General features: G+C 42.8%; 6 protein-coding genes and 1 long non-coding RNA gene across 12 annotated transcripts in view; 2 read left to right on the forward strand and 5 right to left on the reverse strand.

Annotated features, from left to right (window-relative positions):
- Positions 1 to 24,156, reverse strand: part of LOC310860404 — a 51,375-nt gene extending 27,219 nt beyond the window's left edge. For both annotated transcript variants that reach the window (XR_014569378.1, XR_014569379.1), the window contains exon 1: positions 24,039 to 24,156. This is a non-coding gene — a long non-coding RNA (uncharacterized lncRNA). The remainder of the gene's footprint in view (positions 1 to 24,038) is intronic.
- A 15,814-nt stretch (positions 24,157 to 39,970) lies between these two features.
- Positions 39,971 to 42,281, reverse strand: LOC310859716 (arrestin domain-containing protein 3-like; the record flags this gene model as incomplete). The annotated part of the gene is made up of 2 exons (XM_083766406.1): positions 42,030 to 42,281; positions 39,971 to 40,176 (listed from the first exon to the last, which is right to left on the reverse strand). Exons 1-2 carry the CDS (start codon positions 42,205 to 42,207, stop codon positions 39,971 to 39,973), a joined length of 384 nt encoding a protein of 127 aa, XP_083622532.1. The 5' UTR covers positions 42,208 to 42,281.
- A 3,992-nt stretch (positions 42,282 to 46,273) lies between these two features.
- LOC310860845 (arrestin domain-containing protein 2-like) lies at positions 46,274 to 53,594 on the forward strand (the record flags this gene model as incomplete). The annotated part of the gene is made up of 6 exons (XM_083768035.1): positions 46,274 to 46,511; positions 46,838 to 47,052; positions 47,182 to 47,284; positions 47,443 to 47,702; positions 47,970 to 48,125; positions 53,466 to 53,594. The coding sequence occupies 6 exons, from the start codon at positions 46,274 to 46,276 to the stop codon at positions 53,592 to 53,594; spliced, it is 1,101 nt and encodes a 366-aa protein (XP_083624161.1).
- Positions 53,595 to 53,876: 282 nt separating this feature from the next.
- Positions 53,877 to 84,117, reverse strand: LOC310860588 (amyloid-beta A4 precursor protein-binding family A member 3). Of its 3 annotated transcripts, none has more exons than XM_083767591.1 (15): positions 83,850 to 84,117; positions 79,515 to 80,190; positions 78,365 to 78,539; positions 76,156 to 76,500; positions 75,785 to 75,865; positions 74,757 to 74,977; positions 73,033 to 73,063; positions 72,796 to 72,941; positions 71,735 to 71,821; positions 59,589 to 59,789; positions 58,632 to 58,811; positions 57,511 to 57,723; positions 56,436 to 56,555; positions 54,642 to 54,782; positions 53,877 to 53,976 (listed from the first exon to the last, which is right to left on the reverse strand). In XM_083767591.1, exons 2-15 carry the CDS (start codon positions 80,094 to 80,096, stop codon positions 53,905 to 53,907), a joined length of 2,595 nt encoding a protein of 864 aa, XP_083623717.1. In that variant the 5' UTR covers positions 80,097 to 80,190; positions 83,850 to 84,117; the 3' UTR covers positions 53,877 to 53,904. The 3 variants fall into 3 exon arrangements, with proteins under 3 accessions (XP_083623717.1, XP_083623716.1, XP_083623715.1); XM_083767590.1 differs by having other exon boundaries at positions 78,365 to 78,533; positions 79,461 to 80,190; XM_083767589.1 differs by having other exon boundaries at positions 78,365 to 78,602; positions 79,461 to 80,190.
- Positions 60,157 to 67,746, reverse strand: oard1 (O-acyl-ADP-ribose deacylase 1). Its single transcript, XM_083766563.1, has 5 exons — positions 67,638 to 67,746; positions 64,180 to 64,345; positions 62,099 to 62,157; positions 61,650 to 61,762; positions 60,157 to 60,777 (listed from the first exon to the last, which is right to left on the reverse strand). Exons 1-5 carry the CDS (start codon positions 67,641 to 67,643, stop codon positions 60,639 to 60,641), a joined length of 483 nt encoding a protein of 160 aa, XP_083622689.1. The 5' UTR covers positions 67,644 to 67,746; the 3' UTR covers positions 60,157 to 60,638.
- A 1,604-nt stretch (positions 84,118 to 85,721) lies between the features above and the next one.
- rmc1 (regulator of MON1-CCZ1) lies at positions 85,722 to 89,307 on the forward strand. The gene is made up of 2 exons (XM_083767592.1): positions 85,722 to 86,926; positions 88,132 to 89,307. The coding sequence occupies exons 1-2, from the start codon at positions 85,850 to 85,852 to the stop codon at positions 89,029 to 89,031; spliced, it is 1,977 nt and encodes a 658-aa protein (XP_083623718.1). The 5' UTR covers positions 85,722 to 85,849; the 3' UTR covers positions 89,032 to 89,307.
- Positions 89,308 to 91,202: 1,895 nt separating this feature from the next.
- Positions 91,203 to 99,841, reverse strand: pex11g (peroxisomal biogenesis factor 11 gamma). 3 transcript variants are annotated; one of them, XR_014569394.1, is made up of 6 exons: positions 99,041 to 99,372; positions 97,255 to 97,446; positions 96,081 to 96,259; positions 94,892 to 94,960; positions 91,456 to 92,629; positions 91,203 to 91,401 (listed from the first exon to the last, which is right to left on the reverse strand). XR_014569394.1 is itself a non-coding variant. In XM_083767594.1 (6 exons), the coding sequence occupies exons 2-6, from the start codon at positions 99,101 to 99,103 to the stop codon at positions 92,401 to 92,403; spliced, it is 732 nt and encodes a 243-aa protein (XP_083623720.1). In that variant the 5' UTR covers positions 99,104 to 99,310; positions 99,636 to 99,841; the 3' UTR covers positions 91,203 to 92,400. The 3 variants fall into 3 exon arrangements, 2 of the variants coding, with proteins under 2 accessions (XP_083623720.1, XP_083623719.1); XM_083767594.1 differs by adding an exon at positions 99,636 to 99,841 and having other exon boundaries at positions 91,203 to 92,629; positions 99,041 to 99,310; XM_083767593.1 differs by having other exon boundaries at positions 91,203 to 92,629.
- Between the last annotated feature and the right edge of the window lie 16,643 nt (positions 99,842 to 116,484).

Below are 116,484 nucleotides of genomic sequence, written 5' to 3' on the forward strand. Positions count from 1 at the left end.
AAGACCTGGAGGCGTGATCAATGCCATTTGGCTATTCTGAGTGGCCAAAGAGCATTGATCACGCCTCCAGGTCTTTAGTTTACTCAAGTTAGGGAATAAGACCTGGTACTTAAGACACGCAAAATACAGCCCCAGGACTACTACATTTGTTACTGCACCTCTGCCCCTGAGAACGCGGGGAGAACATGCAGACTCCACACAGAAAGGCCCTTTCGCCAACCCCACTTATAGGGTATGGGCACTGATGACGAGGGGAATCGAAAAATAGATCTACTACAATCAACGTTGTGAGCTTGTAGAATGATCTGCTATTATTTTCGGAACGTGACACCCTGCGTCAAACCAAAACAAAAAAACTACTTCTTCTCCACTAGTCGCTCCCAGACATTTTACTTTACGTTTTCATTTGTTGACGAAATTGTTAACCCCGTTTTGGGGCGGGAACCCCTTTTGGTGTCAGCATCATGTTATGCTTTAGCTATTGAAAAATAGCAGATCTACAGGCTCATAGCGCGCCACCGAGTGGCGCGCTATGAGCTTGTAGATCTGCTATTTTAGAAAAATCGACATAGAAACTGACATAGAAACATAGCTTTTTCAGAAAACTGTCAGGATGTAGAAGACATTTGTAGAATCTGATCTCAGGTCGACAAACATTTCTAGCCATAGTTTTAGTCAAGGAAATCAACGCAGCGCTCTACACTTCTACACTTCCTGCAACAACAACATACATGTATCATGTTATGGGATTCACAGAGCCCCATGCGTGACCTCATCCGTCACCGTGGCCCCCGTCTGTGTCACATACCATAGCCATCCACAATTGGGGTTAATGTCGGAGCGAAATGTTGCACTTTTGACCTATTTCTCAATGTCACGTCGCCAATTATCCCCCAGTTCTGTATGGCAATGCTATACAGTATGCTATGGTTCTCTCAGGCTTTTCAGGACGCGACCCCCCCAAAAAATTATCATATTTGTACGTGGGACCCCCCCCCCCCCCCCCCCCCGCAATTATTTGAAATAAACAATTATTTTTGTCATGATTGTCAATCATTCCCATGTTGAAAAATGTCCATACATTTTCAAGCGTCATTTCAAAAATCACACTCGTGTGAAGTGAGGGCCGCTCGTATCGTCCTCTTATCATCACATTCCGTGCCTCAGCCAATCAAATCCTCACATTCCGTGGTACAGACACACAACGCTGTGCGTAGATAGCAGAAATAGCAGCGCAACTATTTCGGATATTTTGTAAATCTATCGGAATGAAAATAATATATATATATAAAATTGCATATTTGCACATCTGCCCTGTGCAATTTGTGGTCACGAAGCCTTTAAAGGTTCAATGAAAAAACTAAATTAAAAACAATTAAATCGTAATAATTGCAATTATTCGTGTGACGATGAATCCTGTGTTAACTGTGACACTGACAGCCCTGTAGGGAGAACTGGTCCCCATGCAGGCCCTCTGTGTGGCCTGCCCTGCAGGGGCCATGCTGTGGAGAAGTGACCTCATCCCTAACAACACCCTTTTCCCGCAAAGGAAAAGGAGAGAGAGAGAGAGAGAGAGAGAGAGAGAGAGAGAGAGAGAGAGATTGAGAGAGTTGTGCCTGCATGCCAAACGGAGGAGGTGCAGATGTCCACAGCAGAGCTGTAGAGATTAGAAGGACACGCGGTAAAGCAAACACACTCCGGCTCAGATTACATCTGTTTTGTTGTTGTTGCTCTCGGAGGACCAGCCTCTAAACATCCTCCCTTTCAGCCCATGTACAGCTTTCACCGTCCTGCTGCTTAACATGACAATGAATGTATAAACCATTCACACATACATGGAAGCATGAGTCACGCACGTACGTACGCGCCGTACACACACACACACACACACACACACACACACACACAGGCAGGGGCCTCTCAGCTGCTGGGATAAATCTGCAGTTTCCTCAAGGGAAGACCCACCCCCCTTCTTGACAACACTCACCCTCACCCCCATGTGCACATGCATGCACGCGCGCGCACACACGCACACACACACACACGCACGCACACACACAGAGAAAAAGACGTGCACATTCATGGCACACAGTACATACATAAAAACAAAACCACCCATTCACACAAACATTCTCTCTCACACACACACACACGCACGCACGCACGCACGCACATGGAGATCAGCTAAATCAGGCCTGATTTGTGATCCAGGTGTTTGCCATACCAACCCCCTAAACCTTAACCCTGACCTGAACAAAACAACCATTTCTCTTGTGACGACCAGGAAAATGGTCCTCACTAATGTCTATTTCTCAAATTACTACTACTACTGTATACTGTTCTGGCCCTCAAAAGTATAGTAATACAAGTACACGCACGCACACACACGCACACACACACGCACACACACACACACACACACACACACTGTGCGCCCCCAGGGAGACCTCCCATTGTGTGAGCGGAGGAACTCGGGTCTGCTGCTGACAGGAAGCACATCGTCCTGGCCTGAGGCTCCGCTTCCTGCAGGACACAGGAAAACACTGCAAACCTGAGAGCACATGTACGCTTCACACACACACACACACACACACATGCGCGCGCACACACACACACACACACACACACACACACACACACACACACACACACACACACACACACACACACACACACACACACACACACGCACACTGAGGCTAACATCACATGATACGTCATGCTGAGCTTAGATAACATGTCATTAGTGTGAGGCTGGTGTGTGTGTGTGTGTGTGTGTGTGTGTGTGTGTGTGTGTGTGTGTGTGTGTGTGTGTGTGTGTGTGTGTGTGTGTGTGTGTGTGTGTGTGTGTGTGCTGCGCGCTGACTGAGGCCCTGCATGTTAAGGGAAGTAACAGCATGCCACCTAATAGTTCCAGCTGTTATCCTAAGCTTAGTTCAGACTAAAAGATTTGCCAAGAGGCTAAACCCAGCGTCGACACGTCGTGGTGTGAGCTTGCAGATCGGCTATTCCCACGACGAGCGCATCGGCACAACATCGGATAAAGAACCCCAACGCTCCTCCGAGCGGAGAAACAGCGCCGGTATTGAGATCGGGGCAAAACCAAAAAGCACACGTTCTTCACTGCATGGGACCGTCCTGCCCACGCTGTGGGGGGGGAAACAGACGGATGGAGAACGTTTCATGTGGAAAAGGAATCTCAATGATTTTTTGCTTTTTTTCCCTCCCCCTTCTCCTCCTTCTTCATCCAAATCAGGTTGACTTCAAACAAGCAGACATCACATGTGTCTCATATCCTTCCAGCCCCCCCCCCCCCCCCCCCCCCTCCCTCCCTCGGATTCCCCCCCCACCACCAGCCTCCGACACAATCCGCCACATTCAGGCCTCCTACAATGAGGCATTATGCCGCCGTTTGGTGGCGACGCTGTTTTCGGCTAAAGTTTTTTGTGAAGGCCTCCTTGTTTTCTTCAGTCCCCACTAAAATAAATGACCCGCCCCACCCCCTCCCTCTCTCCCCACTGAGTCCAGGTTCAAGATGTCACAAAGAGAATTCAATGGAAGGCCACGGGGGGGCGGGGCTTGATGTGTCCGTCATCAGACACACACATCGTGTCACGTGCTTCAAAACACCGTCAACAGACAAGCTGTGGCAGCGCTATAGAGGGTGTGCGCATGCTTAAAGTGAATGGCACATCGAGTGGCAAAGCAACAGGCAAAGTGAGTTTAACATTGTTTAACGTTGTTTGATGCATTCAGACAGGACTTTTCTGTGTGGATGTAAATGGGCTGTCACGGCCAGGAAGTAGTTTTTTGCCACTCAGTAGGCGTTCCTGCATAACTTCCTGGTTTGGTGATGATGTCACGTGCATACCTAGCCTGGCATGGCCAGACTAACATCACTGCGTTAGATAATATTTAAGTCTGGAATCTCAGCATGGAACCATGCATTTAACCATGCATGGAACCATGCATTTAACCATGCATGGAACCATGCATTTAACCATGCATGGAACCATGCATTTCATGGAACCATGCATTTGGAACCATGCATTTCATGGAACCATGCATTTGGAACCATGCATTTCATGGAACCATGCATTTGGAACCATGCATTTCATGGAACCATGCATTTGGAACCATGCATTTCATGGAACCATGCATTTCCACGGGAGGGAGGGGTGGATTAAAAAAAATGCCTCTGGTGGTGATAAAACCAACCTGCCCCATATTTGCATACTGGTTCCCGATTGGTCCCTACACTATTTCGGAGGGAGTGAAATCCAATCACACAACAGAGACGGTGCCAGGCCAAAATAAATGCAATGGTTATCCCATTCTGACCTGAGATCAGTTTCTATGTCAGTCGTTCTTCGATTTTTCTAAAATAGCAGACCTACAAGCTCATAGCGCGCCACTCGGTGGCGCGCTATGAGCTTGTAGATCTGCTATTTTCCAATAGCTAAAGCATAGCATAATGTCTAAGGTCTCCTCAGACATCAATGGGTGAATGGGTGAATGAATGCATCACGGTCTCCTCAGACATCAATGGGTGAATGGGTGAATGAATGCATCACGGTCTCCTCAGACATCAATGGGTGAATGGGTGAATGAATGCATCACGGTCTCCTCAGACATCAATGGGTGAATGGGTGAATGAATGCATCACGGTCTGCTCAGACACCAATGGGTGAATGGGTGAATGAATGCACATTGTAACGGCGGCCTGGATAAAGGCTGCTATAAAAATGTCACTGGTGTATAAAGTAACCAAGTACATTTACTCAAGTACTGATGTACTAAAGTATACAGTTTTGGCATACTTTTTGTACTTTTACTCGGGTCAACTTAGAATTCGGGGACTTTTACTTGAAAGAGAGTAATAATTGTACTTATATATTTTCATTTAAGTTAAAAAAAGACTTTTACCACCACTGATGAATGCGTCATTTAGCATTTACAAGAGTCTGGTGCACATGAGTTCAGCTCTGGAGGATGTTCCATTTGCATACGGAACATGACAAAGGCCGCTATGTGCCTGCAAGCTTCCCACACTCTGTGAAGTATCCTGAACAAGCTGTTAGCCTCATGTACAGTAAGTACAGTCAGTATCCTGAACAAGCTGCTGGGGGAGACGTAGCAGCCTCAATGCCTCATGTACAGTAAGTACAGTCAGTATCCTGAACAAGCTGCTGGGGGAGACGTAGCAGCCTCATGTACAGTAAGTACAGTCAGTATCCTGAACAAGCTGCTGGGGGAGACGTAGCAGCCTCATGTACAGTAAGTACAGTAAGTATCCTGAACAAGCTGCTGGGGGAGACGTAGCAGCCTCATATACAGTAAGTACAGTACAGTATCCTGAACAAGCTGTTGGGGGAGACGTAGCAGCCTCATGTACAGTAAGTACAGTATCCTGAACAAGCTGTTGGGGGAGACGTAGCAGCCTCATGTACAGTAAGTACAGTCAGTATCCTGAACAAGCTGTTGGGGGAGACGTAGCAGCCTCATGTACAGTAAGTACAGTCAGTATCCTGAACAAGCTGTTGGGGGAGACGTAGCAGCCTCATGTACAGTAAGTACAGTACAGTATCCTGAACAAGCTGCTGGGGGAGACGTAGCAGCCTCATGTACAGTAAGTACAGTACAGTATCCTGAACAAGCTGCTGGGGGAGACGTAGCAGCCTCATGTACAGTAAGTACAGTACAGTATCCTGAACAAGCTGTTGGGGGAGACGTAGCAGCCTCATGTACAGTAAGTACAGTATCCTGAACAAGCTGTTGGGGGAGACGTAGCAGCCTCATGTACAGTAAGTACAGTCAGTATCCTGAACAAGCTGCTGGGGGAGACGTAGCAGCCTCATGTACAGTAAGTACAGTACAGTATCCTGAACAAGCTGCTGGGGGAGACGTAGCAGCCTCATGTACAGTAAGTACAGTACAGTATCCTGAACAAGCTGCTGGGGGAGACGTAGCAGCCTCATGTACAGTAAGTACAGTACAGTATCCTGAACAAGCTGTTGGGGGAGACGTAGCAGCCTCATGTACAGTAAGTACAGTATCCTGAACAAGCTGCTGGGGGAGACGTAGCAGCCTCATGTACAGTAAGTACAGTACAGTATCCTGAACAAGCTGTTGGGGGAGACGTAGCAGCCTCATGTACAGTAAGTACAGTACAGTATCCTGAACAAGCTGTTGGGGGAGACGTAGCAGCCTCATGTACAGTAAGTACAGTATCCTGAACAAGCTGCTGGGGGAGACGTAGCAGCCTCATGTACAGTAAGTACAGTACATACAGTATCCTGAACAAGCTGCTGGGGGAGACGTAGCAGCCTCATGTACAGTAAGTACAGTATCCTGAACAAGCTGTTGGGGGAGACGTAGCAGCCTCATGTACAGTAAGTACAGTATCCTGAACAAGCTGCTGGGGGAGACGTAGCAGCCTCATGTACAGTAAGTACAGTACATACAGTATCCTGAACAAGCTGCTGGGGGAGACGTAGCAGCCTCATGTACAGTAAGTACAGTCAGTATCCTGAACAAGCTGCTGGGGGAGACGTAGCAGCCTCATGTACAGTAGGTACAGTAAGTATCCTGAACAAGCTGCTGGGGGAGACGTAGCAGCCTCATGTACAGTAAGTACAGTACAGTATCCTGAACAAGCTGTTGGGGGAGACGTAGCAGCCTCATGTACAGTAAGTACAGTACAGTATCCTGAACAAGCTGCTGGGGGAGACGTAGCAGCCTCATGTACAGTAAGTACAGTACAGTATCCTGAACAAGCTGTTGGGGGAGACGTAGCAGCCTCATGTACAGTAAGTACAGTATCCTGAACAAGCTGCTGGGGGAGACGTAGCAGCCTCATGTACAGTAAGTACAGTCAGTATCCTGAACAAGCTGCTGGGGGAGACGTAGCAGCCTCATGTACAGTAAGTACAGTCAGTATCCTGAACAAGCTGTTGGGGGAGACGTAGCAGCCTCATGTACAGTAAGTACAGTACAGTATCCTGAACAAGCTGCTGGGGGAGACGTAGCAGCCTCATGTACAGTAAGTACAGTCAGTATCCTGAACAAGCTGTTGGGGGAGACGTAGCAGCCTCATGTACAGTAAGTACAGTATCCTGAACAAGCTGCTGGGGGAGACGTACGGTAGCAGCCTCATATTCAGCCTGCATAGGCAGTGATGTCAAAAGTACTCGCATGTTTCACTGAACGCATCAATACTGCAAGCAGCGTAGATGTAGCCTGGTTAATAAACCAGACTAATATCGCACGGATCCGCGGGATATTAGTCTGGGGAGGCTCAGCTTGGATTTCATTTCCAGGGAAACATTTTCTCTTTGACGCAATTGGTCAGAGCTACTGTCAGTCAAAGGTCTCAAGCATTGAACATCACTGTACCAAAGCCCGCCCATATTGCATACCGTGTCCCTATTGGGCGCACACGTTTTCGTGTGTAGAAAATGGGCGTACAATTGAGCCTCTCCAGACCGAAATCCGCCGGTAGGCAATTTTTTTTTGCCAACGGCTGATTCGGTCTGGTTTATTAACCAGGCTAGCGTAGATGTGCTCTGGTACAGGCAGAAGTCCCGTATTCAAAATGTACGTGCGAAGTTCCATGTGATATGGGACTACTGTTATGTATATATCAAAGGGTTGTTGTAGTAACATTTTGTATTGGTACATTACATATGATATATCAAAGGGTTGTTGTAGTAACATTTTGTATTGGTACATTACATATGATATAATCAAAGGGTTGTTGTAGTAACATTTTGTATTGGTACATTACATATGATATATCAAAGGGTTGTTGTAGTAACATTTTGTATTGGTACATTACATATGATATAACCAAAGGGTTGTTGTAGTAACATTTTGTATTGGTACATTACATATGATATGACCAAAGGATTGTTGTCCAGGGCTTTTCTTTGTTTTTCACTGCTAGTTGTGTTTTGTTTTTTGTGTTTTTTCTTGTCTTTTTCTTTTGTTTAACCCATTCTGACCTGAGATCAGATTCATACGAGGTTTCCGCCGGACACACACTGGTCTGATGAACCCATTCTGACCTGAGATCAGATTCATACGAGGTTTCCGCCGGACACACACTGGTCTGATTAACCCCATTCTGACCTGAGATCAGATTCTAAAAATGTCAGTCGCTCTTCGATTTTTCAAAAATAGCAGACCTACAAGCTCGTATCGCGCCACTCGGTGGCGCGATATGAGCTTGTAGATCTGCTATAGTATTTTTCAATAGCTAAAGCATAACATGATGCTGACACCAAAATGGGTGCCCGTTCAGAATGGGTTAAGTCATGTGAATTGGGTATGCTTTATTGAAAATCATTAAAAAAATAATAATAATAAACTTGCGTAAAATTACACCAGTATTGGTATAAAAATGTACTTAAAGTACCAAGAGTATAGAAAGTACTTTCACAAGTCTTCAAATGTATTCAAAATAATTTGAGAATAGCAGATCAACAAGCTGTGCATTGCAAGCCGAAATGTAGCCTATATAGGGCTGACGTTTTGTTGAATAATAATCCAAATCTACAAAGTTAAACTAACAAAAGCTTTCAAATAATCATAGTGGAGTAAAAGTACAATAATTGCCTCTGAGGAGTAGAAGTAAAAGTAGTAGTAGAAGTAAAAAAAAAAACGTCACTGTCATTGAAGCTCGCAGCGACTAGCAAAGTGTCAGCTGTTGAACGTGGATGCCAGGGTCCATTGACGACCTTGGGCGTCACGTGAGGAACTGGTAGAGATCCAAACAGCACGCAGACTAGACTGGACACCAAGACATTCTTGTAGTGGGAAACTCTGGCTGGAAACAATGTCCTTTTTGTCAAAGAAACGTGAACAGTCCAACATCCCCCCCCCCCCCCCCCCCAGCACCCTCCAGTTATTATGTCTTTGTCTTTGCAGAGACAAAAAGATGACATTGATTTGAAGCAGCAGCGAGACATGGTTTTAACGACTCCGCTTCCTCAACTATTCCCAGCTGATTCTCTTTAATGATTCCTATATATATATTAAATATATATTATGACTTTCATTCATTTCTTTTTGGATGAAGACAAATCCAATCATACATACAGTATTGCATACATATTATTGTGGTTTTCAAAGTGAGGTCCAATAAGGACCTCAGGGTGACTTGAGGGGGTTCCAAATGGACCCTTGCAGGCCTGTATAAATCTGGGTAGTGTACAAATGGAAACAAATAGATGGACCCACACATAACCCATTCTGACCTGAGATCAGATTCATACGAGGTTTTCCACTGGACACACACTGGTCTGATTAACCCATTCTGACCTGAGATCAGATTTAAAAAATGTCAGTCGTTCTTCGATTTTTCAAAAATAGCAGACCTACAAGCTCGTATCGCGCCACTCGGTGGCGCGATATGAGCTTGTAGATCTGCTATTTTTCAATAGATAAAGCATAACATGATGCTGACACCAAAATGGGTTCCCGTTCAGAAAGGGATAAGGGTGCATTTGGTTCAAATTGTACACTCTCAGAGTTACGGTGGTCGTTGAAATTAAAAACGTTTGAGAACCACTGACAGTGTAATAAACCGGTTCTGAAAATGGTTCCAAATGTGATGGAACCCAATCAGTTCCTCAATGTTGGAATGGAATCAAACCTATGGTCCTCACAACAAAATGACAGGACTGGATCCACTTGGAAGTGGCTCTCATGTGCGGATCTCGGACTTCACGTGACCACTGACTGACCTGTGGTCAGATATCTGAGATATGACACACCTTTTCTAAATGTGTATTTCAATGTGATCTGATCCCAGGACCTCAACGTTCGTTCAGTAACAGAATACAGCATTTGATATTTAGATATTTTTAAAAAAGCACCTCTTCAGCCATGGCAGTGTGTTTTAGATTATCTCGTATAGGAATCATAAGAATACATGCTGCTATGGTCCATTCTTTATTCTTTAATAGGCAGGAGAGAGTGAGACCAGGAGAGAGTGAGACCAGGAGAGAGTGAGACCAGGAGAGAGTGAGAGAGGCAGGAGAGAGTGAGACCAGGAGAGAGTGAGACCAGGCAGGGAAAATGGATAACACAGGATGGCACAGATTATCCCATTTTGTGCGGGAGCATTATGTTATGCTTTAGCTATTGAAAAACAGCAGATCTACAAGCTCATAGCGCGCCACCGAGTGGCGCGCTACGATCTTGTAGGTCTGCTATTTTTTGAAAAATCGAAGAACCACTGACATAGAAGAATTTTTTTAGAATCTGATCTCAGGTCAAAATGGGTTATGAACCAGTGCTCTCAGTCAGTGGTATAAGCAACCACCAGGACATCACAGATCAACGTCCTTGAAAACAATCTGCATAGCAGTCTGCAGAAAGACACATCCCATTCCCCGCATATACTGTAGCACTGATGCTCTCGTCCCATCCAGTAACAGATCCCTGAGGAGCAGATGAAAAAGCCCCACCCCAAAAAAAAGGTTTTCCCATTTTTCAACCCATTAGCCGTTGTTTCCACTGGCCTCCACTGCAACCGGTCCAGTTAATCCATTAGCCGTTGTTTCCACTGGCCTCCACTGCAACCGGTCCAGTTAATCCATTAGCCGTTGTTTCCACTGGCCTCCACTGCAACCGGTCCAGTTAATCCATTAGCCGTTGTTTCCACTGGCCTCCACTGCAACCGGTCCAGTTAATCCATTAGCCGTTGTTTCCACTGGCCTCCACTGCAACCGGTCCAGTTAATCCATTAGCCGTTGTTTCCACTGGCCTCTACTGCAACCGGTCCAGTTAATCCATTAGCCGTTGTTTCCACTGGCCTCCACTGCAACCGGTCCAGTTAATCCATTAGCCGTTGTTTCCACTGGCCTCCACTGCAACCGGTCCAGTTAATCCATTAGCCGTTGTTTCCACTGGCCTCCACTGCAACCGGTCCAGCCAGGCTGTTCTCTGGCTCCGGTTCCGCTGCAGGAGTCAGAGTCAAATTGCATTCTGGGAGCAAAACAGTCCCCTGTTTTCATTTGCGGTGAGCCACACTTTTTTTTTTTTTTTTTTTTTTAAGATATTTTTTTGCGGCTTACGCCTTTTATTGATTTTTGAAGGGACAGACAGTAGGCTGACAGGAAACGGGAGAGAGATGGGGGGATGACATGCGGTAAAGGCCGTGTCGGGTCCGGGAGTCGAACCCGCGGCACACCACGACTGGATCACCAGTCCGGTGCCCAGACCGTTACGCTACGGCCTTTGCGGTGAGCCACACTTATGACACAATATCCAGGCCGTGGCTCAGCCCACTGTACACACTGTATGACCCGAGACAGGCCGTGGCTCAGCCCACTGTACACACTGTATGACCCAAGAGGCTCAGCCCACTGTACACACTGTATGACCCAACCAGGCCGTGGCTCAGCCCACTGTACACACTGTATGACCCAAGAGGCTCAGCCCACTGTACACACTGTATGACCCAACCAGGCCGTGGCTCAGCCCACTGTACACACTGTATGACCCAAGAGGCTCAGCCCACTGTACACACTGTATGACCCAACCAGGCCGTGGCTCAGCCCACTGTACACACTGTATGACCCAACCAGGCCGTGGCTCAGCCCACTGTACACACTGTATGACCCGAGAGAGGCCGTGGCTCAGCCCACTGTACACACTGTATGACCCAACCAGGCCGTGGCTCAGCCCACTGTACACACTGTATGACCCTCCAGGCCGTGGCTCAGCCCACTGTACACACTGTATGACCCTCCAGGCCGTGGCTCAGCCCACTGTACACACTGTATGACCCTCCAGGCCGTGGCTCAGCCCACTGTACACACTGTATGACCCTCCAGGCCGTGGCTCAGCCCACTGTACACACTGTATGACCCTCCAGGCCGTGGCTCAGCCCACTGTACACACTGTATGACCCTCCAGGCCGTGGCTCAGCCCACTGTACACACTGTATGACCCAAGAGAGGCTTTGTCTTCAAATGCCATTGGCCAGCTCCGAACACAAGCCAATCCCCATTGGCCAGCTCCAAACACAAGCCAATCCCCCATTGGCCAGCTCCAAACACAAGCCAATCCCCACGCCAAGCAAAACAAGACAAAGCTGAGTGCCTTTGGAGTTGGCTTTGACCTCACCAAATTTAAAAAGGACCACTTCACCACTTTTCAACCGATCTTCATATAATACTAGGTCCTCACTAATAATTAATCATCTTTTTTTTTTCCTACTCAGCTCTGGGCAGTTCAGAAACCCGTCCAACAGTGACATCATCGTTAGGCAGATTTTTTTTTAATACAAGATATTTTTACAAAAATGTTTACTTGTTTACATTTCTATTATCGTGAGAACAATGGCTTCCATTTTCATTGCAACTTGCATGCAGTTTCTATTAGCTTGGATTCCCCATCGATGATGTCACTGGTGGACAGGTTTCTGAACTGCCCACAGCCCTCCTATGAGACACAGACTGAGTAGAAAAGAATGGTGCCATTTTATCATGATTATTAGTGAGGAGGACCTATTATATGAAGACAGGTGGAAAAGTGGTGAAGTGGTCAAATGTCTTCCGTTTTCTCCATACATTTATTCCCTACTATTTTGTACAACAGTGTCACACGACAGTAGCGAAAATAGCCGATCTACAAGTTCACAACGTGTGACTATGCGGCACGTTGTGAGCTTCTGAATCGGCTATTTTCGCTATTCGCAAAATATACTGAAAGACGATGTGAAGGTGCTTAACCCATTCTAACCTGAGATCAGATTCATACGAGGTTTCCACTGGACACACACTGGTCTGATTAAACCCATTCTGACCTGAGATCAGATTTAAAAAATGTCAGTCGTTCTTCGATTTTTCAAAAATAGCAGATCTACAAGCTCATATCGCGCCACTCGGTGGCGCGATATGAGCTTGTAGATCTGCTATTTTTCAATAGATAAAGCATAACATGATGCTGACACCAAAATGGATGCCCGGTCAGAATGGGTTAAAGTGTCTGTGGGTTTTAGAAATATTGAACCAATGCAAAGCATTAACAAGCGCTTGGAACTACATGTACATCGGATCAAAGAATAAGCATCCAACAATTACAAAACAATTGTATCCACTATTCTTGGAGATTTCCATACGACAGCGAAAGTGGCGGAAATCATTGGCGTGCGTCTTCACTACACCTCTGCATTTTGTGTAGCCTATACATAAAACAAAACAATCAAAGCATCGGGAAACTCCAGCCCAGAACGGCCTCCAAAAGCGCCATGCACAGCACAGCCCAGGCTGTGACCCATTTGTTTCCTGTTCACTACAGTAGCAATTGGTGCATCCAGATGTTTGATTCTCATAACTGCGTTCCAGATGTCAACAACCGGTGCTATTGGGCTCCTTTGGAAGCTACTGAACTTATATACAGTAGGTGATTATTTGTCAGTTGTTTCCCTGGTGGAAATTATACTAATCCGCGAGCATCTCGTGGATTTGAGAATGTCAGTTAATGACAGGGCAGTGGGGTCCATATCTTTCAAAATGGTTTGCCTTACAAAGCGCCACGAGAACTATGCAAACTATTAGCCACTTAAACCCTGTATACTTACTGACCGGGACCCCCAGGGCTCTGTACTATAGGTCTGCCTGTGTACACCCAATCCCTTCGCCCAAAGTAGCCAATCTACAAGCTCAAAACGCATACGTTGTGAGCTTGCAGATCTGCTATTTTGGCCCAGTGTTTGGACCCAGAAATAGGGACACTATAGATTCACATGGTTAAGGTAAAAATACCCATCGGCAAACTATGAGGTCATTCACAATGTGGTGTGTGTGTGTGTGTGTGTGTGTGTGTGTGTGTACACACACTAATATAGTAATATAGTTATACATAATGTGTTGATAATATTAGCCTCACAGCTGAAGTGATTAGCCTGTAATGACTTCATGCGTTACGCAACACAGAATTCTTCAATCAATCCGTGAGATCTGTACTGTACCAATCAGTGTTGCCAGATTTTGTGGGAGAAACAAGCGGACCGGTCTGCCGAAAAACAAGCTCAAAAGAAGCGACTACATCTGCATGATTTACACAAATCAAAATCACTTCAACCACTTTAACCCTATTTACCGTCTGGAATATACCATCTTGGAATATATTTGAAACATTTTAAGAACACAAATGTAGGCTACTATATGGGGGTCCCTGGAACAAAATAACTTCAGATGAGGGTCCGAAGCAGACAAATATATATAAGAAAAATAATATAATAAATAAATAAACTACACTTTATTCACAATGTGCGGCATCAAATTTCACAGGAATAGTACTTGAGAATGTCTTCTACCATGAGATCTCATAATTCAATTCTCCAAATGGGAATTTGGAGTGAGGAAATCAATAATGCATGCTACTGTACTGCAGGATTAAAAGTGCAGACAGCTGGGAGAAGATTTGTACTGAGATAGCAAACAGAAAGTACAAACAAATGAGTGTCCTCTTTTGTTTGCTCGTGTTGTTACTCCCAAACAATGATATCTTTCAGTGCTTACAGCACAGCACTGCATACATATAAATACTAAATAGGCTACATTTTAAGGTTTTAACTTTTTTGATCCAATTCTATACTTTTATTTGAGAGTTGGACAACTATACTATGTTGTTAGTGAGTTACAAATCACTGTGATCTCCACCTCGGAGGAAACTCTGGACTGCCAATCAGAGGCAGGCGGGGCGTTACCATGTCTATGCTGGGACGTAGAAAAGATATACGCGTTTGGAACATAGACTGTAAAAAATATGGACAAAGCGTTCGCCGGGTCTAACATGGACGTAAAATGAAGCCTGTTATTCCTGCATTGTAAGTCGCCATCTTTCTAGATCCGTTTGGTACCAGCTGGCCATTGGCTGGCTCCGTTTTGGACCAGCTGGCCATTGGCTGCCCAGACAACGAGGCGGGACTTCCCCCCTTCTTCTCCGTTGGTTTTTATTTTGACTCGAGTGGGAGGGGAATCCCGATCATAGACTGTAACGGTAGCCACGCCCCTCAGAACATACGCGATGTTTTTTTTTCTTTATGGTCATTTTTTTTATTAATGGGACCATAATTTTCCAAAAAGAATATTATGACATTAGAAATGAGACTTTAAACTAGTGACTGGAAGAAGAAAGTATTCATGACCATGTTTATTAAGGTAATACAGTCTAGGTGAAGTTGGGCCAAAATACATGGGCCTCTATGGAGCTATGGGGCTTTTTGGGTCCAGTCCAGCGCCACAACAGGCCATTATATGAACTACCGATTTCAAATGAGGCTTCACGAAATATCTGGCTGACTGCCCCCCTGGTTTGGAACCATTGGTTGCCCCATGGCAAGAGTTACTCCCACATTGAACCATTGGTTGCCCCATGGCAAGAGTTACTCCCACATTGTTCTTGTTGCTCTGAGCAAACATGTACAGCTACATGTTATGATGTATATATGATGATTTCTTGTTTTTTTAAGATATTTTTGCTTTTTTTTTGGCCTTTATTTGACAGGTAGACAGGAAAGGGGGGGCGGGAAGAGATGGGGGGAGGACACAGCATCCCGCCGGGATCGGGACTCGAACCCGCGGCATGCTGTAAATGTAAAGCTAGGTGGGAGGTAAGGAGGCAAGGTGCCTGGACCGCTGAGCCACTGCCCAGGCCCATTTCCTGTTTTTCACAGAAGTGCAGGCCTATATTTGTACGTCTTTAAATGTTCTGATGAATTGAAAATGGAGGACCCTGATGTAAACAAGCCTTTGTGCTTTTCCTTGTTTCATCCTAGTAGCAGTTTTTGTATTAAAGGACCACTTCACCACTTTTCAACCTATCTTCATATAATAGGTCCTCACTAATAATCATGAGAAAATGGCACGATTTTCTTCTACTCAGTCTGTGTGTCATAGGAGGGCTGTGGGCAGTTTATAAACCGTCTTCCAGTGACATCATCATTAGGCAGATTTTTTTTAAAACAAGATTTCTTTTTAAAAATTCTTTTGATTTTTATTATCGTGAAAACGATGGCTTCCATTTTCGCATTGCAACTTTTCAGGACTAGAAAGCCTGCAGTTTCTATTAGCTTGTATTCCCCATCGATGATGTCACTGGAATACGGTTTCTGAACTGCCCACAGCCCTCCTATGAGACACAGACCGAGTAGAAAAAGATTGCGCCATTTTTTCATGATTATTAGTGAGGACCTATTATATGAAGATAGGTTGAAAAGTGGTGAAGTGGTCCTTTAACTTGTGCTTTCGTTTGAAATGTACCCATAATAAGTTCCAAATCAACAATGGATTAATAATTAAATAAATTATTGAATATTATAATATGAATATTCTTCTTTATATACGTCTCTCTCTCTCTGGACTGGTTATACTGTACCTATACTGACATCATGACAGATTTCCTGGGCAAGAGAAACAACAACTTCTCTACATCCTACATCCTAATGTTTATTGTCCATCCACTGTCAAGCTAATTTGCTGCTCTGTGATCCATAACAACACATGGATGGTTTCCATGATGCCGTGCTATCATGAAGGCCAGTATTACAGGAAGTCCTTCTGGAAGTGGATTATTTGCGTTCTCATTGTGAGAAGGTTTTGATTCCACGCACTGCGAGTCAGGATTTCAGGGAATCAGGGTTAGGGTTAGGGTTAGGGTTACCCTAACCCTAACCCTAACCCAGGATTTCAGGGAATCAGGGTTAGGGTTAGGGTTAGGGTTACCCTAACCCTAACCCTAACCCAGGATTTCAGGGAATCAGGGCACACAAGGTTTGATATAAAGTGGCTCTTTCCCAAGCCATGTTAGCAGTTGATTTGGTGTGGTTATATTTAGCCCAGCATTAGTATTTATCAGTTGATTTGGTGTGGTTATATTTAGCCCAGCATTAGTATTTATCAGTTGATTTGGTGTGGTTATATTTAGCCCAGCATTAGTATTTATCAGTTGATTTGGTGTGGTTATATTTAGCCCAGCATTAGTATTTATCAGTTGATTTGGTGTGGTTATATTTAGCCCAGCATTAGTATTTAACAGTTGATTTGGTGTGGTTATATTTAGCCCAGCATTAGTATTTATCAGTTGATTTGGTGTGGTTATATTTAGCCCAGCATTAGTATTTATCAGTTGATTTGGTGTGGTTAGATTTAGCCCAGCATTAGTATTTCCCATACAGTCCAGAGCACGGGCAGCCATGGGGAGGATAGTTAGATAGAGCTACAGTGACAACTTTCAAAGATGTATTATTATACAAAGGGAAATTCATGTTATTGACAACAGCTGTGTTCCAGTAAGTAAGGCTGTTAATGCCAAAGGAAGCCACAGATAGCTGTGCTGTACTTTGTATTATTATGACATAAAGCATTATGGTAATAGTCTTAGTCCAGGAGTCTTCAACAGGGGTGCCCAAAATTACTACAGGGGGTTCAGATCTTTGTGCGATGGGATTTGTTTTTTACATTAACCACTTGAACTCTAGCATCCCTATTCTGAGGGGAACATTAGCCGAAAATAGACGATTTACAAGCTCGCAGCGCGAGTCGTCGTGAGCTTGTAGATCTGATATTTTCCGCAAAGAGGAACCCAAGTACAACTTGTCCAAGTAAATACACATTAACGTGAATCCAACGCAATGATAGTACAGTACTGTCAAACAAGTATACAAAGTACATCTATGAGAACATTTAATGCAACACAATATGTAGTGGGGCTTCCCTGCTTCCCTGCTATGATAACACAATATGTAGTGGGGCTTCCCTGCTTCCCTGCTATGATAACACAATATGTAGTGGGGCTTCCCTGCTTCCCTGCTATGATAACACAATATGTAGTGGGGCTTCCCTGCTTCCCTGCTATGATAACACAATATGTAGTGGGGCTTCCCTGCTTCCCTGCTATGATAACACAATATGTAGTGGGGCTTCCCTGCTTCCCTGCTATGATAACACAATATGTAGTGGGGCTTCCCTGCTTCCCTGCTATGATAACACAATATGTAGTGGGGCTTCCCTGCTTCCCTGCTATGATAAGACAACACAATATGTAGTGGGGCTTCCCTGCTTCCCTGCTATGATAACACAATATGTAGTGGGGCTTCCCTGCTTCCCTGCTATGATAATAATATGTAGTGGGGCTTCCCTGCTTCCCTGTTATGATAACACAATATGTAGTGGGGCTTCCCTGCTTCCCTGCTATGATAACACAATATGTAGTGGGGCTTCCCTGCTTCCCTGCTATGATAACACAATATGTAGTGGGGCTTCCCTGCTTCCCTGCTATGATAATAATATGTAGTGGGGCTTCCCTGCTTCCCTGCTATGATAACACAATATGTAGTGGGGCTTCCCTGCTTCCCTGCTATGATAACACAATATGTAGTGGGGCTTCCCTGCTTCCCTGCTATGATAAGCGGCTTTCCAGACAGTAATCACAACACAAACGTTAAGCGCTCAGACGACAGAGCAAATGATCTGATGTGTAAAGACAATTTAAATGGAGACAAAGAGGGTTCCAGTGTGTGTGAAAGCTTACAGTATGTTGACACTGAGGCAGACAATGACCCCGACTTAAAAAGACACTGAAACACAATCAGCCTGCATATCTTCCAAACTCTAAACATGACTTCTGAAGGGCTTTTCCCTCTTTGAGGAGCAATTTGAAAAGCCACTCCAATCAGAGAAATCTGGCACCAATGCGGAAAGTGGTAATTTCCATTTTCAAAGGGTGGGTGCCTGCTAATTATGGGGAAAGCCTTCAGCTATCAGCTTCCATGTAGGCCCTGACACTTAGCGCAAATTACTGCCTGAGAACAAAATGCTTAAACTTTCAAAGATAAAGGCACCAGGGCCATTTTCATAGACCAGGCCATAAGTGTGCGTTTGGAATGTTTGAAAACACACACTCCTACATTTACTGTTGTGACTGTAATCAGTGAATGTCAACTTAATGCTGGAGCAAGGAATGATTCCTGGACGCGTTACAGCTGTTATCTCCAAGATTATCCTTAGAATAACAAACCACTGGCTCCAAATCAGACCGCGGGTTCCAGTGTTCACTCTCTGCATCATCACACCACCACTGGGATGGGGAAATTAAGCCAAATGCGGCTACAAAGACACATGGCTGCATGTTTCCAGGCACTGTCGAGGCGTCTTAGCAGCACTTGGCTAAGTCAGTTCACCTCAAACCAGGACCAAAATGAAGATATGATAAAACAATACATAAGAAGATTATACTATACGCCTGAATAAAGGAAGAATAACTTTCATCATCTTCTCCTCACTGCGATCCTGAGCATAACAGTGGCCCCCCGTGACACCCTTCACTAAATTTACAGTGGTTCTATTTTTGAGAGGTCAGACGGTAAGTCATACCCCAGGGTATACTGTTGCAGAGTGGAGCGCCACCGGGCACTGTCGCCGTCCCATGTGAGCTCATCAATGTTGTTGAAACGCCTCACGCTTTTGGACATGTACAGTAACAGGCGCCAAGTGTTTGGATTCGCTGCAATGACCCTCCCGGGTGATAGTAGCCCTAGATAACACGACAGGAATTAAAACGTGGGAGCTGGGAGGGATGGATGGGGTGGAGGAGGGTGTCAGGCAGAGGGGGCAGGACTAGGTCTGCTCAAATGAGGGCTTGGCTGCTTCGTTTCTGTGGCATGCGTGAGACGATATTTAGTGATCAACTCATTTGTTTAGACATTATTACCACCGCTCCCTGACTCCTCTGGTGCTCCTCTTAGTCCAAAAACATTTAAATGAGTGATGGGTCACACTCTGAATGAGTGATTTAACTTCTTCAATTTCTTCTCCATGTCTTTTTAATAGGACAAACATTTATGCTATCCAGCGTTCTCGTCAGTGTCCGATTTGAACTATTTAAGCCTGGTTTTATACTGCCTGTATTGTACAGTCTACGTCGTGATGTGAGCTTGCAGATCACCGATTTTCTTTCTAAGGCATTTTGACGAATAGGGGAACAAATGTTATGAAATTCCATTATATCATTCTCTGTAGCCTACATGTCATTTAGTCGAGTAGTTGGCTTTGGCACAATTACATCTGCAATGTCGTGTCAGAAACAAACACAATACCCATTCTTAAAGCACATTAACTTTAGTAAAGATTTGCTTTAGTCTTATAGCTTAAATATTATATTTTGCACCTTTTGTACCCGTTTTGCACTTCTGTTTTTGTATTTATGGATTATGCTTTGTTTTCCCTGCGTAATGAAATGTAATGTAATGTACACAATGTGTCTGTTTGTTTGTTTGTTTGTTTTTTGTAGGGGCTGCGGGTGTAAATTAGCAGCTTTGCTAAATGCGGTAGCATTTACATTGCATTGATATGTATGGTTAATTAATATGCAGCGTCTCACGTGTGCTCTAAATAAACAAAGTAAATGAAGTAACAATGCTCAGAGATATCATCTGGCTGTGACAGAAGCAGCATGCATGGGGAGCCTCCACAACACACTAAAACCAAACAAAAACTATGACTAAAACTAACAATAGATATATTGACAAATAAAAACTAGACTAAAATGTTAGGGAGGGACTAGTGGAGAAGAGACCGAGTAGAACTAAAAGACAAGTCATTTTCATGCTTGGTTGCCTTCGGGTGCTCTAAAAACCTGCGACACGTTGTGAGCTTGTAGATCGGCTATTTTCAGCATGCAACCAAGTGTAATAATATCAGCCATTTTACGATGGCATCAATCAAGGCACGCCAAAATACATTTTGGTCGACAAAATCCACTGTAGATTTAGTAGACTAAAATTGTATGACATTTAGTCGAGTGACAACTTTTCAGATAACAAAGAAAATGTAAAAACAAATGTATTCAAAAGGCCGTGACTAAAACTGAATCAAAATGGGCTGTCAAAATCAACACGGATGTGTTTGTCACTGCTTGCCTCGTCCTCTCCTCCTCCTCCTCTCCCACCTCTCGGACACTTCTCACACGTCTACAGAATACGCCAGTGACACTTTTTTAGACGTGTGATATTTTTACGGCGTTTCCGGCGACGACACGGCTAAACTTTCATTTGAACCGGAGCTATAATCAGTGGCAATATTAGGTTCACGAGGCAACAGCCAGTTTCATGAGGCAGGAGGAAGTCCTTGTTGTGAGAAGTTGATTGGACACTGTGTGGTCATTCCAGGCCAGACATGTCACGTGTCATCTCGTCCACCATAACTCGCATTGTTAACCACTTCAGCCCACTTTAAACTTTAACCACTTCAACCCTACATAGGCTGTACTTTGTTGACCGGAGTGCCCCAAGGCGCTATACTAGGTACCCCCCCCCCCCCTCCCCCCCCCCCCTTCACCATCAAATGTTTTTGCTGAAAATAGCCAGCCTATAGGAGCTCACGGCGCAGTATACGTGCTATAGTAGAATGTCCTGAGTGCCCGTGGCTACAGGCATAGGGGTTCAAGGGGTTCATGTTTACATCTCTGATATAGTAGCTCTTTCTGGGCTCTCTTTTGTTTGGTTGTGTTTGGAGTTTCCTTCTATTGTTCCGTGAGAGGATGTTCCTCTGGGTTGTTCTGACGTTGTGTAAAGCGGAGCGCAGCGCGGCAGAACTAAAGGAGGATGTTCCTCTGGGTTGTTCTGACGTTCTGTAAAGCGGAGCGCAGCGCGGCAGAACTAAAGCGGGACACGTGACGGGTCAGAAGCAGCAGTATGTGGTCCGTCTAAACCCGTCTGATGGGAGAATTAACACACTATTATATTAGCCAGCTTAAGGACAGAGATAGACTCACATGACATGACAGGCAACACAGGCTCAGGCATGTTGCCATGTCCGCTTATTATGTCAAATAAGTGACTTCATGGTCTTGTTTTTCTGTGAAGTTGCTTGTAAATATATTGGTAGGTGGGGGGTTGGGGGGGGGGGGGGGGGGGGGGGGGGGCTTGTTGCTAAAGTGTAGTTGCTTACTTGGGAGTGTTTCCTAAAGTTGTTTAAACCAGTTTAAACTCAAACATTTTAATGTCAACGATCCTCCAAATTAACTGAAAACATTTTGTTTTCACATTTATTTTCCAAGATTCTTTTGAAAATAGCCAATCAGCATCTTGTAGATCTTCTATTTTCTTTTTGGCTTTTCTGCCTTACAATTACAATTTACAATTTAGGCATTTAGCAGACGCTCTTAATCCAGAGCGACTTAACATTAAGCAAGAACAAAAAAGCATGGGAATACATCACATAAAAACATTTATCAAGAAACATGCGTAAGCTAAGAAAGTAACAGTGAAATATCTATATAATGAAGCTATACATATAAACTATACATCTATACTACTATGCTATACATATGTACTATGATGTGCTATGACTATATACAATGCAATTATAGTGCTGTCTACATAACAATAACATGCTATAAGTCTGTATCAAATGCTATCTAAGTCTACAGAAATGCTATCTAAGGGGGTGGGGTAAGTGCTATATGGGCCATGATGGAGTCTGAAAAGGTGGGTTTTCAGACTACGGCGGAAGATTGGGAGACGCTGCAGTTCTGACTGCAATGGGAAGTGCATTCCACATTGATTGATTCATTGATACGTAGATACAAGTGAAGAATGACAGGAAAAAGGGAGAGAGAGAGAAAGGGTCCTGCAGTGCAACGGTCCTCATGAACTATTTACAAATAGTCGATGTGTCTAGGTTGGTTTGAAAGTTCTCATGTGGCCTAGTTGCTTCTTTTGGGCTTGTTTTCGTAGACCTGGTTGCTTGTTTCCCTAGCAAAATCTGGCAATCACTGATCCGTTTTGCAATCCACTGGATCTGCATTTACAACAACAATGACCTCTAATTTAACTCAGTGATTCTCAACATCATTTCAATTCCAAGGTAACTTAGGACCCTCAGTTAGAGCATTAGACCAGTGCTTTCTGCTCCTAATGCACTGCATTAGGTGCTTTTTATGTATTGTTGAATGCCAAAGAAGTTATCTATCAATTCAATATGATTTTTTATCTCTGGGTTACCAATCTACAGGGCCCCCCCCCCCAAGGTCCATTGGGGGGCCCCCGGAGCACACATTGAGAAGCAGGGCTCTAACTCTGCATGGACAAAGTTAACACAGGAGAGAAACACACTCTAAACCATATCCTGGATCAGATTATATGGTTTAAATTAAATCAATACAACATAATGAGAGACAGGATAGACCATAAAGATGGGATGTCAGCGGTGAGGAGACAATGGGAGGAGGGGGGGGGGGGGCATTCCCACCCTTCTATTGTTTTACTAGGGGACATGTTTACTTTGGGAACACATACACGCACGCACCCACACACCCGCACACACAACCGCTCTGCTGGGCTGTCCCACATGCATCCAAAATGTCACGGTACTTACATCTGCTTTACAGTCATTTATAGGCTAGCGCTGTGCTGCCGAAACGTGACACTAATGTATAAATATGCATCCATTAGAAGCAATCACGGCTTCCACAGCGGACAATCCTTTTGACATGTTCCGAATAAAAACACGTACAGGCCAATTTATTTTTTTCTATTATTATTAAGAAGATAGGATGCCAAAAGCTGTTTGTTCTATAATTAAGCCTAATTAAACAGCTGTAGGCTATTTGTTATGAATAGGCCTTTAAACACAAACTGCAGTAAAGACAAATGACACAGTCATATAGGCTAAACGTATGACTGTCTGACTTCATACCGGACCCACCCGCGACACGAATAGCCTGACAAATGGATCTAATAAAAACAACAACATATGCCAATAAATAAATCCCTGTATACAGACAGACCATATAGTTTACCTTACGATACAGCAGCACAACAACAACAACACCGCAATTCACTCATTCATTAAGGCTACTCATTAGCCTGATCTATTTCAATTCATAGCCAGAGACAAAGTGGAGAGTCCTCTGCATGATAACTTTCCTCAGAGAAGTCTAGTAGCCAATCAATGTGTGGCTGTAAAGACCTTGATCGATGCATTTGGACCGCTGATCGATAGATGTGAGCGGTGTCTTACCTTGCGTCGGTCAGATGTGCGCTGACATTCTTCATAAGGAGGTAATGATACATTTGGGAGGAGGACGGAAAAAGTTATGTCCTTCTTGCGCGACTTCTTTGCCTCAAGTCTCTTCGAAACTTCACCGATTGGATGACTGACGGCCAGCTCGTCCAATGAGCAACGAGGGGGCGGTGCCGCTGCGTCTCTGCAGTCAGATGGCGCCAAAATGACGTGTGTTTGCCTTGAGTTTTACACAGTGGTTCTTGGGGTTCTCAAAGTGAGGTCCGGGTTCCTGTGGCCGGGTGACGTCACGGGTCCCCTGCAAAATGAAGAACAGCTTCAATATCATTTCATTCATTTGCATACATTAGTTAGGCCAATGGGAATGGCTTAAGACCTGACTACTGTATTCAGATCATAATAGTTAGTTTCACTCTCTAGTCTGGTATCTGCCACCACCTACAGTCAGCAGACTGTAGAAGTCTGCATTACATTTGATCTATTAACAAACATGTTCTCTCATGAGGGTCCCTGGCAGGGGCACAAAAGGTTTCCAAGTGGGTACTCCACACTAAATACAAATCTAATATGAACTATTCTATATTGGATTTGATTGCACTTTGGGGACCCATTCCCAGGGCAATAGCGGGGTTCACAACCTTTACACGCCGTGACCCCCAAAACTATTTGAACTGGGGACTGGTTTTAACCAACAATGCACATACGAGCAATTAAGACATTAGAGTGTTGTATCCGGTAGTAGTAAAATGGAAGATAATGGACAAATCACTGTGAATTATTTTTCAATAATAAATAAATAAATAAAACCTTTTAACACACACACACACACACACACACACACACACACACACACACACACACACACACACACACACACACACACACACACACACATCACCATGCAGGCCTTGAACATAGAAAATGAGCCGACAACAATATGACACCAAACAGACCCAAAGGGGGTCGAGGGGACCTTCCTTGACGGGGGTTCCTATAATGGACAGGATCTGTAGAACAAAGGGTACAAATGGAACCAAATGGACCCGTGCAAGTCTGTCCAAATGGACCTTATAAGAGGTCTCAGAGTTATGGGAGTCCTTTGATCATCACCACGGTAACAGGTCATCTCGCCCCTTTGCCAACTCGCCCCCGCCAAAAGTGAAGACGCCTCGCCCCGGAATTTCGAAAAGTGAAGACGGCTCGCCCCAAGCCGTGGATATCTCGCCCCCAAAGCGTGGATATCTCGCCCCAGTATGTGACATTGATCAATTATTGATTAAAAAAAAAGCTTCTAATATATTATTTATGCCCCAAAATCTATAAATCTCACACTATTAACACAGCCGGGGGGGGATTCCACGCACTGCACAAGGTGCCCTTTTTTCACTTGAGCACCTGCCCCTCTAAATGTCTGTGCACACCACTGATAGTGGATGGAGCCCGCACACCACAGGTACAAGAACCACAGGTACATAGGTACACATAGGTACACATAGGTACATAGGTACACAGGTACATAGGTACACATAGGTACATAGGTACTGATAGTGGATGGAGCCCGCACACCACAGGTACACATAGGTACATAGGTACACATAGGTACATAGGTACACATAGGTACACATAGGTACATATAGGTACACAGGTACTGATAGTGGATGGAGCCCGCACACCACAGGTACACATAGGTACACAGGTACACATAGGTACACATAGGTACACAGGTACACATAGGTACACATAGGTACATAGGTACACATAGGTACACTACACATAGGTACACAGGTACATAGGTACACATAGGTACATAGGTACACAGGTACTGATAGTGGATGGAGCCCGCACACCACAGGTACACATAGGTACACATAGGTACATAGGTACACATAGGTACACAGGTACACATAGGTACACATAGGTACACAGGTACACATAGGTACACAGGTACATAGGTACTGATAGTGGATGGAGCCCGCACACCACAGGTACACATAGGTACACAGGTACACATAGGTACACACAGGTACACATAGGTACACAGGTACACATAGGTACACAGGTACTGATAGTGGATGGAGCCCGCACACCACAGGTACACATAGGTACACATAGGTACACAGGTACATAGGTACACATAGGTACACATAGGTACACAGGTACACAGGTACTGATAGTGGATGGAGCCCGCACACCACAGGTACACATAGGTACACATAGGTACACAGGTACATAGGTACACATAGGTACACATAGGTACACAGGTACACAGGTACTGATAGTGGATGGAGCCCGCACACCACAGGTACACATAGGTACACATAGGTACACAGGTACATAGGTACACATAGGTACACATAGGTACATAGGTACTGATAGTGGATGGAGCCCGCACACCACAGGTACAAGAACCACAGGTACATAGGTACACAGGTACCTCTAAATGTCTGTGCACACCACTGATAGTGGATGGAGCCCGCACACCACAGGTACAAGAAAGACCTTCTTTATTGAACGTTCTCTGACGTTTCCATCGCTTTGATCTTGGGTCATGATTCAGTTCAGTAATTGGGTCTCATGAACAAAATAAGAACATGCTAGTAAAAAACGAAATGAAAAGGACAAGGCGTCCTGTGTCCAAATACACAGAGGACATATTGATGAGGTATAAAGGCGTCCTGTGTCCATATACACAGAGGACATATTGATGAGGTATAAAGGCGTCCTGTGTCCATATACACAGAGGACATATTGATGAGGTATAAGGTGTCCTGTGTCCATATACACAGAGGACATATTGATGAGGTATAAAGGCGTCCTGTGTCCATATACACAGAGGACATATTGATGAGGTATAAAGGCGTCCTGTGTCCATATACACAGAGGACATATTGATGAGGTATAAGGTGTCCTGTGTCCATATACACAGAGGACATATTGATGAGGTATAAAGGACAAGGCGTCCTGTGTCCATATACACAGAGGACATATTGATGAGGTATAAAGTGGTAAAAGGCGTCCTGTGTCCATATACACAGAGGACATATTGATGAGGTATAAAGTGGTAAAAGGCGTCCTGTGTCCATATACACAGAGGACATATTGATGAGGTATAAAGTGGTAAAAGGCGTCCTGTGTCCATATACACAGAGGACATATTGATGAGGTATAAAGTGGTAAAACAGATTTTGATGCTATATTAACTTATCTTGCTCTGTGTGAGGCTTCTTTTGGCCTTGTTTTCCTAGATCTGTATATATCTCTTGTATAAAATCACATGTGCTTCACAGTGAATCATTGGCTAGGATTCATAGGACTAAAAGTGCAAATGCATTTCACCAAATAACTGTAATTGCTTCTAACACATTATTTACTCTGACCAAATTTAAATTCCACACATTCACAACAATTTCATGAAGGCCTATTTGTGCCTTATATGTGAAAGGCATTCAGACTCAGAGCATGGGTTATGGCCTGAAGTAGAGCGGGGAAATACGTCAATATGTGACCATAGCCAAATAGACAATCTTTACTCACAGCCTACAATCTACATGGTTGTATAGGAAAACCTTAAGCCAATAAGGCTTATATGGTTAAATACTTTTGCTATACTAATAATCCGGTCTATCTAGTCTAGTACAATATCTAATATTGTTATTGCCCAGCCATAACTTGTAAGAATGTTATCAATAAGGTCAGTGTCCCGTTTCAGGTCTATAACCTTGTGGTTCCCGTTCCCAAACGTTTTGGCTCAAGACCCAAAAGAGAAATTACCCAAACTAGTAAAAATAGCAGATTTACAAGATCACAACGCATGCTTTGTACAGCATTGAATGATATTTCTTTCATTTATTATTCATGACATTACTTCAGCTTTCAGCTTGAGTTCAGCTTGTGATTAGGGGTGTAACAGTTAATCAAACTAATCCATTTCATTGAATATGATGAATTCATCGATCTTTCTAAAATAGCATAACTACAAGCTTAGGACGCGTCGCAATGCAATTTGTTTGTGTGAGACCACCGTATGACATTTATAATGATATAGGGTTTAAGTTTAATTATATAGGGTTATATAGACCACCGTATGACATTTATAATGATATAGGGTTTAAGTTTAATTATATAGGGTTATATAGACCACCGTATGACATTTATAATGATATAGGGTTTAAGTTTAATTATATAGGGTTATATAGACCACCGTATGACATTTATAATGATATAGGGTTTAAGTGGTATAATCACTCAGATGATACGTTTTAGTATAGGCTATTAAAGATAACGGTTTTCATTTTTATTCGTTGATACTTGGCATTTGTTTAGATTTATCTTGTCTTCATATTCAATGTTTTGTATTGCTATTTTTATTTGCTAATTTGTATATATTTTGTCTTGTATTGACCTGCTTTTTTGTTTTTCGGCATTCCGCTGCTTGTTATTTTTTTATGTGAAGCACTTTGGGTTGCATTTTATGTATGAAAGGTGCTATATAAATAACGTTTATTATTATTATTATTATTATATACACACCGGTATATTTGGAAAAACTCCAAGCTTCTCAATAGATTATTTGATTAATCAGAAAAGTAATGGATAGAATAACCACTATTAAAGCATTATTAGAGCATTATAGTTTTAGTAGCACTGCCACTAGTTGTGATTACAACTATAGATTCAGCTGGTATACTTGCACTTCAGAAAAAGGTACATTTGTGTGTGCGTGCGTGCGTGGAGAGAGGATGTAAATGCTTGTTTCCATGTATAGCTGCCTGGACATGTTGTGAAACAACTTGCATTTCAGTGGCAGACTGCTGAGCAGCACTTAATGTTAAGAATGACTCCCAGGGAATCCACCTTTTACTGTTCACCTGAGGGCAGTACTTCACCAGCTGGGAGGAGAGAGCAAGCCCACATTCAACTCATTACAAAGAACATATCAACATGTTATACTATATATAGTTACAGTTGAGTATACCATAAGAAATATTTCCAACATGGGGGCCCCCCTGCAGTGAGAGTAAACATTCAACTCTATACTCTGTATGACTGAGAGTGCCTTTCTCACCATTGTGCTAAATAGGGAATCGATAATAAATATAACCCTCAGTTATATTCTATCAACATTTTCCTTTTTTTTGTTTGTTTGCTAAATATGTTTTCAATTATTTTATTTATATACATATATTATAAATAACATTATGTAACATTCCCCAAAACATTTGGAAAAAATGTCATGAATTAAAAATAAAATAAATAAGAAATCACAGTAAATTCATGAAGAAAAAAGAAAAATCTAAGAAATTCCATAAATTGGAAAACAAATGATGACGCGGCGTATTGTGCACTCGTAGATCTGGACATTTTCACTAGTTTGGGTGCCGGGCAAACTCACTTTTGGGTCTACTTAACCTGAAAGCTTTGGGACACTAGCCTAGACTATACAATGAGACTAGTAATATCAAACCTATAACTCGGTGGCCAACCAGTTGAGGGCGCTGTTGTACCACACATGGAGAAAGTCTCCCTCAGAGCTTCTCAACAAAACCTGGAGTGTGACTGTAGTCTGGTCTCTTGTTGTTGTAACATTTGTTCCATTTAACCCATTTAGACCTAAGTTTGATTCTACAAAATGTCTTCTAAATCATGACGGTTTTCATAAAAACCCTATAACCCTATGTCAGTGATTCTCAAACTATTTCATGTCGACTCACAGAATTATATGTCATTGGCCGCCGACCCCCATCTGAAAATATGTAGTTCCAGGGACCCCAAGAAGCAAATAATTGAGTTAAAAACGTTCGCTCTGAAAGAATATATATTGAAAGATTTGCGACCACATTTTTACGATTAAAACAAATAGCAGACCTACAAGCTCACACACACACACACACACACACACACACACACACACACACACACACAGGCTGTGGCTACACTAGGCAGGCGTGAAGCGTCAGAAGTCCGTCGCGTCAGGTCTCACTTTAAATCCTTCCGGGGCTTTGGGCGGTTCCTAGAGGAGACGCACACGGAAGCCTATTTAAACGCCTGTAGTCCTCTATTTCTTCGTTAGCGAAGTGGGCGTGAGAGGGACGTTTGAGTGACAAGATGTTGACACAGACAAAGGCGCATTCTAGTGTAGGCTGTATGGTGCTGTGTTGCTACTTGGCTATATGGACTTATGACTGTCTAGTCGACTGGTTAACATACGTGCCTTTGGAACGGGGGACCCGGGTACGCCTCCCGGCCGAGGAGTTTTAAAACTAGTTTTGTTTTCGCCGACGACTTGCGGACGGACAACTTACATCTGACGCTCTCCTCCGCGCGGCGTCAGATGTAAGCTGCCGACAAGCGTGTGTCACCCGGCGGTGAGAAGGAGAAGGAGATTTTTGATTGATTGATTTAAATATTTATTAACAGTTTGCAGAATTACAATACATTTCAAGCACAAACTCAATACAAAGACTGCATGTTAACTGTGAGTGGACGAACCAATTAAGCATTACACTTGTTTACAACAGGGTCCACATTGTTCAATTCATCAAAACATTAAAGACGTACAAATAGACACTTCTATATAGTTAAAGAACAGAACAGGAATTCATCATAAAACAGTGTTCCCTGACCGGGAATCGAACCCCGGCCGCGGCGGTGAGAGCGCCGCACCTTATCCACTAGACCACCACGGAGATGGATAATGATGATGAGAAGGGCAGCACATGATGAAGAGAACGGGCTATTTTATAAAGTATAAAAAAAAGTTATTTTCAATGTCATGGATCAGGGTTACAGTAAATGACAATGTAATTCAGCCAGGGGTGCCATGGATGAAAAGATTACAGGGGTGATCTGAAGCAAACATGAGAACCAATGCTTTACTTTATTTCTTCAGACGATTTTTCAATGTTTTGTTAACAATTTGGACATAATGTTACTTCGAGCAGTTCGAGCTGCCCACTGCCCAGATGTCTTCCTGTATCCCTTGACATGGCTTCACAATTCCCTCCCAGGGGGCGTTTGACAGCGTGAAAGAAGACAACTACAAGTATAACTCCTCCCAGTGGACGGGCTGCAGGCTGCATCTGTTCCATTGGCTAGTGCCTATCACTGCCGGGTGACGCGCTTCATTTTCACGCTTGTGCGCGGCTTCCATTTGAGTCTGTCCGTCGCGTCCATTTGAGACTGTCCGTAGCGTCCGTCGGGCGCGGAGGTGGAGCTTATTTTCCATCCACCAGCTGTCTAAAAAACCCACGAAGAAGAAAAGTTGAGCTTCAAGTTCACGCCTGCTGAAGGCTAGATGTGCTCACAGGGACAGACAGACAGACCCTGTGAGCACATCTAGCCTTCAGCAGGCGTGAACTTGAAGCTCAACTTTTCTTCTTCGTGGGTTTTTTAGACAGCTGGTGGATGGAAAATAAGCTCCACCTCCGCGCCCGACGGACGCTACGGACAGTCTCAAATGGACGCGACGGACAGACTCAAATGGAAGCCGCGCACAAGCGTGAAAATGAAGCGTGTCACCCGGCAGTGATAGGCACTAGCCAATGGAACAGATGCAGCCTGCAGCCCGTCCACTGGGAGGAGTTATACTTGTAGTTGTCTTCTTTCACGCTGTCAAACGCCCCCTGGGAGGGAATTGTGAAGCCATGTCAAGGGATACAGGAAGACATCTGGGCAGTGGGCAGCTCGAACTGCTCGAAGTAACATTATGTCCAAATTGTTAACAAAACATTGAAAAATCGTCTGAAGAAATAAAGTAAAGCATTGGTTCTCATGTTTGCTTCAGATCACCCCTGTAATCTTTTCATCCATGGCACCCCTGGCTGAATTACATTGTCATTTACTGTAACCCTGATCCATGACATTGAAAATAACTTTTTTTTATACTTTATAAAATAGCCCGTTCTCTTCATCATGTGCTGCCCTTCTCATCATCATTATCCATCTCCGTGGTGGTCTAGTGGATAAGGTGCGGCGCTCTCACCGCCGCGGCCGGGGTTCGATTCCCGGTCAGGGAACACTGTTTTATGATGAATTCCTGTTCTGTTCTTTAACTATATAGAAGTGTCTATTTGTACGTCTTTAATGTTTTGATGAATTGAACAATGTGGACCCTGTTGTAAACAAGTGTAATGCTTAATTGGTTCGTCCACTCACAGTTAACATGCAGTCTTTGTATTGAGTTTGTGCTTGAAATGTATTGTAATTCTGCAAACTGTTAATAAATATTTAAATCAATCAATCAAAAATCTCCTTCTCCTTCTCACCGCCGGGTGACACACGCTTGTCGGCAGCTTACATCTGACGCCGCGCGGAGGAGAGCGTCAGATGTAAGTTGTCCGTCCGCAAGTCGTCGGCGAAAACAAAACTAGTTTTAAAACTCCTCGGCCGGGAGGCGTACCCGGGTCCCCCGTTCCAAAGGCACGTATGTTAACCAGTCGACTAGACAGTCATAAGTCCATAGCCAAGTAGCAACACAGCACCATACAGCCTACACTAGAATGCGCCTTTGTCTGTGTCAACATCTTGTCACTCAAACGTCCCTCTCACGCCCACTTCGCTAACGAAGAAATAGAGGACTACAGGCGTTTAAATAGGCTTCCGTGTGCGTCTCCTCTAGGAACCGCCCAAAGCCCCGGAAGGATTTAAAGTGAGACCTGACGCGACGGACTTCTGACGCTTCACGCCTGCCTAGTGTAGCCACAGCCACAGACAGACAGACGCACGCACGCACGCACGCACGCACAGACAGACAGCTTGTAGGTCTGCTATTCTTTTTTAAATCACACAGACAGACAGACAGACAGACAGACAGACAGACAGACAGACAGCCCAACCTGTGAGATGCACTCCCCTACAGACAGACAAATGCAAAATATTTGCAAACAAATCCACGTTTGTAAACAAACCCAAAATGCTTGTAAACAAATCTGAAATGTTTGTAAACAAACCCAAAATGGTGTAAACAAACGTCAACTGTTTGTAAACAATCCCTAAATGTTTGTAGACACACCCTACATGTCTGTAAACAAACCCATTTTTGTAAACAAACATCTAACGTTTGTAAACAAACCCACAATGTTTGTAAACACTATAGTTCCATCGAGTGGCGCGCTACAAGCTTGTATAGGTCTGCTATTTTTTTAAACTGTCAGGATGTAGAAGACATTTTTTAAATCTGATCTCCGGTCAAAATGGGTTAATTAAAAAAAGAAGAAACAATATGTATATAAGGTAACCTGCTATTCCAGGACTGCAGCATCTCACACAGTCCTTGTTTCTTCATCACAACGGACTGCAGGACAACCTGCAGCTGCTGGGGCGAGTCCGGGCCACAGGCCATGAGGCGGGCCGGCAGTTTCTCTATCCAGCTTCGTAGGTCCGCTTCCTCCATCTACAGGTCATCAACACCTGAAACATAAGAACAAAAGCCACACATGACTGAACAGAAACTGCAGATATTTTGCATATTAGCAGATGTAGGTAAACAAGGTAGACAAGTAGCCTAATGTCTTTACTTCAAATTGAAATGTTTTACTTTCAAATGTTTTGTTGGTGATCCTTATTGCATTGTTTATTAATTACAGTAGAATATATATTATATATTATAATAATATTATAGAATAGAATAGAATAGAATAGAATAGAATAGAATAGAATAGAATAGAATAGAATATATTATATTATATTATATTCTAGCAGTGACTGACTGAGATATCGACCGCAACTGGTTGTGGCCCCCATCAAGTGACCTTTTGACCAATGCGGCCCTCGCCCCAAGTTCAGTTCGACACCTCTGATCTACAGGGAAAAATGCCACTCCGTTACCCTGACTAGGACTGACACTATTTCACTAGCCATTGTTCTATCCATTACCCTTTTGTTTGTTTGTTGGATTAATCAAATAATGGAGAAGAGCCTTTTTATATTCTAAAAAAACCTATCTATCTAATGTATTAATTGATTATAGGCTATGTTGTTACATGATGTTTATTTATTTATTATAATTGATTAACAAAGAGATACAAAGAGCATTTTACAGCTAATACCCAGATGAGTGCTGAGAGGAGAACCGTACGTCTTTCTGAGCAAACAGGTCTTCCATTTTCTCTTCTCGTGTCTTGCTGAAGGTGTCCGTCTCCAGTGAGGTGAGACGGTCGTCTATGGCCAAGTACACCTGGGTTACCCTGTCGGTCAATTCACCATAGGGCAAAATCAATATTCTGGTTCCCAGGATATTTTGGAAAGCATTCGGAAATGGCACATATTAACCCATTTAGGCCTGACGTCGAAATTAAAAAAAAAATGTCTTCTAAACCATGACAATTTTCTGAAAAACCTCATGTTTCTATGTCAGCAGTTCTCACTCTCAGTATTTCATGTCAAGGACGCCCCAAAAATCATATGTATTTGGCCGCTGACCCCCCCATCTGAAAATATATTGTTCCAGGAACCCCTCAGAAGCAGAAGATTCGAGTTAAAAACGTTCGCTCTGAAACAATATACATTCAAAGACTTTTCACAGACGTTTTCTAAAATAGCAGATCTACAAGCTCGTAGTGCGCCACTCTGTTTCAACAGCTAAAGTTTGAAACACCAAAAGGGGTTCCCGCCCAATGGGGATCCCCTTTTGTTATGCTTTAGCTATTGAAAAATAGCAGATCTACAAGCTCATAGCGCACGAGCTTGTAGTTCTGCTATTTTTGAAAAATCAGACAGACAGACAGACAGACAGACAGACAGACAGACAGACCTGTGAGATGCATTCTCCTACAGACAGACAGACAGACTAAAACTAAATGAAAACTGTATGTGTGTATATATATCCTATGTTTTTATAACTTCAATTATGTTATAATTGAATTACTGTCATAACAGTAGGAGTGCATTTAGGCTACAAAAGAAAGCGTCAATGCCAAGGTTGAACATGTAGGCCTACTACTTGTTGTATAAACTGCATACATAATTGATGTTTTTTGGAAAATGATACATGATCAGATACAAAAGATATTAGGATATGAGGTGCCTATGAAGTGTGATTTTTTTGTACTTCGGAAACTTGATGGGGGGAAAGATACGAGGAGAGGATAGATATCTGGTAAACATTTTATTGGCGGCAGGAAAGAAAGCTATCACAAGAAAATGGGGACAGATGGAACCTCCAACACAGGGACAATGGGAGGACTTGATTCAGGAGATACATCTCATGGATCAACTGACACACCGTCTGAGACTGCAGGAAGAACTAATGGAGGACAAATGGTACAAATGGACAACATTTAAGACGGAACAGAAAGAATAAGGGTATGGGGGAATGAGGAACAACAGTAAATGCCTAGGAATATGTGACATGCACATTTTGATACGCAATGTTGACTTTAGTTTATTTTCTTTTTCTTGTTTCATGTTTGTTTGTACTGTATGTGTGTTGCTATTGTTTTCTTTGTTCAAAACATTTATAAAAAAGTTAAGTGACAAAAAAAATACTGCATACATGTACAACATTCAGAGAAAATTACGGAACCTGATGCATTATGAGATTGTAGATGGTCTATTTTCAGCAAAGAGATTTGGTGTATTTGGGGTAAAAAAAGATCTTAACCAAGCATAGAGCCCTGGGGGACCCCGGTCAACTATGTAGGGTTCAGGGCTTAAACTTTAGGTGGTTCATTGGTTGATTGGTCTGTTGCGCTACGTCAATTTCCACTAGATGGCAGCAGAGTCTTATTTTATGACAGGTTGTGATAGGCTACAGTAGAAGAAGTTAATTTAGGACCTTCTAGCAGTTAATTTCGTTTTATTAAAACACATTTCTTCCATGTAGCCCATGTTTTGTAATGGCATCATCATGCTATTATGCCCGTGGATATACATTAACAATGATAAATTAATATGATAATACCTTTTATTTATTTTTAATCCTCAGTGATGTATCCTGAGGTCAACGGGGTTTCGGGTCTACCCACATGGCCACATCATACCCCTCACTCAGGCGACCCAGCCGGGGTGATCAAGTCCCGACTTACGTCCCAGTAGCTACCCTTGATCAGTCCCATTAGGGAAAGACAGGGCCACACAATCCGTTGGAACTACTCCAGAACTACTCTGCCAGGGCTGGGAGGTAGGCCTACGCTTCTGGCGCATGGAAGGACTAGGCACTGTGGGTTGACTCCTGTCCTGGCCCCTCCTACGTCTCAGGTCCACTCCTGCTCTCCTCTAACCAACATTAATTATGTTTGTTATTTACAGCTAGAAAGAGTAGTGGGGCGAGATGGAAAAGGGGCGACCGTACAACACACACCACAATCAGCAACTGCAGCAGCAAAGCAAAGCAAAAGAAAGTTTTCTACCCTGAGATGTCTTCTGGCTTCGTGATGGCCATAGTCAAATTTTGGATCCCTCTCTAGTCTAGGTCATCCTCGAATGAGCCCTCCAGTGGCGTCTCCATAGTCATCTCCATCCTCCAAACATATGTCTTGCTTATTACCAAGACAATCCTCCCATGCATCTTTCTTTAGTATCTCCATGTAGGTAGGTAGTCTTCTGATCAATACCCATGTTTTGGGTATCATAGAACAGAGTTTGCTGGCTGGGAGCTCCCAGTGTTGATGGCAGTGACTGGCCTCATTCTCCTGGCTGCTCTGTTCTCGATCACCCTCAGTAGCCCTCCATACAGATGCTTACGCGTTAGGGGGCAGGGGCGAATAGTTCTTATAACTGTCAGCTCTTCTAGGAGCTAAAACATAGATTTTGAGGTTCCAAACGGAGCTAGGCCTCACGCACACTGGCAGTGGCAGATATAGCTACAAAAGACACAAAGATACAATGTTAATGCTAAAGCAGCAATTTGGAAAGAAAACGACCAAGCAAGGCAGTTTGTTGTGAGTCTTATCTTATATTTCAACTTATCTTATCTTTCAACTGTCAGCGTACATGGCTGTAGTGTAGCCTAGTTGTTTTGTAGGCCATAGTTTTAACTCCCTGGCAAAATTGACAAGTGTTACTAAAAGCTGGTCGTTTGCATCAAACACCTGTCAGTGCAGGTGTGGTGGTGGGGCGGCGACTCTGAAAACTTGGTGATATAAAAGAGCCAGCCCTGCTGCTTCTGTCTTGATTGATTGTGTTGTATTTGATCTAAGTCAAATACAAGTTACAATACCCGGAAATGACCACACCAGACAGCTACTTCAAACATGGCTCCATCTTCTAAACTGTACTCAAGACCATATGCACACAGTGGTCATCTTTCCACAAGTTAATGGCAGGGTGGAAACTAGCCACAATTTGCCAATGACTACCCATACATCTAAACAGACAAAGTCCTATCTAATTGTATTAAATTGTCAAACTCACTCAAATTGCAGCTGTACGAAAAGCTTGAATGATGCTTCCTATCTGCAAATTGTTTGTTAAGTCCATGGTAGACATGTTATGAGCTACTTTATGTCAAGAAATTCCTTGCAGGTGATTGGAGTATTGGAGTTTGGAAGCGCTCTGATTAATCACTCAACAGTCCTGCGTACCACCTGTTTTGAATTTGCACATAATGCAGGAGGCAGCAGGATGTTGCATTACTGAAAGGGAGTGCTTCCAAACTCCAACACTTGGAAAATCTCTTTCTTGACATAAAGTAGCTCATAACATGTCTATGGTGGATTTTTATTAAACAAACACTTTGCAAATAGAAAGAGCATCATTCAAGCTTTTCGTACAGCTGCAATTTTACGGGTTATGTGTCAAACTAGGGGGTTTTCATGATTCTGAACTCATTCCAAGCACCCCATCCCCATCCCCTACAGGCCTACACACACCCCATCCCCATCCCCTACAGGCCTACACACACCCTAACTCCTGGTTGTCATGTAAGCTTACATGTAATTGAATAATAATAGGGTGAAACTAGAGGAAAATGTCTGATATGTGCACTGCCAAGTCTCTTCCAATTTCATCATCTGGCATGACTTGGCAATGCTGTACACTTTTATTCCTCATGTAGTTATTTTCTCAATTCATTGAACTATAATTAGTCAAATTGACTTTAGGCTATACATTGTTAAGTTAATGGTGAATTAACTTTAAATGTAAAATTAAAATAAGAGATAAATAAATAAATAAAGAGGCAGGCCTTCGGCCACTGGCTATATTGTTAACAGCCTCATCAACAAATATATGAAGTAGGCCTAGGCCAGATGAATCTGAGGATAACAATATCTTAAATCCTCTATAGGGTTAGGGCATTAACCTGTAATGTGTTTAACACAAAAAATAAATCAAATCAAATAAAAAAACATTTATTTAGAAAGATGACATTTTTTAAATTATTTATAGTCTGTCAGAGGAAGTGTCAACTTAATTTGTCCTGTTCTGAGAAATCACATTAGGCTACATGCTAAAACTAAGCATCTCGTCATAACCATGAAGCTTTAAAAATGAGAAAATGACCACTATTGAACATTCAGAAGTTTAAATAGTGGAATCCAATGGAAATTCCGATGGAGCATTAGTCCGACATGTGGGAACAACAGTCGGACAAGCGCTCGAACATGCGCTGCTCCCGTGCTTGCGGTTAGGGTTAGGTTAAGGCTTGAGGTAGGTTGTCAGTCTAATGACTGTCGGATAATGAAAATCACACCTGTGTGAAGTGAGGGGCGCTAATATATTATGTAATAGTGATGTCAAACAAAAGGTGCCAACACAAACATTAAACGCCATTAACAATAAAGAGACAATATTAGAGTTATATTATGACGTACATTTTCCCTTCATTATCAATGGCGTTTACAAAACAAACATTCAATACATGTATAAGGTTAAGTTTCAGGGAAGGGAGATTCCATCTGACACACACATTGTACCCTAACTGACACACACATTGTACCCTAACTGACACACACATTGTACCCTAACTGACACACACATTGTACCCTAACAGTTAGGGTTAGGGCCTAACTGACACACACATTGTACCCTAACTGACACACACATTGTACCCTAACTGCTCCTGATTGTCATGTCAGGGCTTCGCCCTGAATAGCTATAGCCACACCCATTAAAAATAGCCACACCCATTTAAAAAAAACACACTGTGTGAAGTGAGCGATGCCTTTCCTCACAATGATGTCTGATGATGTCAACATGTCACCACAATGATGACGTCTGATGATGTCATCATGTCACCACAATGATGACGTCTGATGATGTCAACATGTCACCACAATGATGACGTCTGATGATGTCAACATGTCACATGACGTCTGATGACGTCAACATGTCACAGACATTTCTTGCAAAACGGCTGCGCATGTACTGTATGTACATAATTGAATAATAATGGGGTGAAACTATAGCGGTGATGTCTGACTGTGTGTCTGTGATGTCTGTCTGCGGTGATGTCTGACTGTGTGTCTGTGATGTCTGTGATGTCTGTGATGTCTGACTGTGTGTCTGTGATGTCTGTGATGTCTGTGTCTGTGGTGATGTCTGACTGTGTGTCTGTGATGTCTGTGATGTCTGTCTGCGGTGATGTCTGACTGTGTGTCTGTGATGTCTGTCTGCGGTGATGTCTGACTGTGTGTCTGTGATGTCTGTCTGCGGTGATGTCTGACTGTGTGTCTGTGATGTCTGTCTGCGGTGATGTCTGACTGTGATGTCTGTGTGTCTGTGATGTCTGACTGTGTGTCTGTGATGTCTGTGATGTCTGTGTCTGTGTGTCTGTGATGTCTGACTGTGTGTCTGTGATGTCTGTGTCTGTGTGTCTGCGGTGATGTCTGACTGTGTGTCTGTGTCTGTGTGTCTGCGGTGATGTCTGTCTGTGTGTCTGTGATGTCTGTGTCTGTGTGTCTGCGGTGATGTCTGACTGTGTGTCTGTGATGTCTGTGTCTGTGTGTCTGCGCTGATGTCTGACTGTGTGCACTGACACGTCTCTGGGATCATCAGTACAGGGTGGGTGTGTCGATGTCGATGGTCTCGATGATAGTAAACTCTTTCTTGGTCTTCTTGACAGCTGCCCAGGGTCGGTGGAGCCTCACTTTCACGAAGTAACGAATGCTGCCACCGTGTTTCGCCTCAAAGAACATCCCCATGCGTTCTGGGATCTGGAAACTGAAGGGGTACTCGTGTATGCCTGCAGAGAGTGTATCTGAGGGGAAATAAATAAATGTTAGCATGCTCTCATAATATTAATATTAGTGTGGTTGGCTACGGGGCAACCAGACTATTGTTAATGTCATTTTATTGTATGTTTCTTTCTAGAGTAACTTCTGACGTCATGTGGCTCTATGGGATTTTCCATTATTATGTCACCACGCTGATGTTTTCCATTATTATGATGTAGGCTATGGCATACAGTATGACATCAGACTTATATAAAGTCTGTTAAAATGTCTTACAAGAGGCAACCACACTTGCAATCGCAGGGCTCTCTGCATCTGCTCTTAGTCTCCAGTAAACAGAAAATAGGTTTTAGAGAGAACTCATGCAGGAGGATATAGGATAAAAAGAAAAGGTGTTTCCGTCTATTTCTGTATTTCATTAGCCATGATTCATGACTCTTCATACGAGAGTCATGACGAAACTTCACCCTGGTTTTTGCGAACGCTACATTTACAAAGAATTAAAATATATAAACATTCGCATTTCAAATATAAAGTACTCACAAAGTGTCCCACAGGTGTTAGTTAGTAGCAGCGCCAGCGATTAGAATTTCTGCATCCCGTGTTGTTTAATAAAAAGCATTTTTATCCGAGGTGTTATTTTGCCATTGGCTTTCAACTACGCGCCCCTATCGGTCGGGAGGAGGGTGGCACTCGGTGTGTTCGATATGGGTACGCTGACCGCCCTGCCAATACAGACCAATAGGCAAGTGCGCTCCCGGTGTGCAACTGTGGTTTTCCCAAACGAACCCCGTTTGAAAAAAGTAGCCGGGGAGCTCGGACAAAAATGCTTTTTATTAAACAACGCGGGATGCAGAAATTCTAATCGCTGGCGCTGCTACTTACTAACACCCGTGGGACACTTTGTGAGTACTTTATATTTGAAATCTGTATGTTTATATATACGGAAATCTTGTAAATGCAGCGAGCGCAAAAAACAGGGCAAGGTTTCTGCATGACTGTCATGATAATCATCATGGCAGTCATGTTCCAGGGCTAGTATTTCATTAACATCTTAAATGGGTTTATTTTGAGACATATACATTGCAGCCAACATGAATTGAACAATAATAGATAGAATAGATAGATTTCCCAAGGCAGTTTGTGTTTGTATTAGGATTGATATTATTTAGCCAAAGCATTATTATTTATATTAGTTTAATAGATTACGTATTAGTTAATTCACTTAATTGGATTATGTGTTGGGCAGCAAAGGGCACGCCCCTCTCTCCCTCCCCAGGCCTCGACAGCAAGGGCACGTAGGTGATTGGGGAACGACATGCACCTGTGTTGACAGATGGTTTTTACCAGTGCTAGAGCCACTTTGCCAGAGAATGGCCGGCATGAATAACCTCAACCTGGTGTCACCGAGGTTAGGAATAACCTGTTTGTATCTGCATTCTGCACATGCTTGGATAATCTCTCCTAAATGAAGTTACGACAACCTGTAGACAATGTGTTGACATGACATGAGAATGTGTCCGCCTGCGTATAGCCTACAGCAATTGCAGTGTGCATCATTATTCATTAGGGTTTGTACATTTGTGTGGAGCCAAAAAGCCTTCAAATACTAGGAATACTAGGCTACACAAGCATGTGCATTCTGCAGCTTGGATAAGCTCTCCTATTTGAACGACAACCTGTAGAGTAGACAGTGTAGAGTAGACAAAAAAGCCCTCAAATACTAGGCTACACAACACATTTAACTTTTAATTGCCAGCTGATTCATCCTCGAAGGAAACAAAATAGGCTAAATTGTGCATATTTACATTTTCGTCCAAATTCATTTCCAATAAGCACCACAATGAATATATATGATATGAGAATAATTGATAGTGACCTGCATGCAGAAGCTCTTCTCTCAGGTTCAGATACTTAACGTCCAGTTTGACAGCGTGCACTTTGCTCCGTCCGTTCAGCTCCAGGATCACCTTGCCGGACACCACGTCTCCATTGCCGAACTCCGGGGGAGAGCTGAAGACGATGGAGAGGTCTCTCACGTTGCCGAAATAAGGCATCTTTTGACTCCTGAGATTATTCCCACGCTAATGTGATTTATATCCTTCTTTTCCAGGGATAAGTTCGGCTTGCTTCTGTTCTGTTGAGAATGTGAGATCTGATGAGCGGTACGCCTTCCTTAATAGTCTGCGACTCTGCGTGCATGGAAGGGGCGGAGTCTAGTGTGAGTGACAGGCTGTGATTGATGTTTCTTTAGGTGAAACCATTTTGTTTGTTTGTTTTTGTCAATTCTTTGCATTTCATCACAAAGAAAAACAATTCAAATAATTAGATTAAAATATAGCATGAAGAAATAAAAGGAAAAGAAAAAAGACAAAGTATGAAATCTAAGCATATCCGAAAAGGAGTGAGAGGAAGTAAATCTTATAAACTCCCACCCCTCTGTAACTGAAATTACTCGCTGGATTGATTGATTGATTGATTGATTGAAATATTTATTAACAGTTTGTAGAATTTACAGTACATTTTAAGCACAAACTCAATACAAAGACTGTCAACTGTGAGTGGACGACCCAATTAAGCATTACACTTGTTTACAACAGGGTCCACATTGTTCAATTCATCAAAACATTTAAAGACATACAAACATTTAGAGACATACAAATAGACATTTCTATGTAGCTAAATTCATCATATGGGAAGCAAAAAAGGGAAAAGATACAATATACAGTGAGGGAAAATGGGGTGGGGGGGGATTCAGATTTTACAGAGGCCAGTTTCGAATTGCAGCCATCCGTAGGTGCCCTTTGAGAGCGGTTTTGAAGGAGTCAAGGGATTCACATGTCTTAATGACTGTTGGTAGGGCGTTCCACATTTTGGTGGCATAGGAGCGAAAAGAATTTAGTCCCTTGTTTGTGCCGAATCTGGGTTGTACATGGTTTGTTGTACTCCCTCTGGTGTTGTGGGTGTGGACTTCGTTTACACTAAGGAAGTATTTAGACAGGTACATGGGTATCTTGGTGGTGTATCGAATCTTGTGGACCAGACCCATTGCAAGATGCTGTACTCTGTCGTCGACCCTAAGCCATCCCAGCCTGTCAAAGTGGGCAGGGGTGAGGTGGGTTCGGGGGGTGAGGCCAAGTAGGAGCCTGACCAGTTTGTTTTGGGAGGTCTGGAGCCTTGTTTTAAGGGCCTTTGAGGTGCTGTGGTACCAAGAGGTGGATGCATAGTCAAAGAAACCTTGTACGAGGGCTCCTGTTAAGGTCTTCAAGGTGTTTTTGCTGACCAGTGAGGAGATCCTGTAAAGGAATCTTGTTCTTTGATTGACTTTTTTGATTACGTTGGTGGCCATCTTATCACCGGAAAGATTGGCCTCCAGGATGGAACCTAGGTAGGTAATTTGATCTTTTCGTGTGATAATATTGTCACCCACTCTAACCAAGAAGCCATCTGCCTTGCTGAGATTACTATTTGATCCGAAGAGGATGGATTCAGTTTTTCCCAGGTGTAAGGATAGTTTGTTATCAGCGAGCCAGGTGCAGATTCTACCGGATTCTGTTGCTTCAAGTTAATCTCTTCTAAGAAAAGTTCACTTTTCATGGATGTTCATATGTCTCATTGATTGATTGAAATATGTATTAACAGTTTGCAGAATTACAGTACATTTCAAGCACAAACTCAATACAAAGACAAGAGGGTCCACCATGTTCAATTCATCAAAACATTTAGAGACGTAGAAATAGACACTTCCATATAGTCAAAGAACAGAACAGGAATTCATCATAAAGGAAGCAAAAATAAGGGGAAAGAAACATATACAGTGAGGGGAAAAGGGGGGGGGGGGGTTCTCAGACTCAGATAAACTTCTCTAGGCTATTTGATATTCACTTTAGCTGCCCGGCACCCAGTACAAAACAGACTACATTAACCACTTTTATATGACATAGCTAGCCTATATGATAACTTTCTGCATAATGAGTACTTTTACTTTTATTTCAATAATTACCTGTTTTCTTTTTTTTTGCAAAATGTTTCTACATTGCAGTATTGATACTTTTACTTAAGTTAAAAACAAAGAGTAGGCCTACCCTTTCCACCCCTGATAATAAATGTGCATATGTATGAGGTTAAGTTTCAGGGAAGGGGGCTTTGTTTAAATGTGTATAGCCTGTCTGACACACATAATTGCTCCTGATTGTCATGTACACACATTTAATGTGTGGTGTGATATGATGGTGATGATGATGATGATGATGAAACTTGGCATCGCACATATAGTCAGACATCACTATAGTTTCACCCCATTATTATTCATATACATGACAATCAGAAGCAATTATAGTACAATGTGTGTCTAGACAGCCTATAGAAATGTTGACAAATCCCCCTTCAGTGAAACTAAACCTCATACAACGGGAGCGTACCTATGTCCCCCATGCAGGTTCTATGTTCCCCACCATGCAAAAAAAGGTTCTTTGTCCCCCACTTAGAATAAACCTAAACCACCAGAAACCTAACCTAGGAAGACTAAAAGTATTTTAGCAACTTAGTCTTAGTGTTACTTTTAGTAGCAAATTCTGATTTAAGCTCAGTCTTTGAACAATCCATTGAACTTTAGGCCTGCCTAGGCTATACTTAAAGTAACTATCTATAGTATTAGCCAACTAAAACAACAATGGCACAAAATAAACTAAAACATAATTGCTCAGACTCTTCAACAAAGATGACAAAAACAAACATTATTTGTTCTGTACTGTACACTTGTGTGTACAAAACACTGAAGTCCTTAAAGGACAACTTTAGTTTTTTTCAACCAAGTTACATGTTTTAGGTTGTTATTAGAGAAAGTAAAAGGTGAGTGTTAATTTTCTTTCATTTACTGCTTTCTTTTGTTTTGGGTATTTTAGCAGTTTTTGACAGGGGGCGGGGGCATTCGAGCATGGGGCTAAGTATGTATTTCTTTACAAAATATTATGGCGATTTATTTTTTTTATTATTTACCATAGTCCTAATAAACCCCAAGAAATTACATCTGACCACAAAAGATAACAGGATCTATTGAATGTGACAAACTGACAAATTGAGCCAATGACACACAGTATGAGTATGTCTCTGAGACGTGGAGAAGTAAAAGTAGGCTATATACAATATTGGAAATAAGCATAAGCAATAAGCATTAGCCTATAAATTGGAGTATAGCTAATTATGAAGGTATATTATACCAGGCGTGAAGCATGCCTTATAATCACATGTATAATGCATCATTACCTACATTATAATGTAGACTTAATAAGAGTTGTTATTATGCATAACAACGTGTAACAAAGTAACTACCTAACATTAATTATAATGTGCTGTTCCACTGACCTTATGCATTATATGACCAATAAATAATAAAGTTGCCACATAGATGAATCATGATTATTATAAACATTTATAAAGGAGTCTTATAAATCTTATATGCCTACACAAGCCTATAATATGCCTAGCACACGTATCAAGCCTTTTGCCTTCATAACAGTCATTATTTAATTTAAACTCCCCCCCCTCCTATGCCTATTTGTTCAAAAGGTCTTACATTTTATGGGCACATTTTGATAAGAAAAGTAACAAATAGCCTATGTTTACAATTTTTATTTATTTAACATTTCTTGTGGATCACCTGTAATTGTCATAACCACTTGTGGTCCATGGACCACTGGGTGAGAAAATGTTCTAAAATATTAAACTAAAATGTGTTTAACTTAAAAGTAGAGTGTTAACTTGCCATTTTGGGTTTGAATTCCACGTGTATGCTTTTAAAATGATAGGCTAGTATTTACAAACGAGTTCAACAGGAAATCAATCTGGATCCATTTAAATTGTTATTGTAATTCAGAAGTTTCTCTGAGACACCCCCCCCCCCATGAAGTGGTTTCACTTCTTCTGACACGAGGCTCCGCCCCTTCTGCTATAAAGACGCTCATCTCAGAGATCTTATCCACACATCCTTTGCTCAACTTCAACAACAGCAGCAAGCAAGCAGAACTTAATACCTCTGGGCTTAGTAGGGAAAGGGAAGGAAGGATTAAGAAATCACAGTGTGTTTGTGGACGCACACATTTAAGAGATCTCACTCAACTCAAGATGCTTTTCGACAAGTTGAAAAAGTTCTCCGTCGTCTTCAGCTCTCCCCCGGAGTTCAGCAGTGGAGACGTGGTGTCCGGCAAGGTGGTCCTGGAGCTGAGCGGACGGAGCAGAGTGCAGGCTATCAGACTGCACGCCGAGGGCATCGCGAAAACCCGCTTCCTCATCGCCGCGGACGCCTGTTACTACAGGGAGGACGTGGAGTACCTGGACCTGAAAGAAGAGCTTCTGCATGCAGGTCACTATCAATGTTCAATGTTCTCATAGATTCATAGCCATTGTGGCGCTTGTTGGAAATAATATAATTAGGGACGAAAATATATTTATGGGAATTCAGGGATTTTAATTATTTCCTTCGAGCATGAATCAGATGATTAAAACAGACATAAAACACATTTTGTGTTTTAACATTTAAATTGCAGCAATTAGTGTTCATGTTGGCTGCAGCCTGCAGGTCTCAAAACAAACCCATTTAATGTTTTTACAGAAATAGACTGAAAAACTGTTGTTTATCCTGCGTTAATGTAATACTAACATGTATTTATTTGTTTATTTCCCCATCAGATAACGGAGAGCTGACAACACTCTCTGCAGGCATACATGAGTTCCCCTTCAGTTTCCAGCTCCCAGAACGCCTGGGGACATCCTTTGAGGGGAAACACGGCAGCATTCGTTACTGGGTGAAAGTGAAGCTCCATCGGCCCTGGGCCACTGACAAGAAGACCAGGAAAGAGTTTACCGTCATCCAACCCATCGACATCAACACACCCGCCCTACTGGTAAGAAGATGCATGCAGTTCAACTGTATCCCTTTCATAGACCCCATGCATGGCTGTGACAGAACATTTCCTTGTTTCTATGGCGTTAACGGTATAGTCATTCATGTAAACATGTTTTTCTGATTTCAGGCGCCACAAGGTTCCACCAAAGACAAGATGGCACGTGTGTGGGCACAGAACCTTGGACAGGTGTCCATAAGGGCTAAGATCGACCGCACAGGTTACACACCAGGTAAGAGAAGCTCTTTTCTAATCAACATGCCATTTCGGTTACAGTCAATAAAAGTGTTTTCTTTGTTCTGACTGAGATCAGAAAAATGAAAGTAGGCCTACTACCATCCTAAATCTCTACCCCCCCCCCCCCCCCCCCCACCCCCACCGTGCTTGCAGGCGAGGTCATTCCTGTGTTCGCAGAGTTCAACAACTCCACCCCTCGGCCACTGGTGCCCACGGTCTACCTCACCCAGGTGCAGACCTATATCAACGAGGGAAACTTGAAAAAGAAGCAGGTCGTGGTGACGACGCTGCAAGGCGACACGGTTGGAGCACGACGCAGGCAGCTGTGGCACGGCTGCGCCATCAAGATCCCCTCTGTCGTACCCTCCTCCATTCTGCATTGTCGCATCATCAAAGTGGAGTACATGCTCAGGGTAAGCATCTTTATTCTCCCTTCTTAGTGGGTTTATAATGAGGGGGAAAATAGGCCACTCGATGGAAGATGTACCGAAGTCAGAGTGCATGTCATTTACTTTAGTATCAGTTTGTGGTCCCAGTGGGAACGGAACCCTGTGCTCTGCCGATTGTGATACTCAGGAAATAGATATATTTGTAAAAAAAGAATATGCTCGTTTTATATAATACATGTGCTCATATACAGCCAAGAGTTTATACTAAAACTGTCCTCTCCCTTTCCTCAGGTTTGTGTGGATGTTCCTGGGATGTCCAAGCTGTGTGTGGAGCTGCCGCTGGTGATGGGAACCAACCGTCTCCACTCGTCTGGCACCACCATTGTCATGAATAACCAGTACAGCGGCAACCAGAAGTGGCTCGACCTCGCCATCCCAGAGCAGCCGGTCTGTCACAAGTGTCGAATCCGTGACAGTGTTACTTGTAAAAAGAATCTAATCTATATAAATAATTTATTGTGAACAAAATATGAATAGAAGTTTGGGTGGCATCACATCTTTATATTTGAATATGTTTTAGTATTTGATATGTCCTTTTTTTCTCCCCTCTACTTATCCATTTTGTAAATGTAATACGTGGGAGCTTGTACAGAATAATTGACCCACTCTTTTATACTGGTATGCTTGCAATGTGACAATAAACTTATAAGTTGAAGTTAGAAATGAGTTTTTCAGGGTCAAGTCATTTCAGCGCAGTGCAGGTGCAATGTAATCACCTGTACAAAATATCAATGTATGAAATATCAGCATGGGGAGCTACTGTAACACAAAAGCCTTTGCCAATGGAAGGGACATTTCAATATCAATTACAAGTAGATATGTGCTACAGAGAATTGATCTTTAGCAAATAAAGTTGCCAAATGTGCATGTACATTTTCAACATACATTCATATATAGCCATAATTATAACCATACAAGATCAAACACGAGCTATAGCAATGTTGTCAATTGTATGCTCTCTGAGTTAGACCCAGAACTACATTCATATAGCTTTTTTTCTCCAAAGCGCTGTAGAATGCATTTCACATTCAGCCATTCACACACACACAGTCGGCATAGGAAACCAGGACAAGGGATAATTAGCAAGGCACCAACCTCCTCATCGGGAGCAGTTAGGGGTTCAGTGTCTTGATCAATGACACTTCGACACATAGCCAGGAGGAGCCGGGGAATCGAACCAGGAACCGTGGGATTCCAAGATGACCACGCTACCATCCGAGTCACTGCCGCCCCTAGTCCAGTCATTATATGAAAAAACCTAGGACAAATTGCAACAGTAGCAAACTCAACTGATTTTGTATCCTCATTATGCCCTTAGTGAGGGAAAAAAAGTCCCAAGGAATCCCATCATGGGAAAGTTTTGAAAACGACCTATATATATTCATATCGAAAAATGCCTGTTATAACATAGTGGTGAATGGGGTTCAAAATTGTACTTTTAGATATCACTATAAAAACTCACAAGCTGATTACACACACAAAGACAAGAAAAAAAGTCAATCACAACTTCATTGAATTATTCTGTTTACTCATGCAAATCACACATTATCTTATTTGATATGCACCAATTAGCATACACGCCAGAACTAATCAAAACATTTGATAAAGACATTTTTTTCTTCTTGGAATATTAGTACATAGGCTCTGTGGAGCTCAGTCCACGAGGATGGGGCTCAAGGGTTTATGTCCGTGGGGATAGGTCCATGGAGATGGGGGCTCTGGTGTCTTGGCAGGGCAGGAGATAAGGCTGAGGGATGAACAGGAGACGGTTAGTAAGGACAGAGAAAAAAAATAAGGTAAAGTACAAAAATGGCTAGACTGGTCAAATAATTAAATCACTTACACAATACAACACTACACAATCTAATCTTTATCCTCATCACAGGCCATCTGTTTATAGACACACATCCCTTCTCTCCGAGTGTTGATACTAATGACCCTGTTCCACCAACACCTTGCCTACAAATGACACATTGTTCATTTGCCTCCATTTCCTGAAATGGATCAAATAAATGTACAAAATTAACAATGTTTGTAATACCTGTTAACTTTAATGTCAATATTAGGTCAGAGCTACAAACATAAAACATATCTTTCATGTAGTTGTTGACATTAACTTCAGCTGAGCACTTACTTGAACTTCAAACATCCATGTTAGGAACTGAGCCTGTTCTGGATGAGTAGATTATGGAAGTGGGAGAGATGAGGGTCCAGAAATCTAGAAAAGTACACTTGAATTTTTGTTTCATGTGCTCTGTGTGAATGAAAAATAAATATTTAGCATAATACTCATAGAATGATTTAGTCTTGTTAATAGGCTACACAGCTGGTGTGAGCCCTGAGTCCAGGTGGTGGTTAATGTAACATTTACTACAAGTCAAGAGAGTCAAGAGTCAAGAGTGATGCTGACACAGTTCAGTACACACAGTCATCAACATTATTTAAGCTATTCTGTACATTGCAATAACTATCACAGTAATGTTAGCTAGCATGGTTAATAGCTAACTGACTAAATCCTATATTAAACAATACTTTGAAATGTTCACATCTATAATGCTTATTATGTTACTTGATGTATATATATATATATATTTTTTACCTGCAAGGGTCTCTGACTTTAGAGGAAATGGATAAATATTTCAAAGCTGTTGGGATGGTTTACATGTCAGCCATCTTGATCTTGTTGTCAAGAAATACCAATTTATACAATGACATTCCTGTTTAAGAACTCCCAGTGTGCAGAAATGGGCAAATACACAGTTTTTATAATAGGCGGAAATTACATATTTGTACAGCATGCAAAACACTAAATGATTCTTGCACAAAACTACATGGGCTTAACATAAATTTGGTATGTCTGTATAGGGGAGGCTTGTAGGTACCCATGTAACCCATTTCCATTAACATATATTGAGGTAGAAGGCCAAGGGACCATTTGAAATGGTGATGGCCATATTTCCCTCCCCAAAAAATCGTCTTAACTTTGAATAATTAGGTATGTAGCCCCCTTTCCAATGAGGTAACATGACATGGTTGGTCTCATTGGAAACCCGAGGTTGTCTAGAATCAAATGGTATCTTTACTTTTGAGCTACCTCAAAATTTAAACGCGTCACAATCTCTGAAAGACAGTGTCGTCAGTGATCCTGCCAGCAATCAAGTAGGTGTCAAAGGGGTAACAAAACATTGAAAAAAAAAAAACACATTTCCCATGATGGGATTCCTTGGGACTTTTTTTCTCTCACTAAAGACATATTGAGGATACAAAATCAGTTGAGTTTACTACTGTTGCAATTTGTCGTAGGTTTAGCCTAATTCTGGCCTATAATGACTGGACTTGCTCGGCAACAGGTTGTGTTGTGTGACATCACACTGACCAAGTGCTCTTGACTCTTGTAAGTGTATACAAGACTTATCCATACATCTTTATCGATATATTTCCATGACGGGCCGGTCATTCACACCAAGCACAATACCGGTAACTATAATGCTAGTAAAACTACATCGTTCACCACTGTGTTGTTACAGTTGTGGTGTGAATTTTGCCATCCACTTGAGTTAGTATGATTTTTTTTAAACTAGATTGTTCTTAGTGTGCACAGCTCTTTACACAGACACAGGAACAAGTCATAACAATACTGCAATGAACATCAATAAGCGATCATATACATAATTTTAATGGACATCCAAAACAATTCTTAAAAATATACCTTTATCAAATAACCTTCTTTCAGGCACAGAGCTAAAAAGCAGTAGAAAAGATAATGGGCATGATACGCAAAAGCATTGTAATAAAATGCTATTTCATAACAGCAGTGGTTCTCAAACTTTCCCATAACTCTGAGAGCGAACAACGGGTCCAGTTGGTTCCACTTGCACACTCTCCGATGAGTCCGATTCACTGACTTGTAAAGGCTCACGCATACTTCCGTTTTTAGGTGACAACCTACTACTACACACTGCAGTGTTTGGGGAAAACTACAACATGACGTCACTGAGCCGCGGTGATACAGTACGCAACTCACCGCTCACCCAAACACCTCCCTGTTTTTACTAACCACCGCTGTGGTTAGGTTATCACCTAAAAACTGGAATATTCGTCAGGTCCTCCAAAGCCCTCAAGAATTTGAGTCCCTGGACCAACTCTTGTCAGCTATGAGTAACACTCGCAGCTCAATGCCAGTATGTGGAAGACCATAATCATATCACAAGGAGTCCTTGTGATAAGACAGTCCTTGTCAAGGACTGTCTATCATTAACAATTTGCATGATTCTGCTGCAGGAAGCCCATAAGGGGCTGTGTCCACACTGCGTTTATTGATGCACACAATGTGCATCAACCGCTGCTCCAGTCATCTGCGTAATTAACACAAAAAAGCTTAGCCGAGACATTGGTAAACATGGACTATTCATGGTTGTGGTAACGGTCGTAAAAGACCACGTTGTGTCAAGACACTTTTAAGAGGATCAAATGAGGTGAAAAGGTGAAACTATTTCTGCTTGTAGTACCCAGCGCCCTCCGGCAGAATATGCTGGCAGCAGAGAGCTTGGGAAGTGCAATGCTTGGACACGTAGAGGAGTGCTTCAACACTATAGAAATGCATGTTGGAAAGAAGCTGGCAGCTCAAAATATGCTTTCTTTGGACATCACGGACTGATGATTCTTATGACTCTGCTCAGGCACACTGGTGTCATAGCAAGGTGGAAGACATGAGAAGACTCAAAACGGAATCTTTCCCAGAAATGTAAAAATGTAGCACAAAAAAAATACTTTTTGTCTCTCTGTATGTCCGCTACTATTTCATCCGTCTTGTTAAATATCAGATAAATACAAATTGAGAACCATCTTTAGACCCGTCATTTCAAACCACATCAAGTCAAACCGTATATAATTATATTAGTTGACTGCGGTCCCCAATATTTCCCTCTAAACCAAATCTCTTCGCCGAAAACGGCTTGCAGATCAGCTATTTCTGGCAACACTCCGACGCACTGTACAAATTAAAAAATATATTGCTTGACAAACTCATCATCACTTCTTTACACTTGTAAACCTGTGATGTGGCAATAAAGATGATTCTGATTCTAGTATGACAAGTAACAGCAGCCTATGGAACGATACAATACATTGCATAATGTGGGCCTCTCAGAGGAACACGGCCTGTTCAAGGAGGTCCCTCCTTAATCGGCCTCTCAGAGGAACACTGCCTGTTCTTAAACACTTACAGCACAAAACACGTGTGAGCACGTCATAGGATACCCGATCATATAGTCTCAATGACGTGTGAGGACGTCTTAGCGACGTCCTAGCGACGCAAGAATATTCAGAATTTTCCTTTTTTTTTTTTTGGCACTTTGCTTCCCTCTGCCGTATGCTAACGCTCAGTGCAACTATTAGCTTGTTATTGACTCCCACGTTAGCGAGACGGAAAGAATGACTCGTAGCTCCTAATCCAGGGCGCTCTCCGTGGTGATGAATAGAGCGATATGCTGGCGCTTATTTTCTGCTCCTCATCCGTCTCTCCCGCAAAATATGAACGCTTTTTGGAGCGTAAAACAATATATTAAGATGATCGGGGATGTTGAGGTCACTTTGTAAAGTCAACTTTTTTAGGAAAGTGTTTCCGGTTCATGGCTTTCAAAGTAAAAGCGAGTATTAAGTAAGTATTTTGAAGGCAGTCGGCGTACTCAATGTGTTAAGGAGGTCCCTCCTTAATCGGCCTCTCAGAGGAACACTGCCTGTTCAAGGAGGTCCCTCCTTAATCGGCCTCTCAGAGGAACACTGCCTGTTCAAGGAGGTCCCTCCTTAATCGGCCTCTCAGAGGAACACTGCCTGTTCAAGGAGGTCCCTCCTTAATCGGCCTCTCAGAGGAACACTGCCTGTTCTTAACCCATTCTGACCTGAGATCAGATTCATACGAGGTTTTCCACTGGACACAAGCTGGTCTGATTAACCCATTCTGACCTGAGATCAGATTCTAAAAATGTCAGTCGTTCTTCGATTTTTTCAAAAATAGCAGACCTACAAGCTCGTATCGCGCCACTCGGTGGCGCGATATGAGCTTGTAGATCTGCTATTTTTCAATAGTTAAAGCATAACATGATGCCAACACCAAAATGGGTGCCCGTTCAGAATGGGTTAAGGAGGTCCCTCCTTAATCGGCCTCTCAGAGGAACACTGCCTGTTCTTGTCCAGTTAGCAGGCGATACGTTGAGGCTGGCATGGTCTTCAAGTGAATCTGTCCAAAGAGAGGGTCAAAGTCAATATACTGTAACATGAGGGGGTGCCACAGTAAATCCAATGAATCAACTTAATCAATTATGAAAATAAACAATCAATCGTAATAGAAATTGTTCTCAATGCATCACCAATAATACGCTTTAGGGGGATTTCTTATTTATTAGCCGATCTACGTGTGATGCAAAGTAAGCTTGTACATCTGGTATTTTCTCTATTTCTGCACAACAAAGGAGGGAAGTGTAAATTAGGATTTGGCTTGAGTGGTCAATCAGACTAATCCATTTGAGTAAATTATATTTAAAAGAAAATCTATTTGAATGTATTGTTGCCGATTCACTGACATATTTCATTTAAAGGTATATTCAGTGATTTCACTTAATTCAAATATCACTTATTTTTTTGTTTTGTTGTGATAATCCTCCCTACTATAGAGTGTGCTGACCATATAAGGAGTTCCTCCCTGTCCCCAGTTAACCCCTGGGGGTCAAAAAACCTTAGGTTTCGTTTTTGGCTCTCTATCCTGATTGGATGAAAGGCTTAGGTCCCAGCCAAAAACGAAACCTAAGGTTTTTTGAGTGAAATCACTGAATATACCTTTAATAAAATAAAACAACGGATAGCCCTAGTCTAAACTGATGGTTGCTAGCTAGAATCCCATCTCACCTCCCCAATGGCATTGGTCAGAATGTGAATGATCTTCTGGTGAGGCGTGGCTACGACACTCTGCCCGTTGATTTCGATGATGCGGTGTCCCACCCGGATGCCCCCTCTCTCCGCTATCCCTCCCCGCATCAGGCTACAGATCTGATTGGTAGGAAAGGAGAGGAATTTGTTAAAGTCAGACATCCATTTTAGTTAGAACTTAAGATTCTCAGAATTCAGTCGGAAACAAAACCACGTAAGTACCACCCCAGAACAAACGCTGCAGGGTTTACAAAGGTTGTACATGTGTTCTTTTGGTAGAATTCTCACCGCAGAATTAATTTGCTTTAATAGAAAACGCATCACATTTAGTGGGATGAAGACCCAAGTGAGAGTTATAAACAGTGTTGGGGAACATAACTTTCTAAAAGTATTCCGTTACATTTACAGGATTACCTTCTGAGAAAAGTAACACATGTGTCCTCACTTTTTTTAGTAAAAAAGATAAAGAAGAAAATCAACTGTGCAGCCTACTGGAGTGTTGTGGAGCTGTGCTGGGCTTCGCCATGACTAAGGTCGCATTCATACCAGAGAGCTTTGCTGCGATTAAAACGAATCCTGCTGCGCATTGTCAGAAAGTGCGCTTCGTTTGGCAGGTGTGAAGGCTCATTCGAATCCTAATGCGCAGCAAATAACCGCATTTTACTCCGCCCAAAAACGTGGGTTTCGCTTCGCTTCGAATCGCACTTGACTACGATTCGGTGCAGGTGTGAATGCAATCCGCAGTAAATAAAGGAAATGAAGCAAACATAATGTGGCGGGTGAGGAGCTGAACACAGTTGGAGACGGTTAAGGCATATTTTACGCAGCGCAAAGATGTCCCGTTACTGTGGATAGACATGGTCGAATAAGGAGACTGAAGCCCTGATCGAAATGAGGACGTGTAGGCTACATTAATCAATTGCTTAAGAAAACACATAAAAACACTGCAGTGTATTATAGCCTACATAATATTCTGTCTGTCTGTCTGTGCGTGCCGTAAACATGGAGTGCTGTCACTGTGTGGGACTGGGGAGTTATATCAGTGAGCTCATGCAGCGCTGTGCTGCATGCCCAAAAGAACAGTGTGTGGCGGCTGCGTGCGTAGAGAGAGAGAGAGAGAGAGAGGGGGGGGGGGGGGGGGGGGTGTCCCAGACGGCACGACACATGCACGTTATGAGTGTGATTTTATCACCATAGATTTCACTGTGTAGGCTATAGTTTATGAATGGAACACATTGATAAAGGTCCCCCCTGCTGCGTTTCCAATTGCTGCGAATGACAGTGTGAAGGCAAACCCCAGCCAATTAAATATGCAAGAATTCCATTTCCCCGCCCATACGGATCTGAGTCTACCGAAGTATTAGGTGAGAATGTGACCTAATTTGCATTAATGTTGATCTCCTCCTTTCACCAATGAATCCAAACATCGAGAATAAACTCTCAATCGTCTGACAAAGATCATTCATTGAGGAAACGGCGCAAATACGTCAGATGGATTATTTTTCCTTTGTGGCAACAGAAATAACAGGGGAATATAGGTCTTAATTGTAACCAAGTAACGCCATTATTTTGGAAAAGGTAACTAAATTTCTCTAATTGCAAACGTATGTGTTAGATTACTCCGGAAGGCTGTTACCCCAAAAAAATCTGTATTGCCGTTACCTCCAACACTGGTTATGGGTTATATACTGTAGCTTAAACTCTCACTGATGAACAAATGATCAAACATGAAAAACAAAGATTAAGTCGACAACAATCTGAACAGTGACGTACAATGCCGTCTTCCACACTGAAACCCAGCTGGTATTTGGGGTCTGGTCTCTTGATAATTGCCATGGTAACAGGAGGACAGTGGACAATGCTGAGCTTCACAATGGTTTCGCCTTTCAAGTCCTGTTATTGAAACAAGAAGATTTTAGATTATAACTGTGACAATCCAGTCACAGTTGATGTGTTTATTAATTTAATACACAGCTTTTGTGTTAGCATTATTCCATAACTGTACCTTTTGCAAACTGCTTTGCAAAAAAATATCATGAAACCATGCAATGATGCAAAGCATCCAACTGAACCCCTGATTGTTCTGATGAGCAGGTTGGTCCTGCTCATCAGAACAATTAGGGGTTCAGTTGGCCGCAAGCCGGATGATCTCAGCCAGTTCCGTAAAAGCACCAAGGTTTCAAGAATCTAGACCGGGAACCAGTTCTACAACCATTTTGTTTCCATTCTTACACTTTCAGAGTTATGGGGGTTCCTTGAAATGAAATGGTTTAGATATTGAAAAACAGCAGATATACAAGCTCGTAGCGCGCCACCGAGTGGTGCGCTACGAGCTTGTAGGTCTGCTATTTTTGAAAAATCATGAAGAAGAAGAAGAAATGCTTTCTGGTAAATCAAGTTTACCCAGGGACACTGGACTAAGCATCAGATACTTGTTTACAGCCAGGCCCTGATCATGGAGCATTTCATGGTAGGGGTTCAATGCCATGTCCAAGGGCACTTCAACGGTGGTAGTTTTAACGCGTCGGACCGCTGATTCGAACTGGCGACCTTCCGGTATCAAGACCGCTCCGCAATCCGCTCGGCCACCGCTGCCACTTCACATGAACATGTGGTGCAAAGCTTTGAATATATATTCTTTCAGAGCGAACGTTTTCAACTCAAATCTTTGCTTCTGGGAGGTGATCCCTGGGAGGTCAGCGGCCAATTTCATATATTTTTGGGGGTCCTTGACATGAAATATTGAGAACCACTGATATAGAAACATGAACATATTTCAGGAAAACAATATATATATATATAAAACGTCGACGTCAGGCCTAAATGGGTTAAGCAGCGCCTCCCTCACCCTGATGATGCTGTGGCAGGCCGTGATGGGGAGGCCCACCAGGCTGGTGCCGTTGACGGACATGATGCGGTCTCCGATGCTGAGGTCTCCGCAGCGCTCGGCGGGGCCTCCGTGGAGCATGTTGGCGACCACCACCGTGGGCAGGATGGAACCCCAGCCCGACTCCACCACCGCCACGCCCACGATCTGCCCCGCTGGCTTGGTGATGATCACCTGGAGGGAGGCACGCAGACCTTTGGAGTTGGAGTGCTGGAGTATACTTGCTTTTAAAAATAGTATTCAAAAGTACATGCTTTTAACCCATTCTGACCCGAGATCAGATTCTAAAAATGTCTTCTACATCCTGACAGTTTTCTGAAAAAGCTATGTTTCTATGTCAGTCGTTCTTCGATTATTCAAAAATAGCAGACCTACAAGCTCGTAGCGCGCCACTCGGTGGCGCGATATGAGCTTGTAGATCTGCTATTTTTCAATAGCTAAATCATGTCATGATGCTAACACCAAAAGGGGTTCCCGCGCAAAATGGGTTAAAAATGTAAAATTAAGCATTCTAAAGCGGAAATTACAAAGTACATTTTCTTTTTAATATCAGTGCATTGCTGTATTAAAAGTTTGCCATTCTTCTGGGCGGTAAGTTTAAAAAAAAAATAAGATCAGTAACAATGACAATATCAAATGTACAAGCTTACAATGCATCGCAAAGCTTCACATTTTAATTATTGAATTTCACTGCACAAATAAAAAACATATTAACCAAAAACTGAACAACAATCACTTAGATTGTAGTGCACAACAGTACAACCGCAGACTTATTGAAGTCTATAACAATGTCGGCAGCTAAAGCTAAAGCAAAGCAAAGTTCTTTGTTTACCCAGGGAAGTGGACTAAGCCAAGGACTCGTTTACAGCCACACCCTGCTCATAGAACATTGTGGGGTTCAATGCCTTGCTCAAGGGCACTTCAGCGGTGGTCATTTTAACGTGCCGGTCCGGGGATGCGAACTGGCGACCTTCCGGTATCAAGACCGCTCCGCTAACCGTTCGGCCACCGCTGCCCCGATATACTGTATCTACTGTACAACAACATTTGTATCCTCAGAGTTCAAAGCGTCTACAGCTTACGTCTCTGATGTTCTGAGAGTCAGAGAAGTGGACCAGATCTCCGTTGTAGAGCTCCTGGCTTCCCAGGAAGTCACTGTACTCTCCGGGCCTCAGCTGACTGGGCTTGATGCCGTTGGTCTGGAGGAACTGCTGATAGGCAACGCCGAACGCCTGGCCTATAGCCTGGGCTATGACCTGGGCCTGAGGAGGAGAGGGTTAGAGGGTTAGGCCTGAGGAGGAGAGGGAATGCCTGGCCTATAGCCTGGGCTATGACCTGGGCCTGAGGAGGAGAGGGTTAGAGGGTTAGGCCTGAGGAGGAGAGGGAACGCCTGGCCTATAGCCTGGGCTATGACCTGGGCCTGAGGAGCAGAGGGTTGGTAGGTTTAATGTGGCCTATAGCCTGGGCTATGACCTGGGCCTGAGGAGGAGAGGGTTGGTAGGTTTAAGGTGGCCTATAGCCTGGGCTATGACCTGGGCCTGAGGAGGAGAGGGTTAGAGGGTTAGGCCTGAGGAGGAGAGGGAACGCCTGGGCTATGACCTGGGCCTGAGGAGGAGAGGGTTGGTAGGGTTAATGCCTGGCCTATAGCCTGGGCTATGACCTGGGCCTGAGGAGGAGAGGGTTGGTAGGTTTAAGGTGGCCTATAGCCTGGGCTATGACCTGGGCCTGAGGAGGAGAGGGTTGGTAGGTTTAATGTGCACACACCACATATTCTCTGATGCCTGTAACTCCCCGACCCTGTCTCTTCTCCTCACTGTGGACCATCAACAAAGGCATACTACTTTATAAATAAAAATGGAATACTATAGATTTGAATAGTATGATACATGAGCCTGGAGGGCACAAAGATACCCAGCAGGAGCTGGCATCTGATCTGACAGGATAGACTGGAACGATTATTCTATCAACAAAAATGTCTAATGATCTGATATTTTATAAATCGACAATCAATCAATTGGTCCGATCGCACCCCTACTCACATCATCCGAAGAGAAGACGTGGCAGATCATGCAGAATTTCTTCTGCGGCGGTCCAGAGGACGACGAAGAGGAGGAGTTGGAAGCCGGCTCGGCGTCTTGTCCCTTGCGGCCAGGCTGCTTCCTGCGCGCCATCAGCACCACGATGCTGCCAATGTCGGCGATGTAGGAGATCATCTGGAGAGAATGGTCCATCATGGCCTCCTGGAAGAAGAGCAGACGTATAATCGTATATGGAGCTCATGACAGAACTGAAGAAGACCAGACGTATAATCGTATATGGAGCTCATGACAGAACTGAAGAAGACCAGACGTATAATCGTATATGGAGCTCATGACAGAACTGTAAGCAACAAAGAGGACGGGGGAACTTTCTACACCATATTACCTTTCTTGTTTTTTACGTCATGCGTTCTACATTCACTGCTAGTTCAGGATTATGACAAACTGTAGGTATCAGCAAATGAAGAACAGCTAATCAAAGTGAAAAGTAAAAAATAAAAAGTCACTGAGAAAATACAGGACAATGTACAACAACAAGCATTCAATAAAGCAACGCATACATTTGTATAACAGCATTTGTATTTATTATTACAGCATTTATTTACAAACATTTTAGCAAACACCCAAGTATCACATTTCCTGTATTATTACAAGTTCCGTCAATCAGGTCCCAATAAACACAAGTGGCTGCAGCGCTAACAACTATTACAGGTCGAGCCCGTTGAGTGGGGCGTAGAACTGTGAACACCACCATGAACCCTCCTCCACGTGTATTCACCCCCTCCTGGTGAAACTCCTCACCTTTAGGAGAAGAAGCTGGTGACAATTCTAAATTTAAAAAAAAGTCTTCTAAATACAGTTTTCTGAAGAACGTATGTTGCTGTGTCAGTGGTGCTCAAACAATAGTCAACCAATGTGCTATATATCATAGCTCAAATCTAAAATGACACGGATGCTTCCCGTTTTAACAAAGCAAGCAGCATCAACAAGGGGTTACGGAAGGTGGCTTTAATAGGAATGAAATAATAAGTAAGACAAAAGTTCAATCAATCATCTGGGCGGTTGGTCCTTCTTATCTGTGATCTCAGGCAGGGTATAGACTGTGACATTGATATCGGTGTGTTCGAAAACATCTTTCAATATCTCACACACGCTATCCCATTTCAGGCGATCAAGGCCACAACCAATTCTGTCAGAAGAGAGAGAGAGACACAAAAACATGAATACAAATATAGTAGCTGGAACTAAAATCTCTATTGCCTTTTTTCACCTTAGAAATATTGCACGAATCAGATCCTATTTGTCCTTGGACGATGCAAAAACGCTAATCCACGCCTTTGTTTTCTCTCGGCTTGATTACTGCAATGCACTTTTTTCAGGACTGCCTAAGAAAACAACTGACAGATTACAACTTGTCCAAAATGCAGCAGCCAGAGTTTTAACTAGAACTAAGATGAGAGAACATATTACTCCAGTTTTGGCATCACTGCACTGGCTTCCGGTTGTTTTTAGGATTGATTTTAAAATTATTTTACTTGTCTATAAAGCCCTCAATGGTCTCGCACCTTCCTACCTACATGACTGCTTGCCTAAATATGTCCCAAACCGCCCGCTAAGGTCTTCCACTGCTGGCCTGCTCGCTTTGCCTAAAAAAATGGCAACTAAAAAATACGGGGAAGCAGCTTTTTGCTTCTACGGGCCGTCGGCATGGAACAAGCTCCCTCTGTACCTTCGTCAGGCAGCCTCTGTAGACATTTTTAAAGCTCAGCTCAAGACCCACTTCTACAACATTGCCTTTAAGTGATCTTATATTTCTTGTTATTCATGTCCTCACTGTATTGCATTACTGCTTGTTTTTTAATGTCGTTGCCTTGCTTTTCTTTTATGCTTTGCTTTTATTTTATTCTCCATTGTTCTGTAAAGCACTTTGAGCTGCATTTGATGTCATGAAAGGTGCTATACAAATAAAGTTTTATTATTATTATTATTATTATTGTATATTTGAAGGTTCTCTCATGGACCTGGTTGGTCAATGCTCTGTTGACATAACATTGTACAAACCTTGGCATGGATATTTTGGTCACACCGTTCTTTATACAGTGAGCCTTCATGCCCTCCAGGCTCTGTCTGAGGCTGTCATACGTGGGTTTGTTGCAGTACCTTTTCTTTGTGATCTGCAAAACAGTTTGAATACAATAGAATTACAGTTCATTCATACAGTACATGGATAAATAGAAATGTATTGCCATGGATCCCCATTTCAAAAGATCTGATGCCAGGGACCCTCTTAAGAGAAGATCTTAGTTGTTAGATTACATGAAATACAGAATATTCTACCCTAGATGGGGAGAGAGAAATCTATGATCAGAATAGTCCGTCGTATTCAGTACATTCTCCATTTGGATTAGCTTCTAGCTGTTAAAATCATAGTGGAATTAACCACTTTCAGTCCGTCTCCCCCCCCCCCCCCCCCCACGGTAATAACACCATTTGAGAGATTCAATATTTACCAGATAGTAGACAAAGCGTCCTTCTCTCCTCAGTACAGCACATTGTCCTGAGATCTTTTCTGTATGGGTGAAAAGACGTACAGTAAAACACAAAGAATGTCACCAGCTGTTCCACCACCTTGTTTGGCAAAGGGTGGCACTAGATTAACCACTTAAACCCTGTATACTTCAAAGGGTGGCACTAGATTAACCACTTAAACCCTGTATACTTCAAAGGGTGGCACTAGATTAACCACTTAAACCCTGTATACTTCAAAGGGTGGCACTAGATTAACCACTTAAACCCTGTATACTTCAAAGGGTGGCACTAGATTAACCACTTAAACCCTGTATACTTCAAAGGGTGGCACTAGATTAACCACTTAAACCCTGTATACTTCAAAGGGTGGCACTAGATTAACCACTTAAACCCTGTATACTTCATTGACCGGGCTTAGATTAACCACTTAAACCCTGTATACTTCATTCACTTAAACCCTGTATACTTCATTGACCAGGCTTCAAAGGGTGGCACTAGATTAACCACTTAAACCCTGTATACTTCAAAGGGTGGCACTAGATTAACCACTTAAACCCTGTATACTTCATTGACCGGGCTAGATGAACCACTTAAACCCTGTATATAAACCCTGTATACTTCATTGACCGGGCTTCAAAGGGTGGCACTAGATTAACCACTTAAACCCTGTATACTTCATTGACCGGGCTTCAAAGGGTGGCACTAGATTAACCACTTAAACCCTGTATACTTCATTGACCGGGCTTCAAAGGGTGGCACTAGATGAACCACTTAAACCCTGTATATAAACCCTGTATACTTCATTGACCGGGCTTCAAAGGGTGGCACTAGATTAACCACTTAAACCCTGTATATAAACCCTGTATACTTCATTGACCGGGCTTCAAAGGGTGGCACTAGATGAACCACTTAAACCCTGTATATAAACCCTGTATACTTCATTGACCGGGCTTCAAAGGGTGGCACTAGATTAACCACTTAAACCCTGTATATAAACCCTGTATACTTCATTGACCGGGCTTCAAAGGGTGGCACTAGATTAACCACTTAAACCCTGTATACTTCATTGACCGGGCTAGATTAACCACTTAAACCCCTGTATTTGTCTCGGACAAATGGAGGACCGTCTGAGACAGATTGACCAGAAGATTTTAAAGTTTGAATGAGTCGAGACTTGTGCTGATAAAGCAAACATCCATACACTGAGCAACAAGGGAACTCATCAGTGGTTCTCAAACTATTTCAGCGCTGCGCTATGATTTTGCAGATCCATTATTTTTCACTAGTATAACATAATGCTTAAAACACAAGGGGGTTCCCGTCTGGAATGGGTTAAATGTATATCTATTTCATGCAGTATACCGTATGTGAGAATCCATTTCATGCAGTATACTGTATGTGAGAATCCATTTCATGCAGTATACTGTATGTGAGAATCCATTTCATGCAGTATACTGTATGTGAGAATCCATTTCATGCAGTATACTGTATGTGAGAATCTGAAAATCTTACGTTTACAACTCAGTTAAAAGTAACTGCAAGTCACCCACGTAGATGATTTATTTTCACAAATGTCTTAAATGGCGTCATATGAGACTCATTATGGGAGAGTTGTGCAGAAAAGCAGAGTGAGGGTTACTCAATCCACAGACACTTCAGTGTCTGGGATTACAATAAACCAGTTTCAATGTCACTCAACATCACACAGGTTGCCATCTAGTGGACGAATAGATGACATTAATAGTGATTATAGACCAACGTAGGGGAGGGGCCATGTAAGGATTTAAAATAAACGTGCGTTTTTTTGTGTACGTTTGACTCCCCCACGCAAGGCACAAACCAACTCTGTCCAGGCCTTTAATGGGTTAAACCCTAGTGTGCCCAATTCTCTGGGGTGAACATTAGCGTTGAAAATAGCATCATCAATATTCACACATGGTGAACGTGCAGATTGCCACTAGGCATCGTTCCCCACGATTGGAGCAAAAATAATAATAATAAAACTACTGTGTGGAATAAAACAATAACTCAACAGATAATGTCTAATCAACTAGTGACTCACTCTGTTCCTTCAGCTCGTCCACTCCACCAAACCTCTTCTTGAAGAGCACCGCGATGCCTGCGCCCATGCGGCAGTCCTCGCTGATGCAGTGGGCTAAGGACTCCTCCTCTGGACAGCGGAACAGATCCCCACTCACGTGGGTCAGCGTCCAGCCGTCTTCAGAAGACTATAGGATTCACAAGGAGGACAGTCAGGGGTTGAGGTCACAGAGCTGTTGCATATTAGTTCCTAGACTAGTGCAGTGGTCCTCAAAGTGGGGTCCAGACCAGGGGGGCAGTCAGCCAGATATTTCGTGAAGCCTCATTTGAAATCGGTAGTTCATATAATGGCCTGTTGTGGCGCTGGACTGGACCCAAAAAGCCCCATAGCTCCATAGAGGCCCATGTATTTTGGCCCAACTTCACCTAGACTGTATTACCTTAATAAACATGGTCATGAATACTTTCTTCTTCCAGTCACTAGTTTAAAGTCTCATTTCTAATGTCATAATATTCTTTTTGGAAAATTATGGTCCCATTAATTAAAAAAATGACCATAAAGAAAAAAAAACATCACGTATGTTCTGAGGGGCGTGGCTACCGTTACAGTCTATGATCGGGATTCCCCTCCCACTCGAGTCAAAATAAAACCAACGGAGAAGAAGGGGGGAAGTCCCGCCTCGTTGTCTGGGCAGCCAATGGCCAGCTGGTCCAAAACGGAGCCAGCCAATGGCCAGCTGGTACCAAACGGATCTAGAAAGATGGCGACTTACATCAGGAATTACCATATTATTACAGGCTTCATTTTACGTTCATGTTAGACCCGGCGAACGCTTTGTCCATATTTTTTACAGTCTATGGTCCAGACCCCCTTTACACCGGTTGGTTCCCAATGGGAACCGGTTCAGTCCTTTTAGGTTCTTAGTCCATGAGCAAGAGATCCAAAATTGGTGGGAAAATCTAGACCTATATTAAATTGTTTATAGGATCAATACAAGTACATTAATACATGATAACCCTTCCACAGTAGTAGCCTTTTCATATTTTCGATTATTTTGCATATTTTCCGACATAATGCTTCATTTTTTGCATATTTAAAAATGTAAAATCTGTAATACAATAAATCATTGTCTTCGTGTAAGTACTCAACTGGAGAAGTTTCATGGCAACAATCTAATATAGGTATGGTTTTGCCCACTCAATTCATAATTAACGTTCCAATTTTGGAGCTCTGGCTCATGGACTAAGAACCAAAAAGAACTGAACCGGTTCCCATTGGGAACCAACCGGTGGAAAAGGGGCCTCTGGGGTTCCTTGAGGCGGTTCCAAATGGACCCTTTTAAAAATGTGGAGTTTGAAAGAGTGGAAATTTAGATATGCATTATTCAAATAAATAATATACATATCACAATATTGAATCAAGCAACTTCAAAACTTGTCCGTGTACACAAAAGCCTGCATATGAACCAGGTCCCCATAAGTGTTCTGAGTCAAATGTCCCACTCCATTCAATCATTTTTGATGAATTGAACAATGTGGACCCTGTTGTAAACAAGTGTAATGCTTAATTGGGTCGTCCACTCACAGTTGACAGTCTTTGTATTGAGTTTGTGCTTAAAATGTACTATAAATTCTACAAACTGTTAATAAATATTTCAATCAATCAATCAATCAATATAGCACTGAAGACAGCTGCTACTGTAAACTGGTGATCCCATGCCATCGGCCCTAAAAAAAAGTCAATTATATGTGGGCCCACCTCCAACAACATACAGGGAGGGCAGCAGATCACACCGGGTGATATATGCTGCCCTCACTGTATGTTGGTGTTTGTTTAATGTCATTTAGGTTAGTAGTTCTAAACATTGTCATGTCAAGGACCCCCAAAATGTTGTTTTTGCCCAAAAGACCCTTATCTGAAAATACATTTCTCACAATTAAAAAACATGTATTTTGCATTGTGAACTTCGAAATATCCAGAGTATTAAATATGGTTAATGTTGGAGTTAACCTAGCTCAGTAGCTCTGGTCCATAGCCTTCTACTGCTTGCTATGGACCAGAGCTAGAGTTAACCTAATTTTGATGTTATAATGCTCTAAGTTTGCTTATTTGCTTTGATTGATTGATTGAAATCTTTATTAACAGTTTGTAGAATTTACAGTACATTTTAAGCACAAACTCAATACAAAGACTGTCAACTGTGAGTGGACGACCCAATTAAGCATTACACTTGTTTACAACAGGGTCCACATTGTTCAATTCATCATAACATTTAAAGACATACAAACATTTAGAGACATACAAATAGACATTTCTCTGTAGGTAAAGAACAGAACAGGAATTCATCATATGGGAAGCAAAAAAGGGAAAAGATACAATATACAGTGAGGGAAAATGGGGTGGGGGGGTGGGGGGGATTCAGATTTTACAGAGGCCAGTTTCGAATTGCAGCCATCCGTAGGTGCCCTTTGAGAGCGGTTTTGAAGGAGTCAAGGGATTCACATGTCTTAATGACTGTTGGTAGGGCGTTCCACATTTTGGTGGCATAGGAGCGAAAAGAATTTAGTCCCTTGTTTGAGCCGAATCTGGGTTGTACATGGTTTGTTGCACTCCCTCTGGTGTTGTGGGTGTGGACTTCGTTTACATTAAGGAAGTATTTAGACAGGTACATGGGTATCTTGGTGGTGTATCGAATCTTGTGGACCAGACCCATTGCAAGATGCTGTACTCTGTCGTCGACCCTAAGCCATCCCAGCCTGTCAAAGTGGGCAGGGGTGAGGTGGGTTCGGGGGGTGAGGCCAAGTAGGAGCCTGACCAGTTTGTTTTGAGAGGTCTGGAGCCTTGTTTTAAGGGCCTTTGAGGTGCTGTGGTACCAAGAGGTGGATGCATAGTCAAAGAAACCTTGTACGAGGGCTCCTGTTAAGGTCTTCAAGGTGTTTTTGCTGACCAGTGAGGAGATCCTGTAAAGGAATCTTGTTCTTTGATTGACTTTTTTGATTACGTTGGTGGCCATTTTATCACCGGAAAGATTGGCCTCCAGGATGGAACCTAGGTAGGTAATTTGATCTTTTCGTGTGATAATATTGTCACCCACTCTAACCAAGAAGCCATCTGCCTTGCTGAGTTTACTATTTGATCCGAAGAGGATGGATTCAGTTTTTCCCAGGTGTAAGGATAATTTGTCACTGCTGTGGAGTGAACCTCACTTTGAGAACCCCCGATTAGGTAAACAGTTCTCCAAATGAGAGAAGAAACTAAAACGGGTCAAATACAGCTGCAAAATCATCTTCAATCTAGAGCTAGCTCCGTTTGGAACCTCAGTACGTCTACGCTTTAGCTCCAGTTCTGTTAGTGTTAGCCTTAGAGGTGTTAGCTCGAAGCTAACACACACATTAGCACGGCTAACAAACAACGAGCCAGCCCATAAACAACCATTATACTTCACCTGCTTAACATACTACACGTGTGTTCATACTTACAGGCATATTCTCCCTGTGCTCTGTAGAACGAACTAGTTTGCTTTATTTCACATCATAAGCCCAACCTGCTAATGTAAATAACACACTGACAGCTACAGCAGCCGCAAAGGGTCAAAGTCAAACTGCCCAATAGGTTATACATAGAACCACCACTAGGTGGAGACATTGCATCCACAGGACAGGGAAGTTGAGGGAACTATGGAAAATGGTCAGTCAAAACTATTTTGACTGTCAAAACATGAGAGAAAAAAACCCCAAAGAAAAACAGGGGTCATCACCATGCCGACTAGTGATGGACATTTTACAATATTATCAGATATAGACCTTACACTACACACTTAACTATTGCAGTGGACAAGGACCCTCACATCAAGATTTGGCCATGGACCCTCATCTGAAAATATGTTGACTCTTGAGCCAGGGACCCCCTTGGAAACAATTCCACCAGACGTCTCATTCGATCGATCGGCCATTATCAAAGAGCCGATCGACATTTATAGTGTTAAAATGGTTAAACCCATTTGAGAAACCACTTTGAGAAACACTTCACTAGTGGACTCCAAATGTGCCATAGTGTGTAGGTCAACATACCTTTGTGTAGTTCTGCATTAGTTCAAACTGTGCACTACCCTTTCTGAAGAAAACCTGGAGACTGGCAAGTCAGCCATAACTGTACTGGAGTAGGGATGTGCCGATGAGACATTTTGGGCGATATCGATATCCGATATAATTAAATGCCGTTATGGCCGTCGGCCGATAACCGATGTCGATATGATCTCATTCTGCATTAAAAGATTATAATAATTTTGTCCATTCTGAAAAATACATGCAACAGCGTATCTGCACTGCAGGCTTAGGCAAGTCAGATTTAACTTTAATACCTTTATATTTAATATTGTGAGCTTGTAGATCTGTTCAAGCTGTTACTTTGGGCTCGTTTATCAGTAAAGACAGACCGATTAATCGGACCGATAAATTAATTGGTCTGATTGATTAATCGAACCGATGCCGATTAACCCATTCTGAACGGGCACCCATTTTGGTGTTAGCATCATGTTATGCTTTAGCTATTGAAAAATAGCAGATCTACAAGCTCATAGCGCGCCACCGAGTGGCGCGCTACGAGCTTGTAGGTCTGCTATTTTTGAAAAATCGAAGAACGACTGACATTTTTAGAATCTGATCTCAGGTCAGAATGGGTTAATCAGACCAGCGTGTGTCCAGTGGAAACCTCGTATGAATCTGATCTCAGGTCAGAATGGGTTAATCTGAAAACAACTAGAATCGGCCGATACCGATGTGTTTGCCGATTAATCTCCCATCACTATACTGGACACATTGATGACCCCCTGGATAGAAATCAGTGCCTTTCACAACAACACATTAGGAGTTTATAAGTTACCTGGGAAAGTGCCACGGGAGTCGACTGAGGCTGCCCGTCCATCCTTGGAAGTAGTCGGTTTTTGTCCAAAATCTCCAAATACTTCAAAACACTTCTCAGAAATTACCCAAGCATCCTTGCCTGGGTTTGGGGATTGCAGTCACACCTGGCCCGAGTCAAACTAATTGGACACAGAGCTAGGTGTGCACACAAGATAAATCATGCCACAAACATGCAGCGAGAGACAGAGCCAAGTTCAGACAGAGCTATTTAAAAAACATTTCCCTGTGTGAAACTGTAAAATGTGACACTTTGGCTTCCATTTGACCTAAATGTTTGTAAATGTATAAAAAGAAAATACATAGGCCTATCTGGTATTTTGTGCATAACTTTGCATATCCATGTTCCTTTGGAGGCATTTAGCTTTTGTGTGTGTGTGTGTGTGTGTGTGTGTGTGTGTGTGTGTGTGTGTGTGTGTGTGTGTGTGTGTGTGTGTGTGTGTGTGTGTGTGTGTGTGTGTGTGTTCTGGAACAATGTACATTAGGTATAATTCACATACGACAAGATGCTGTGAAGCAATATACATATAGAATTTCACAGAAAGGCAACAGCACAACTTTAATCTAAGTTAACCTTGTGCAAAATTAACATGAAAATGACTGTGCAAATGTAGCAACATAGATGTAAATTGATCGATTTGTATAATATTAGTTGTTGCATTTGTGGCTCTTTAACCTACATAACCTAAAACATGACTGACAAAGTCGTCATGCACCATGCATGAACATGTATCCAAACCAAGCTATAGAGAACTAGTACAAAGAAGGTAAGCAATGATTAGAAAAATGTCCTAGAAAACATTTCCATCACGTCCACATTCAAAACATTCAACCTCGGTCGGCAAGGTTTACTCAATCCATGACTGTGTAGAGTAGTAGAGAACTATACTTCCACATTTCTATAAATATACTTGCTTTTTGAGTGAAAGAAGCAGAAACACAATGAGTTGTGTGTCGTGTGGGGCTTTAGAACAGTTTGAACTGTTTGTCATTCATGGAAAATGGACTTCATAAATGTCATAAGTAAACAGAGCATTAGTGTGGGAAGTATCATCATGTCTGCTGTGGTACACTACCGCATTGGAAGTGAAGGGCAGGTGTATAAATTACACAGAAGCCGTAAGCAAAGATGTTATCTTTGCTGGGAAACAGCAGATAACCCCAAGTTATAAACCATGGATTGTTGCAAACTAATACGCACGTAATATGTACACGGAAGTAACTTGAACCCAAAGAGGGTTTAAGAAAGGCATGGACACCCCTACTGTATGTTTAGACCTGTCACAATTATGACAAAAAACGCCTGATTGCAATTATTTACGCTACCTACTATTATATAATGTACTATTGTGGCCAATACCTTAGAGCTAAATTACAGAATGTGGTTGTTTATATGTCAGATAAATGTACTGGCTAGTTCAGAGTCCGACTCATGTGCACGCTCTCTCACACACCTTCTCCCGTCTCTCCTCATAGGTTGCCTATAGGCTCATAGTCTACCGTCTCTCCTCATAGGTTGCCTAGAGGCTCATAGTCTACCGTCTCTCCTCATAGGTTGCCTAGAGGCTCATAGTCTACCGTCTCTCCTCATAGGTTGCCTATAGGCTCATAGTCTACCGTCTCTCCTCATAGGTTGCCTATAGGCTCATAGTCTACCGTCTCTCCTCATAGGTTGCCTAGAGGCTCATAGTCTACCGTCTCTCCTCATAGGTTGCCTATAGGCTCATAGTCTACCGCAGGGGTCCTCAACTAGAAATGATGAAGGTCCACAATTTTTTTTTTAATAAGACCGAGGTCCGGTCCCATGCGCGGCGTCCTTCGGAGAGCGGGGCTCTATGCCCGTTTAGTATGGTCAAGCCAAGCTTATACAAATCAGATCCCCTTCCACCCAACCAATAATGGGGTGCAGAGTGCAGGCCCGGAGTGGAACTCCAAATCAGGCCGGGAGTTATACGCCCTGGCAGGCCACACTGCGCACGTGCATAGCGCGCGCCAGAATTTTGGAGGCCCTTGGGGGACATTTTGGGGGCCTTTGCAGCAATTTCACATGAGAAATGTACCATCTGATGTTATTTATATTATTACCCAAAAAAAAAAAAAGAGGTGGTCCGCGGTCCGGTCGCGGACCGCAGTCCGCCAGTTGAGTACCCCTGGTCTACCGTCTCTCCTCATAGGTTGCCTATAGGCTCATAGTCTACCGTCTCTCCTCATAGGTTGCCTATAGGCTCATAGTCTACCGTCTCTCCTCATAGGTTGCCTATAGGCTCATAGTCTACCGTCTCTCCTCATAGGTTGCCTATAGGCTCATAGTCTACCGTCTCTCCTCATAGGTTGCCTATAGGCTCATAGTCTACCGTCTCTCCTCATAGGTTGCCTAGAGGCTCATAGTCTACCGTCTCTCTTCATAGGTTGCCTATAGGCTCATAGTCTACCGTCTCTCTTCATAGGTTGCCTAGAGGCTCATAGTCTACCGTCTCTCTTCATAGGTTGCCTATAGGCTCATAGTCTACCGTCTCTCCTCATAGGTTGCCTATAGGCTCATAGTCTACCGTCTCTCCTCATAGGTTGCCTAGAGGCTCATAGTCTAGCGTCTCTCCTCATAGGTTGCCTAGAGGCTCATAGGATTAGGTTGCCTATTTTCAGTACAACGTTCTTACCTGTGTGTCAGCAGTGAGGACTTTGATACGCTGTGTAGAGATGAACAAATCCACGTCAGTCTCTGGTTGGGTCTCACCCTCTGGAGCCTGCAGACAAAACAGCTTAGTAAATAGTAATCATAATTTCACTATGCTGTATATTACAATTATTCCAATTGCTCCCTCTTTCACTTCTACATTGATCTTGCTCTCCTTCCATCCATCCAGGAATCCCTCTCTCTGTCTACATCTTAACAACCCATTTAGTCCCGAGGACGATTTTAAAAACACCTGCTGAATCCAAACCTAAGTATTGAGAAAATCTTCCATGTCTTTATTCAAAATAATAAATAAGTCGCGTTTCTACATACATAGCAACATCTAAAATGACACAGCTGCTTTCCCAGTCTTAAAGGTTTAACCCTTTCGACTGAGGTCGATTTAAAAAAAGGCTTCTAAATCCTATTTCTTTTTCTGAAAAACCTATGCTTCTATGTCAGTGTTGCTCAACCTTTTTCATGTCAAGGACCCCCAGAATTATCTCTATTGGGCCACGGACCCCCATCTCAAAATATGTAGTTCCAGGGACCCCCGCAGAAGCCAATATTGTAGTCCAAAATGTTCGCTCTGAAATATATATTCAAAGATTTGAGGCACATTCACACGATTTTTCAAAAAAATAGCAGACCTACAAGCTCTATGAGCTTGTAGATCTGCTATTTTTCATTAGCTAAATTATAACATAATGTTTAAAACACTGAAAGGGGTTCCCGGCCAGAATGGGTTAACCCATTCTGACCGGGCACCCATTTTGGTGTCGGCATCATGTTATGCTTTAGCTATTGAAAAATAGCAGATCTACAAGCTCATATCGCGCGTGTGTCCAGTGGAAAACTCGTATGAATCTGATCTCAGGTCAGAATGGGTTAACAACAACGTATAGGCTGTCCCGGTCTTGGGTTAAAAATGGGTTAAGATCTACGACAGAAAAGACAACCAGCGGCGAGTTAAGCTCAGCAGGGAAATACTGTAAACAGATACATAAACAAACAAAGAGCATCAAGGTGGAGGCGGGGCCACACCTTTATCCTGTCCACAGCTTCCTGGGCCTGGGCCATGCGCGCGTTGGTGGACGGGTTCTTCTCCGACTTCAGCTGAGTGGAACCCAGGTACTTGGCCCCGAACACCACCCCGTCTAGCAGGTCGTCTGGGTCACAAGGACCAGGCACTGGGAGAGGAGGAGCGACAGAATGTCAAAAAAAATCACACAGTCGTAATTATGACGGCCCGAATTAAATGTGCGCCGAAGTGACTCTTACCATCTTTATAGGCTGGGTGGTCGTCGGCACTCTGCAATGAAATAACAAATCGTGAATTGTCATGTGGTTCATAATGTACCAAAAACGGCGCGTCAAAACTATGCTCTTCCAACTGTCAACAAGAAAAAGTGCTGTGACAATAAACACAGAAAAAGAAATACACTGTAATCTACTAGTATAAATGTATTCTGCCTCCAAAAAGAGGAAGTCTTTACTTAACTTTACTTAATAAGACCAAAATAGATGGCTACTAAGAAGCTACTTAAATGCAGTAGATTTAATATTCAACTTGGTTAATGAACTGTTACACACACTGCTCCTTCGAGTGTTGCAAGACAGACCTACAAGCTCACAACGTGTTGAATTGCGACATGTTGTGAGCTTGTAAATCTGCTAATCTGTTCAATTCTAGGTGAGTGACACCATCACACGACAGAGCATGAATTAGGCTTTAACATTACACATACAGTACTTCTGTATGTAAAGTGACTTCCCCCCCCTTTCCTTATCCCTCAGAATAGAAGAAAACAAGGACTCACTAACGATTATTTTCATAATTTATCAATCTGTTTTTATTTTTATTCTTTAACCCATTCTGACCGGGCACCCATTTTGGTGTTAGCATCATGTTATGCTTTATCTATTGAAAAAATAGCAGATCTACAAGCTCATATCGCGCCACCGAGTGGCGCGATACGAGCTTGTAGGTCTGCTATTTTTGAAAAATCGAAGAGCGACTGACATTTCTAGAATCTGAACTCAGGTCAGAATGGGTTAATTAATCTATACAATTATTTTCGACTATGCTCAGCTCACACATGTCTTCATATCCAGTAGTCAAAAACAAGTTGTTTTTAACACTATATACATCGATCGGCTCTTTGATAATGGCCGATCGATCGAATGAGACGTCTGGTGGAATTGTTTTCAAACATTTTAACAATGCAAATCTTGCAAGGGGGTCCCTGGCTCAACATATTTTCAGATAGAACAGAACATGTTGGTGATGTTGTTAAAGACACTGCATATTAGAAATGATAACATAACTAGAAAAAGTGCCCTTCTGGGCACAGGTCTCCACCAGGTTATCCACAGATCCGTGCAGTTAGAGGTAAAAACACTTTTCGGCCAGTTATAGCGCCACCTTGAGGCTGAGTTGTAATTGTTCATGTGGCATTTCGTCCTCGGCCTAGTGGGAATGTGGGTGCACAATTTCACGGAAATCACGTGATGTGTTCATGATTTGCAGCATTTTGTTTGAAACTGAGCACTCCTGTGAACTTTGGAAGCCAATCTTAACCAATCAGGATGGAGTCTGATAAATCTGAAAGACCCGTTTTGTTGAATGGCTCTAGAGAGACTGTGTACCAATTTGCGTGATGTTTGGACAAAATCTGTAGGTGTACTGTGCAAAAACTTGTTTTGCACAAAGCGGCCTCCTGGTGGCGCTATAACAGGCCGTTCTGGAAAGTTTGGGGCAGAGGTTCATCGTTGGCATCCAGGGAGTGTGTGTGCAAAATATGGCATCGACCGGGTTAACGGTGGCCGAGATTAGCTGTTCACGGACACACGGACGGACGGACGGACGGACACGCGGACGGACGGAGTGCAAAACATACTCTCCCCACATGCCTTCGGCCTGGTGGAGACAATGACACCAATTATTTGATTACAAAAATATATAAATATATATATATATATATATATATATATATCCAACCCACCTGATCACCCTCTCGAGCGGCTTCCTCTTCCTCTCGCGGAGGCTCCTCGCCCCTCTTCATCCACACGGGTTCGGGGTACTCATCTTCCTCGGTCAGAGAATCTAACGAATCATCCCGGGAGCGCGGCGGCGCCTGCTGCTGGCCGTTACCGGTATGACAAGGCCAGAACCTCTGGGCATCCTGCCTGCTGTAGGACACGGACACCACGGCGTCCACATCCCCTGTGGGTTGGGGCGCTCATCGTTAGGGTTTCATTGATTCAGACTCTGCTTATCGATTGTGGTAGATTCCCTGTGTTGCCAACAGTGTCCTTGCAGAGGGCAGACAGGGTAGGGGTCGAAGGTTATGAGGTGATGTTCTTCTTTTTTTTGCACTAGGTATGTTGGTGTGTGGTTTTTTAATGTTGTACGGGTCACTGTGTGCCTTTGTTTGTATTGTGTGTTGTGTTGTATTGTATTGTATTGTATTGTATTTGTATGCTGGTGTCCAAGACACATTTCTTCCTTGGGAGACAAAATGAAGAAACCTTCAACCTTGTGTTGGTTCTATTTTTTTTCCTTCTATTTTTCATAATTGGAAGCATTAACTGAAGTGAATAGTATTTACTATTACTGCAAACTGTGTATATTACCCAAGATATCGCCACCGCTGAAACATTTTCTCCTGAAATGACTGGGTTAGGAAACCTACTGGACCCTTAAAGGTATATTCAGTGATTTCACTCAAAAAACCTTAGGTTTCGTTTTTGGCTGTGGGACCCAGCCTTTCGTCCAATCAGGATAGAGAGTCAAAAACGAAACCTAAGGTTTTTTGACCCCCAGGGGTTAACTGGGGACAGGGAGGAACTATATGGCCAGCACACTCTATAGTAGGGAGGATTATCACAACAAAACAAAAAAATAAGTGATATTTGAATTAAGTGAAATCACTGAATATACCTTTAACTGATTTAGGTTTGTATGTGTACGGGTACCCAACCATTTGGAATTGCGTTCCTACTTAAACATAACTTTGATACGCAACCGTACCTGAGGGCACACGCTGGTATGAGCCCTGGGGCTCGGATCCATGCCGCAGAGGAGGTCCGATCTCCGTGCACTCCAACAGTCCTAGGGAGAGGGATGCACTTAATCAAACTAATTAAACTAAACTAAATTATCGACAATACATTTCAATCAATTTAGCTTTTTTCAAAGAAATGTTCCACGATACTGTTGCACAACAAATATTATATAGCACGTAAATCAGACTAATAGTCAAATAAATAAATAAATCACGTCAATTTGTGGATGTACAGTATACTTTCTTTTGCAACAATTCTTTTTCTAATTATTCGATTAACTGAAATAGTCATTGAATGAATAATTGCTAAGATGATAATCGATGGCTGCAGCCCTACCTAGGAGATCTCTCTGGTGGCTCTCGGAGAAGAGCAGGCCTGTGGTTTCGGTAGGTGGTTCTTCGTGCAAAGCGCTGGTGTCTGCTGTGCGGTCCAGTTCTGTAGGGCTGTGGCAGGGCTGGGGAAAGGCTTTCAGGGTTTCTGCTGTGCGGTCCAGCTCTGTAGGGCTGTGGCGGACCTGGGGAAAGGCTTTCAGGGTTTCTTCTTCTCCCATCAGCTGGAGGCGGTTCAGGAGGGCGTGAATGCGGGTGTGGTCGTCGTCGCCCGGCCTCTCGTTCATGACCGCGACCTCCTCCTCCTCCTCGACGGTTTGCCCCTCGACCCCGACAGCCGAAGCCTCTTCGTCTTCAATTTACAATTTAGGCATTTAGCAGACACTCTTATCCAGAGAGACTTACAAGCACAAGATCCGAATAAACAGAGTAAGCATAAATGCTAGTGGTCAATACATTTGTTAAAGGTTTTATGACATTCATTTTCATTTCTTTTTCTTTTTTCTTTTAGGTTTTATGACCTCAATTACACCCAAAAAACCTGAACTTTGAACATTCAGTGGATTTTCTGTGGTCTGAAGTTTTCTTTGGGGTTTTTTGGGCCTTTTGAGCTACACTGAAAACAGGCAACACAGTGAAACAGTGACATCTGCTGGCAAATCCCATTGACATATATGGGATTTGCAGTGATGTCACTTACTGCCGGCAAATCAGAGCACCTGTTTGAGCCAGAAAACCCCAGATCACAGAAAATCTACTGAATGTTAAAAGTTCATGTTTTTTGAGTGCAATTGAGATTAGAAAACCTAAAAAAAAACAAGAACAATTCCAAAACCTTTTTTTTAATGTCACAATCCCTTTAATAATCACATAAATAGAGTGTAGAGAGAACAGCCTCAAAGAAACTAGGATACCAGGTGAACAATGAACCTAGCTAACATACAATTGATACCAGGTGAACAATGAACCTAGCTAACATACAATTGATACCAGGTGAACAATGAACCTAGCTAACATACAAGGTGAACAATGAACCTAGCTAACATACCAGGTGAACAATGAACCTAGCTAACATACCAGGTGAACAATGAACCTAGCTAACATACAAGGTGAACAATGAACCTAGCTAACATACCAGGTGAACAATGAACCTAGCTAACATACCAGGTGAACAATGAACCTAGCTAACATACCAGGTGAACAATGAACCTAGCTAACATACCAGGTGAACAATGAACCTAGCTAACATACCAGGTGAACAATGAACCTAGCTAACATACCAGGTGAACAATGAACCTAGCTAACATACCAGGTGAACAATGAACCTAGCTAACATACCAGGTGAACAATGAACCTAGCTAACTCCAGGTATATTATACCTATAAAATACTCCTCAAAGGGGACCGGTTGTCCTTGTCTAGAACACGCCCCAGTGGTGTCCGGTAAGAACTTAAGCGAGATAGTTGTAAGGCCAAATATCCTGGTCCAAATATGGGGTTTGTGATGTCAGACTTGGATGTGTTATTAACAATGTGTGGCCAAGATGTCCACAGACGTCCTCGGAACTATCCCATGCAGTGCCCAGGACATCTGTACACGTCTTGGGGAAAATAAAAATAAAATGTTTTTTTTTGTGTTTGTTTTTTTCAAAATTAAGAAAAATAAATAGCAAAATCGGATGGGCACCCGACGTCGCTATTTTGAAAGAATTAAAGGGCACATAGGCCCTCATTTATCAATCAAGTGTAAAATTTGCCACAGATTCGAGTGCAGGTTTCGTAGTACACCCACGTCGCCACGGCATTTATAAAATCGCAAACAGCTGATCCTTCCTTAATTTCGTTCTCACGTTAATAAATGTCACGGCTGAATTTGATCTGGCACGCCCTAAGAACTCAAGCCTCGCCCTCGTTTTTGCGACCTGAACCACCGAAAATGTCGGTAATTTCGGCGTGCGCCCATATTTTGGCGTACGCACGGTTGATAAATGAGGGCCATAATGTGTTTAAGATATGCCGGATATCTCCATATATGGAGTACCAATATTCAGTGGGGTAACCATATATATTGGCGACCAATATCGAATACGGAATACCGATATGACCTGAAGGTGAGTGAATGCCTTCGTTACACTAACTAATCAGTGAACCTAGTATCTGTCTAGATAACACACTAGTACATTTTGTGGCCGAGAAAAACATCTTCAGCCCCCTTACCCTTCTCCACGAGCTCCACTGCCTTCTCATCTTCCACTCCCAGATCTTTTTCTTCCAGCTGGACTGGCATCTTCTTCTCTTCGCCCGCCAGCTCCGGCTGCCGCTCTACGGGCGAAGGAGCAGCGGGCTCACTCACGTCCATCTCGCCCTGCCCTGCCGCCTCTTCCTCCTCCATCTCGTCCTGCCCTGCCGCCTCTTCCTCCTCCATCTCGTCCTGCCCTGCCGCCTCTTCCTCCTCCTGCCATCATGACATTTTATGTGACATGTGACTGTCACACGACTTGTGACAGTTAAATCGTAATGCACTGTGAGCTTGTAGATCTGCTATTTCACTATTTATAATGTTTTATTAAAAATAAGGTAAGTGATAGTTATTGATTAAAGCACTATGTTGTGATAGGAATTATAGCTATAGGGTGTTTGTTTAATAACAGGGGTCTCCCCATCTCTCCAGCTCTCGAGTACTACAGATGAAAAACAGTTTAAGTCCACACAAATTATCCATAATGTATAAATGAATGGATAAGGGGTCATTCGAGGCCTTTTCGTGGAGGGGTCAGAATAACATTTCGTCTGTAGTACTCAATTAATAATACATTTTCAGGTGGGTTTCCAGTTTGAGCCAATCGGAAGAGAACATTTATCTGCTTCAATTTAAATTCTTTCTATTAATTTTTTTGTGGCATCACTTCCAATTTTACTTGTTTGATATGTATCCTGTCTGTGTGAGTTCTCTCCTGATTGGATATAAGTGGTATCCCGATTCCCGACTTGAAAATGTAATTTCTGTTAACTAACAAGCTGGAGAGACAGGGAGACCTGGTACTGAACACTCTAGCAATGAGAAGTATATAACCCTAACATAAGACGTATATTTATTTTTAAAATGCAATAAAATAAAATAAAAATCACACTTGTGTGAATGAGGGGCGATCTTATCATCATACATCACATTCCGTGCTCATACAAACAAACACAAAGCTGTGCATAGGAGGGGGCTAGCGCCGCTCAAAAAACAGATGACAGACGAATGTAAACAATTGTGACAATTATGCTAAATATTATCTCAAATAATTGTGAATTGTGACGGGCCTACCGCCTGGATTGGCGGCGTCTTCTCCTCGCCCGCCAGCTCCGGCTGCCCGTCTACAGGTGAAGCAGCAGCGGAGTCACTCGCATCCGGAGACGCCGGGGCCATGATGTCACCCAGCCCTGCCGCGCCCACAGGAGGACTGAGGCTGGGGTCCTCGCTGGCCCCCAGGGAACCCGCCTCGCCCACAGGAGGACTGAGGCTGGGGTCCTCGCTGGCCCCCAGGGAACCCGCCTCGCCCACAGGAGGACTGAGGCTGGGGTCCTCGCTGGCCCCCAGGGAACCCGCCTCGCCCACAGGAGGACTGAGGCTGGGGTCCTCGCTGGCCCCCAGGGAACCCGCCTCGCCCACAGGAGGACTGAGGCTGGGGTCCTCGCTGGCCCCCAGGGAACCCGCCGCGCCCACAGGAGGACTGAGGCTGGGGTCCTCGCTGGCCCCCAGGGAACCCGCCTCGCCCACAGGAGGACTGACGGAACCGGCCTCACTCGACGTATCAGACCTCCAGTCCAACGGAGGAGGTTCGATCAGATTAAAGGAGTCCAGGTCCTCCGTCGCCTCAGGGCCGGGCACCGGTTGGGCATTTTGTGGGCTGCCTCCGCCAGCTGGGATTGATTCATCAGATAGGCACAATTCTGATTCCATTTTGTGCGATGGTCAGAGGCAGCAAGGCATTGCTCTGTGCTCTAAGATGTGGTCTTTTCAAATCCAGTCCCTTTTGCTGCCAGTGGGTTATGCACTGTAAAAACACACACAAAATAAATGTCTGGCTTGCATTCTGACATTCTATAACCCATTCTGACCTGAGATCAGATTCATACGAGGTTTCCGCCGGACACACACTGGTCTGATGAACCCATTCTGACCTGAGATCAGATTCTAAAAATGTCAGTCGCTCTTCGATTTTTCAAAAATAGCAGACCTACAAGCTCGTATCGCGCCACTCGGTGGCGCGATATGAGCTTGTAGATCTGCTATTTTTATGATGATGCTGACACCAAAATGGGTGCCCGTTCAGAATGAGATAACAGTGTAGTGATTCTCTACATTGATGTGTATTTGGCCATTGTCGTGGAAATTTAGAGATAAACATTTCATAATACTCCAAGTTAGTTTGGTGCTGTTCCCTGTGCTGTGTTGTTTTATGACGTCACTGTCATTTGGTGAATGCCTTGTGGCTGTATGTTGGGGGTTTGTCTGTGTGGGAGAGAGCTACAAAGGCTGTCTTGTCTTGTCACTCTGGGAGCCAGACTGGGGTTTCCATACATGAAACAGGTTCGTGTAAGTCTGTCTCCTTACTCGAGTAAAATCCTCTATATACTCTATAACTCCGAATTCTTGTGTTGTCTCATTATTCATTATTATGATTTGTCTTTTGAGCTTATGTCCAAACAGATTCCATTACACCATGGACGCCCATCTGAAAACATTTTGTGCCAGGTGAGGAACAACCATAATAGAGCATAGAAATAAAATATTATGTTATCTAATTAGCTGAGGACCCCCAGGGACCCCCTCAGGGAACCACTGGGGGTTCCTGGCTGGACCCCACTTTGACAACCACAGTTTTCCCTATTCTCTCTGCTGTGAAAATCCAGGATCCTTAAAGGAGAATTCCATACTAAAAGGCTTTCTTACCTTTCTTTGTAGTTGTTACGTCCCCACCAAAGAGGTCCAGGTGTTAGTTTGTGCAAAAGCTCCTTATTGGCTATTTCCCCTACCATAAGCCCTCAATGAATTGCGTTGAATTGAATGGGATGTATGGGGTGTTGTGCTAATTTGCTTATTTCCATCGAAAGAAGTAGTAAAGTGTGCCGCTTGGGATATTATTTACATTATGAAGAGAGGATATATACAAAAAAAGTATAATTTTGAGCGATGGAAATAAGCGAATTAGCACAACACCCCATACATCCCATTCAATTCAATGCATTTCATTTAGGGCTTATGGTAGGGGAAATAGCCAATAAGGAGCTTTTGCACAAAATAACACCTGGACCTCTTTGGTGGGGACGTAACAACTACAAAGAAAGGTAAGAAAGCCTTTTAGTATGGAATTCTCCTTTAAGGGGATCGATAAAGCCTGGTCCGTGTCATTTTCAAGGGTACATGGACAGCATAATGGCCTTCTAGTTAGAATGACTGACTATCTAGGTTCAACCCACACAAAACTATATTGAAAAGATGCATTGTGCATCAACAGCTAGGTATGCAGCCAAAGTGCCCTTGCCTTGAGCACCAAATACCTTCATGGCATCTTCGGGTCATCGCCATGTTGGCTTGTCGTGGCTATTTTTGTTAAAACTACATTTTTGACAAAACATTATTTTTCCTGTGGACATACAAAATGAGCGGACAATAATATTACTATAAAAACACGAACAGATAGCCCTGAATGACCATAAGGTCTGAAACTCTGAGAGTGAACACTCAAGAGTTATACAGGTATTTGAATATGAATTATGAAACGCTTGGGTGTTGAGAACCACTAGTACTAGTGGACTCATAATGAGCCGTAGATTATTCTGAAGAAACCTCATAACTTGAAATTCAGTAATTGGGTATTATGATAAAAATAATAAGTGTAATTAAAGTGTGTAAAACAGAAAATCCAAACTGTGTCATGGACAAGGCCAAGTCTTCGCCATGAACACATATTTTCTCTGTGTGTAGACATATTGATGAGCCCTGCATATATACTCAAGTAATGTATTGACCTGCTATAGGATGTCAACTGGAGGTTGGCCTTTTTATTTATGTATTTATTTTTTAATCTAAGGGTCGTAACTACCAATCATTTTGCTGGGGAACCGCTCAGTGGAACCCCCTCAAGGACACTTAATAGTTCCTCTGAGGCCCTGAACCCATGTTGAGAACCAGTATAGACCGATTCACAGAGGGGCGCGGCCATTACTGAGGTGTAATCCATGGAGCAGGTGCTCCGTAGGCCAGGTGTAGCTAATCAGTGCTGTTGCGCTTAATGGTACACCTCAGTAATGGCCGCACCCAGGAAACCCTCTGTGAATCGGTCTATACAGGAGGCCAGGGTAGCTCTTTCTGAGATGCTGGGACCAGCCATAACAACTCGGGGAAGCGGTGGCCGAACGGTTTGCGGAGCGGTCTTGATATCGGAAGGTCGCTAGTTCGTATCCCCGGACCGGCACGTTACAATTACCACCGCTGAAGTGCCCTTGAGCAAGGCATTGAACCCCTACCATGAAATGTTCTATGAGCAGGGCCTGGCTGTAAACAAGTTCTTGAGCTTAGTCCAGTTACCCTGGGTAAACATAGTAACTTTGCTTACTCCACAATCAAAGTCACTTAGATCAGGTCAACCCAACTCAGATTTAGGTCCACCACCTGCTAATTCTGATGTTGGTGGAACTGTAACTTAACCTATTGGCCCTTTCCGCATACAGTACTATGTTGTATAGTGAGTTGCAGTCACATCAGTCTCTGCTTAGAATAGGTTGTTTGCATCAATGGAAGGATAAAGTGGCCTGTCGTTTCCCCACAGACAGGGAACATAATGACATCCATAATACACCCTCATTGCCCTATGACCATCAAGATAGGCAGACGGTTCTTTCAGTCAAAAGCTCAAAGTGTAGTACACACAGTACACATCATCATGTATTAAACGAACGTGTACGCATCAAACACCCCTCAGAAGTGGTGTAGGGCTCCAGGGACCATTAGGGGTCCTTGAGGGGGTTCCAGGAGTTCCCAACAAAATTATTTGAGTTATGTTATAACTGTGCAAGTAATTATTTAGTTATTATGTTACAGAATTTTTAAGAATGGCTACTTTCACTGGTATCTCCATACCTGAGTACATCTAGGCTATAGCCTATGTATAATGTAAAGCGCCTTGGATAAAGGCGCTATCTAAATGCAGTAAAGGAATTCTGAAACATATCTTGACATCTTAGATTTGGGTTCCCAGAGATAAATCTTCAAATAACGGGTCTCTGCTGTGCCCTAGTTCATATCAAATAACGGGTCTCTGCTGTGCCCTAGTTCATATCAAATAACGGGTCTCTGCTGTGCCCTAGTTCATATCAAAGTGGGGCACCTTGAAATGTTCCGTCTGTGTCTCAATAAAGCCACATATAGAATCCAGCCACAGTATCATTCTATAAAATGTGTCTCACCAATGAGCAAACAAGTAAAGTTAAATGGCCCATGGCTTAGTTGGTGTGTGCAGAATACATAATGAATCACCATAGAGAAAGAAAGACATTCATTTAAGACACCAGGGTTACAGGAGCAGAGGAGCTAAGGCATGCAGTACAAAAGTAAAAGTGTCAAATGTACAAATGCGTTGCTTATGTCCAGAACAAATGTCCAGAAACAAATGAAGGAGTCCCAACCTGGTATCATGAAATTGCCTCTCACCTGGTATCTTAAATATAGGTCGCTGGTTTTCTTTCTTTGTGGGTCGAGGAATCTCTTTGAGACATCTGCTGCTGAACTATAATAAACTATAAGTGCCACGACAGCCTAGTTGGCGGCTTTTGACGGCTGTTTGCAAACAATCGGCTATATTCTGTTCTTAATCTAAACACGGCCACAACAAATGACACCGGCGTTCTGTGACAACATAGTGTCAATCAAATGGTTACATTGTGCCATGTTTGGATCCGAACCACCGGAATTGCTTCTGACTGTTGTTAGAACGCGAATGAAGTGCGCATGCGTCGGCATAAACATTAAAATAAACAAATAAATCCTTTAGAGTGGAAGCCAGAGCTCTGGTGGAAGCAAGTCACGCTCAATCGAATGTCGAGGAGGAACCTTGTTGCCATGTGTGCTTATTATAAGCGACTTTGTGGAAGTCTTTCTGTAAAGTTGCTTAGTTGTAAAGTTTTTCGGGATTGTTTCTAATTTCTTATTTGAGACTGTGTCCTACTGTTTAAACCAGTTAAACCACATTTTCATGTCAAGGTCAAGGACCCCAAAATGGATTTATATATTTACTCTGATGAATTGAACAATGTGGACCCTGTTGTAAACAAGTGTAATGCTTAATTGGGTCGTCCACTCACAGTTGACAGTCTTTGTATTGAGTTTGTGCTTAAAATGTACTGTAAATTCTACAAACTGTTAATAAATATTTCAATCAATCAATCAATAATGCTTTATCAGTGTGTCGTCCACTCCACAGTAACAGTCGTTGTATTGAGTTGTGCTTTCATGTGAAATGTACCCATTCTGCAAATTGTTAATAATAAATACTTCAATCAATCAATTTGTCCAACTTGATATGGACCAGAGCTACCCAAGGCCAGATTTATAGATTTGTGTTACATTTTCCCCTGAGATTTTCATGTAGTATACCGACTCTATCGTATATAATACTGTAAGTTTAAAGTGCTCATGTGTTAAAGAACAAGATTCCTTTACAGGATCTCCTCACTGGTCAGCAAAAACACCTTGAAGACCTTAACAGGAGCCCTCGTACAAGGTTTCTTTGACTATGCATGCACCTCTTGGTACCACAGCACCTCAAAGGCCCTTAAAACAAGGCTCCAGACCTCCCAAAACAAACTGGTCAGGCTCCTACTTGGCCTCACCCCCCGAACCCACCTCACCCCTGCCCACTTTGACAGGCTGGGATGGCTTAGGGTCGACGACAGAGTACAGCATCTTGCAATGGGTCTGGTCCACAAGATTCGATACACCACCAAGATACCCATGTACCTGTCTAAATACTTCCTTAATGTAAACGAAGTCCACACCCACAACACCAGAGGGAGTGCAACAAACCATGTACAACCCAGATTTGGCACAAACAAGGGACTAAATTATTTTCGCTCCTATGCCACCAAAATGTGGAACGCCCTACCAACAGTCATTAAGACATGTGAATCCCTTGACTCCTTCAAAACCGCTCTCAAAGGGCACCTACGACATTTGTATGTCTCTAAATGTTTGTATGTCTCTAAATGTTTTGATGAATTGAACAATGTGGACCCTGTTGTAAACAAGTGTAATGCTTAATTGGGTCGTCCACTCACAGTTAACAGTCTTTGTATTGAGTTTGTGCTTAAAATGTACTGTAAATTCTACAAACTGTTAATAAATATTTCAACCAATCAATCAATCAATCAATCAATCAATCAAGTCACTTAATGGGGGGGGGGGGGGGGGTCGAAGACCTGGTTGCTTATTTCTCTTGCAAAATCTGGCAACACTGTGGAGGAACAGTGTGACAGTCATGTGACCATAGAGTAGCATGTGACGTGTCTGTCATTCAGGAAGCGGCCGGGGAAGAGAAGACAGTTCAAGACACGGAGCTGGAGTTTGTTGTTGTCTTTGCTTGTTTTAATCAAAACAAACGGTTTGAATGCACATTAATAATTAGTCATCATTAATCAGTAGTCAATGAGGGCAGGATGAGTGGGGAACATTATTTATCGTTGTGCGAGAATCCGGTGCAGTTTGAGAACGCCTCCGGTGTCAACAATGTGTTCTTCGATGAAGCCAACAAACAAGTGTTTGCAGTGCGCTCGGGAGGGGCCACGGGCGTGGTGGTGAAGGGTCCCGATGACAAGAGCTCCGTGGCCTTCAGGATGGACGACAAAGGAGAGGTGAAATGCATCAAGTTCTCCATAGGAAACAAGATCCTGGCCGTGCAGAGGACAGCCAAGTCTGTGGACTTCATCAACTTCGTCCCAGATCATCCTCACATCGAGTTCTCTCAGGAGTGCAAGACGAAGAACGCCAGCGTGCTGGGCTTCTGCTGGACCAGCTGGAACGAGATCGTCTTCGTCACGGACCAGGGCATCGAGTTCTACCAGGTGTACCCGGACAAGCGCAGCGCCAAGCTGCTGAAGAGCCAGAGCATCAACGTGAACTGGTACCAGTACTGTCCCGACACCTCCGTCATCCTGCTGTCCTCCACCGTCCAGGGAAACGTGCTGCAGCCCTTCGCCTTCAAGAACGGCGCCATGTCCAAGATGTCAAAGTTCGAGATTGAACTTCCCATCGTGCCCAAGCCCGCCAAACTGAGTCTGTCCGAGAGAGACATCGCCATGTCGACCATCTACGGACAGCTGTACGTGATGTACCTGAAGCACCACTGCAGGTCGGCCAACAGCCCCAGCGCCGAGGTGGTCCTGTATCACCTGCCCAGGGAGGGAACGTGCAAGAAGAGCCACGTGTTGACGCTGAACACGACGGGGAAGTTTGCGCTGAACGTCGTCGACAACCTGGTGGTGGTCCACCACCAGAGTTCACAGACCTCGCTCATATTTGACATCCGGTTGAGGGATCCGGACTCGGCCGTCAACACGCACCAGCCCGTCCTCCCCGCCGGCTCCATACAGCCGTACACCATGTGCGTGGCGACGGGCCCGGCGGCAGTCGCGGTGCCGCCTCCGGCACCGTGTGAGCTGTACTCCTCGTCCTGGAGCGTGTTCCAGCCTGACATCATCATCAGCGCCAGTGAAGGTTACCTGTGGTATCTTCAGGTAGGGATGTTTTGTTTTGTTTTGACCCAGGGAAGTAGCTGAGCACAGGTGCTCATTTTCATCAACGCCCTGCACATAGAAACACACACACATTAAAACCTGGGAGCTGACCGGTACAACCACAGTCTGATACTGTTGTACTGACCAGTACAACCACAGTCTGATACTGTTACTGACCAGTACAACCACAGTCTGATACTGTTACTGACCAGTACAACCACAGTCTGATACTGTTACTGACCGGTACAACCACAGTCTGATACTGTTACTGACCAGTACAACCACAGTCTGATACTGTTACTGACCGGTACAACCACAGTCTGATACTGTTACTGACCAGTACAACCACAGTCTGATACTGTTACTGACCGGTACAACCACAGTCTGATACTGTTACTGACCAGTACAACCACAGTCTGATACTGTTGGCCACTAAGCAGCTCCAGGGGGAGCAGTTGGGGGTTCAGTGCCTTGCTCAAGGGCACTTCAGCGGTGTTGGGTGAGTGATGACAATCACGTCCCCACCCAGATTCTTCCTGCCCGTCCGGGGAATCGAACCGGCAACCTTTCGGCAACAAGGGCGCTCCTCTAACCCTTAGGCCACCGCTGCCCCAAATCGTCGGGACGATAATCATTATCGATAAAAATAAACAATCACAATAACCACACAGACGCAGAGATTTTGATTTCGGAAAATTGTGCTCCGTCATACACTAGGATGAATTAGCTTTTGTTGAGCTGCAAATCCAGTGCCACTTAAATCCTCTACTTGATAAAAACTAACCTGTATTTCACGCTACACAAATCTATTCGCCAAAAACAGCAGATCTACAAGCTCATAATGTGTGTTGTGACGCGACATGTTGGTGGCATAGTAGTTCCGGAGTGGTCCCAACGGATTGTGCCGCCCTGTCTTTCCGTAGTGGTCTGATCGAGGGTAGCTACTGGGACGTAAGTCGGGACTTGATCACCCCGGCTGGGTCACCCGAGTGAGAGATGACCTTGGGATACATCACTGAGGATACGTCCCAGGTGCATCCAGTTATTTTCCTTCTGAATCCCCAGAATAGGGATGTTGGGGGTTCAAGTGGTTAACAAAAGTGGCATTGTAAGTTTTTAAGCATGTTTTGATTATTGCGGTATCGCAATTATTTTCGCAACAATAATCGTGACGTGTAATTTTCATATCTCTTCCCTCTCTCCAGGTGAAGTTGGCTCCTACGGTAGGCCTCCTGCAGGACAAAGGCAAGTTGATGGACTTCCTGCTACGCAGACGAGACTGTAAGATGGTCATCCTGTCCGTCTGCTCCCAGGTGTTGGACAGGTCGTCAGACAGCAGCAGTCTACCGGTGGTAGCCACGGTGTTCGACAAGCTCAACCAGGTCTACAAGGAGTACCTGGAGACCGAGCACACGTACTCCGTGGCGATGGAGGCGGGCTCAAGTCGGGGCAGCGCGGCCAATCAGAAGCGCCCGGTCCGAACACAGGCCGTCATCGACCAGTCGGACATGTACACGCACGTCCTGTCGTCTTTCACCGAGGGGAAGGACGTGTGCCACAAGTTCATCATCGCCGTGTTGATGGAGTACATCCGATCTCTCAACCAGTTCCAGATCACCGTTCAGCATTACCTATACGAGCTGGTGATAAAGACCCTAGTTCAACACAACCTGTTCTACATGCTGCACCAGTTCCTGCAGTACCACGTGCTGAGTGACTCCAAACCTCTGGCCTGTCTACTGCTGTCCCTGGAGAGCACCTACCCGCCCGCTCACCAGCTGTCACTGGACATGCTGAAGCGTTTGTCCACGGCCAACGACGAGATCGTCGAGGTCCTGTTGTCCAAGCAGCAGGTGCTGGGAGCGCTGCGCTTCATCCGGAGCGTCGGCAGCCACGACAACGTGTCGGCGAGGAAGTTCCTGGACGCGGCGCGGCAGACCACAGACGACATGTTGTTCTACACGGTGTTCAGGTCCTTCCAACAGCGGAACCACAGGCTGAGAGGGAACCCCTCCTTTAACCCCGGGGAACATTGTGAGGAGCATGTGGTTCATTTCAAGCAGCTGTTTGGAGAGCAGGCTCTGATGAAACCTGCTACAGTCTGACACACGCATAGTTACTAAATAATATACTAAATAAATTAACCATGTTGGATACAGACAGAAAAGGCCATTTCTGCAATGTGGCCTGCATATGTTATGTATTCCGTCTATTTTAATGACGAAGATTAATATACTAATATTTTATGACCATTCCTTGGATGTCCTGGATCCATAACTCCATATCTAGCATTTGCTACAAACGTAACTGCTTGAAAATGTATGGGGTTATGATTTGAATAGTGGAGAGACCTCCTGCTTCAGTGCACACATGGACTTGTGTACTATGATGCATGCTAAAACCTATTTGAAAACCAACCAAGATTTAGCCGGTTTTATGTAAAAATAAATAAATGATAATGCAATAATGCTTTTCATTTTAGGTGAGATGTTTTACAATAAAATCTACATTTGACAGTTCATGCACCCGTTTCAAAAAGAAAACCCAACCATGTTGCCCCCAGGGTCAAGGTTGTATATATGCCGTATTCATTTAGCAGGTAATGATGGCATCCTCTTCATCCTCTTCACCAAAGTTCACCTGGTATGTGAACAGAAGTTGGTCAAGGGGTCATTGGTTCTCAACCGGTGCAAGCGGGCCACCAAATTGTCAAAACACTATTCTAATGACATAAGAAATGTTAAAAATAACACTTTCACGCTATTCTTTGAAACCTCGTCTAGAAAGAATGTTTCTTAATTAGGAGGTATACTAAAGTGGTTCCATTGATCCAAGCCGGTAAACACAATCGATTGATCATTAAAATAAACATGCTCTGAAAATGCACACAGCCAACCCATTTTACCACTTAAAGGACCACTTCACCACTTTTCAACCTATCTTCATATAATAGGTCCTCACAAATAATCATGAAAAAGTGGTGCAATTGTTTTCTACTCGGTCTGTGTCTCATAGGAGGGCTGTGGGCAGTTCAGAAACCGTCTTCCAGTGACATCATCGATGGGGAATCCAATAGAAGCTAATAGAAACTGCAGGCTTTCTAGTCCTGAAAAGTTGCAATGCGAAAATGGAAGCCGTCGTTCTCACGATAATGAAAATCTAAACATTTTTGTAAAACAAATCTTGTTTAAAAAATAATCTGCCTAATGATGATGTCACTGGAAGACGGTTTCTAAACTGCCCACAGCCCTCCTATGAGACACAGACTGAGTAGAAAAAAATCGTGCCATTTTATCATGATTATTAGTGAGGACCCATTATATGAAGATAGGTTGAAAAGTGGTGAAGTGGTCCTTTAACTCAGCAGCCGTGTGCAGATGGGTGGGCTGTGCGCCCTGATCCAACAAAGGTTGAGAACCACTCGTTGTCACCATGGTTTCAAGGGATACAGCCATACAGGTCCAGTCTAGTGGGTACCTCAACATTAAATTAGCTCTGGATTAAGAGCGTCTGCTAAATGCCTAAATTGTAAATTGACTTTCCCTCAAATGAATAAATGGTTGGAAATAATATACACATGATTAACATGCAGGGTAAATATCAGACCTAAATGTGACCCTTCAGCTTCTTGTTTACTGTATGTCCAAAATGACTATCAGAGGTTTTGTAGCAATGTCTTGTGTGTACTATTTGTTCAATTTAATTAGCCTTTATTGTCTGAGGAGAAATTTGTCTTGGGCACCAAGAGACAGTGTTATACTGTACGTACATACATAGTTGAAATATGGGGTGCTCACTCTGTTCCGGTTACCACTGCAAGTGCTACACTAGCACTTTAACCCATTCTGACCGGGCACCCATTTTGGTGTTGGCATCATGTTATGCTTTATCTATTGAAAAATACCAGATCTACAAGCTCATATCGCGCCACCGAGTGGCGCGATACGAGCTTGTAGGTCTGCCATTTTTGAAAAATCGAAGACCGACTGACATTTTTAGAATCTGATCTCAGGTCAGAATGGGTTCATCAGACCAGTGTATGTCCAGTGGAAAACCTCGTATGAATCTGATCTCAGGTCAGAATGGGTTCATCAGACCAGTGTGTGTCCAGTGGAAAACCTCGTATGAATCTGATCTCAGGTCAGAATGGGTTAAGCGAGTCGTCCTGTAACCGCTAATGGACGCCAATGAAGTGCGCATGCGTCACTCCACACGGACACTCAATGAAACGTTGAAAGGAAAGATCTGCAAAGACAACACAAGATTTGAATTATAGTAGTTTTATTTAAAAAATAAAATCATGTTCATTTTGTGGGATGTCTTACAAATAATCTATAATACAATAATCTACAATATATTTTATTTTTGACAGTCTATGCAGCACCAGTTCAAACAAAAAGATCTCTCAATACTTCTCCGACTCCAAGAGTATTTACATAAATAAGAGTTCTAGATTTCCCGCTTGATTATGACTGCTGTGAAGAACAATATTTAAAATGGTCACCAGGATTGATTAATCTATTAATCACGCATTGCCAAGGTTTTCCACTTGCAACCCTTATTTTGAAGAGCCAAATACCTGTGTGGTGTCTTGCTGTCCTGCCGGTTCTCTCGCTCAGTGCAGAAAAAACCCGACCTCGATTAATACTGTATGGATAAAACCAAATCATTTAATTTGATTTCCTCCATAAAACATTTACTTATTAAGGAATAATGTGAGATTTAAATGTGCCCAGGGCTTAAAGCCAAAAATAATCCCAAGACTGAAAATTATCTTTAGCAAATCTGCACTGATCTCATTAAAATGAGATCCTCAGGACTGAAATCCGTCCCCAGGACTGAGAACTTAAAGCCCAGAGTGTGTGTGTATAACAAAGGTTTACAAGTTGAAATTAGCCTGAGTTGCAAAGTTTTCCACTTATTTGATTGACATTTTGGAAAGCTTAGAGCAGTGGTTCAATGACCCCCATAACTCTAGCATCATACAAGTGGAACCAAATGGATGCACTTGGTTCTCCCTCCCTTGAGGGACCCTGTGATGTTGAGCACCTAAAATAGGGGCTGATTATACATGTTTTATAAGCGATTGAATGCTGGACTGTTGCATGCCTACACACACACAGACATGCACTGCATGTTTTATTGTGATATGATCTAAAGACTAATAGATCGCTGTGAAATGGGTTTAACATCCTCCAGTCCTGCTATATTCACATACTCTTTATGAAACCATTATATACAAACTATTTCATAATTTTAAGGCTTCTGGTTTCCTGTCCCACCAGACAATCTCTCTATCTAATTAGACGTTTCTGATACAGTATATTGAGGTGATTGTGCCAGCACACACTAAACTGATCCGTTTATAAGTCTGAGGTCGCAATGAAAATAGTTTGATTTTCAAATAATACACTGGCATAGATTGTTTAGCTGACTAGAGTCTAGAACATCCCTAGTAGGCTACTAGGCTACATCTATGCACTGCTGCTGCTGCTGCTGCTGTCGTTCATCTGGACCAAGCCAATCAGAGACGAGACGGTGCCCATCAGGCCCACCATCCAGACGGGAAAGCGTCCCGCCCACAGGAAGCCGGGCGGCATCCAGTGGATGGCGTTGCTGAGGTCGGCCATGCTGCTGACGACGCTGAGGACCTCCCTTCTCATCTGTCCATGGAGCTGAGAGCGGCTCGCTGAGCTGGCCTCACTGTGGAGACCAAGAGTTACAACGTCTTTTCAGTTGCGTCTAAAAGTTCGTTCATCCTGAATCCTACTACATCATCATTCATGTTTATAACCAATACAACTAGACTGGAAACCAGACAAATCTGTCACAGCAAAAAAAAAGAGAAAATGCCCTGGGAAGATTTGTATGGCAAGTTTGAATTTGAATATCGCTCACCACAGAGTTGTGGGTGAGCAATCAGTGTTTATTTTTTCAGCATATTTAGATTTAGTCTTAAGTCTTAGTCTTTTGAATAACAGTCTTTAGTCCCATTTAGTCTTCTGAAATTATTTTTTGTTAGTCTTTTGAAAAAACATTTAGTGTTTAGTCCCATGTTAGTCTTCTGAAATTATTTTTTGATAGTCTTGTCTTAGTCGACGAAATATCAAAAACCTTAGTCGACTAAGGGCCGATTCATACTCCTATTTTAGAGCCGAATAAAAGTCGGTTCGGCGCTGTAGAGCCTACAATTTGACGTCATTTGAGGTTCGGGGGGGCGGGTACAGTCCTAAAGTCGGCTCTTCGGTGCTACTGAAAATTTCTGACGAGCCGAAATCATTTCGGCACTACAGCGCCGAAACAGCGGTAAAATAGGAGTATGAATCGACCCTTAGTCTTTAGTCCTCAAAATTAACACTATTGAAAGTGGGACATTTTTGCTGTGACGCTTCCACACCAGACTAATTATCTACACAGTGATATTAGTCTGGCCATGCAAAGCTAAAACCAGACCTTGTATACTCTCTGGTTATAACAAACAATGTAACAAATGTATAAGGTTTATGTATAAGTGAGTAAATACAGTATACACTACAGCTCATTAGCCACTTGGAATGCACAACAATCTGCGTCATCTACAGCAAAAGTCATTCACACATTCCTTCTTTCACTGTTCCCACATTAGATGATTGTTATGAATAGCGTATGTAATGCTCGCATGCACAGAATATGACTTATAATGACAAGGCGGTAGATTGTAATGTATTTCAGTGGGAAAGGAGCTCTAATGTACAGAAACTAGGCATGTAACGATTCACTCAACTCACGATACGATTTGTATCACGATTATGAGGTTCACGATACGATTTTTCACGATATTAAACAAATTATATATTTTAAAGAAAGATTACAGTTTATTTTATTTTATACATTTTATCTTTTATTTTATCTAATTTATCTTTATTTTTTTATTTAACTACATTGCAAAAGAAGTAGCATTACTTTTGACAGTGCAGAAACATAATTGCCTTCCTTGATGAGCATCAACGACCATCATCACCTGGGCACAGTCACAGACACACACAGCTCCCCTCTACAGTCACAGACACACACAGCTCCCCTCTACAGTCACAGACACACACACACACACAGCTCCCCTCTACAGTCACAGACACACACAGCTCCCCTCTACAGTCACAGACACACACAGCTCCCCTCTACAGTCACAGACACACACAGCTCCCCTCTACAGTCACAGACACACACAGCTCCCCTCTACAGTCACAGACACACACAGCTCCCCTCTACAGTCACAGACACACACAGCTCCCCTCTACAGTCACAGACACACACAGCTCCCCTCTACAGTCACAGACACACACACACAGCTCCCCTCTACAGTCACAGACACACACAGCTCCCCTCTACAGTCACAGACACACACAGCTCCCCTCTACAGTCACAGACACACACAGCTCCCCTCTACAGTCACAGACACACACAGCTCCCCTCTGCAGTGCTCTACTACTGAAAGTGACTATCATTTCTCTCCAAAAGCACTTGAATATGATGGAATATGACTAAAGCTCACATTTCACACCACACACTAGCCCCCCTTTTTTTTCCCTTTTTTCATATCGTCGGGATTAATATCGATATATATATATATATATATATGATATATATCGTTACATGCCTAACAGAAACAGAATGTCAGTGATATAAATGATAAATGGTGCAAATGGTGCATTTATATAGCGCCTTTATCCAAGGCGCTTTACAGAGATTGTGCATTACATTCACCCATTCACACACACACACATTCATACACCGATGGCAGCGGAAACCATACAAGGCACCAACTAGCACATCGGGAGCAATTAGGGGTTCAGTGTCTTGCTCAAGGACACTTCGACAGTAACTCTGGGGGAGCCCGGGTTCGAACTGGCAACCTTACGGTTACCGTCCAGGCACTCTACCCCTGAGCCACCGCCGCCCACCCATATGAAAGGACATGCAGTATACCTGCTGTGAGCTCTTTCTGTCTCACATCTCTTCAGCCTCTTCCTCAGCTTCATGACAACCCTGACTGACCTGGAGACAAGGACAATCATTTTCATCACCATTTGTGCCACATTCCCAACCTTTTGGTCAGGGGTTGTTTTTTTTTGTTTTCTGTTAAAATGATTCCCTTTAAGACGTTAACAGTGGTTGAGGTCCAACGTTTTATGAATAAAGTTGAGCCGAGTTGGGTTTTCTGTCAGTAACTAGAGTCTTGTTACTCCCCAGTCAAAAAACACTTTGTGTTTTAAATAGACACTAGTGCTTTCTAAGGTGTGATTTGGGGACCTAAAGATGAATACAAAATCAACATCCTAATACTGTCCAATAATTAGAAAGGGAGGGGGGGTGTGAAATTATGACAGTTTCTGCTGTCAAAATATGAGTTTCTGTTTTAAATACACTCATGCTAAGGTGAGATTTGGGGCCCTAAAGATGAATGCAAAATCAATATCAACATCTTAAAACTATGCCATTTTTCTCTCTTCTTTTTTTAATGAAATATTCTTTAAGGGCATCTACTGGTAGATCACGATCTACCTTTTGGGCACCCCTGAACTAGACCAACTACACGGTTGCTCCAGCTAGACTTAACGACTACAACCTCAGCCTTCTAGATCTGCTATTTTTTGAAACATTTAGCCAAATGTTTAGGAGGTCTTTTAGAAATGTTGTGAGCGCAGGGCTTAAAGGACCACTTCACCACTTTTCAACCTATCTTCATATAATAGGTCCTTACTAATAAACATGAATAAATGGCACAATTCTTTTCTACTCAGTCTGTGTCTCATAGGAGGGCTGTGGGCAGTTTAGAAACCGTCTTCCAGTGACATCATCATTAGGCAGATAATTTTTTTAACAATTTTTTTTACAAAAATGTTTAGATTTTCATTATCGTGAGAACGATGGCTTCCATTTTCGCATTGCAACTTTTCAGGACTAGAAAGCCTGCAGTTTTTATTAGCTTGTATTCCCCATCGATGATGTCACTGGAAGACAGTTTCTGAACTGCCCACATCCCTCCTATGATACACAGACAGAGTAGGAAAAAAAAAAATCACAATTTCTTCATGATTATTAGTGAGGACCTATTATATGAAGATAGGTTGAAAAGTGGTGAAGTGGTCCTTTAAGGAGTTGACCTGAGCCCTACCTAAGGATCCCCAGCAGCAGGGAGGTTCCCCACAGCACAGTGCTGAGCAGCCACCACTTGTCAGACTTGGTTCTGATGAGCTCTGCGTCTGCGGCCCAGGCTATGTGTTCACAGGGATAGTACAACTGATCAGCCACGTTGTTCAGCACTGAGATCCACCGCACGGCGCAGTCCTCCTCCTAAGAACAAAAGAAAGTTAAAAATTTGAACTCCACGTTCAGGAGTGTTGAAACGCATTTTTTGTCATGGGCCAGACAGGGGGAAAATGTGAGTTATGTGACACCATGCAGACCAGACCAGTTATGCATGTAGAACAGTGGTTCCCAACCTTCTCTGAATCAGGGCCCACTTGAAAATCTTGAAAGTGCATACAGCCTGCTAGAGGTGCTCCCGTGCTCCAATCAGGTTTATTAGGACCGACCCCGATCACAGTTTTTCCTCACGATCGGCCGATACCGACCTTGTACTTAGGGGTAAAATTTTTAATATTTCCCAAATTATTATATGTCAACGAGAAAATTGTTCCTGTGTGTGCGGGGAGGAAGGGGAGAATGTTTAGGCCCGTCACAAAGATGCAAAACGATATTATACTATATATATCCGATTGACTTTCATACCACTTAAATGGTATAAAACATGCTGGCGTATTAACTTTAATATAGTACCTTGATTTTATATCCGCCCTCTCCTCTTTATTAAACTTCTTTGAGTGCTCGGACCGCTGCTCTTTGTACTAAAATAGTATACTTTTAAGATCCTGCCTGCCATTTATTTGTGCGTGACACTACGCGATAACTAAGTCCAAATCACCCTTGTTGAACTCACCCAGGCCCGGAGTGGAACTCCAAATCAGGCCGGGAGTTATACGCCCTGGCAGGCCAAAACTTTGGGGGCCCTTGGGGGACATTTTGGGGGCCTTTACAGTAATTTCACATGAGAAATGTACCATCTGATGTTATTTATATTATTAACTTCTTCCCTCCATTAACACAAGACACACAACGTAGTTGTGCTGCAGCAACACTGCCTGAATTGAAATTGACTGTGGCTGGCCTGGCCTGAGCTTAGGAGAGATTTATTTTTTGCTGGCCTGACCTAATGCAAAAAGGACAGCCAGGCCACTAGGAGGTAATCGTCCCGGTGCTCCTGATGGCCAAACCGGGCCTGAACTCACCCCTGCACCCAGTCCATAGCTGTGGGAGTAGGTCAACATGGAGAAGTCGTCAAAGAGCCGTAGTACCGTCCTGCAGTGGCTGAGCTGAGCAGACAGCAGCAGCAGGCTGCTACCAAGCTGAGACGAATTCTTCTCCGTCCGCCGCGACAGAACCCCACCGACCAGCTGGGACCCATAACACACGGTTCTTATCTAGACCAGCAGGAAGAATGAGACAAATACATGGGTTTAATATTTAAATATGTTTATTGAAATACAGAATGTGAATCACATGAAGGTTAAAGATGGTCTTTATTTGGGATGCACGACGTGAAGATTCCATGCAGACCAATACGAATCTGTTTTGTTGTTATTCATTCACCCTTATGTGCCACGGGGAAATAAATCTTCACCATCTCCGTCACAACAAACCTTTGCCTTTGCAGATATAAACATCGGCTACTGCCATCAAGTGAATGTCACATTATTTACTGCCATCAAGTGAATGTCACATTATTTGCAAATATGCCGATGGCAGCCAACAGGGCTGGTCGTACCGGTCGATATATTGGTGTATACTTACAGTCTTTTGTCTTTATCATTAAGTCTTGTTCTGTACAGGTACATAAGAGTAAGATGAACTTTTGGTTCAAAGATACCCATGTGCCTCTCTAAATACTTCCTTAATGTAAACGAAGTCCACACCCACAACACCAGAGGGAGTGCAACGAACCATGTACAACCCAGATTCGGCACAAACAAGGGACTAAATTATTTTCGCTCCTATGCCACCAAAATGTGGAACGCCCTACCAACAGTCATTAAGACATGCGAATCCTGTGACTCCTTCAAAACCGCTCTCAAAGGGCACCTACGGATGGCTGCAATTCGAAACTGGCCTCTGTAAAATCTGAATCCCCCCCCCCCCCATTTTCCCTCACTGTATATTGTATCTTTTCCATTTTTTGCTTCCCATATGATGAATTCCTGTTCTGTTCTTTAGCTACATAGAAATGTCTATTTGTATGTCTCTAAATGTTTGTATGTCTTTAAATGTTTTGATGAATTGAACAATGTGGACCCTGTTGTAAACAAGTGTAATGCTTAATTGGGTCGTCCACTCACAGTTGACAGTCTTTGTATTGAGTTTGTGCTTAAAATGTACTGTAAATTCTACAAACTGTTAATAAATATTTCAATCAATCAAAAAAAGCCTACTGATCATTATAATATCATAATGTGTTCAAGTTACTACGCAGTACTTACTAAAAGATATAAAAGTGTCTGAGAAGCAGCATTCTTATTTATCCAATGGTACCCATAGTCAAATCAATGAACACGATCAGAAATATAGCATAATTGATTAACCACTTCAACCCTATATATTGCACTTAATTGTGCTCTAGAATAGCAAATCTACAAGGCGACGTAATGTGAGCTTGTAGATCTGCTAATATTTTCTCCTAATGTTTGTCAGATATTATGGTTATGGTTAATAATTATATCACCTCTGTCGGGTGGAAACCGACAGATCCGGTTACTTTTCAGGATTCAAATTCTAAAATATCATAATGTATCATAATATAATAACAAAGCAGATCGACAAGCTCAAAACATGTTGCTTCGCACTGCATTTTCAGCTTGTGGATCTGCTACTACTGTATACTATTGTGTGATGCTGCTGACTACTTAGTAGATGTATTTGATCATAAAATACATACAAAAACATAAAATACATCTATGAGAGTCTAAATCTTATAGGCTAGCTTAGTGCTGACTGTTTGACATCATGATGAAGAATACTCACAATTTTATCTCTTCCTCTATAAGATTCCAGCACACTGACCAGAGCCTCCAGTGAGTCCTGCATGTCACACAGACAGACTGCAGGACAGATATGTCCTACTGAATGACGATGTCAAAGTCTGCAGGACAGATGTGTCCTACTGAAATGTAGCGGTCCTAATGCACGATGTGAGATTGTTCAGGTCTTCTGACTCATGGTCGTCCCTCGACTCTCCTCCAAAAACAAAGTGACGGAGCCTCCGCAGTCGTACGCCGGTTGATGGATTGAATACTAGACAGAAATGCAAACAGACTACAGTCATACACTTGGTCTGACTCTAAACTAAAGGATAACCCCCCAAAAGTCCAAGAGGACTAACTGAAGAGAATTAAGATGATACTGTAGCTGGTAAACGTTCCTTTAAAAAGCTTCTAAAACGCAGCCATAAAACAAGCACTTATATTGTTTTTCTGTGTTGTATGTGTTACTGTCTTTGTTGTTGCCTGTTTTAACTTCCCATTTCACTGTCTGTTACTTTGTTTTATTGTTATGAATATCATATAGGCTATATTCTTCATACAGCGCCTTTACTGTAATGTTTGAAAGTGAACTTTACCTTATGTCACAGCTATGCTGCAGGAGGACAGCCAGATTTACTGTAGATACATATAGATCTACATGAAAATCAACATGAAACGCGCACAGTTCTCAGTTTCCCAACGATAAAATAAAAGCATGATAAAGATCCATTAAAAGCAAGTTCCTGATTGCCAGTGACAGCATAACATTTGCGTTAAACCAAAACACTGCTCCATTCTTCTCTTCTACAGCTGGACTTTGAAACAGGAAGTCCAATACAGACAGTAGTAGTCGAGCCCCGATAAGATGATCGAGCGAGCCAGGAGAGGAGAGGAGAGGAGAGGAGAGTTTTTTTTGATTGATTGAAATCTTTATTAACAGTTTGTAGAATTTACAGTACATTTTAAGCACAAACTCAATACAAAGACTGTCAACTGTGAGTGGACGACCCAATTAAGCATTACACTTGTTTACAACAGGGTCCACATTGTTCAATTCATCAAAACATTTAAAGACATACAAACATTTAGAGACATACATATAGAGGAGAGTAGAGAGTAAGAGAGTCAATGGTTAGACATGGGTTAAGGTTAGGTTTAGGTGTGCTGCCCCGTGGGAGGTTAGGGTTAGGGTGAGGATTATCTCCCCTGGATAAACTTGTGGAGGTACTCCTCTCCCATGCTACGGAGGTTCAAGTCCCGGGTAGTACATGTAACCTAGAGATTACTGAAAAACCTATGTTTCTATGTCAGTGGTGCTCAACCTTCTAAAACACCAAAAGGGGTTCCCGCCCAAAATGGGTTAAATAGTACAAAAGGACCCCAATGGAAACAAGCCATACGCTTTCTTGGTTTTAAATCCTCTTAGCAGACCTGCTTTTTTCTGCAAACTGCTAATAAAGTAGCCTGTTCAATCAATCAAAAGTTATTTTACAGTATTCATGCATGTACATACATTGAATTAGTAAAGAAATGTTTGTGTTGCTCCTTAGCAGATATCAGATAGTAGCAAACACGAAAACCAAGGCCAGATATATGTAATATAGTATTTCTGTATTCACCCTGGTGGCATCAAAGTTCTGCTGAACAGCAGGCTGGGGGCATTTGCCAGGCTTGAGGACCTGAGCGTTGGCTGCCAGAACACACAGCAGTCACAGAAATCACCTGGATGGCCTTCATCTTCTCACAGAACCTGCAGAGAATATCAGAGGTTTGTACTTGGCTAAATACAACAGAGCATAATTCATTATGTCGATAATGCAGAAATTATTTCAGACAAAGAATAATAGCTGAGGAAAGAGCCATAGAGTAATGGTTGAGAGTCACGAAGCAGTGAAAGGTCCTGAAAGATACATAACGTCAGTCTTACCCAATACCCAATCTTTCTGTTTTAGGAACACAAGGCTGCTGTACTTTATACCTCATACTAAGCACCTACCATATGGGGCTATCGTGGAGAAGTAAAAGTACCTGAAAACTGTACTTGAGTAAATGTGCTTAGTTACTTTACACCAGCACTTCTAACGAGGAGTGACACGTCAGCCAGGTGGAGTCACACTCCAACACACACAGAGGTCACGGTCAGGGTCACAGAGGTCACGGTCACAGAGGTCACGGTCAACGCCCTGTAGCTCAACCTGCCTTTTCATGCTGTCACAACTCTGCATCGAGAGTGAAACCCAACACCTATATTACCACTGGCAACTGACCTGTGCCAAAACCTGCTTACTCACTCATGCGCACACACACACACACACACACACTTGTTGTGTTGGACATTTCATTTAATCATTTTTAACCACTTGGTTGCGGCGTGAATCTTGTTTGCGTCCGAGCATAGGCCTGCCTCCGATTGGCCTACCGACACTGCCCGTCTTGACTGTCCTCCGAGATGCGAGGTTACTCCGTGGTGGCAAACGAGATTCACGCTTGGTTGAGTCGGGACTTCACTCAACACAGGGTTCTATATTCTACTAGTGTCTTTTCTGTTATTGTGGACTTCACTCAACACAGGGTTCTATATTCTACTAGTGTCTTTTCTGTTATTGTGGACTTCACTCAACACAGGGTTCTATATTCTACTAGTGTCTTTATTCTACTAGTGTCTTTTCTGTTACTTCACTCAACACAGGGTTCTATATTCTACTAGTGTCTTTTCTGTTATTGACTTCACTCAACACAGGGTTCTATATTCTACTAGTGTCTTTTCTGTTATTGTGGACTTCACTCAACACAGGGTTCTATATTCTACTAGTGTCTTTTCTGTTATTGTGGACTTCACTCAACACAGGGTTCTATATTCTACTAGTGTCTTTATTCTACTAGTGTCTTTTCTGTTACTTCACTCAACACAGGGTTCTATATTCTACTAGTGTCTTTTCTGTTATTGACTTCACTCAACACAGGGTTCTAGATTCTACTAGTGTCTTTTCTGTTATTGTGGACTTCACTCAACACAGGGTTCTATATTCTACTAGTGTCTTTTCTGTTATTGTGGTGAAAGCTTTGACTGAAGACAGTCATTTTACTAAACAAGTCCTAAAATGTTAAGATTCACATTTAAAACATATTATAGCATAGTAATATAGTAGTAAGATTCCTGATGGGGTAGAAAACCAGCAGTAGGCAGAGGTCCTGGTAGACTCAAACCTAGAATCAGCCCAGCTCCTAATCCAGACAACAGTCTTGTCAAAACTCGACTATTGTAACTCCCTCCTTACTGGCCTACCAGCATGTGCACTTAAGCCTCTCCAGCTGATCCAAAATGCCGCAGCTCGCTTGGTCTTCAACCAGCCAAAATTCTCACATGTGTCCCCCCTGCTCCGCTCCCTCCACTGGCTCCCGGTCGCTGCCCACACAGAATACAAAACTCTGATGCTGGCATTCAAGGCAACCAAAGGTATGGCTCCCCCATATCTCGCAAGTATGATTGAACCCTACAAACCCTCCCGCGCACTCAGATCAGCCAACGCAGGGAAGCTGGAAGTACCCTCACTAAAAACGCCGGGACAACGCTCCACACGTCCCAAACTCTTCTCCCTTCTGGCTCCAAAACTGTGGAATGCACTTCCCATTGCAGTCAGAACTGCAGCATCACTCCCAATCTTCCGCCGTAGTCTGAAAACCCACCTTTTCAGACTCCATCATGGCCCATAGCACTTACCCTACCCCTTTAGATAGCATTTCTGTAGACTTAGATAGCATCTGATACAGACTTATAGCATGTTATGTAGACAGCACTATAATTGCATTGTATATAGTCATAGCACGCCATAGTATATATGTATAGCATAGTAGTATATATATATATATATATATATATATATATAGTTTATATGTATAGTCTCATAATATAGATATTCCACTGTTACTTTCTTAGCTTACGCATGTTTTATGATAAATGCTTTTTTGTGATGTATTCCCATGCTTTTTGTTCTTGCTTAATGTAAGTCGCTCTGGATTAAGAGCGTCTGCTAAATGCCTAAATTGTAAATTGTAGTAGACTACTATAGGTCCTGGTAGACATCATATCACTGTTAGGATCGATAACCAGAAGACAAGACCTACTGGTACAGTTTGGTAGATTTCTTAAAAACTCAACATGCTATCAGTACCTACATACCAAAAAAACAGCATGCTGTGAGGATCATCATCAATTTGTTCAACAACTAGTCTGACTCACAGTTTATGACAAACGCCACTTTCAGAGTGATTCAGAGTCTAAGACTGAAGATGTAACAAAATGACGCATTATTCAACTCAAGTAAATGACACTTAAATATGTGCTATTGCTAGTCATGTGTCTGTGTCACACACGTGCGTGTGTGTGTGTACGAACGCACACACACACACACACACACACACACACACACACACACCCCCCCCCTGGTCCAAGGCTTACAGCGAGCCTCTCTCTGACACCTTGTGGAAGTTGTAACAAGAATACTCGCCGCATTTACCCTTTTTGCCGAGTTATCTTGACAACTCGCCAAAACGTGTAGAAAACTCGCCAGAATGTTAAGGAGAATCGCCGCGGGACGACTCTTCTTCACATTCTGGCGAGTTTTCTACACTATTTGGGGCACTTTCAGCAGCTGCAGCTGCAAGTTTCTGAATGTTCTCAGAGCCTGCATCTCCGCATGCTGGGGGTGGCTGATCTACCCACAACGTGCGCTCACGAACACATTAAGAACTAGAAAAAGTGCCCTTCTGGGCACAGGTCTCCACCAGGTTATCCACAGATCCGTGCAGTTAGAGGTAAAAACACTTTTCGGCCAGTTATAGCGCCACCTTGAGGCTGAGTTGAAATTGTTCATGTGGCATTTTGTCCTCGGCCTAGTGGGAATGTGGGTGCACAATTTCACGGAAATTACGCGATGTGTTCATGATTTGCAGCATTTTGTTTGAAACTGAGCACTCCTGTGAACTTTGGAAGCCAATCTTAACCAATCAGGATGGAGTGTGAGAAATCTGAAAGACCCGTTTGGTTGAATGGCTCTAGAGAGACTGTGTACCAATTTGCGTGATGTTTGGATAAAATCTGTAGGTGTGCTGTGCAAAAACTTTTTTTGCACAAAGCGGCCTCCTGGTGGCGCTATAACAGGCCGTTCTGGAAATTATGGGGCAGAGGTTCATCGTTGGCATCCAGGGAGTGTGTGTGCAAAATTTGGCATCGACCGGGTTAACGGTGGCCGAGATTAGCTGCTCACGGACACACACACACACGGACACACACACACACACACGGACGGACGGAGTGCAAAACATACTCTCCCCACATGCCTTCGGCCTGGTGGAGACAATAAATCAGGCATCTCGTTAGTTAGCCTATTCTGTACTGTTGTAGTAGGCTAGCTATTCATTCAGTTTCTCAGTCGATCTGAGCTGACACGTTTCTTCTGAGAAACCACGTATTTTTATACAAATGGAAGTGTAGGCCTACACTACACTACTTGCTTTCCCCTTCATGACAGCAGCAAGACAGTGCTTGCATGCGAGGCGCACGCATGGCTCGCAATCATAGCTGCCTGGGAGAAATGCGAGGCCCTGTGCTTTAATAATTAATTTGTTAATATCCAAAACTATACAAAAATCATCACATTTTATTATTATTATTATTGATCGCGTCTGTGTCATTGCGCAGCAGTGCACACACGAGAGAGAGAGAGAGAGAGAGAGAGAGAGAGAGAGAGAGGTGCTGCGTGTTAAAATAATAAATAGGCTACTACTCATCTTTGTGTTCTGTTTCACTAATCACCTTATTGCCTTATTGAGTGATCGCACACAGGGAAAAGCAACAAGAAGGGGTTTAGAATCGAAACAGTCCGTTGTGGAGAAAAGGAAGTCCACACATATGCAATCACACAGAGTGATTAGTCTACTAATGAGTGACAGGTCTTGCCACTTTTGTAGCCCTGGCTGGACCGCTTACAGCGACTCTCTCTCGGCAGCGCAGTACATTCTCATCAGACAGACATGATATTTTGTTAAAGTGTAGGCTATTATAGGCTATTATGGCTATATAAGCTCTGTATCTGGTTAATTCAAGATTCAAGATTGCTTTATTTGTCATTCTTTAATTCCAACTGCAGCAGCAGAAAAAAACGAAATTGCGATGTGCTGAGTGCACGGGCCGCCGCAGCATGGGTCGCGCAGCTCGCGCTGCCACAAACTTCTCTTTACATCAGAGTGGCGAGATTACTTACCCTTTCGGCGACTCTTCGTCACTTTCCGACTTTTCGACGAAGAGTCGCTGAAAGGGGAAGAAATCTCGCCAAAGATGAAGAAGACTCGGCGGGTCGAGTATTCCGGTATTCACACCTTTACTACAGATACAGATCTGTACGATAAAGAAATTAGACTAAGCTCACATTCATCAAACCTTTAACTATTTAAGCCTTATGTTGTTGACTGGAGTTGGCTGTACTTTCCCCTCTCCTTTTCCCCCTCTGCGAACTCTTAGCCAAAATTGGCGAATCTACAAGTTCCCAATGTGACTTTAGAATTTCTATTTTTGCCGAATCCTTGACCTATTTTGTGGGGGGGGGGGGGGGGAAGGAGTTTGTACTTGTGAAAAAGTTAAATTGAAGTGATTGACCATAGGTATGAACAATATCACTGGTAAGTGTACACACATTATGGTACTATGTGTGTACACTAACCTCCAATTAAAACGATTACGTTTATTTAGTTTAATTTATGAAGGAAATCGGCTTGAGTTACAAATCACTGCATTTTCTCCCAACAGATTGATTTCGTCCACTTCGTCAACAGCAGGAAGTCCAAGGTCATCAAAGCCATGGACACAGCACCAAACAACCGCAAGAGGAAGGTGAGTTGGCAAAACGTTCATGTAGTAAGGTGCTAGTTACATTGTACACAAATGATGTATTATATGTATATATGTATTATATGTATATGATGTATTATAAGGTGACTTGGCAAAACGTTCATGTAGTAACGTGCTAGTTACATAGAGCACCGAAGTCCTGGCGTAACTCGCTCATCCCGACCATTCCCCTGGTTCGCGGAAGTAATTTCTCTATGGAGAATAACATGGGGTGATCTTAATATCGTCTACTATAAGCGTTGTGGTCCAAAAATAAACAAGCCGTCTCGGCGTTATTGTCAGGGAGGTGTCTCTGTATCGTTTGCAACAGTCAGTCACTCATATATGATACAGTCTGCTTCTAGCGAAAATCTAACTAATTCAGCAGCAGTAACATTAGCGTTTTCTCTCAGTCAGTTGATTCTTCATATCCATATGAATGAATGAATGAATGAATGAATGAAATTTTTATTTTCGTGTCATGCCACTTTGGCCCATCCCATATGGGATTATATGACACATTTCACAGAATACATTTGATTACAACTGACACTTCCTGTTTATACATATTTGTAAATTATTAGAACAAACAAACAAAGAAAACAAAGCAAAGAAAATAAAATAAAACGAAAACAATCATAACAGGGCCATTTTACATGTAAATGGCCTTCCTCCTCATTGACCAGGCCTTCTCAAGGAATGAGGCAAATGAAAAAGTATACTTTTGAAACAGGCACTTCAGTCTCTCGAAGTCCTCCAGCCATACAAATTCATGGTTTGGGTCCATCTTATTAAAAAGTCTCTCCCTAATGGAGTTGTAGAATGGACAGTAAAAAATAAAATGTATTTCATTTTCGATTTGCTTTAGATCACACAGATTACATAGTCTATCCTCCTCTATCGTGCCTACATATCTACCTGTCTCAATATGCAGACCAAGTATGCCAGCTCTAATTTGGGCACACAAGGATCGTTTTTTCTTTGACAAATTATACTGTACATAGTTTTCTGTCTCGTAGACCTGTTTTATCTCACAGTATGTGCGGAGCTTTGGTTTACACCATATATCCAGCGCCCATCTATCCTTTACACCCTGAAAAATAATTGATTTTATTACCTTAACCTCTACTTGTTGTTTACTATAATAGTGGTCCTCATAACCAGCTCTCATAAGAATATCGTACATGTCCGTAGCCCATGCGCCCCTGATCGAAATATCCCACACAAGAATCTTTCTTACAATTCTGTTAGAGTTCAACCCCAGTATTCTGTTCCACAGACGTACCATGTGCACACTCCACCGTACCTCATTGGGTTCCCACCCCGTATCCCCCAAGATAGCCAAGGTTGGTGTGAATTTGTGTACCCCCAGAAAGTATCGCATTGCTCTATTATGCACGGTCTCACTTTTAGGGTATTGTTTAAATCCCCACACTCCTGCTACATAATCCAACACTGGACATACACAAGCCTGGTATAGTTTGGAGTAGGTAGAGAAACCAATATCCCTCAAGTTCTTGGTTTTAGCTATGACCCCCCCTAGTGCTCTATTTGCTGATTCCGTCAATACAGTTGTTCCTTTTGTGAAATGCATATGCTCATCTAAATAAAAGCCCAGGTATTTATAGCATTGTGTATAATTTAACTTTGAGGCTCCAAAATGGAATTGAAAGTCACTAGTGTTCATGGCTGGAGTTTTAAAATGCATGATTTCAGTTTTGTTTTCATTTATCAAAAGTCTCCATTTTTTACACCAGTTGCTTGCACATGTCAGCATTCTTTGTAGGTCAGATTCTGTCTCTGCTATTAAAATAATATCATCTGCATACAATAGAATGCTGACCTGTTCACTTCCACATTTGACACCACAGTTAAGTGGTTTGAGTGAAGCGGCCGGGGTGACATGTTTATTTTTCAAACACAGTTGTTATATGAGGCGATCTCAAATCGCCTCAATGGGGATTTCAATGCAACTAAACAAATACATGAACCTGGGGACTGACGCCCTCTACTGAAAGTGACGTCAGACTTCGGTGCTCTATTGTACACAAATGATGTATTCCAACAATGTGTAAATCAGAAAATGTTCTCAAATTTTTAATTGCGAAATATTATTGTGGCCAAGACTTCTTGGGGTCTTAGTATGAAGCAGAGAGTGCAGAATAGCAGCTCTTGAGGGTCGGACTGAGTCGTAGCGGTGTTAGTATATAGTAGTATCACCAATGTCAATCTTAATCTGCCTGCCTTGTGGCCGACCTAGGCGTCTTATTTATGTCTTTACGTCTTATTTATCTCGTTGCTTCCCGTTGTCGTGACAGCAATTATCCTTATTGTAATTTCAGGAGGAGGGAGCTTACTGACGTATAAACAGTGTGATGGCCATATCATATATCACATGAGTATTATAGTTTTGTATCAAGTTGGTATGCTCCCTTCTTGATGAAATAATAAATAAATAAAAACAAGGATACAATATGGTAATACAATGTTGAGTTGTAGTTGAATAAATGAATAATTATTTTTGAACATTTGTGTGACTTTATATTGTTTGAATACGTATCTTTGGGTATGGTGAGACATAACTTAGGGCCGATTCATACTCCTATTTTACCGCTGTTTCGGCGCTGTAGTGCCGAAATGATTTCGGCTCGTCAGATATTTTCAGTAGCACCGAAGAGCCGACTTTAGGACGGTACCCGCCCCCCCGAACCTCAAATGACGTCAAATTGTAGGCTCTACAGAGCCGAACCGACTTTTATTCGGTTCTAAAATAGGAGTATGAATCGGCCCTTACTCTATGCTTTATTCCTGTGGTTTTAATTGGCCAGGTATTGTAGTTGAGAAAGGCTGGACAATGGCCATGATACTAACACATGTCATTGTTTCCTCTCAGGGACCTGCACATGGACCATCGTCTGCCTGCCTCAGTGCCAAGAGACTTCGACCCTAACGAATCACCGCTCTCCAGAATCATTGGCATTGATGGACAGTATATGGACGTTTACTCGTGTACTAGAGTACATTTTTTGAATATTTTTTGTTTTTGCCAGCACTTGACTTTCACTATTTCTGAAAATGTTTATTTATTTGTATTTACATATTGGAGAAATGTTCTATATTTACTGTAAATACAGCAATGCATTTTGGTAATTTGTAATATTTCAGTTGAGTTCTTATCGGACACCACTACGAGATGGGTCCTAGTCCATTGAACAGTAATGCTTTTATCTTTTTTCAGTATAGGCATGCTATTTTGTAAAAATACTAGTATTTCATATTTAGTTTGTATTTTATTTTTTTGCACATCAGGTATTATTAGATATTTAGTTTGAAGAAATCTAACTGTAAATATTATATTGTGGTGTGTGTGTGTGTGTATATAGCGTTACATTGATATGGTTTAATCTTTATTTATTTAGCAGTTTAAGTTTGAAATAGTTTGCTTGTAAATAAATAATACATTTTATATGATGTTCATATATCAAGCTTCATCTCTTTATTTTCTTCTTTGGTTTTACAGTGAAATATAATATGTAAATGTAAAGTTGCTCTTTCCAGTAACTGAAGATTGGCCATATCAAGTGTAGAAAAATGTCTACACTGTGAGAGTTAGAAAATATTTATTTCAGGCTTGAGGTTTGACTGACTAAACAACTGTTAACCGTACTGCCTTAATCTTTCCATAATTATGTATTATTTGGTCTTTGCAAATGTAGTTTGCAGCACTGTCCACTGTAATGTATATTTCAGGGTTGGTAGTCATAACTGAAAAAGACAACTATTTTGACATTCAGACGTTCTTATCCAGTGACTTACAAGTGTTTATTGAACTAGTCCAGCGCCTTTTCATGTAAAGGACCCTCGATGAATTCAGCCATGCCCATGGACGCCCATCTTCTCAAAGAAGTAAAGATGTTTAAAATGTACCCCTAAACAATATTCAAAGATAATGAAATGTGCAGGCATATTTGATTTTGGGTGTCATGTGTGAACATGTGCCGAATTGAGTGGCAAGAATCTTTTGCACAAATTTCCAAGATAAAAACAAGATCCTAACATTCTCTGAAAATGCACTTTGGGAATTCAAGTGGGCCCTGATTCCCCCTAAAACATGGTTGAGAACTACTGCACTGTACAGGATGCTCAGTATACACACATATGAGAAGATTAAATATTCCAACCCGTGTGAAACATTGAGCACGGGCTACAGTACGTTTGTAATTTAGGGCTTTGAGAGGGAGCGTTTCTCTACCATGTTCCATCATGTGGTACTTTAATGTAGCTACTGTAAAGGCAGCAGGACCAGTGTGGGGGGGTGGAGGGGCATTATAATAACTTGAAGACTGAAGAGTAATGAAGCGGTCACACAATTCAATTCAATTCAAAGGGCTTTATTGGCATGAGAAAACATACGTTTACATTGCCAAAGCAGAAAGAACAATACAACAATACAGCAATACAATCAATACAAAAATTATGTACATTTGAAGGTCAGAATCTTCAATAGATCTAATTCTATGTACCCAGGTCACTCGATGCAGGTATAGTGCAGGAATATACACAATGCTTAGTCTTTAGGGTGGTTGTGTTCACACAAACCACAGCACAACTGCACTACCTTCCATTGGTCTGTAGATGGCAGTAGTTGACAAGTATAAAAGTTATTTTCATAAACTAGCAACATGTAGCCAACACTGTACTGTAGTCTTTACATTTTTCTACACAACCTCAGAATTATGGAACGGTAGGAGTATAATCAAGGAATTCATTTGGCAGAATCTAGTCATCATAGGTTGCATAGGATTAAGTAGGTAGTGGTTCCTGAACAATTACCCAGAGCAAAACAAGCCTAATTTCATGAGTTAGGGATCTTCAAGATTGGGTATGCTTAGTGTAGTCAAGTTATAGAGGGCAGTTAACCCATAAGTGTGACCCAAACTCCTGGATTCAGAGCTTTTTGGCCTTTCTAGAGAATGTTTTGTGTAGGCTTCAATTTATTTTTTATAAAGCTTACCATGACCTTCCGTATTCCAGTCACCTTCATGAATACCCCAGACAGCCGTAACCTGATGAGAGATTGCAAAGGTGGATCAGTAACTAGCAACATTTAGCAAACAGCCTTTACATTTTAAACAAAACCTCAGAAAAATATGGAACGGTAGGAGTATAATCATGGAATTCATTTGGCAGAATCTTGTCATCATAGGTTTAATTGAGACAGAGCATCATGCAGCTAGTGACTCGAGGGCCCACTTCGTAGGTCAATCTGCAGGGCAGCCTATGAAGCATGCCAAGCTATACATTTGAGGGGTTCCGATCGGCGCTAGAGCCAAGCCACCCAATTTAATTTAGTGTTAAGGTTCAGTTTAAGATTGGGTATGCCTAGTGTAGTCAATTAGTTTAATTATATGGGAATGGGAGTGCAGTAAACAGTGTAAATCCAAACTCCTGGATCTAGAGCTTATAGAAAATGGGTACTGGTACAAGAGCCACAAAGAAATGAACAGGCTCTTTTGGCTATGCCATTCAAAGGCAAAGGCTTTTTTCATGTTAAGTCTCTTTTCATGTAAAGCTTACCATGTCAATCCAGATTCCAGTCACCTGAAGGAAATAAACCGCAAGTTACAAAATATTACCAATATATAAAAGAGGAATTCAGTCTACAAAGGTTACTCAGTAAAGCCATTGTCCACACATTGATGTTCAGGTCAGACCGTCAGACATTTGTAAAAACATCACTGAACCCATATAAAGCCATGACCATTCAATGTAGTGTCTTACCGCAAAGGTTGTGCCAGTCCAGACTGCCAAACTGTCCTCACAATACTGTATGTCTAAAGTAGCCATGCCAGGAAAATATCCAATATAACCTTTTCTGAGACATGCACTACAGACTACTCACTTGGATGTTCTGGTATCCTCCACATCTTCCACAGTGCAATGGAATTGGACATCTGAAAAGCCAAAACAGGAGTAAAATATTAGCATTCTTAATTTTAAAGAATGATTAATAATGTGTACACTTTAACAATCTAGATCAGTTAATAAACGAATATCCTCAAATGGATCAGAGACCTGATTCTGAATCATCACATCAAGATGGTCTAATTATAATTAGTCAGATATCACGTGACATCTGTCCTCTTATATATGAATTCATCATCGACTTCAGTGTTGGAAGATGAGCAATCATTTATAGATCAAGATGTTAAACCCAACAAGAAACAATTAGTGATGAGACAACAAGACTAGATTTAAGGAGGGTTAGGTTGTGTTCAATTATAAAACTTTATTTTCTACAGTTTTGAAATTCAGGTGAATGACCTGCAAACATCACTTTAGTATGTTTAAGGGATCATGGCATCCAGCTCTCGTTTAAAATGCAGACCAGCCTCTCTAGCGGGAATATAAAGAACATTTTACCTAATACAAAGACGGATTGTGTAAATAGAAAGCCTACTTTCCTTAGTGGACGCACTCTGAGCCCCCGCACACACGTGTACTTTTTGGCCAGAAAGAGATCGTTTTTCCACGGAGAGGGAGGGGGGCGTTTTACTTACTCCACTGCGGCCTCTACCGATATTGCCAAGAAGGAAATATTTTCCAGTCCAGTGAAAACCATGCCTTTCTGGACAAAAAGTACATAATTATATATGTGGTGAATGGTGATATACATACACCAGAGTGCATCCACTAAGGAAAGTAGGCTTTCTAATTACAGTCTTTGTATTGGTGAGGAGGTAAAACGTGCTTTATATTCCCGCTACAGAAGAGAGGCTGGTCTGCATTTCATGCGAGAGCTAGACGCCGACCCATCGGCCCCATGGCCAGAATTAGCATTAGGGCCATTTGCCCCGCCGTGGCGCCGGGCCTGATTAGGGCTATGGACCAGAGCTAACTTTAGGGTTGATTGATTGATTGAAATATTTATTAACAGTTTGTAGAATTTACAGTACATTTTAAGCACAAACTCAATACAAAGACTGTCAACTGTGAGTGGGCAACCCAATTAAGCATTACACTTGTTTACAACAGGGTCCACATTGTTCAATTCATCAAAACATTTAAGGACATACAGACATTTAGAGACATACAAATAGACATTTCTATGTAGCTAAAGTACAGAACAGGAATTCATCATATGGGAAGCAAAAAAGGGAAAAGATACAATATACAGTGAGGGAAAATGGGGGGGGGGGGGGGGGGGATTCAGATTTTACAGAGGCCAGTTTCGAATTGCAGCCATCCGTAGGTGCCCTTTGAGAGCGGTTTTGAAGGAGTCAAGGGATTCACATGTCTTAATGACTGTTGGTAGGGCGTTCCACATTTTGGTGGCATAGGAGCGAAAATAATTTAGTCCCTTGTTTGTGCCGAATCTGGGTTGTACATGGTTTGTTGCACTCCCTCTGGTGTTGTGGGTGTGGACTTCGTTTACATTAAGCAAGTATTTAGACAGGTACATGGGTATCTTGGTGGTGTATCGAATCTTGTGGACCAGACCCATTGCAAGATGCTGTACTCTGTCGTCGACCCTAAGCCATCCCAGCCTGTCAAAGTGGGCAGGGGTGAGGTGGGTTCGGGGGGTGAGGCCAAGTAGGAGCCTGACCAGTTTGTTTTGGGAGGTCTGGAGCCTTGTTTTAAGGGCCTTTGAGGTGCTGTGGTACCAAGAGGTGGATGCATAGTCAAAGAAACCTTGTACGAGGGCTCCTGTTAAGGTCTTCAAGGTGTTTTTGCTGACCAGTGAGGAGATCCTGTAAAGGAATCTTGTTCTTTGATTGACTTTTTTTATTACGTTGGTGGCCATTTTATCACCGGAAAGATTGGCCTCCAGGATGGAACCTAGGTAGGTAATTTCATCTTTTCGTGTGATAATATTGTCACCCACTCTAACCAAGAAGCCATCTGCCTTGCTGAGTTTAATATTTGATCCGAAGAGGATGGATTCAGTTTTTCCCAAGTGTAAGGATAGTTTGTTATCAGCGAGCCAGGTGCAGATTCTACCGAGTTCAGAGCTGAGGGTCTTTTCAACCTGCAGTTTGTTCCTGTCCGAGACCAGCAGTGCTGAGTCATCTGCGAACAGGAACAAGTTGCAGTCACAAGCTGAAGTCATGTCGTTAACATAAATTAGGAACAGTAAAGGCCCTAGTATGCTTCCTTGTGGGACGCCACAGCTCACTGGGAGGGGAGGGGACAGTGTTCCGTTCACCTCCACCATCTGTTCTCTCCCCTCCAGGTAGGATTGCATCCAGCTCACTGATGTGCTATCAAAACCAATAGCTTTAAGCTTGTTAACCAGCATTGAGTGGTTCACGGTGTCAAAAGCCTTTTGGAGGTCCAGCATGACCATGCCGCAGTATTTTCCAGCATCCACCTCGTGTTTGATGTGATCGCTCAAATAGAGGAGGCATGTGTCAGTGGAGTGGGATGTTCTGAAACCAGATTGGAACTCGTACAGCAATTTATTAGAGGCAAGATACTTTTCAACCTGTTCATAGACTATTTTTTCCATCACTTTCGAGATGGAGCTTAGAATAGAAATAGGGCGGTAGTTGCTGGGTTCTAATTTACTCCCTTTTTTGTACAAGGGGGTTACTTTGGCCAGTTTAAAATCTTGGGGGACCTGTCCCTGTTTGATGGAGAGGTTAACTATGTGGGTGATGACTGGAGCTATGGAAAAGGCTGAGTCTCTGAGAAATTTGGAGGGAATATTGTCATGGCCAGTGGCCTTGTGGGGTTGGAGGGCACTCAGTTTTTTAAGTACCTCCTCGGTTGTTACCATTGTCATTTTAAAATCATCTTTACAAACACCAAGGTTTTTGTAGAAGGCTTTGATGTGCTCTACACCAAAACGCCCAGAGTGGGAGGGCAGTTTGCTAACCAGCTTTGTTGCAATGTTTGTAAAGAAGATGTTCAAGTGGTTGGCTACATCGAGTTTGTCAGTGATGAGGGTGTTATTCGATTTGATGTTTATGTTAGTAAACCTGGTTTTTAGTTTCCGACCACAGCCTAGTTGATTGTTTAGTAACTTCCATAGCTCCTGAGGATTGTTTTTGATTTCCTCGGCTTTATCATTGATAAAGTTACATTTGGCTGATTTGGTCATGGCAATTACACTGTTTCTTAGCTTGTTACACTGGGCTTTTAGGTTGCACAGTTTGGTTTGGAGATCACTGTCGAAGCGCTTGCACTTGGCTAGTTTGGACTTGCATTTAAGAAGTTCAGAGCATTTGTTGTCTCTGGCTTTCATTGCAGTCAGTATGTCCGAATTCATCCATGGCTCCGAGCCGGTTTTGACCCTGACGGTTCTCAAAGGAGCCATGATGTTTAGTAGGCCTACTGATGTAAATTTGGTTTTAAAGCCAAGCCATGCTTCTTCTACTAGTGAGCTCCTGAGCACATCGGACCAATCCAGATTCTCCAGTTCAAGGTTAAAGGCCTCACTAGAGTAGGTTTTGAGGTCCCTAGATATGACTGTTTTGTGACAGTCAAACTTTAGTTTTTGTATTTTGCGGGTACAGAAAATCATAAAATGATCACTGAGCCCACATACAATAACCCCTTTCTTTGAGATTTCGGGTGAAGGGTCGCTTACCTTAGGACCGCATCCATCTCGTTGTCAATTGCAGGTCTTAAAAACAATGTGAACACACATTTAGACAAATCCGTAAAACCACAACTATATACCGGTAGTCAAGTCAAGACATATGCATGACCACGCTAAGGTACGTAAGCTTTTAGAATATTGCTCCATGCGATCAGAATGGTTGGCGTTTCCCCAACAATAGTCAGATGTCCCTACCTGCAAGTACCAACACGGCAACACGTATTCATGGTTGCAGAAGGACGGTGGTAGAAATTGGGTGGCGGTTTAGGTTTGGGAGACAGGCAGCAGTGGTTTGGTGATCTGGGCTTGAGGAAATGAGTGGAGTGCAGCAGCAGCTAGGCCACTTATATAGCCTCCCACACATGTGCGTGGCCAGGGAACAACCTGCCATTCAATCAGTCTTGATTTGGTGTCGGTGCCTCTCCATGAGCCTTTTGACATCCACCATCTCCGCATCCAGCACTGTCTGCGTTGGCGGCCGCCTCACCTGGAACGTCCAGAGCTTCTTCCACGCCAGCAGTCTCTTCTTTCATGTCATCTTTAAATCTTTAATGTATTTAATGAAACTGCGGGTGCTACCCCCATCTAATAGGCACCTGGCTACTTGGCTTTGGTAGCTGCATGGTAGCTGTAGCTATGTGCAGTAATACTGTACTATTGTCAGAGTTGCTTGCTACACTATAACTGCATCTGCAACACTGTGGTCAGCCTGTCTGTCGTTGCCGTGGTCGGCGCGTCTATCATGCGCTGTATATTGACTGGCTGTTTGATTGTAAACTGTTTTGTGGTGTCTGCGCCCGCACTCTTCACAGTGAATGCCCTGCGTTCTACAATTACGCGCGACATGCCTGCCTACCAGACCACTGTCCAGACATACAAAACACCTGCCAGTCGTGCCTTGTTTCCTCAGTGTTTCTCTTATTAGTTCAACAGTCAGTTCAGTACAGTTCTTGGA

Source organism: Protomyctophum parallelum, assembly GCF_964188405.1.
Source record: "Protomyctophum parallelum genome assembly, chromosome: 6".
NCBI classification, from domain to species: domain Eukaryota; kingdom Metazoa; phylum Chordata; class Actinopteri; order Myctophiformes; family Myctophidae; genus Protomyctophum; species Protomyctophum parallelum.

Bases quoted from the DNA above. Each gene is read 5' to 3' on its own strand.
- oard1 (XM_083766563.1), bottom strand. The intron at 62,158-64,179 runs GTGAGTCACTAG...TCACCCATACAG, and splicing joins GGACGAGCTGAAGGAACAGA to AAAAGATCTCAGGACAATGT. The intron at 61,763-62,098 runs GTAAATATTGAA...ACTGTTTTGCAG, and splicing joins GACGCTTTGTCTACTATCTG to ATCACAAAGAAAAGGTACTG.
- LOC310860588 (XM_083767589.1), bottom strand. From the start codon at position 80,096: ATGGAATCAGAATTGTGCCTATCTGATGAATCAATCCCAGCTGGCGGA. The intron at 71,822-72,795 runs GTGTGGCCCCGC...TTTTGTCTGCAG, and splicing joins AAGCTGTGGACAGGATAAAG to GCTCCAGAGGGTGAGACCCA. The intron at 58,812-59,588 runs GTGAGTAGGGGT...TCTCCTCCTCAG, and splicing joins ACGTCTTCTCTTCGGATGAT to GCCCAGGTCATAGCCCAGGC.
- rmc1 (XM_083767592.1), top strand. From the start codon at position 85,850: ATGAGTGGGGAACATTATTTATCGTTGTGCGAGAATCCGGTGCAGTTT. The intron at 86,927-88,131 runs GTAGGGATGTTT...CCCTCTCTCCAG, and splicing joins GTTACCTGTGGTATCTTCAG to GTGAAGTTGGCTCCTACGGT.
- pex11g (XM_083767594.1), bottom strand. From the start codon at position 99,103: ATGCAGGACTCACTGGAGGCTCTGGTCAGTGTGCTGGAATCTTATAGA. The intron at 97,447-99,040 runs GTGAGTATTCTT...CTGCTGGTCTAG, and splicing joins ATAGAGGAAGAGATAAAATT to ATAAGAACCGTGTGTTATGG. The intron at 94,961-96,080 runs GTAGGGCTCAGG...CCTTGTCTCCAG, and splicing joins CTGCTGCTGGGGATCCTTAG to GTCAGTCAGGGTTGTCATGA.